Source organism: Papio anubis, chromosome 5, assembly GCF_008728515.1.
Source record: "Papio anubis isolate 15944 chromosome 5, Panubis1.0, whole genome shotgun sequence".
Taxonomy (NCBI): Eukaryota; Metazoa; Chordata; class Mammalia; order Primates; family Cercopithecidae; genus Papio; species Papio anubis.
The window spans coordinates 16,978,191-17,122,369 of NC_044980.1; the positions used below are offsets into that span (position 1 = coordinate 16,978,191).

At 36.6% G+C, this 144,179-nt stretch overlaps 2 long non-coding RNA genes across 10 annotated transcripts; one reads left to right on the forward strand and one right to left on the reverse strand.

The window, feature by feature from the left end:
* Positions 1–13,939: 13,939 nt before the first annotated feature.
* Positions 13,940–38,364, reverse strand: LOC103884978. 3 transcript variants are annotated; one of them, XR_004183667.1, is made up of 6 exons: positions 38,285–38,364; positions 36,557–36,638; positions 35,688–35,814; positions 28,913–28,973; positions 16,639–16,735; positions 13,940–14,025 (listed from the first exon to the last, which is right to left on the reverse strand). It is a non-coding gene; the product is annotated as an uncharacterized LOC103884978 (long non-coding RNA). The 3 variants fall into 3 exon arrangements; XR_004183668.1 differs by lacking the exons at positions 13,940–14,025; positions 16,639–16,735 and adding exons at positions 23,820–23,905; positions 25,398–25,573; XR_004183669.1 differs by lacking the exons at positions 13,940–14,025; positions 16,639–16,735 and adding an exon at positions 23,827–23,905.
* LOC116274875 lies at positions 36,609–107,274 on the forward strand. 7 transcript variants are annotated; one of them, XR_004183664.1, is made up of 10 exons: positions 36,609–39,161; positions 39,699–39,876; positions 68,491–68,681; positions 70,864–71,004; positions 71,132–71,303; positions 74,526–74,649; positions 81,425–81,719; positions 89,219–89,398; positions 94,124–94,224; positions 103,833–107,274. It is a non-coding gene; the product is annotated as an uncharacterized LOC116274875 (long non-coding RNA). The 7 variants fall into 7 exon arrangements; XR_004183660.1 differs by having other exon boundaries at positions 74,526–74,638; XR_004183666.1 differs by lacking the exon at positions 71,132–71,303 and having other exon boundaries at positions 74,526–74,638.
* The last annotated feature ends 36,905 nt before the right edge of the window (positions 107,275–144,179 follow it).

Consider the following 144,179-nt stretch of genomic DNA (forward strand, 5'->3'; position numbering starts at 1 on the left):
GCGGGAGAATCGCTTGAACCCAGGAGGTGGAGATTGCAGTGAGCCGAGACCGCGCCATTGCACTCCAGCCTGGGTGACAGTGAGGCTCCATCTCAAAATAAAATAAAATAAAATAAAAACAAAAACAAAGACCTCACACTTGTGCTAAGAAAAAATTGTAGCATGTTAAAGTGATATAATCCATTACAGATTTTAAATAATACTGACGAGGGGTTCTTTAATTGCCACATTCACATTTACTACCTCCAGTAATAGAGAAAAAGTGAAGACAGCTGCTGCTTCTTCATTAGTTATTTCTGGATCAACGTTTATCAGAGAAATAAATGAATTTTAAATGACTAACATGGTCTTTCTAGCTAAAAGTGAAAAAGGAGCAAACATTAGTTCTCTTCTGAATTTTCTACCATATTAGTAAATGAGAATGAGTGATGTATCTGTTCTGATTCTATTAATGTCAGCTAATTGTCACCACGTCACTAATTGCAGATGTGACTGGCATCTGGCTCTCCCCGGGACTACTCCAGTCATGGATGTAGTCCAAAGAAAACTTCCTGGCTAGAAATATCAGAATATTATTTTAACAAATAATTACTGAGAGTCTGCCATATGCCTGCCTCAAGTGCCAGGCATATAGCAGACTCTCAGTAATTATTTGTTAAAATGACACTTGAACATATCTTTAAAACTTGTCATATAGGAAAGCAATGGTCTATGGAGTATTAATTTATTTGCAAAGTTACAAGCTATGGAAGGAAAAAAAATGATACTTCGAGAGCATGTAGAATGTAAGGAGAAGAAGATTCTTGTACTTGAAGGAAGGGCACAGTGGAATAGAAGCCAGAGTGGCAGTTGAAGACATTTCTTGTTATGTTTTATAAATTAGCGTAATTCTGCAATTAGCAGTTGAGTGGGTGATCCTTCCTTTTTCTGTTAGTTTGATTGACAGGTTTGAGTTGAGCGTAGCTGAGTTAGCATTATTTCCAAATGTGTATTGAAAGAAAGTAAAACTTTTTTTCCCCCTTTCATTAGTGTCAGTAAAAACCTATTTTGAAAATCCCAAGAAACTGAACTACTTGAGCAAAATGAAGATTGGGGAAAGAGCCCTTTGACGAACTAATCAACACCTATTCTCTCTTCTTCCACATTGAAAATCAATGTTTTCATCAATTTATCATGTGCGCTGAAATGAGATATGAATAGAAAGTTCAGTCGCATTTTGTTTTCCATTGTTTTAATAGGACACTATTAAGTGAGTGCTTATGAAACATCTATTTATTTAAGCATTCACCTTGGACTTTTCTAGCATCTTTGATACAGCATTGTCAAGGCCTGACATTTGGTATACTTGATGGACATGCATTTCTGCAGTATACTTGCACTCATGAAAGAAAGCAAAGCATAAAGGTTTACAAAACCTATATCTGAAATAAGAGAACTTCAAAAGAAATGAATTATATTTTTATTTTCATCAAAATTACAAAAATTCACAGCTAGGTAAGTTCCATGCAAGGAGACATACCTGTGCCATGTAAAAGTCACTGCACAAATATACTTATGACACATGGAGATGGTGTATAGTAGTTACAAGTTCCGTGTTAGGCAAAGTGGCAGGTTGAAAAGAAGTGGACATTGACAGACGCCATCGAACCCAATGTTACGTGAAGAATCGTAGATGCCTTCCCTATCTCTTCTGCCATATTTGGACACAAAATAGATACTGCTCTAGGAAACATCTCTATAAATTTTTACAAATAGAGAATTGTAAAGGTGCTGACAATTATTTCATTATATTAGGAAGTAGTTTTCTGTTACCTCGTGGTATCTTTATGCTATTTTTAATAAAAATATTTTATATAGCCAAAGTGAATCATTAGAACCCATTATCATTATGTACAGTCTTTTAGTATTTAATAAATTCACATGCACACGTATGTTTATTGTGGCACTATTCACAATAGCAAAGTCTTGGAACCAACCCAAGTGCCCATCAATGATAGACTGGATAAAGAAAATGTGGCACATATACACCATGGAATACTGTGCAGCCACAAAAAAGGATGAGTTCATGTCCTTTGCAGGGACATGGATGAAGCTGGAAACCATCATTCTCAGTAAAGTAACACAAGAAGAGAAAAGCAACACCACATGTTCTCACTTATAAGTGGGAGTTGAACAATGAGAACACGTGACACAGGGAGGGGAACATCACACACTCGGGCCTGTTGGGGGGTGGGGGCTGGAGGAGGGGTAGCATTAGGAGAAATTCTTAATGTAAATAACAAGTTGACGGGTGTAGCAAACCAACATGGCACATGTATACCTATGTAACAAACCTGTACATTGTGCACATGTACCCCAGAACTTAAAGTAAAAAAAAAAAAAAAACTTTAGAAAGCTTAGAATTTGTAGTTAATTCTAACCAAATCATATACTAACTCCTAACATATAACATGTGGAATTTTCAAAATATTTACCTATTACTAATTAGCTAATAAACACAATGATGCCAGCAATTCAAATGAAAGGAGACTAATATCTCAATAACCAAAAATAAAGTGACTATGAAGTTCCAAAAAAAATTCTCACAAAGAAAGATATATGAAGACATAATTAACAGTTTCAAAAATTATAGGGCAAATTTGTTAGTATGGAAACTATTTAGCACTTATAGGTTTAATAGAATATAATTCTTCTAAATGTTAAATAATCAGGTGGTGAAAGAAATTAGAATAAGAAGTAATATACTACAGTAAGTTTAAAGAAATTTTAAATTGTAATTATCCATGTTTGAATAAAAGTATTCATATTTGTTACATTTTATAATAAATATCTTTTTAGGGCCTACAAATATGGAACTATTTCAGCATATTCTGGTGGGTTCACCTTCTCTCTGATCATCCACTGCTATCTACCTTTGGGTGACATCTCACAGTAGGTCACCGTTGCTGTCAGGACCTGCCAGGATGCTCCTGAGTCTAGGACAAGACCTCATGTCCTTATGCTCCGCAAAGGATAAGGTCTGAGGTTTAAATTGTGTGATGACTTCCTGGAGTCTTCACTGAGCCAAACTCACTCCCGCCCTTACTTAAAGGAAAGCCACTCCCCTTGTCCTCAGTAGGTCCCAGCTTGTGCTGTGTCCTCAGCTGTGCGGCAAATACCTTCCATCTTAGGCAGTCCTTCAGGAAGACAACTCAGGCTTCTACCTGATGTGCTCTCCAGAGGCCTCAGGCAGAAGCACGTGCAACAGACAATGGAGTCGTTCTGGTTTTTATTCTCGTCTTCTCTGGTGTTCGCTCCCATCAACATCCAAACCAACCAAATAGAATACAAGACATCACCCTGCCAGGACGTACTGCTGGCTCTTCCCGTCAGTTTCTCTGACTAGCCCAGTTAGGTCCAAATGGCAGCTTCAGGACAAACTAGATGGCTTGCTGTTCTAACCCTTCTGTTGCATGCATGTTAAGGTACAAAGATAAAACACACTTTGCTTTTTCTGCCACTCACCTTTTAAACCTGTCCCGTGGGATAGACAGTTCTTTCCTTGTCCCGGATGAACTCTCAGATTTATATCCGAGTTTTATTCAGCTACAGTTGGATAATAAAGAGCTTGAATAAAACTCCAGAGAACAGGCCGGGCGCGGTGGCTCGAGCCTGTAATCCCAGCACTTTGGGAGGCCGAGACGGGCGGATCACGAGGTCAGGAGATCGAGACTATCCTGGCTAACACAGTGAAACCCCGTCTCTATTAAAAAAAATACAAAAAAACTAGCCGGGCGAGGTGGCGGGTGCCTGTAGTCCCAGCTACTCGGGAGGCTGAGGCAGGAAAATGGCGTAAACCCGGGAAGCGGAGCTTGCAGTGAGCTGAGGTAGCGCCACTGCACTCCAGCCTGGGCGACAGAGCGAGACTCGGACTCAAAAAAAAAAAAAAAAACTCCAGAGAACAGTCTCACTTCTGCCATTAAAATGTCCAGACTAGAGTCATAATCACACTCAGACACTGAAAATTCATGCTCCTCTCTGCTGGGCTGTGGTGTGAAAGTGCAGCTCATTCCAGATTTATCTCTCTCTCTCTCTCTCTCTCTCCCCCCCTCTCTCCCCCCCCCTTCCTCCCTCTCCCTATCTCTGCTATTAAGCCAATAGCACCAGAGTCTCTTTAGATCTTCTCTCTTGCTTGTGTAAATCAGGCCTTAGTCAAGACTGACCTACTGTAAGTGGCAGAGCCTTACAGGTTGTAAAAATATAAAAACACTTCTTTAAGTTTGATAAGTAAGTGACCCTGAGTTACGCAGTCAAGTAGGCCCTCCTTCCCCTTCCCCTTCTCCTTCCTTCTTAATTCTCAGTTTTCCACGGTTCAGCAATGAAGAAGTAACTTCTAGCCCCTCAGGGTTCCAGGATCCTGTTCAGCCATTGGCAAGCTCTGTGCAGTAGCCAGGTGTCAAATATTTTGAGTCTCACCATGGAACCGATCCACACCCCTAAACCTACCAGGGACATGGGTTAAGCTCTTTGGTGGTACTCTGAAGCCCTTTCTGTCTGACTGCCCTCACCCTTCACCCTTCACAGGTAACTCTATCCAAATTGATGTCCCTAATCTCCACAGCAGCGGTGGGCTCCCAAGAGCTGGCAGAACTATGCTGGGCCCTACCCTGTTAAGTAACCCACAGATGACCCAGCAGCTCGCTTTTAAAAGTGAAGGATACTTTGCAACTGCTTTTTGTTCTAGGCTTTTGGTGTTCCGCGGAATCAGTAAAAGTTTACTTTTTAACCATCAGTCACATTCTGTTTGGTATGAGCACAAATCCACCAAGAAAATTATACCATGTCATTAATAACCTCTTTTTTTTGTTTGTTTGTTTGAGACGGAGTCTCGCTCTGTCGCCCAGGCTGGAGTGCTGTGGCGCCATCTCGGCTCACTGCAAGCTCCGCCTCCCGGGTTTACGCCATTCTCCTGCCTCAGCCTCCCGAGTAGCTGGGACTACAGGCGCCCGCCACAACACCTGGCTAGTTTTTTGTATTTTTTAGTAGAGACAGGGTTTCACCGTATTAGCCAGGATGGTCTCGATCTCCTGACCTCGTGATCCACCCGTCTAGGCCTCCCAAAGTGCTGGGATTACAGACTTGAGCCACCACGCCTGGCCTAACCTCGTTTTTGATTGAAAGCTAATATTCAGCTTTTACTCTACAGGACTACTACAAAGATATAAAAGGGGTTTCTGGAGGAGCAGAGAAATCATTATGTGACTAAGTTACAAATTGGCAACAATTTAGATGTTATTTTGGCATCCACGAGAATGTCTGTTTCCATACTAACTATATACATAAACATGTATATAAATATACAAATGTATTTATGCAGGTCTGTATGTGCATGCTTATGCAGAAAGAACACTTGGCAATCTACTTGGCACATTAAAATACACAGAGAATTTATGGTTTATATTATGAGGAACACAAACATTAAAAAGAATAATATGTGAGTGGTAGCAAGAAATAGAAAAATAATTTATTAGAAAATTATCTGAAGGTAAAAGGGGTAAAGATAATGCAAATTGTAGACTTCAGCTATTCAAATGTGAAAAATGTTTAAAAAAATTGTTCTATTTCATAGGCTGAATAGGCTGAAAATGACATTATTCTGAACCATCAATATTCTCCTGATTTAAAAATGTCTTCTCTCCGTCTTTTCTTTTTTCGTTTCTACTCCCATCACCATCTCACTGAAGTTGTACAACATCATGCAGTCATTTATATCCACCTATTTAAAATAAAAACCTGATCATACCAAGCCGAAGAAAAATGAGCCTTATTATGCTTTTGAGAGAGTGCCGAATGCCTGATCAGCATCAAAAGAGGAGCAGGGAAAGATTTATTTGTTACCTTAGTGCATTTTGAAATATTAGCAGGTCAAAGATTAAGACAGGGAGATAATTCAGGACAGAGAACCTAATAAGGTTGCTAATGCATCTCAAAGAGCACAAGAGGAGTATGATGTGTTTTGAAAATATTGATGAGGTTTTACTGTGAGTCCTTACATGTCTGTGGTACATCTTCATTCCTAATGACAGAGAAATCTTACATTGCTAATGCAGTGGATGCTGCATGCTTAATGTTCCACATATTCTCACTGTTCGGTAAAATGAAGAACTACCTTTCAATGTCACTAAATTACTCAGCTACACATTTTAGTTATTTTAGACATGGGTGCTTTTATGTCTCTCACATCAATGGTAACTTTGAACACCTTTTGAATATGAAACTCATAGATTAGGAATGAAAAAATGGTGGTAGGTTTATGCTCAAATATATTAGGGATATATTACAAGACAGGCATTACAAAAGGACCTGAGTTCTAGTTTTCCCCCACATTTGTGTATTTCAGTAATCCTAGAGTAGGAATGATGGAGGTGGAGACATAGTTGAAAAAGAGCTCGGGCTGGGTGTGGTGGCTCACGCCTGTAATCCCAACACTTTGGGAGGCCAAGGAGGGTGGATCACAAGGTCAGGAGTTCAAGACAAGGCCGGACCAAGGTGGTGAAATCCAGTCTTTACTAAAAATATAAAAATTAACCAGGTGTGGTGGCGGGTGCCTGTAATTTCAGGTACTCAGGAGACTGAGACAGGTGAATCATTGGAACCACGGAGGCGGAGATTGCAGTGAGCCAAGATCACACCACTGCACTCCAGCCTGGGCGACAGAGCAAGACTCCATCAAAAAAAAAAAAAAAAAAAAGCTCATTAACTTATTCTTATAAATGATTATTGCTGTTTAATTAGAAGATTCTAAGTGAACTTAGTTCATAATATTTTCCCCAAGCCAGAATAATGAATTATCTCAATTATGCACATGTTTTGCAGTTTATAATTTTAGCTGTTTGTATTTTAGAGCTCTGAAGAAATACTAATGAAAAATGAGAATTACCATTTCAAGAGATGGTAAGTCAAAACAGAAATCAAGTAAGCTTCTTGAGAATATTGTAAAAGTTTCTAAGGGAAATACCATGAAATTTAGGAACAAAAACATACTTAATCATGCATCTGCGACGGATTTCCTAATTTGGCCTCCCAAGTAGGAGGACACCTTGAGAGGCAAATAGCACTACAATTATATGGGAAAGAGATGGGAAGGTGCCAGCCAGGAGATTCCCTCATAGAGTATGAAGTAAAGGAATGAAGCAAGGTCTAGGGAAGTGTGCTTTTCTCTGTGTGTGATGGTTACAGCAATGATAGAGCATCTGTGGATGAAGTGTTTCCTGACCCTATTTTTTTTTTTTTTTTTTTTTTTGAGACGGAGTCTCGCGCTGTGTCACCCAGGCTGGAGTGCAGTGGCCCGATCTCGGCTCACTGCAAGCTCCGCCTCCCAGGTTCACGCCATTCTCCTGCCTCAGCCTCCGAGTAGCTGGGACTACAGGCGCCCGCCACCACGCCCGGCTAGTTTTTTGTATTTTTTTAGTAGAGACGGGGTTTCACCATGTTAGCCAGGATGGTCTCGATCTCCTGACCTCATGATCCACCCGCCTCGGCCTCCCAAAGTGCTGGGATTACAGGCTTGAGCCACCGCGCCCGGCCTCCTGACCCTATTTACTTCATGTGATTATTTGATTATTTCAGTAACCGCACACTCAGTCACCATTCATTTACATGCTCCTGGAAGAAACATCTCAGGAGCCAAACCAAATTACATTTTAAACATTTTATTTCTGCATTAAGGATTGGATTATAATATAACCTTTCTGGACTCTTTTCATTTTTATGACATTTATGGCTTTTGTAACATGCCCTTACACACATGCCATGTGGGTGGAGTGCGAGGAGAAGCAGAGAGCAGTCGAATTGCTCAGCATTCCTCTAAAAAGGACACCCTCAAAAGGGGTGAAGGACCAGGTCTTGAGTATGTTCATTGTAGACTCTTGTCAATCAAAGAGTTGGAGATTGCTGAGAGGCTTATTCTCAGAAACATGGGTCACCTCCAAATCCACATCTTCCGGTGATTCCAGACTACATCGCCCAATCTTGATGCACCTCCAGCTCAAAAGACTCATGGTTTCCTCAGTCCTGCTGTTTATTTCTCTCCCTTGTTACATGCTTTGTGTCTCTATTCTCTCATACTTCTTTTCTTCCTCAGCACTGATTTTTAATAGACTCTCTGTTTCTCCTTTCTAGGATGCATTTGAGTGGCCAAATTCGGGTATGAAACATATTTCTTCCATTGCTGACTTCTGTTTCCTCAAATCCTCCCTTCATGTTTACAATTTAGCTGAAATTTCCTGTCTACGTTCTCTTTTCTTACCTTTGAACACTTCTCCTCCACTGCTCCTCTCCCCAGTAGAATCCAACCTTTGAAATGCTGCCCTACAGTAATTGTTGAGCTAATTTTCTCTCAATTTTCTTATGGTTTACTAGAAAGCCTTTTTTGAGTGAGGACAAAATTCATAACATACCTTATGCTAAAAGACATTTGCATAATTTGGTATCCATCAATAATTCAAAGGTTGATATAAAGCTAAAGATAGACTTACCACATGACCTAACATTTGTGCTTCTAGATATTCATCCAACAGATTTGAAAAATTATGCTCACACAAAAGCCTGCATATGAATGTTCATAGCAGTTCTATTCATATTTACCAAAAGCTGTGAGGAATCAAGAAGTCCTTCAAAAGGCGAATGGAGACACAATTGTGCTACATCCATACCGTGGAATACTATTCAGCAATAGAAGTGCACTATCAAGCCGTGTAAAGATATGAATTAGCATTGCTAAGTGCAAGAAGTTAGTGTTAGAAAGCTACATACCATATAATTCCATTTATATTACATTCTGGAAAAGAAAAAATGACTGTGGAAGCCAAATCAGTGATAGGCAGAGTTTTGGGGAGGAAGACGGGTTCATTAGGTAAAGCACAGAGGATTTTTTTCAAGTCTATAAACCATTCTCTACAGGACTGTAGTGATGGATACATGACATTATTAACTTGTCAAATCCCATATAACTTTATAGTGCAAAGAATTTACTGTACTGTAGGCACATTAAAAAAAAAAATCAACCAGAAGGTCAGGAAATCCAGAATGGGATGCAGACTGTTACTAAAGAATCTGATCATATTATAAATGTATGAAACAACCTCACTGAAGAGGGTAGGGATAAAGAAATGATGATTTAATTCAGTCATTGGGTACAGTGTACATGGCTCAGGTGACAGGTGCACCAACATCTCAGAAATAACCACTCAGAAAAAACCACTAAAAATATCCATGTAACAAAAAACAATCTGTTCCCCCAAAACTATTGACATTTTAAAAAAATTACAGAAAAAAGCTATGTATCTAAAAAAAAACAACTTTGGAATGACTGTAAGACTAATGACAAACTACTAAGCTAGGTAATTATTGTACTCTAGTTGATAAAGTTATTTCTTACAGGTGTGACTTCACAATTATGAAAGCTCTGTACATGTCTACGAAGATTAAACAAATAAATGGAAGGTGGATGATGGGAGCTAGGTTTTTTACTGTTGAAATGGGGTTAACACATGTTAAATAAAACAGGCAGAAAGCCATTGTCCTGAGGCTGCCTCTGTACATTGAGTTCCAAATAACAAACCACAACCTAACTTAGGAGTATACATATTGTAACAGATACCCAGGTCTCAGCCAATCACAAGAAGTCAAGCTTCGGCCAATCACAGGCAGCCAACTGACCAGAGCACGTCCAAATAAGGCAACAGCAACCAATCAAGCTATCTCCGTGCTTTACTTCTGTGTTCAGCCTATAAACGCTCATTGCCAAAGCTGCAGAGCAGTGCGCTGAATTCTCTTCTGAAAACTCCCTGTTCCCCCAAGACTACTGAAATTAAAAAAGAAAAGAAAAAAATTATTATGTATTGGTATGTTTGGTTGTGTCCCCACCCAAAATCTAATCTTGAATTGTAGTCCCTATAATCCCAACGCGTCAAGGGAGGGACCAGGTGGAGGTAATTGGATCATGAGGGTGGTCTCCCTTAGGCTGTTCTTGTGATAGTAAGTGAGTCTCATGAGAACTGATGGTTTTATAAGCATCTGGCATTTCCTCTGCTTGCACTCACTCCGTCCTCCTGCCCTGTGGAGAAGTTGCCTGCTTCTCCTTTGCCTTCTGCCATGATTGTCAGTTTTCTGCAGCCTCCCCAGCCATGTGGAACTGTGAGTCAATTAAACCTCTTTCCTTTATAAATTACCCAGTCTCAGGTATTTCTTCATAGCAGTGTGAGAATGGCCTAATACATGTATTCTAAAAAAAATTAACTTTGAAGATGACTGTAAGACTAATGACAAATTAAACTATTAAACTGTATATAAGCATTGTACTCTAGGGCCCAATTCATGAATTATTCCTTGCTCAGATATACTCTTTTACATTTAATTTGTCTAAAGCTTTTATGTTAACACACCTAAGCAGATGCAGAAAGCTAGAATGAACCTCATTTTTCTGGATTAACTTGGAAACATCAGTATGAATTCATGTTTAGCTTAATGTAGAGAGTGATGGCTATGTGAAGAAATAATTCTAAACACTGTGTATGCAAAGGTTGGCAAACACATATCTATTTCCTAGCTCTGCTCACCTAGGAGACCTAAGAGCAGTGGCATCCCACTAGCAATGAGTACAGCCAGCACCCAGGTAGTAGTTTTTAATGCCACTCACCAGTAAAAGGAACCAGGGTTTCTCGCAAAAATAGCTAATATTAGGGCTGGTTCTGAAATACACGTGATGAGCCAGGAGCATCTTCTAATGTCAGAAACTATGGAAGTGCTTTAAAAGTTGACATGGTATGTCAAAGAGATGCACGAGACAACTGAAAAAGTTTCCCACTGCCAAAGTATATAATATTATGTTAAATAATGTATAATAGATTGCAACCCAAAGTGTAAATATGTGCCTGTAATCCCAGCTACTCGGGAAGCTGAGGCAGGAGAATTGCTTGAACCTTGGAGGTGGGGGCTGCAGTGAGCTGAGATGGAGCCGCTGCACTCCAGCCTGGGCGACAGCGTGAGACTCCGTCTCAAAACAAACAAACAACCAAAACTGTACATAAATATCCATCATTGTATGCTGACACAAATAAATAATTAAATAAGTAAAGAAACGTAGAATAGATAAATCTATTATACAGAGAATTCCAAACAATCTATGTACCTACTCCCTCCTCAAGGTAGTAGAGTGTAACTCTGTACTCCTTATGTGTCTGTGGGGCTACGTGTAGTGACCTGCTTCCGAAGAGTACAGAATGGGAATGGGGGAGTAACAAAGTAACTTTACAGTGGAGAAGTCTGTCAGTCTTGTCAGGTGATAAAGGTTTATGGCATCAGGGTTAAGTTGTTAGCATAAACTCTTGATGTGTTGTGTTGCGAATGGCACTTTCATAACCCTAGGTTAGCTATGAGAAAATCCGCATCCAAATTCAAATTGAGGGACATTGTACAAAACACCCAACTAGTAAACCTCAAAACTCAAGGTCATATAAAACAAGAAAAGTGTAAGAAACTGTCACAGCTAAGAGGAGCCATAGGTGACATGATGACTCAATGCAGTGTGGGATCCTGGAATAGAAAAGAGACATTAGAGAAAAATTAGAAAATCTGATAATGCATGTTCTTTAGTTAATAATTATATATATTACTATATAGAGAGTTACTCAGAAAGCAGGACTTGACTGGTTAACAACCCCAAACTAAGAAGTACCTTTGGTGAGACAAAAGCCTCTTGTAGGCAGGAAGATGCGTGGTGGAGTGGGGTGGTCTGGATACCTGGACTGGGAGAAGAAAGGATGGAGGAACTAAAGTAGAGTTCTATTAGGGAATGTAGACTTTGCTCCAGCTGGGTGTGTAAAATTTTGAGAATGAATCAGCTACAAGGATGCAAAGCCAGAGTGCAATGCAAAAGCTCTTCATTGATGAGTGACTAAGAGCCATACAGCTGTGTAGGATTCGTCAGAGTCTCGCTTTCTGTTACTTTGGAATCCTGGAAAAACTAGAATCTCTACAGCTCAAAGTTAGTCTGGAAAGTCTGGGCAATGGAAACATGCTTTACATTGAGTTCTGAAGGTTAGAACATGTATGGATTGTTGAAGTTAAGCTATGTGGGGTCCTTGTAAATGAGAATTAGGCACAGATAAACAGGTGGTAATCAACTGGCTTGTTTGGCTAAAACAGCAGACAAGTCTGGCTATGACACTAGGAGAAATCAATTCGATTTGAATGTTGGGGAAATCAATGGAGAGAAATTGTAAAATGGCCAGTGGTGTTTTTATATAAAGTTGATGAGTTTATATTCTATTATCAGAGAAATTATAAACGTGTTTTCCCTGGTGAATACACGTTTCACTCTTTTTGTATATTTTTCTGTTATGTAAGGTACTTTAATTTAATACAAAGAGATTGTGATATTTTGAAATATTTTACTTGGTTTTCATCACTGTTTCCTGACATATAGCTCCTAAAATCCTTGCCATCTTCAGTGGTATGTGTCTTTGATATGCTAATGAGGTGGCTTGTGGCTAGGATGGGGGCTAGTCACCCAAGACCAAGGCATGGTTAGAAGATTGGAACTTTCAACACCATCGCGCAACTTCCTTCGACCTTTAGGGAGGGGAGAGGGGCTGAAAGTTGAGTTGATCACCAATGGCCAATGATATAATCAGTTATGCCTGTGTAATGAAACCTCCATAAAAGCCCCATAGAGCAGGGTTTAGAGAGCTCTGGATTGCTGAACACGTGGAGCTTTCTAATGGAGGGTGTGTCCAGAGAGGGCACGGAAGCTCCAAGCTCCTTCTCGCATACCTTACCCTTTGCATTTCTTTCCTCTGGTTGTTCATCAATATCCTTTGTAATATTCTTTATTAATAAACCAGGAAAATGTAAGTAAGTGTTTCCGTGGATTCTGTGGGCCGTCTTGGCAAATTAATCAATTCAAGGAAAGGAGTTGTGGAAATCCTCAATTTATAGTCAGTCTTCAGGAGTTCCAGAGGCCCAAACTTGCCACTGGTGTCTCTAGTGTGGGCAGTTTTATGGGCCTGAGCCCTTAACTCGTGGGATCTGACACTATCTGCAGGTAGATAGTGTCGGAATTGGGTTGAATTAGGAGACACCCAGTTGGGGTCTGCTGAAAAACTGCTTGCTAGGGAGCTGATGTTACCAGCCCACAGTCACAGCTTGCTAGGGCAGGCAATTTTTGCTTCCCACCTCCACATTTTGGTGACCAGAGATGAAGCATTCTGTGTAAGACAGGAGGGTGAGAAAATCATTTTTTGTTTTTCCTATAACCTCACTCACCGTGGTCATTTCGTGGTTGATGTGGGCCAATTCAATTGTGTTAGTCTATTAGCAGGTCATAGACATAATGCCACATTCAGCCAAATGGTTATTCGTTGGCCAAGTAACCAATCAAATATGGTGAATGAATAACAGATACGATTTTGGGGAGATAATAAACATATCTCTTTGTGATCTCCAAATTTAAATTGTTAAAAATATCATACTTTAAAGGAAATTTGCATAATTTTGAATTAGTTAAGGACGTTTTCGTCATTTTGAATGGCAGGCTCATAAATGGTCCTCAGTGATCCTGCGTCTTGGTATTCACGCCTTTGCATAATTCTCTTCCCTTAAGTGTGTGTTGTACATAGCGACTGACTCATTAATGAATAGAATATGGCAAAACTGATGCAATGTCACTTTCACAATTGGGTTACAGAATACCGTGTCTGTCGTTTCTGTCTCTGTCTCTCACCTCTTGCTCTGGAGGAAGCTAACTGCTGTATTGTGAATCGTTTGCAGAGAGGCTTATGTGATATGGAGCTGATGTTACTGGGCCACAGCCAGCCAGGACTGGAGGCCTACTGAGAGCTACGTGGATGAGCTTGGAATTAGGCCTTCTCCCTGTTGTGTCTTGACGTGATTTCAGCCATCATTGACCCCTTGATGGCAGCCTCATGAGAGATGCTGAGCCAGAGGTCACAATGAAGCTATGCCAGGAAGTCTGACCTTCAGAAACTGTGAAATTAAAACCTTTGTGTTAAGGTGGTAAATGTTGGGGTAATTAGTAATCAGTGTTACATGACTAATCCAGTCATATACATTCTATATTACATTAAAATCAAGTCACCAGATGAGCTTTTGCCTTTAAATAAGGAGGATAACATTAACATTCTGGGAAAATATCTTTCAGCTCTTTGAATACGTGTTAACAGAGTTACCTCTGTATATAGGACAGCTTTGAAACTAGACAACAGGATTGCTATTTCTGGAGGGGCACTGTGGCTCACACCTGTAATCCCAGCACTTTGGGAGGCTGAGGCGGGTGGGTCACTTGAGGTCAGGAGTTCAAGACCAGCGTGGCCAATATGGTGAAACCCCATCTCTACTAAAAATACAAAAATTAGTCAGGTGTGTTGGTGCAATACAAAAATTAGTCAGGCATGATGGCGCAGTCTGCAATCACAGCTACTTGGGAGACTGAGACAGGAGCATTGCTTGAACCCAGGAGGCAGAGGTTGCAGTGAGCTGAGATTGCACCACTACACTTTACCTTGGGCGACACAGCGAGACTCTGTCTCAAAAAAAAAAAAAGAAGAAAAAAAAAAAAAGGAAAGAAAGAAAGAAACGATAGCTATTTCTTTTACCTTTTCAGAATAATCAGCAGCATGTACTGTATTTCAAAGACAATTCCTTAACAGTTCCTTAAACAAATATGCATGAGTCATTCTATTGTGTTTTCAATACATTCTCCCCCCAGTTAGTGTCGACTCATCAGTCATTAAGAGGAAAAGAAAAACCTTTGACTTTAGGCATGAAATAGAACGGAAAGGAATATTTGGTTTTGCTTTCTAACTCCTCCTAAATGTGTCTACATTTTAACTCTTCAAGGGAGATAGGCTTGTTTTACATGTTTTTGTTAATGAAATGGAAAGGAGGAAAGCGATGGTTCTAGATAAAAAAGTAAAAGACCTCTGTCAAGGCTCAGGATAGGGGAGGGAAATAAAAATCGAATGGAATCTAAGAAAGTTCATCCCACTTTAATTTCTCTGGTTATTCCTTCATATCATGTTCAAAACTGCCCCCTACACTTTTCTGTACAAATGGGGTCCATTTACTGGACAGATATTTTTCTTTTTTATTCTCTTTGCTAATGTTCCTTATATGCACAGGTCAAGCTTCACACCTTCTCACACTTAAACGTTGCTTCTTTTGGCATGTGTTCTGTTTGCCTGCCATATGTAACTATACTTGCAACATTTCCAGACCCAGTTTAAAGTTTGAAATATATTCTCCCCTGCACTTTGTATTTTTGCACCTTTGGAACTTGGCATAACTTTTCTCCATCGGAATCTGATTGATCTTCTTCTTCTTTTTTTCCTTAGTTAGTTAATTTCAAAGAAGCATTGCCTCTACTTTTATCATTTTTGGCCCAACTCTGAGTTCAGAGAACATAAAAATGTAGCAGTGTATCAGACAAATATCTTTGTAGTGCTGTGGGGGCAATCCTAATAGACAGGTGCTTATGTTCATAGGACAGCTGGATTAGATCACAAAGTATTCGTTTAAGCTTTTCAACTAACTTTGTGTATTGAACCTTCCTCTGCTAAGGAAGGAGGCTGTCTCAAGTGACCTTTTACTAATATAAAAATGAAGGTTTGTCAAATGTGAGATCCGATTTATATTGTAATTCACAGAAGTATTATACTTGGAGATATTGTCCCAAAACTAAAATCATGCTTCCTAATTTATCTGATGACTCTCTACGGACGCAGGAAACTATTCTATAATAATTTATTTTGCTCACCATGTCACAGATGGACAAGTGTTTATGCAATTATTCCAGATTGAATCTTCTTTCTCCTGCTGGACACCTCCATTTTCTAAGATCAAGGTCAAGTTTTACTCCCTTCACAAATCCCTCTCTGATCACACCCACATTGATCTTAAGGCATTAATTGTCTTCCTTACTTTAACTCTTAATTAGATATTCTTTTTTTTTTAATTTGAAATTCAGATAAATATCAGTTTTATTAAGTATACAAGCATTTTTCAAATGTTGTATGGGAAATATTCATGCTAAAAACAACCTGCTATTTATCTGATAATTCAAATTTAACTTGGATTTCCACATTTTTTAATTTCCTGTCTGCCAAACCTGTCTCTACTGACATTAAATAGTCTTCTTCATACTGACCATGTGCTAGACACTGTTCTCTATGAACATTTATTTATGAACAAAACAAGTTACATCTCTGTTCTTATGAAATCTCCATTTTAGTCTATGTTTAAGAGTGAGATTGGGGAAGGGACATGAGGACATACAGTACAAAGCAATCTCCAACACACCTACAGCTGAGGGTCCTGACTGTTAGAAGGAAAACTATCAAACAGGAAGGACACCTACACCAAAACCTAATAGATATTCTTAAATAGCTTGGAGTACTCTTCCTTCTCTCCATTGCCGGATAAACACATACTTGTTATTTAGGACTCATGGAGAACATCACCTTCCCCTTGCAGTCACTCCTGACAATTCTCACCCAGGAGAGCAGGTGTTTCCTCGACACTGTTCCCAGAGCATCACCTGTGTGTAAGAATACAGATGCATCCCTCTAGTTGATAATGTACCTCTCTCTACTTTCTCTCTCTCCCCATTGCAGAGTGAGCTCCTTTCCAGTAGGAGGTTCATCATGTTCCACTCTGTCTCACTGCCACCTATTCCTGTCTGGAAAATTAGGGAAACTCAACATATATTTGAGCTTTTAAAATTCGACATATATTTGAACTTAATAAATAAATGAACACAAAAGAATAAATAAATGAACATGTAAAGGAATAGATTATTGCAATTTGTGTGTATCAAATAATGACAGATGCATATAAATTAATTCATTATATGTATCAAGAAATCAGCTATGTGCATGAATTAATCCTTACATATATTAACTAGAAGCACCAAATCAATTACTAATACATATTCATTAATGGTTACATTCATATTTATTTCTTGCTGAATAAGTAGAAAAAATGAGTACGTAAGATACATGAACTCTCCTATTCAACTGAGGGAAGAGATTTTGTTTCATTCACATGTGACATTATTTATTTATTTATTTTTTGAGACGGAGTCTCACTCTGTCGCCCAGGCTGGAGTGCAGTGGCCGGATCTCAGCTCACTGCAAGCTCCGCCTCCCAGGTTTACGCCATTCTCCTGCCTCGGCCTCCCGAGTAGCTGGGACTACAGGCGCCCGCCACCTCGCCTGGCTAGTTTCTTTTGTATTTTTTTTAGTAGAGACGGGGTTTCCCCGTGTTAGCCAGGATGGTCTCGATCTCCTGATCTCGTGATCCGCCCGTCTCGGCCTCCCAAAGTGCTGGGATTACAGGCTTCAGCCACCGCGCCCGGCCCACATGTGACATATTTTAACAAAACGTTTTTATTAGAAATACAATTTACTCAACTTTAAGAAAGTTAGAATTTAGGGAAGAAAATAAGGAAGATGTCACTTGGAGGACAAGCACCAATAAACCCAGTGTTTTAACCATAGCACTTGATATGTTTTCTTTACATATTTTTCATGTAGATATTGTCATGTCTTTTACTTTTGCATACTATCATTAGAATGGTTGCATAATACTCTATGTAATAGAGGCTCATAGCTCAACTTATTGAAATTCACCTTATATTCATATAAGAACCCAAATGAATGAAACAAAATGAGGTTTACTTAGCTTGCTGTTGCAAAGGAGAGCACCCACTGTTGGAACTGTGGAGGTTCGAGTAGGAGGATTTGCGGGATGGCTTATGAGAGGATTTAGCCTCATGCAGGGTGATTCTAACAGGGCTTACAGAGGAGAGGGCCATTTCTGACTTGGATGCTGTCAGAAAGCAGGGGCAATTTAGAGACTGGTTATATTGGCAATTACTCTCTAGGAGGTGGGAGGATCAAAACAACACTGTGTTGTATCGGTAAATCATTGGAAGCCACTAGGGTTAGTACAAAGAGAGGGTTGTTTAGTTGTTTTGTGGTTGCAGAATGTCCTTGTTGCTATCTTGTTTCAGGCATGATGACAAACACATCATGCTTAGGTCATCATTGATATTTAGTGTATGTTTATTACAGCCTTCTCTTACTTCCCATTGCCAGGGCAAGTTTTCACTTTTTGAAACTACTTCTTATTGGATATTTAGTTTTCTTCATGTTTTCAATTTTATGATGTAATGCCTTACGTACCATTGTAAATATAGTTTCCTTCTAAAAAACAGAATCTCAGAGATGGCTATTAGTATCAGACATGTGGTCATTTTTCTTTGTTCTCTTTTACAACCATATTTTCCAGACAAATTGCTATATGTCACTGTTAACAGTCATATGTGATACTGTACCTCCATCATTACTGTGAATTGTACATTTTAAAAATGGATTATTTTAATAGGCAAAGATGGAATCTAATTTTTAACTTGAGTTTCCATAATTATTTGTGAGTTTGATTTCTTTTTTACCTCTGCGTTTGCTCTTTTTGGACTATCTCTTTATGTTGTTTGTTAATTGGGGCCTTGTGTTTCTTATTCATGTTAGCTCTTCCAGTAATTGAAAATACTTTTACAGTTTAGTCAAAAAATTTTTTTTGCATATTAAAATTTTATGTAGTTCTGTAGGTCCATTTTTTCCCTTTGTGGTTTCTACCATGCCCTTCTGATTTTCATACATCCTTCCAATGGCCCAAGCTTGATTTTACTATTCAGTTTAACTCTTTAATCCATCTGAAATTATTTGGGGGTGAGGTGAGAAATGCAACTTTAAAATATTACTTTGAAAGATATGATCATATTCAATTTCTCAATAATTGCCTTATTCATTTTCTTATACTGAGTAGCATCTTTGGACAGACGAATATATTTGTTGATGCTAAAAGCGAATATTGGCTATTTTTGAAAATGGTGTTTGACTAGACAAAATCTGAAGTAATTTCTCCAGGGCAAAAATGTCAACTATTGGCAGAAATCATAGCAGATATTGTGAATAAATGGATGGATAAATAAGAAAGAAATGATTATGAGCATGCAGGAAAATGTTATGGCAACATATTTGAGCTGCATGATTCTCTATAAATTAGTGGATTTAAAATTTCGAAAATTTTAAATTTGCTTTAAGCTGTTAAATTTGGGATGGTACTCAAGAATACTCATATATTAGTTTACTATTTTCCAAATAATTTTGGTTAAATGTTTATTTGAGAAACAAAGGCAACTTTCCGAAAGAAAATGTGTCAAAAATGTTTGAATCTGAATTTTTGTTGTATGTAATCTTGGTTTTAAGTCAGAGTCATAAAGTTCTATACACTGAGTATGATCTTATAATACCTATTGGAGGCTAGGTGTGGTGGCTCATGCCTCTAATCCCAGCATTTTGGGAGGCTGAGGTGGGAGGATTACCTAAGTCAGGAGTTCGAGACCAGCCTGGCCAACATGGTGAAACCCCCATCTGTACTAAAAATACAAAAAAATTAGCCAGGCATGGTGGCAGGTGCTTGTAATCCCGGCTACTGGGGAGGTTGAGGCAGGAGAATCGCTTGAACCTGGGAGGCAGAGGTTGCAGTGAGCTGAGATCATGCCACTGCACTCCAGCCTGGGCAACAGGAGTGAGACTCAGTCTCAAAAATCAATCAAACAAACAAACAAAAACACTCATAAAATAACTTAGAATATAATCCTTTTTCAGGTATTGTGTACTAACTTTTAGATCTGGTTGCAGTTTTGAGGCAAAAAGGAAATGTACTCAATAATAAAATATATATTTAAAACAGTTGATATTTGAGTTTAAATATTTTAATAATTAAGTATTGAGACTAGTAAATATTGAAGCCAAATGCCTTTAAGCATCTATACCAACACACGTGTCTATTTTATAAGTATCAATATGATTTCATACATTAAGCATATATGTATTCAAAAGCTACGATACTTTCAGAAATGTAAACAATTGCTTTTTGTGTGTGTGCTGAAGGCTTAACTCCACTAGGACTCTTGGTTCTGAAAACGACATGCTTTCCTCATTTATGACAATCTTACAGCATCAATTGTGTCCTGCAGCCATTGTGTTGCTCAGTGCTCTCCCTGTGATTAGCTTTCAGAGCACTTCATAAAACATTTTAATGCCACTATGTAGAAACAGATATACATTAATTCCATTTCCAAGGGCTTTTAAGAAATGCAGCTTTATTTTAGGTTGCAGCTTATTTTGAATTGTTACTTTTAGTAGAAGCTTAAAACATAGTTTTGTTTTTTAAATTAAAGATCAGGGTTTCAATGTTGCAATCCGGGAAAAAAAAATTGCAGTGTAACAGTGAAGCGTTTTCCTTTTTCTTTTTCTTTTTTCTTTCTTTTTTTTTTTTTTGGTCATGGGGAGTGGGGAAATGCAGTCAACACTCCCTTTGCCATATGCTTCAACTTTCATGTCTGTTTTGCCATCATCTATTCCATTAACATTATGATTAATTGAAAGCTCACTAGAATTTCAAATATCTTGAAAACTAGCCAATGCCGGCTTTTTGGAGGCTACATTGAAAATAAATAACAATAAAAACAGGGTGATTTAGGCTTTTGAAGTCTTTAAAGAAACCATCACTATGATGTTTACTACTGCTGCGGAAAAGAGAATAACACTCCACATTTCTGGCATTGTAAAAGATAACACCACAACTGAAAGAAAGCTTGAATTTCTGGGAGTAGCATTAGGATACAGGACTCCTGCTGAGCCCACCAGTTCCTCGCTCTACACAGCTGCTTTCTCAGCTGGGGTTTTGAAATAAGCGCTGTGAGAAAAGACAGAAATGACCATGATGCATCTTCCTCACTATGAGAAAAAAGGTAATGTTTAATTAACGCTTCAGGCTTCTGGTTTCCAACTTATTCCTGTGTTTGTTTGTATGTTTTGCTTGGGATTTTTGTTATGCTCTCGTTCCTTTTCATTTCATGGAATACAATGCCTAACTAAAAATGTCTTTGTGCTTGTACTTAGGTGAGAAGGATTCTGTACTTCTGGCTTCACTGAAATTAATAAGAGCAGTCTGCACATTTATACTCACAAGATATTAACATGGCTCATGCTCACTTAGGTCCGCTTGTGTGTAGCATAGTAAAAATGCTGCAAGTGAAAGAGCAGCATCTGACTTGTGAAAAATTCATGGATTTACTTTATCTATTGCCATCCTATAATATTGTACCATGATGTTAACAATGAGCTGTACTTTAAGGCTGGATTAAGTAGTAAGCAAAAAATTATTAAAGCAATAAACAATGCTTTAAATCGTCCAGCCATAAAGAATCATATCATCTCCATTTTGACTTGTTACAAATTGTACTTGGATTGCATAGATAAAAATTAATTAAAAACACATGAATAATTCTATTCTTCATAGCTTTATTTAGTTCTGCTTCTTAGACAAAAACCCAGTGGAGTTTTTCATAGCATCCTTTTCATCTCGTTGAGAATACAATTGACTCTTGAACAACAAATGGGTTAGGGGCTCTGACCTCTGTATAGTTGAGAGTCTGCATATAACTTTTTACTCGCCCAAAACTTAACTACTGATTGCTTACTGTTGAGTGGAAGCCCTACCGATAGCATAAACAGTCAACATATATATTATATGTGTTATGTATATTACATACCATACTCTTACAATAAAGCAAGCTAGAGAAAACAAAATGTTAAGAAAATCAGAAGGAAGAAATATATATTTTTTATTTATTAAGTGGAAGTGGATCATCATAAAGGTCTTCATCCTCGTTCCATCATAAAGGTCTTCATCCTCATTCTCTTCATGTTGAGTAGGCTGAGAAGGAGGAAGAAGAGGAGGGTCTGGTCTTACTGTCTCAAGGGTGCAGAGGTGGAAAAAAATCCATGTATAAGTGGACATTCACAGTTTGAATTTGTATTGTTTAAAGCCAGTGGTTATTTGTTTTACTAACCCAGAATCATCTGCATAAAAAGTGCTCCATAATGTGTGCATGTATAAGTGTAGACTTCAGTCTGACCTGGGTATTATGAATTACCTCTGTGATTTTTATTAATTTTCTGGTTGGAAAGTTGAATACTTTTGAACTTCAATAATGCTCTTGGGAGTAAAGTTCAGAGGTTGGAGGCTTATTGGAAACATGCCAATTTAGTTTTATTTTAATGGTTTGAACTAAAATATTGATTGACAACACTTTAGTAATCACTCAGTATAAAAACTGGTCAGCAATGAATTTTACAAACATTCATTGTGTGTCAGGCTTTGGACTTGGCAAGGAAGACGAATAATAAGTATGTGGCTCTCACTCTCAAGATCCTTATAGTTTCATTCTTTGGCTCAGTAAGCGGTTTTCTGAGGAAGGATCTGATGTTTAACTATATTGCTGTACAACCTATGTTGCAGTAGGGTTTTGCTGAATGTATTGAATTACACTTCCAAGTAAAATAATATTTGCCTAGTAGGCAATTGGTCTTAACTGGATTAAGTTTTGCCTACTCATGCTACAACTATTTATTGAAGAACTATTTTGTATCAAGCACTGTTGTAAACACTACAGATATAGTAGAAATCAAGACAGAGTCTCTACCCTTGTGGAGTTTACATCCTAGCAGGGACTGGGGAGGAGGAGGTAGCATGCACTTTCACACTTTTTTTTAGTAGGATAATGAGGCAGAGGTGCCCTAGAAATTGAAGCTTCTGACTTGATCCTAAGCAATTAATATGGCCTACCTGCTTTCTAAACTGTACAGCACTGACCCAAAGGAAAATAAAGATCTTCTACAATACTTGTAAGTACTTTCCTAACACTTGCAAGTGATTTTAAAGTCAGACAACAAAAAACTTAGAATATAACCCTTCCAATTTATGTGTTAAGAATAGTATACAAAAAATATTAACACTATTCATATAGGGTAGTGATTTTAAGTTTTGGTTCAGAAGTGGTTAAAATTTCTTAGCAAGAGTTTACCTGGAGCTTTCCCTTGACCTGACAATTGGCAAATCCCACAGGTTCTTTTGGTTTTTTTTAGATGGAGTCTAAAACCTGTCACCCAGGTTGGAATGCAGTGGCACCATCTTGGCTCACTGCAAGTTCTACCTCCTGAGTTCATGCCATTCTCCTGCCTTAGCCTCCTGAGTAGCTGGGACTACAGGCGCCCATCACCACTCCTGGCTCATTTTTTGTATATTCAGAAGAGACGGGATTTCACTGTATTAGCCAGGATGGTGTCAATCTCCTGACCTCGTGATCCACCTGCCTCAGCCTCCCAAAGTGCTGGGATTACAGACGTGAGCCACCGCATCCAGCCAACCCACAGGTTCTCAATGCCTGCTGAAATTGCTACACACTTTCTGTGGGTCTGCTTTGGTTACTAGTGACAATGTCCACCACAAAAAGAACTTGAAAAACATTTATATGTGGCTTTATATTACCTCTCTTTTTCATTTTGGATAATTCATATTTCCTGTTTTAAGATTGCAGTGGAATACATGTTTTCTATTTTCTTTATCTTTTTTTTTTGGTTTGTTTCTTTCTTGATTTGTTTCTATTTTTTTCTGTCTATTTTCACATAGGCATCTAATGTTTTTGGCTCACACTAAAGTATTTTAAATCCATTTCTCCATTATCATTTCTGCCATAACAGTTGGAAAAAACTTAAGTTCTTATGTCCCCAGCCTCTTTTGCAGTGAGAGCAGCCATATGCTTTAGTTCTGGAAACTAAGACACAGCCCGAACTTGCTAAGAGCTCTAGGAAGGATTTTGCTTTTCCTCATGTCAGGGCATGTTATAAGGTATTACCTGATATAATCCCTGGCATGGCTCCTCCTTCCTTCTTTCTTGAAGGCAAATTGGAATGCTGAAAGCTACTGCAGTCATCTTGCAACCAGGAAGCAAACATGAGAAATCCCAAGATAATTTCAGAAATTATCAGACCAGTGAACCAATGCTAGCTGCTTCCCTCAAGACGACTTGTTAAGCCAGAAAAAGTATCCAATATTTATTAAGCCACCCACTCTATATAGTGCTTCCTGTTATTTTCAGTTGGAAGCATTCCTAACGGATGATGCCACACACATAACATGCATAAACAATTGTTAGTAATTATTGAAAGTTGAGCATTAGGCTGTACATTAAAACACAACAATGAAGGCAAAATGCAATTCTCATCTTGAAGAAACTTATGGTGAACATTTTATAAGTTAAGCCAATAAGCATCAAAAGCCCTTCGGATATTAGTTGCAGGTCTGTAACTAATCTGGACTGCTATGTTTCTTACTGCTTCTTGGCGTTTGTTTTCTCATACATAAAACAAGGGATTGCATTATTTCCCGGGTCTATTGCAGATATACATTTCCAAGTTTGTTTGAATAAAATGTATTTTAAATCCATGGATTTGTAACACTTCCTGTCAAATGGTATTTTAACATTTGTATTCCATAGATACTTTGGATGCAAAAGAAGCCTTTGCGCATTTCCTGTTCATGCTTAGGATTCTGTGCATACTACATTGAAAAAGTTAGGCTATGGGTTTGAGCATTTTGATATGCCATCCTAAAATTTAATTTACTTAGCATTCCAGAAGTCGAATTTATTTATTTACCTATGGAACAGCATAAATAGAATACTGGGAAATATCTTTCAGGAAGAATTTTCCCCAAGAAAATCCTACACAACTTCAGTAATTTTCTTCCCTTTTATGAGCACAAAATTCAGACAAAAATCTTTCCATTAATACGGAGGTATGGCTGATGCACTAGGCTTTCCAGCTTTTTTGTGATATGACTGAACAAGTGTATGAAATTGCCAGAAAGTATTTTCATTGCTAGCAGGAAAGGTACGTTAAAATTGTGCTTAGGAGGCATAAAGGACAACAAAAAAAGTGTTGCTATACTGTTTAAAAGATTATGAACGAACGTGAATTAATGGAAGAATTGATCATAAACAGCATGAATTTCAGTCTACTATATGTTTCCATCTCATTTTGCAATAACAAGGGGTTATGTGCACTGACCAAATGTCAGTTGCTCCAACCAAGTCTTGATATTTTTTTTGTCATGATATGTTGATGCTTAATTCTAAATTGTAATTTGGTTGGTGTTGGAAACTGAGGTGTATAAAGAACCCATCACTGGAAATAGAAACAAGGTAAAATATAAAAGAAAGAATTGATAGCTAGCACAGGAATTTAACACAGAAAATGGAAAAAAGCAAAGAAGAAAGAATGGCGTGTGCGTGTGTGTGCGCGCGCGCATGTGTGCACGTGTGCATAGGCAGACATGTAGAGTAATTAGGCAGGGAGAGTAAAAGTGCTTCAGTGTAGAGGTCGTGTCCTTTTTATGAGATGAGGAAATTATTTCTGGACAATTACCATTACTTCTTGTTTTCCAGAGTAATATGCAGTCCACGGGCTGGAGAGCCAATCTGGTACTTAAAAAGCAGAGATTCTTGCTTTCTTTGAAGCAGCGTAGTATCTCAGGGTGGTGGTTGAGTACCACAGAAACAGACATGCATGTTCTCTACATGCTGGAAGCAGTCATCCTGTTGCTAAGGAAACAGCCTCACTCAGCAAGGGTCACCTTTGGAAACAACTGCAAGACTTCAAAGCAGATCAATAGAGAAACACCGAGACCTGAGCTTCCTAGCTAATGCTGTCTCTATTTTAAATATCCTTTTCAACAAATGTTTACTTATGTGATTTCTGTTTGGTGGGCAGTAGCAAGGCAAAATTGAATGTGTAATAAATCGAGCCCAGTATTTTTCAGGCTCTGGCTCTTGGAGATCTGTGGTTTTTGATAGATGCTTTGAGTGTGGGATTGTGCAGGAACAGCAGGATGGAGATGGACTGATACCAGGTTTAAAAAGAGATGCTGCATTTATGACTTCATTCGAGGGAAAGGTTCCACTCATTAAAAAATGTAAATTCTTTACTCATACAAGCATACTGCATTACTCATTTGTTCACATTAGTGAGATTTTTAATTTCTGAAAACATCTTGTCATATCTTAGGCTTATGCACTTTTGTGTGTCACTAGAGAAGATTTCATTCATGTATTCATTTGTTCATTCATTTCTCAAATATCTTTGATTTTCTACTGTTTCAGGTACTCTGGGGATAAGAAGTGAATAGAACATATTTAAGCTCTGGGGTACTCAATCTAAAGTAGAAAGCAGATATGGAAGAAAAAAAAAAAAAAAAAAAAGCCCAAAGAAACAGTGGAATCACCTGCAGGGGGAACACAAAGAGATGCTTATGATTTTTTCCTGGGGAGGTGAGGGAAAGCATTTGGGGAAAGAAAATGCCTGATCTTATCCTTGAAGGATGGATTAGAATTGAACAGGGAATCTAGTCCTAGAAGTCCCAAGACAGAGACAATGGCAAATACTAAGTGCAGAGAGGTGAGAAAGAGATTCCATTTGGCTCTATTGATGAAGTTTAGGATATATGATGAAATGTGTTTGGACAGGAGGCCAGAAAATGAAACTGGGTCTGGATCATAAAAGTTGTTTCTTAATATAAAAATAAGGATATCCTTTACTGTTAGTTTTTCAGATTTTTAAAATTTAATGTTATAATAAATAGAGCCTAGCTTGGTGTTATTCCTCCCTTACCCCTTTGACAATATAAAATTTGTTACATCTAAATGCTCTCAGATGCCTTCATGAACTGGAATTTCAGTGGCTATTTAACATCTAAATCAAGAATTGTAAAATTTAGTGATAAATTCTTGCTGTTAACAATCACAAACATATTTGATTTATTAAAAGATGAATAATTGATTTTTATAACTGGAGTTAGGACAATTTCTACTTTCAAGGTAACTAGTAAAATTAAGTTGTTGGTTTCAACCATTTCTTGAAATCATATACTTTTTTTGGTAGAAAATTTTAGTGACAAATGCAGATAGCTATTCTATCTCCTAAAGTGTTATGAGCCACACTGAAATGCATCTTGTTAACTCTTCCTTTATAAGGGACAAGGATGAACCTTGTGTACAAGAAAATGTGGCGGGTTCCGACGTTTGGGAGCTATAGCTTGTTGGCATCATCTAAGTTAGCCACCTGTTCTAGCCTGCATTTGCTGAATAAATTAGATGCTCTTGGGAGAGTGTATGCAGCTGACTGGGTTGCCTTGTTACCAAGGCAACCATTTTTCTTCTGCTCTATGACTCTGAAAGGTTTCATAACTCATTAGTGCTCCTGTGGGCATCAACATGACAAAATTCCTTTCATTTCTTTTTTAAGTTCCTGGTCAAGATGATGAGATTAGTGACAATTAATAAATACTCTCACCATTTTTTTTATTCATACAGGATATTTTCCAAATGGTTGAAAAACTTAGGTCCAAACCTTAAAGGCACAAGCGTAACAGTTAAATGGAGGAATATGCACAATAATGAATAAAAAATGAAAAATATTTTCAATCTCAGATATTTTCAAAGATTGAAAATCATTTCAAAGTGGAGTTTATCTAAGGCAAAATATGTAAAAACATAGATTCTCTAAGACAGTGGATGAAAACTTATTTTTATAATGATTCCAGCTGTTATCTCTATCAGGCCTTTTTTACTCTGATACAGCACAAGAAAGAGCTCAATTTAGCAAAGCTGTTATCAGATCCATAAAGTCATTAATTCAGGGGCTCAGTGATCATTTTCAGAATGCCACAGGGCCCAAGGAGTCGTGGAGGGATGGCCCACCCTACACTACGGGAGCACCATCAGAAATCCATGCAGGTTTTTAATCCCCAAGTGACATTTAGACCTCAGGATATTTGTTTTCTTTTATTTTGTGATCCATATTTGCTGTTTTTCCTCTCTTCCTTTATATGTTGTCCCTTTTGATTTCATATCTTCATGCATTAGAATAAATCAGTTAGCCTCCCACACAGGTAAATTTCTTAAATAGTCACCTTGTACTAGGAATTCGACATATTGTTTCACTTGCTTCATTTCTAACGTCAACTCGATGAGATGGATATCATTTATCTCATTTTACAAGTGAGGAGACTGAGGCCGAAGGTAGCAGAGTTGGTGTTCAGATTGAGTTGCAGCTCATTCCAAAGCCCTGTTTTCCCACTATGCAGTGGTGTCTCTAAAGTTCTATAATAATGATATATATCCTTTCTGAACATTGAAGTATTAGGGAGAAAAAAACCCAGATGATATTTTGAGACATTAAAATTAAGCCTCTAAGAGGGCTCTTGTTCTATTTATTTTTATTTACTTATTTTTCTGACAAGTACAATGCAACTCTAGGCTCTGCCAAATTCACTGTAGTGCTGAAGCTTTTGTACAGATTATGGGAATAGCTTTATCATACATGGCACTTTCTTTGACACTGGTTTTTATTATCCTTCTATAAGTACTAGAGAAACTGGTTGAAACTGAACCTTAAACTCCCATTTTGTACTGATCTTACTTGTTGTTTGCAGTTGAAGAATAACATCCTGCTGATATCCACTGCAGGACTGCTAGGACCTCTGTTAGAGATTAAGCTCATGTTTTGATTGCAGACAAACCTTAGTGCAATTAGATTTACCCTAGTTTCTTATTTTACAGTGATTCTGCATCCTGAGATTTCAAAGGTGGAACTGATATTTTCAAATACATAGTTCATTGATAGATACAGGAACATTTTAAGATATGATCACACCATGAATAGACAGTTTTTAAAAAGTACAATTAGCAGTGTCCAATAAAGCAGTGCAAATATTTTACATGGTGTGAATGCAGGGGGATTATGGTTTTTGTTAAGTACATTGTGATTGATCTCTGCTGTAAAGATTAACACTTCACTAGACATCATAAACATGCAGGAGGAGCACGAAGACGTTATTCTTCTAGAATACAGGGATTTGACAAAAGAAGAAAACACATACTTACATTGCTACAAGCATGATGAATTTGCTTTTTTTCTCTCCTATTTCCAGCATCAATGTAATGTCTGAAAGTTAGAAGAATATGGCAATTATTTGCAATCTGAAAAATAATGTTATGCAAAGGCATTCTATTTGCATTTTGAGAAACACCTTTATTTTCATTATTTGCTTCTGCCATTCTCTTCCACATTTACCTAGATTAGATTAAAATACTACTTTTGTGCTCCAAATAGTGTTCTGGTGCCCTTGTTTATTCAGTGTGCTTTCAGCAACCATTTAATGGTCTCCCTTGTTTGAGGTACTCTGCTAAGGGCTGGGCACCCAGAGATGAACATGCAGTTCCTCTGTACCATGAGCTCAGCTTCATTGGGGAGACATACAAGGCAGTCAGTGGTCTCCGTAGGTTAAGCACTGTCATGGAGTATAATGCACCTGTGGGTTGAAGGATCTATTAGAAAGTATTTTCAAATGAAGAGATTCTTCCAGCATCTACTTTCCCTCAATCTGAATCACCCTCAGTACTTTGTACTGCAGACCATTGTCCCTATTACTTGCCCCAAACATGCCCTGCCCTCAAAGAATGGCAATCCTCCCAGATGTCTGCTCATCTCTACTGAGTATTTCTGCAACACCTATGATTAAGTTGCATGATGACCATTAGAGGCCACAGCACCAATCAGGAGAGCAGCTTACAGGCATGAAGTCCACGGGCACTTCCCATCAACGTTGGAAAGCAACACATTCATGGGGTCAGGATTCATTCTGCTGTTGTTTTAAATCTAAATTTAAGTTCCTCTCTATTTTCACACAAAAGAAATCATATTAAATATATTGATCTCTAACTTGATTTGTTCTCAGATAATTTGAAGACCTTTTGGTGTACTCAAGTCACAAAGGATATTTGGTGGTGGACCTTGGACAATCCAAACCAAACCTCCAGGGAGAAGGCAACCAAGGCTGTTCTGGAGAGCCCAGAAGCAGCAAATCATTAAGTCATTTCCATGATGGACTCTACTCACACTACCTTTGCCTCTGATTGTCCCTGTTTACTTTATAAATTCCTAAGAGAGAGAATTTTTATCTAGGTTGGGCCACATGTCTCTGCAGTAGACTCAGTCAACCATGGCAGAAGAGACGGGTAGAAGTGACCACTGGAAGCTTCATTATGAGCTCTCCAGCCACCCCAGCTTGTGCTCTGCAATTACACTGGCTTTCCCCCATTTCCTTGAAAGAAGCCAGTTTCTAAATAAAAGCAACTTGCCAGCACTGACTGTCAATTTGTTGTCTCAAGTTTGAACTACTAGGCAAGGCCTCTTTTCTAAACTTTATTTCTTCTTACTTTATGTTATCAGGATCACTATTTTTTTGTGTATATACATATATACATACACACACACATTTTTTGTGTATATATATGTGTGTGTGTAAATATATACATACATATATACACAAAAAGTGATCCTGATAACAAAGTGTGTGTATATATAATATATACATAAATAATATATAATATATAAAAAATATATATATATATAAATAGAGACAGGATCTCACTCTCACTATATTGCCCAGCCTGGTTTTGAACTCATGAGCTCAAGCAATCCTTCCACCTATTTATATATTATATATAATATGTATACATCTATTAATATTAATATCTATAATATATATCTATTTTGTTATACATATAATATATAAATAGAGACAGGATCACACTCTCACTATGTTGCCCAGCCTGGTTTCGAACTCTTGAGCTCACGCAATCCTCCTGCCTTGGTCTCTCAAAGCACTGGGATTACAGGCATGGGCCACTGAGCACAGCCCCAGGGCCACCAGGACCACCATTAACTTCTATTTCTACCCTTTTTTTGTTTTCTTTATGAGTAATATTGTTTTGCCATAAACTTCCATATGGCTTCACTGATCTTGATTTTATTCAAAAATGATTCCTGTCCTCTACAGGATTACATGAGCTACGGCTTCCCATATAGTGACTCTCCTATTATGGTGTTGTCTTCTGTGTGAGGAACTCTCAGTTACTTTTCCATTGGCTCTGGAGTGGGTCTTTACTAAGCTGAATTTTGACGGTAGAGGCATGAACAAATGAATGGAGGCAAAAGGAAGGAAATACTTTTAGGAGACACAGGAGTGCAGTATATGTGTGGATGTAAGGATAGCTGAGTCTGGAAAGGTAAGAACAGGCCATGAAGAATTTGAAAGCAATGAGAACCCCATGAAGAATTTTAAACAGAGGAATGACATCATTAGATAAGCATATCAGGAGGGAGGTTAACTTGGTGTAAGGCTTGGTGGTCATTGAAGGGCTAGTGAAATAATCTCAAGAAATAAAATTAAGTTGAAACCAAGGTAGTGGCAGTAAAGGTGGAAAGTGGAGAACAAATATGTGAAATGTTTCGGAGGCAGAATTTATAGTACTGGTGCAGTAATGGGGGAGAGAGTTGAGGCAACTCTGAAGGCTTGGGGATGTTGATGCTGTGACTTTGGAATGGCTGAGTCAAGCAAATTAATTTAAGCCTTAATACTTACCATTTCTTTGTGTGTGTGGTAAAATCTCTCTTGGCAAGTTTTAAATTTACAATGCATTGCTATTCACTGTAGTCACCATGTTGTACAATAGATCTCCTGAAATACTCCTCTTATCCAACTGAAATTTTGTATCCTTTTCCCCAAATGTTCCTAATCTCCATCTTGCACCCCTAGTCCCTGGTAATCATCATTCTAATTTCTGCTTCTGTAAGTTTCATTTTTTAGATTCAACATATAAGTGAGATCTTGTAGTTTTTTTTTTTTTTTTTGTGCCTAGCTTAGTTTACTTAGCATAGTGTCCTCCAGGTTCATCCATGTTCCTGCAGAAAGCAGGTTCTCCTTTTTTAAGGCTGAATAATATTCCATTGTGTACGTACACTACATTTTCTTTAATCATTAATCCATTGATGGACACTTAGGTGGATTTCATATTGTGACTGTTGTGAATAATGCTGCAATGAGCATGACAGGGCAGATCTCTCTTCAAAAAACTGGTTTATTTTCTTTGAATATATACCCAGAAGTAGAATTGCTGGATCATGTGGTAATTTTATTTTTAATTTTTTGAGGAATTCCATGCTATTTAACACAATGGCTATACTAATTTACATTCCTACCAACAGTGTGCGTAAGTTCCCTTTCCTCCACATCCTTGGCAATGCTTGTTATCTCATCTTTTTCACAATAACTATTCTAATAGGTGTGGGGTGATGTCTCATTGTCGTTTTAATTGGCATGTATCTGATGATTAGAGAGACTGAACATTTTTCCATTTATCTATAGACCATTTGTATGTCTTCTTTTGAAAAATGTCTTCAGGTTCTTTGCCTGTTTTTAAATTGGGTTGTTTGTTTCATCGTTATTGAGTCATTTGAGTTTCTTATATATGTTGAATATTAACCCATTACCACAAGTGTGTTTTGCAAAATTTCCCTCCCATTTCATAGGTTGTCTCTTCACTCTGTTTCCTTTGCTGTGCAGTAGCCTTTTAGTTTATTGCAATCCTATTTTTCTGTTTTTACTTTCGTTGCCTGTGCTTTTGAAGTTCTGTGAAATTCTTAACCTCACAATCTGATTGCCGATTCCTAACTGATGGGGCACTCAGGATTTCTAACCTCTTCCTTGTTTCTGACCTCTGGTAAGCACTGATAAATTAATACAGTCGTTATGAAAACATCTGAAATTTCAGCCTGTTAATTTAAGAGTTAACAAAATAGGAATAGTTGTTTCATATTTTAGTGATAAAATGTTACATTTTTATTAAAATTTTAAAGAAAATATAGAAATATAAAATGAAGAAAATATAGAAATACATATTGGAAGATATAAAGTATCTCAAGATTATATGCCCTACCCAGTGATAATTATTGCTAACCTTTTATTATACATCTTTTGTTTTTCCTTTCCTTTTTTCCCCCCTGGGCTTTTTAAATTTTAAAACATAGTCTTGCTCTGTCACTCAGGCTGGAATGCAGTGGTGCAATCATAGCTCACTGCAGCCTTGATCTCCTGGGCTCAAGTGATCCTCCCTCCTCAGCCTCCCATGTAGATGGGACCACAGTTGCTCTCCACCATACCTGGCCAATTTTACAAATTTTTAGTAGAGACAAGGTCTGGATAGGTTGCCAAGCTGGTCTCAAACTCCTGGCCTCAAGCGATCCTCCTGGCTCCACCTCCCAAAGTGTTGGATTTCAGGCATGAGCCACCACACTCAGTCTATTATATATTCTTTAATATTTAAATTGATGCCCTCTGGAGATTTTTCTGTTTACTCTTCATACTATCTAGTAAAAGCATTTTCATTTGACCGTAAAAATATAATCTACATCTTTTAATGTACACAATAGGTTAAGATTTTCATCATGCTCTTTGATGGTCACCTGATTTTCTCTTGGCTCTTCCATAATTTATGTAACTAATCTTCTCCTTATGGTCATTGAGTTATTTCCAATTTTTAAAATTATATATAACATTAGGATGGGTACATTTCTACTTCTACAAATATCTTTGCACATTTGCTGATTATTTCCGTAGCATGCGTTCTCAGATGTGAACTTTCTGGTCAAAAATAGGAATGTTAACATTGTAATGTATGTTGCCACATTTCTGCCATTAGTTTACAAGATTATTACTTTCTTCCTGTACTGTTGCCAAAAATTCTTTTAAAGTGTCTGCAATCTGATAGGCAATCAGAGTCTTACTATTGCCTGGCTCTCCAGGTCCTTATGCATATCTTGGGATCTTGTGCTGCAGCTGCCATGAATAATGACTTCAGAAATCCATCATCTCTCTAAAGGGGATGTTCTTAGTATTGAAAAAATAATTTGGGTTTTACTGCTTAAATTAACTACTTAGTAGTCACTCTTTTTTTTTTGTTTGTTTGTTTTGGAGATGGAGTCTTGCTCTGTTGCCCAGACTGGAGTGCAGTGGCATGATCTTGGCTCACTGCAACCTCTGCCTCCTAGACTCAAGTGATAATCCTGCCTCAGCCTCCTGAGTAGCTGGGATTACAGGCGTGTGCCACCACGCTTGGCTCATTTTTGTATTTTTAGTAGAGATGGGATTTCACCATGTCGGTTAGTCTGTTCTCGAACTCCTGGCCTTGTGAACCGCCCACCTTGGCCTCCCAAAGTGCTAGGATTACTGGCGTGAGCCACCATGCTGAGCCAGTAATCACTCTTTTATCACTGCTAGATGAACCCTTTCTTTAAGTGATACCTCTACTACTAAAATGGTTAGCAAGAATCTCTTCAAGGATATGAAATTCCTGCAAGAACCAATTTCCTCTTCCACTCTTGCCTTAGAGAGATATGTTTTTAAAAGAAAACATCTAGTCCTCTTGTTTCAAATATATCAACAATATTTGTTTGTATTTGCTTTTTTTTTTTCAGTAGGCAAATTGTTCATGTTTGGCCAGAACTGAATGGATAATATGTTCTATAACTCGGACAACCAGGGCAGAAGACCCTCCCCAAGTGATGATGGTAATAGTGCAAACTGATTCAAAAGCAGACTTCTTGGACAAGGCATGTGACCAGATTCTGTGGCTTAACTTCTGAACTCCAAAGGTTTACTCATACTTGGGGCCTTTCTTCCTTTTTGAATCACACTGACCAGCATTTTGTTGAGAGAACACACACAATGTGGGTAATGTTTCTGTCCCGTCTTTAGTTTTTGATATAGAGACTACTTTGCTGTAAAACTGAACTGTGTAACATTGATTAAGATTACTCAGGGGAACACTATATCACAGCAAATGGTTGAGGCAATTCTAAGACTATTGTATTTCATGGTTCCTTCCTTCTCATTCCGCTGGGGCTGACACCTGGCCACCTCTAGTCCCACTTCTATATCAAAGGTTTAATCATGCAGATACTTTCCTGATCAATTTTTTTCCCACTTCTTCACCAGAATGTGAGTTATTTAAGGTCACAGAATCTTTGTAAATGATCTTAGTATTCCCCACACACCTATCCTGCCAAAGGATTTATTTAGGATTCAAGAGATACTGAATGAATTAACTTTTAACTATGAGTCATGCTTCTAAGGAGGAATGCAGACGTATCAAAGGTATAATAAATTCCTAAGCTTTTTCCCATTTTACTGCTACCAAGTTTATTCAGGCTACCTCTATTAGCTCACATCTCAAAGCTTTCCCAAGCAACATAGAAGAGATAAATGGCTAACCTTGGCAGTGATTACTCATGGTATTAATCTAGTTCACATCCGAGGAATTTAGTACTACTCAGAATGCATCTGGTGTCTAGTGATTCAAAGGTTGTCATTCTGCCTTTTATCTTGGGAGTGTTCTGGTTCTTTGCTCATGGTCTCACCGTGCCCTGATGCTGGTGGATTCCTTTGTTTAAAAGATTTGGTCTCTTCCATCTTTTGGAGGCAAATCTATAATGGCACTACGTGATGGAGTGCTCTTTGGAATATTGTCTAGGGATGTCATTAAAAGGCACTCTTTACATTACTTGGAAAGTAATGTACCCAGCACCTCCTTAAATCATCTGTGTTTATAATCATTTTCCAAAAAAGTGGGTTAAGATGAGCTCTATCCTTATGACTATGCTGTCACTTTTGAACCAGGATGAGAAATCCATTTGATGGGACTATTCATGTTGGGATCTAGGACTATGAGCAGACAAAAAAAAAAAAAAAAAATTTGAAGTTTGGGTTTATTTTTCTTTTTCTGCATCTGATGGTATAGCTTTCTGTGGAATACTTACATTTCTAACAATTTCCTTGTCCTGAGTCAAATAACAATTATGGACAGATCTATTCTTCATCTTGAACTTCTGGAATTCTTGGCAAAGAGAAAATGTAGCAATTTATGACATTTGATCTACAGGAAACCTATTATTTAGGAAAGATGAGAGAACAATAAATGGAGGAAAATATTTTTCTGGACCAAATGCAGTATTTTTGAATTTTTAATCTGGTCATGGGTCCAAGTCAGTTTCCCAAACCTTACTGCACATTAGAAATCCCTGGGGTGTTTTAATAACAGTATTAATAAATGATAAATAAAAGCAAAGGTCTTATCTCAAGTACTCTGATTCAAATTTGGGGTTTGTGTCTGGTTGTTTTGATTTTTAAAGCCCTTAAATAATTCTAATATGCAACCTGATTTGAAACCACTGGTCTATGTAGCAACATCCCATGATATTCTGATATTGCCTTTAATATTTTCTTAACAAATTTTCATAGTTTTCTTAGTTGCTCACAGTGTTTGCAATATTCTTCTGGCATCTCTCAAACATCTTTCATGTTAAAATAAGAAAAAATATGCTTTTCATAAAAAGAGCCTCCACTGTGGATATGTAATTTCTCTCACAATGTGTTTTTATGACGTGGAAGGAGTGTGGCTCACGTATGCAGGGATGGCAATGATTGCTTTGGCTTGGGCTTCTCTGGTTTTATCAGTACTTTGTATCGGGGTCCTTATGTATTTTCAAACTTATCGTCGATCTGCTAATAAATTCAAATTGTTTTGTACCAGAAAATCCTGAATGATTTGCTTTCAGTCGGTTAGAAACAACTATTATGCCTCACTGAGATGAGTTCTTCCTAACAGATGCTCTTCAAAGTAAATCACCTCTTGGGCAGCCCAGTCACTGTTTCCTTCTCTGTCACTGTTGGCACGCAGGTCTACAGGAAGGCCACATGACACTTCTACTCTGTAAAAATAAATGAGATAATAAGTGACAAGGTCTCCCGAAAACACCTTTTCAACTTTAGGGTCAATGAACTCTGATCTAAATAAACACTTTAACAGACCACCAAAAGTCAGAAACAACAGCTAGAAGAATAGTCCTAATGTCTTTGGTAATTTTATTTGTTGCAGTTAATTAGAGCCACATAAAATTGTTATGCAGGGACATGGACTCCTAGCATGTGCACATACATGCAGTATTTCATTAAAAATATACTACTGATGTCTAAGGCCCAGCACTGGCTGTCATAGGGACTATACACTTTCATCAGACATAATCTCTTAAGAAACTTACTATCTATCATCAGAGAGCTAAGGTAGGTACACAAAGATGTGAAATACAAGGTCACAGTGATAAGGGCTATGAGACTGGTACACACTAAATCTTAGTATTTAGACAGAGTCTTTTCCACCAGCATGAGATGAGGAGAAGACAGTTTTTCAATGAGATCCTGGGCAAAATCATGAAGGTGAGACAACTTTGAATGCTATATTTGAAGAAATTAGGGCAGCTCTTGATAATTCTCTGTCTCATTCTGGCTCCCAAATTACTAAACCAAATACATTTTTCTTCCTAAATCATGATTGAGTGTATTAATTTGTCGCCATTTCTTCTGCCTCCTGGTCTAAGCTATCACCATTTTTCCACTGAACAACTAAAAAAGCCCCTTGACTCTTCTCCAAGTATCCATTCTTGGACATTGCAATGACTGTAATCGATTAAAAATATATACATATACATATTTTAAATAATTGTAGGTTTACACACAGTTATAAGAAATACCATGAAGAGATCCTTTGTACTCTTAACCCAGCTTCCTTCAATAGTAATATCTTGCAAAACTATAGAACAATTTCAGTAGCAAGATATTGACATTGATACAATCCACCAATCCGGTTTAGATTTTTCCAGTTTGACTTCTGCTCCTGTGTGTGTGTGAACACCTGTTTGTGTGTGTATGTGTACATGTGTGTATTTATTTATATACAGTTTTGTCACATATGTAGGCTTCTATATCTACCACCACAGTCAAAATACAGACCAGCCCCATTACCGCAATGATCCCTCTTTTTGTCTTTTTATAATTACCCACCTCTTTCCCATTACCTGCTTCTCCCCATCCCTAAACCCCAGCAACCACTAATCTGTCTTACCTTTCTATAATTTTTTTCATTTCAAGAAAATTATATAAATGGAATTATTTTGGAATTGGCTTTTATCATTTAGCATAATTTCCTTGAGATTCAATCAAGTAGTTGTGTGTCTCAATAGCTCACATTTTTAAATTGCTGACTAATATCCCATCATATTCCATGATATGGATACATCAGTTTGTTTAACCAGTCACCCATCGAGGGCCACTTGGGTTGTTTTCAGTTTTGAGGTCTTAAGAATAAATTGGCTATAAATGTTTATGTACAGGTTTTTGTGTGACTAAACTTTCCTATCTCTGGGATTAAATGCTCAAAAGTGCATTGTTTAGTATAGCAATTGCACAAATCATCTCGTATCAATACAATCTGATTGGGTCACTCTCTTTTTTAAATCCTTTCAATGACTTCCCATGACTCTTAGCATCAAGCCAGCAGGCCTAGAAAGCCTTGAAATACCTGGGGTCTGCTCTTCTTATCCAATACCTCGCCCTTCCTCTTCCTCTGCTTCTCTTCTTCAGACACGTGGGCTTTCCTTCCATTTCTTAAATGTGCCGTGCTTTTATCCTACGATAGAGCTTTGGAACATACAGTTCACTCTTAGAATTTTTCACTTTTCCCTTCTCTATGCTGTTTAATTAAACTCTCTCTCTTCTTTCATATTTCAGCTCAAATCTCATCCTTGTGGGGGATATCTTCAATGCTACCAGATATCTCCCTCTATTACATGTCCTGATAACACTTTATTATTTCCTTCTGTAGCAAGAGTTTGTATGATGTACTTATTCTTGTGAATATTTGTTTCATGGCCATTTCTTTTTATTGGATCACTGCTCTGTGTATCTCACTGTTATTAGTGAAAACTCCTTGGTAGAACCTATGACTTGCTACTGACCAATAGAATATGACAAAGATGATGAGACGCCACTTCTGTGATTCCGTTCCTGCAATTCCATGATTGTGTTACATCATTCTCACTTAGCAACCGAGACAGGGGGAGAAAGGGAAAAAGAGGGAGAGACAGAGAGAGAGAGAGAGAGTGAGAGAGAGAGAGGATTTGTCTTTCTGGCTTTTATGAAGTAAGCAACCCTGTTGAGACAGTGCATCTGACAAGGTACTGCAGGTGGCTTCTAGAAGCTGTGAGCAGGTTCCAGCTGATGGCCCCCCCCAAAAAAAATGCTGGGGTCTTCAGTCATACATCCTTAAGGAAATGAATTCTGGCACAAACATGAGAGAGCTTTGAAGCAGATTCTAACCCAATTGAGTTTCCAGATGAAAATGGAGTCTAGACAAAACCTTTATCTCAGCCTTGTGAGATTCTGCACAGAGGACCCAGGTAAGCCGTGCCTAGACTCCTGATTTCTCCAAAATTGTGAGATAGAAGCTAACCCACTAGCTTCTGTTACAACACTGTAACCATGAGTTATGGTCAATGGCATGGGCACTGAAGTGTTACATATACTACCTTTGGGCTTTTCTCATAAAAACTTTCTGCAAGACCCTCCCCAACATTTTCCCCAGGTTATTAGCCTGATTTTGATCAGGGATTCAAGTACAGTAGACTGTAGGGACTCTGGGCTGTTAATCATTGCATGGGCAGTTGCCTACGGAATGTCTGAAATTATTTATTATAATGTATCACTATGAATTTGGTGATTTCTTATTAAATTAGCTGATATTATTTAGTTTAGCCAAAACCCTGTATTCTTGAAATATAGAAATAATATGTGACAGCAGGATCAGGGCTTAATACCTTAACAATGAAAGCTGGAAAAATATCAGAAGGTAGGATGACAAAACAACAGGATTATCTTTAAAAATCTCCCTAATGTCTAAAGGAATGAAACTTAGACTGTTCTTATTCTATTACTAGGTCACTTAGTAATAATTCATACAAAAATTGCTGGTTTTGACACCTTTGAAACATTTTTCCTTGGAAATAACTTCAGGTCATGAAGATAAATTTGCCTGACCTTCAGAGTGCCCTTCTTGGGAATGTTTCTCTTCTTTGCTGGTTCTACCCTATTTTTACAAATAATGGGAAGCATCAGGTAAGCTAGCCAATGGACCATTGCCTTTCACATTCACTCTCAAACCACTAAGCAGAACAAGTGGTTCCTTTTGTAGCCTCATCAGTGCTTTCTATAACATAAGCTCCCATCCTTATATATAGCAAAGACAGTCTCTTTGTTTCAGCTGTTTGCTTTCTAATTGCATTGACTTCTTCGGCCAATTTAGCAATCACTGCACTAACAGAATATTTCCATGCAACCCAAAACAATGTCATAAACTGCAAAAGACAAAGTAAAACTACAATGACAAAGGAATTGATGATTTTTTTTTAATTGTAGGAGATGTACTTTACATCAAATTAGTAGAACACTAATGTGATGGTTGGTCTGCAACTGATTAGACTTGCTATGAATTTTTTTACCCTGTCATCCAGTTCATAGTTCTTATGCTCTCTATCTCAAATTTAGTCATCTTAAAATACACTAAGCTTTCTTTTTTTTTTTTTTTGAGATGGAATCTCACTGTGTCGCCCAGGCTGGAGTGTAATGGCGTGATCTCGGCTCACTGCAACCTCTCACTCCCAGGTTAAAGCGATTCTCCTGCCTCAGCCTCCTGAGTAGCTGGGATTATAGGCGCGTGCCACCATGCCTGGCTAATTTTTGTATTTTTAGTAGAGACAGGGTTTCACCTTGTTGGTCAGGCTGGTCTTGAACTCCTGACCTTGTGATCCGCCTGCCTCAGCTTCCCAAAGTGCTGGGATTACAGGCATGAGCCACTGTGCCTGGCAAAATCCACTAAACTTTTGCATAATAAAGCTCATGGCACTGATGTCCATGGGGGTACATTTTTCCCTCACATCCACCATTATATCATCTCAAGGGATAACATTTCCTGCAAGCCAACTTTCTTGCAAGTCAATATGTATTGTTGACTTAATCTGAATTACTGCTTATATATTTTGATGGGCCAATTCTGTTTCCTTAATGGTAAAAAGTTTGTTGTTATACAGTTTGATGATTTAATACTCTATTGACATTAAGTAATTTTAATAATATGGAGATATCTTTCCAATGTTATAATGATGGATTATTCTTACAACAAAAATACATGGCTAATTTGTTTTTTTAAATAAAGACCAATAAAATAAAGTCTAAAATAAACAAGAAGTCTATTATGAAATGATGAAGAGATTTATTAGCTTTCATTATGGTCCCAAAATGTGGTCTAATTAACAGCACTAAACTGAGTCAATGCTAAAGTCATAGGGACTAAAATAGAATAAACAAACAAACAAACAAATAAATGATTATGCTGTTTCTTGGCATCAATTATGCCATATATATGTGTGTGTGTGTGTGTGTGTATATATATATATTTATACACACACACATATATATATTTCAAATCCATTTGGACTCTGTCCCCAAAATTATTTTATGTTGAATGAAATCTAAACTCATTCTTTAAAAATTAAGACATTTCCACTGACCCCACAGAAATACACACACACATACACAAACAGTGACTATTATGAACACCTCTGTGCACACAAACTAGAAAATGTAGAAGAAATGGATAAATTCCTGGACACACGCAACCTCTGAAGACTGAGCCAGGAAGAAATTGAATCCCTGAACTCAGCAATGAGTTCTCAAATTGAATGAGTAATAAAAAGCCCACCAACCAGAAAAATCCCAAGACCAGATGGACTTACAGCCAAATTCTACCAGAGGTATAAAGAAGAGCTGGTACCAATCCTGCTGAAACTCTTCCAAAAAAACTGAGGAAGAAGGACTTCTCATCGCCTCATTCTATGAGGCTAGCGTCATCCTGATAACAAAACCTGGCAGAGACACAACAAAAAAAGAAAACTTCAGGCCAATATATTTAATGAACATAGATAAAAATTCCTCAACAAAATGCAAGCAAACTGAATCCAGCAGCACATAAAAAAGCTAATCAACTACAATCAAGTAGGCTTTATCCCCAGAATATGAGGTTGGTTCAACATATGCAAATCAATAAATGGGATTCATTATATCAACAGAGCTAAGGACAAAAACTACAATTACTCAATAGATACAGAAAGGCTTTCAATAAAATTCAACATTCCTTCATGTTGGAAACCCTTCACAAACTATGCACTGAAAGAACATATTTCAAAATAATAAGAGTCATCTATGACAGACCCACAGCCAACATTATACTGAAAGGAGAAAAACTGGAAGCATTCCCCTTGAAAACTGGCACAAGACAAGGTTGCCCTCTCTCATCACTCCTATTCAACATGATATTGAAAATCTTAGCCAGAGAAATCAGGCAAGAGAAAGAAAGAATGGGCATCCAAATAAAAGAAGTCAGAGTATCCCTGTTTGCAGATAACATGATTCTATATCTAGAAAACTCCATAGTCTCTGCCCAAAAGCTCTTTGGGCTGATAAACAACTTCAGTAAATTTCAGAGTACAAAATCTACATAAAAAATCTGTAGCATTTCTATACCTCAACAACATCCAAATAGGCAAATCAGGAACACAATCTAATTCATAATTGCCACAAAAAGAATAAAATACCTAGGAATACACCTAACAAGAGAGGTTAAAGATCTCTACAACAAGAATTACAAAACACTGCTGAAAGAACTGAGATGACACAAACAAGTAGAAAAACATTCCATGCTCATGGATAGGAAGAATCAATACTGTTAAAATGGTCTTACTGCCCAAAGCAAATGACAGATTCAATGCTATTCCTATTAAACTACCAATGACATTGTATTAGTCTGTTCTCACACTACTAGGAAGAAATACCCAAGACTGGGTAATTTTTAAAGGAAAGAGATTTAATTGACTCATAGTTCTACATTGCTGGGGAGGCCCCACGAAACTTACGATCATGGTGGAAGTCAAAGGAGAAGCAGGCACGTTCTTCACAAGGTGGCAGAATGGAAAAATGCTGAGTGAAGGGGGATGAGCCCCTTATAAAGCCATCAGATCTCATGAGAACCTCATTCACTGGTCCCACCCTTGACACGTGGGGATTATGGGATTATGGGAATTACAATTTAAGATGAGATTTGGATGGGGAGACAAAGACTAACCATATTGAACGTTCTTCACAGAATTAGAAAAAAAAAATTTTAAAATTCATATGGAACCAAAAAAGAGCTGAATAGCCGAGGCAATTCTAAGCAAAAAGAAAAAAGCCAAAAGCATCATTTTATTCTACTTCCAATCCTACTATAGGGATACAGTAACCAAAACATCAAGGTATTGGTACAGAAATAGACACATAGACCGATGGAACAGAATACAGAACCAGAAATGAAGCCACACACTTACAACCATCTGAATTTGGACAAAGCTGACACAAACAAGCAATGAAAAAAGGACTCCTCATTCAATAAATGGTGCTGGGATAACTTGCTAGTCATATGCAGAAGACTGAAACTAGACCCCTACCTTACGCCACATACAAAAATCAACTTAAGATGGATTAAAGACTTAAATGTAAAACCTAAAACTATAAAAACTCTGGAAAATAACCAAGGAAATATCATTATGGACACAGGACTTGGCAAAGATTTCATGATGAAGACACCAAAAGCAAACAACAAAACCAAAAATTGAAAAATGGGATCTAATTAAAAGAAACAGATAATCAACAGAATAAGCAGACAAACTACAGAATGAGAGAAAATATGTGTAAGCTATGCATCTGACAATGGCCCAGTATCCAGAACCTATAAGAAACTGAAACAATTTTACAGACGAGAAAGAAATAATCCCATTAAAAAGTGGGCAAAAGGCTGGGCCAGGCTCGGTGGCTGAAGCCTGTAATCCCAGCACTTTGGGAGGCTGAGGCGGGAGGTTCACAAGGTCAGGAGTTTGAGACCAGCCTGGTCAATATGGTGAAACCCCATCTCTACTAAAGATACAAAAATTAGCCAGGCATGGTGGCAGGTGCCTGTAGTCCCAGCTATTCGGGAGGCTGAGGCGGGAGAATCGCTTGAACCCGGGAGGCGGAGGTTTCAGTGAGCCAAGATCATGCCATCGCACTCCAGCCTGGGAGACAGGCAAGATTCCATCTCAAAAAAAAAAAAAAAAAAGAAAAAAAAGAAAAAAAAAGAAGTGGGCAAAGGACACGAACAGACACTTCTCAAAAGAATACATTCATGCAGCCAACAAACATGAAAAAATGCTCAACATCATTGATCATTAGAGAAATGCAAATCAAAAGCACAATGAGATACCATCTCATACCAGTCAGAATGGCTATTACTAAAAAGTCAACAAATAACCCATGCTGGTGGGGCTGTGGAGAAAAGGGAATGCTTCTACACTGCTGGTGGTAATGTAAGTGTGTTCAGCTACTGTGGAAAGCAATGTGACAATTCCTCAAAGAACTTAAAACAGAATTACCATCAGACCCAGCAATCTCATTACTGGGTATATACTCACAGGAATAGAAACTGCTCTTCCATAAAGATACATGGATGCGTGTATTAATTGCAACACTATTTACAATAGCAAAAACATGGAATCAACCTAAATGCCCATCAGTGACAGACTGGATAAAGAAAATGTTACATACATCATGAAATACTATGCAACTGTAAAAAGGACGAGATCACGTCCTTTGCAGCAACATGGTTGGAGCCGGAGGCCATCATCCTAAGCAAGGTAACACAGAAAAATAAATACCACATGTTCGCATTTGTAAGTGGGAGCTAAACAGCAAGGACACATGGGTACTAGAAGGGGAACAGCAGACACTGGGGCCCACTTGAAGGTGGAGGGTGGGAGGAGGGAGAGGATCACAAAAAATACCTATCAGATAATGTGCTTATTACCCAGGTGATGAAATTATCTCACACCAAACCCCCATGACACCCAGCTTACCTATATAACAGCTTTGAACATGTGCCCCTGAAAATAAAATAAAAGTTAAAATAAAAGGACTAACCAAAAAAAAGTTTGCTGTTTTTTTTTCTTCAGTTTTACCTCTTAGCTTTTTTGTTTTTCAACTTTCCTAGTTTACTTCGTATTCTTTCTGATTTCTGCATTAAGAAGAGATTAGAGCAAGTGATTTCAATGTTCTTTTCATTCCGGGAATTAGGCAAAGGATCTCAGAATTATCTGCAAATAGAAAAAAGTTAGACAATGGTATATTTGACTTTCATTTAAAATCTGCAAACTGATAAAACAAAAAAAAGTCATATTTAAGAAAGAACTTAAAGTGTGAATTCTTCGTATTGCTAACTGTGATTTTTAAAAGCAGCATTCTTTTTATGAGATTCAGGCTTTCAATGAAAACAAAACTTCTTTCGCCATTTAAATTATCTAGAGTAGGATATTTAATTATTATTTTTCGATGCATAAGACCTTTGGAAAGGTAAACACGATTAACTCTAGCAAAGAACAGTGAGAAAAAGACAAATTTAATCTCTAAGTAATAGACTATTTATTATGCTTTCCAGAGAATTGTTCTGTACATTAATATAAAAAAGCATAATTTAATTTGCATGCCTTGCTGAATTTCCAAGGCACTGATGCTGGATCATCAAAGGAACAAGAATATATGTATGCAAAGAATTAATCTGAGGCTCAGCAGTTCTAATATATACACACTGAAATAAAAATTTTTTGCTACCAACGGAGGTTTTCAGATCTGAGAACCTACTTCCTTTGAAATATCATGAAAAATCCCATTTTTCATTAATTCCTTGCTTCATTCATTAAGCTAAGACGTATTATATACCTACCATTCACCTGACACTGGGCTAGGTACAGAGATGCATTAATAAGCAAAAAGGTAAGGTTTCAAGCAAATAGTGTGGCAGAAGAGTATTAAGTGTGTCATTTCATATTGATGAAAGTGCTCAGAAGGAAAGGCCCACGAGTCTGTGAGTTATAACAAAGGCATAGTTTAGGCTAGGGGGTTCCATGCAAGTATCTTGAGGAAGTGAAGCTTTAGGTTGGATCTGAAAGGCAAATTGAAATTAAGAGGGGAAATGAGGGGAGGAGCCAGTCAGAAGGAGCGCTCAGGCAAGGGCAGAGCACATGCAAGGCCCAGGGAGGAGAAAATATGTCACAAACAAGACACAAAGAAAGCAATTGTATGGTTGGAATGTCAAGACAAAATGGAGAGTCCGGTGGGTTGGAGGTGGAAATGTACTCAGGAACAGGACCAAGCATCACAAACCATTTCAATGACTTCTGCCAATTGAACCCATTTTTCTTATTGCAAGTTAGTATCAATATTGTATGTGAGTACAAATAATTAATATTGGATCAAAAGACAGCAAATATAATGGAAATTTGGAAAATAGGAACTTAAGTATAATGTGAAATATCACAGGAAGTAAATGGAATATATTTTACCAACTAAGTTTCCAACATAATATTCCATGATGATTTTTCATCTAATAAAAATTTTGGTGATTTGGAAGAGGAGATAGGATCTCTGTGTCAGAAATGCTTCTGGCTGTAAAAAACAGAACTCCTGATTAACAGTGCCTTAAACCATGTGGACATTTACTGTTTACCTAACAAGAAATGTAGAAATAATTTTTCGAAATAACCAAGGATAAAATCCTGTTACATTTCTTTCCTACCAGGCCTAATGTCTTGACTTCTCATGATTATCAGATGGTTGATATACCTCCAGAGAAAAAGAAAAATAAGGGCAAACCTATGTTCAAAGCAGAAAGAAAGGAGAAGAGGGAGTGCAAATTATGATTTTCTACCTATAATTTTAATCAGGAAAGCAAAATACTTTCCCAACAAATCAAAGGCAATCCTTCACTTATGTCTCAATGGCCGGAAAACAATAATATTTCCACTACTCCTACCTGGAAGGGAGCTGTGAACATGAGAATTTGGCATGTCTCAGACCTTCAGTAGAAAGCAGAAAAGCAGAGGCGGTACTGCCTGGTTATTCAATCCACAGTGCAAATGCCTGAAAAGACTGGGTTATGACAACACTTGCCCTGGAAACCAAGACAGGCAATGTTTATTTTGGACAAAATTATGCACCAGGCTTCTGTTTCTCCATTTGGAGTTTTGTGAATATTCTACAATAATTTCTTGGTTTTCTGTTTTGATTTTTATGATCGCAGAGAAAAACTTGATGTTGGATCATACAATCATGTTGGATCACATGGGTGACTGGACTAGAACCTACCCCTATATTTGCTTGATGTTTAGATCACATTGACATCAATAGTACATCTTTGATGGTGATCAGCTAATGAAAAGATAGTAGAACATGATAAAGAAAGTACACCATTTTTGCCAGGCATGGTGGCTCATGCCTGTAATCCCAGCACTTTGGGAGGCTGAGGCGGGCAGATCACGAGATCAGGAGTTTGAGACCAGCCTGACCAACGTGATGAAACCCTGTCTCTACTAAAAATACAAAAAAAATTAGCTAGGCATGGTGGCATATGCCTGTAATCCCAGCTACTCAGGAGGCTGAGGCAGGAGAATTGCTTGAACCTGGGAGGCAGAGGTTGCAGTGAACCGAATAGTGCCACTGCACTGCAGCCTGGGTGACAGAAGGAGACTCTGTCTCAAAAAAAAAAAAAAAAAAGAAAAAAAAAAAAAAAAAGGAAAAAGTACACCATTATTTCCCAGGAGTGAAGTCCAAATGATATCATGAAGCACTGTGCAAATAAAGGTTTCACGTGAGTTTGAGTAGAGAAAAGTGGTAAGTGAATTGAGTTACCAGATGGCACACAGTAGCACAAGCATGCTAAATGCTTTCAAAACCATGATGTGGCAGTCAGTATGATATTCAAGTTTCAAATAGATTAAGATTCAGCATGTCAAGATGATTCATCATATTAAATTAAAAACACTAATTTTAATTTTATTGGAGTAATAGTTTGGTTTATAATTTGCAAATTTGTTTCTTACAGCTAAGTCCTGTGAGCATAAGATGTTTATACCTATTTTTATATTTATAAGCATTGAAGAATATAGTGAAAGTAATACAAGTCAACACTGAGTATATGAGTTAGTATTTTTTTCTTAAAAAGATTCTGTTCAAATTTTAGCAACATTGTATTAGAAGGTCCTTCAAGTTAGTCATGGAAGACCCTAAAATTACCCTTGCCTGCCCCCATGTCAAGAGTAATTAAAAACGTCTATTTCTGCCTTACTCTGTCTTTTGCTAGTCCACATTTTAAAAAGCAATGAATATACTCTTCCTGTGTGTCATTTAGGCTTTGCCCAGGTATTTCATACTCCAACTCAAGAAACAGATCAAAAGACAGAAGTTTCTGAGTAGCGTCTGCTGGAGTCTTTTATTCAGTGTATACAATGAAGTGTTTACATTAGAGTTTTAAAGCTGGTAGTATTTATTAATAATTTGCTGAGGAAAAGTATTGGTGTTTATGCAGGAAGAGTTGTAAAGAAAACTTGATGAATCTCTAATAGAAATCTAATGGATTTGCTCAAACAGAACTTTGCTTTTTCCTCATAGTAGGCAATAACCCATTTTCATGGAACAGCACGGTCAAGAGAAGTTTTAGAGACCATAATGTTGTCTCCAGGAAACAGACTTCTAGAGGTTAAGTGCCCTGTGAAGGACATTTCATAAGCTTATAGAAATATACGGATTGAGACCTGGATATCCAGAAGATTATGGGTCTTTTTCCTAGTATCATATGCCTAAAAAAAGGAACTATCTATTTGGGGTGGAAGTGGGGAGTGAAAACATTTGTATTAAAAACTGGTTCACTGAGCAGTGGCCTATGCCTGTCTTGCACACGCTCTCATTGCCGTATTATTAAATAAGTCAACACCATACTCACAAATTGTGATAAAGGCTATCAATAGATCAATCTGAAGTGTGCATTTAGGAAAAGTGATCCTCCAGTAAGCGCCCATCCTTTGTTATAAAGAAAACAGTACTAACGATCATGACTGCTTAAAGCCTCTTACGAAAATCTCTAAAGTTGATTCCACAATAAAATATTTACCAGAAAATATTCAATTATTAAAAAGCAGTCAGTACACACAGGAGATTGGTCAATGTTTAGTCTTTAAACAAATGGATGAGGGCTTCAATTACAAATAATTATGTTAGATAAATTAATGAAGGCTCTGAGCAGTTTGAATGTTTCATATGGAATCATACCTCTGCACAAAGATAAAAAAATGGAGACATGATTAAAGAATCTCATTAAAGACTTTGGGGAAAACTTGATGCCTATTTTGAGCAAATCTTTCTTTAAAGCGATCTTTCTAGTTAGCTGGTATATCTTGACAGTCATTTGTGGTGGTTGCTTTTGTTTAAGTTGGGAGGCATATTTATGCTCAGCAATCACTACAACGTGCCAAATTTTGAAATATATTGGGCATGACTTAAATAAATACCACCCCCAAAATTTCCACAATTGTAAGTTAGAAGATTCAGCTCTAAAACTCCAGATTTGCTAAATGACTCCTTAACACTGAGTGCAGCAGCAGCTGAGCAGTGTTCCTCTCTCTGGTGCAATCTGTATGTGTACCTGGCGGCCATATTTTCTTTTATCAGATACTGTTGCTAGGGCAACCACCTCCTTTGTAAGGGCTCAGGGTAGCTGCTTCTTTTTGGAAGGGGCCTCTGGGCTGGTTGCCAGGTTTTCAATACTCAAATTCAGGATTCTACTGTAGCTTACTTAACCCTTTCACTGGCCTGAGAGTAAATGGAGTGCAAAAGCTTTTTTAATTGTATTTTTAAAATTTGTAGTTTAAGTTCCGGGATACATATGCAGAATGTGCAGGTTTGTTACATAAGTGTACATGTGCCATGGTGGTTTGCTGCACTTATCAACCCGTCATCTAGGTTTTAAGCCCTGGATGCATTAGGTATTTGTCCTAATGCTCTCATTCCCTTTGCTCCAGACCCCCTGACAGGCCCTGGTGTATGTTGTTCCCCTCCCTGTGTCCATATGTTCTCTGTTCAACTCCCACTTATGAGTGAGAACATTAAATGTTTGGTTTTCTGTTCCTGTGTTAGTTTTCTGAGAACGATGGCTTCCAGCTTCATCCATGTCCCCGCAAAGGACATGATCTCATTCTTCAAAACACTGCTCAAGGAAATAAGAGAGGACACAAACAAATGAAAAAACATTCCATGCTCATGGATAGGAAGAAGCAATATCATGAAAATAGCCACACTGCCCAAAGTAATTTATAGATTCAGTGCTATTCCCATCAAACTACATGGACTTTCCTCACAGAGTTAGAAAAAAACTACTTTAAATTTCACATGAAACCAAAAAAGAGTCTGTATAGCCAAGAGAATCCTAAGCAAAAAGAACAAAGCTGGAGGCATCGCACTACTTGACTTCAAAGTAGACTACAAGGCTACAGAAACCAAAAAAGCTTTTATCCCCAAAGGGAAGCAGAAGCTATCAGGTGACAAATCTAGAAATACTCTTTTACCAGGACACATACTGTGTTGAGAAGGAAAATAAAGGAGATTTTTGTTTTTAATAATTAGAAGAAAATCATTGTTGATGTTTTTCAGGACAATTCACAAGGGTTATGATTTAAGTCCAACTTTTACTTCTCTGATTCTAACTCCATAGAAGGCAAAAATCAGTTCACATTAATGAAAGGAGTTTTAGTATATCCTTACTCTTCCCTACTGAGACTCAAAATGTAGCATTATTACAGAAGAAAAAAGCTTCCTAATCCAGTCTTATTATAATCATTTCAGCAAACCATATTTCTTGAGTTCCTTCTAGCCTTACTTCCTTTATTGCTAGTCTCATTAGACTTCAAGATTGAGAAGGGGCCTCACAGGTGTGTCTACCTTCTGACTCTTTCCAACTCTATTTATGAAACTGTTCACTTTATCTTTGAACTCTAATGATTAGAAAATTTTTATATTTTGATGCAGTCTGAGTGAAACATCCATTTCTTTGTTCTACTTCTGTCCTTTGAAGTCATGTAGAAGATATCTCAACCTTGATCCATATTACAGCTCTTCAGTAAAATTAAAAACAGCCGTTATGTCTCCCAAGTATGGCGGCCATGGAGTTTTGACTTCAAAAGACCTACTGGGGGAGCGTACTTGATTGACAGCCTCCAATGGCTGCACCTTTGGATGCTTAGGGGAATGGAAGCCAGGCCATTCTTCCTTTGGGCTGCTTCCACCCCAGGACTGAACACAGCTGCAATACTAGAACAAAGCCATTCCTGTCCTATGGGAGATTCATCTAACAGCTAACTTTAGCTTGCCAACTTTCCATGGGTCTGGCCAAGACGTTTTTTTTTTAGAACCTTGCTATGATTTGAAGCTCTTCGTATACAATCCTTCAATTCTTCTTTCCACAGGTGTCAGAGCTGTGCCAGAGTATTAAGACTCTTCCTATCTATTACTCCTCTCTCCCCCTTTATCCTGGTATACATCACAGATATTTTTCTAATGAAACTCTTGTGCATCTAGTCCTATCTGGCTATCTGCTTCTTGGGGGACTCTCACAGACACACTAAGTGAGTTCTTTTTCAGGCTAATATGCTCAGATCATCAGTCCTAATATACATGTAGCGCTTTGCAGACCTTTGTCTCCAGATGCGTTCCAACCTCTCAATGTTCCTCTTCAGTGAGGCACCGTGTAGGAAAAACATTTCCCAGGACTGTTTGAACAACACAGAGCTGCACTCATTGTCAGTTCTTGTATTCTGACTACAATGTTTTCTTAATGCATTTTAGGATGACATTAACATTTTGGGCAGTTTTATCATTCTGTTGATTCATACTGAGCATGTAGGAAACCAAATGAAGAGGTTGGATTTAGTCAAATAAAATTCAGGAATACTTCAGCTGTCCTATTCAAGCGTTGTGGAATTTGAATCCACTAAGAGTTTTTCACATGCACAATTTGTAATAAAATTCCTCCTGTTCTGTCCTATTCAGGCAATTAACCTAGGCGCAGGTATTTACATCTGTTCTTAGTTTATTTTATTAGATGAATTCAGGAATTTCTACCACCCATTATATTAGCATTAGTATAAGCTATGCCTTGTACTTCCTACCACTTTGGAATTTCATAAGTATGACAGCAATATTTATATTACAACTGTTGACCAAAATGCATACCCACCACAAAAGAGAAGTCACAAGATATGTTAAATCAATCGTAACCTTTGGGAAGGGTCATTAATTCTACTACATATCTGCAAAATTGTATTGCCATTCATAGCATGTTTCTCCGTCTTTTCTATAAGAAATTTTCAAGTGTATTACACAAACATAAGTAGAATACACTTCAAAGCATTTTTAGTCTATAGATAAATTATAATAAAATACTGTATGACTTGCTTTTAACCTATGTGGGTACTCAATGTTTATTAATTTCTTCCCTCCTTATGGCATACATTCATATTTGAAGTTATTCTAAAAAGTAAAAGGGATGAGATAATTTCTGAATATGTCTATTATTAACGATGTTTACCTTGATACTATTATGCATGTAAATGGTTAATAATATTTCAACTCATTGTGTAAAAGCAATTTAGTTGTAAGATTTTTTTCTTAGTAAGACCCTTTTCAAAATGAGGTTCTTAGAAGGTAGTTTGTCAGAGAATCATGACCAACCCCTCGCTTCCCCATCCCCATAGAAAACAAAACCAAAAACCTCACTGAGAAATGAAAAAGAATTCTAAGTGTAAAGAAAATTTCAGTTAACATGATTAAAGCTCACTTAGGTAGAATTTCTAAAACCTTTTGGTGTCTTTCATCAATGTTAAAGGAATTTGGAGAGTTGTAATACAAGATTATTTAATACTTAGCAATATTGTGCTTCCCATGGATAGTCACACGGAATATTGACTTAGGCTTTCCTGTTCTCCCTTCTTTACTTTTCAATAACACAAATCATTTGTGCATATTGGTCAAATACAAGTTTCCAAGCAAAATATTTTAAAAGAGAATTAAATGAACAGAAATATGTTTATTCTAAAACTACCGGGAAAGAGTACATGTTTGGAAAAAAATGTAGTGGTTCCATTCTTTCAAGAGTTATATGTGTGTGTGTATATCTATATCTCTATGTATCTCTCTAGATGTATTAAAGTTGGTGCAAAAGTAACTGTGGCTTTTGCCATTACTTTTAAATGTTATTTGGAATTGTGAGTGACATGAAAGAATTTTTTGTGATAATGGAAATACCTATACCTTGTAGGATTGTAGTGGTGATTGCACCGATGTCTACATTTGTCAAAGTGCACACACACAGACACACACTTATCTATATATATGCAAAAAATTTGTATAAGGCAAAATTACAGTAATTTAAATGATATTTAAAATTTTACCAAATATTTAAAATATGTAAGATAAATTGTCAAAACGGGACCTACCATTACTGACAGTCTCTTTTTATAAAATTTATAATATAAACTCACGTCTGTAAAGATATCTACTGCTTGATTCTTTTAAGCATTTTAATCAAGCAGAGAATGAAGATGACACACATAGGTACAGACAATTTTAGAGATAGAAGGGATCATCGAGGGAACAGAATATTTATTTGAATTGTCCATTCAATTTAGGTATCCTCTATGAAATACCTTAAAAGATTGACTTTGGGGTGGAAGAAACTTTTTTTTTTTTTTTTTTAAAGATAGAGTTTTGCTCTTGTTGCCCAGGCTGGAGTGCAGAGGTGTGATGTGGCTCACTGCAACCTCTGCCTCCCGGGTTCAAGTGATTCTTCTGCCTCAGCCTCCCGAATAGCAGGGATTACAAGAGCCCGCCACCATGCCTGGCTCACTTTTGTATTTTCAGTAGAGACAGTGTTTTCCCAAGTTGACCAGGCTGGTCTTGAACTCCTGACCTCAAATGATCTGTCTGCCTTGGCCTCCCAAAGTGCTGGGATTACAGGTGTGAGCCACCGTGCCTGGCCAATAAACATTTTTTAAAAATTAAATTTATTGGGTTATTGTTTACAACCAATAAAATATCCCATTCTAAGAATATAGATTGGTGCATTTTGACAAGTGTAGACACCCCTGTAACCATGCCTATAATCAAGATATATATTTCCATCATCACAGAAAATTCCTTTGTGTCATCCACAGCTCCAGGTAACTGCTGATTACTTTCTGTCACAATATATTAGTTTCCCTTTTCTATGATTGTATATAAATGTAATCATAATGTAAATGCTCTTATATTCTGGCTTCTAATCAGCATGTTGTTGGGATTCATCCATGTTTTGTGTGAATGAGTATTCTGTTACTTTTTATTTTCTTTGACTTTTAAGTTTCAGCATACATGTGCAGGTTTGTTATGTAGGTAAACATGTGCCATGGTGGTTTGCTGCACAGATCAACCCATCACCTATGTATTAAGACCAGCATCTATTAGCTATTCTTCCTGATGCTCTCCCTCTTCCTACCCCTGAGAGGTCCCAGTGTGTGTTGTTGCCCACCATGTGCTCATGTGTTCTCATCGTTCAGCTCCCACTTATAAGTGAGAACATGCAGTGTTTGATTTTCTGTTCCTCTGTTAGTTTGTTGAGGGTAACGGTTTCAAGATCCATTCATGTTCCTGCAAAGAACATAATCTTGTTCCTTTTTATGATTGTATAGTATTCCATGGATGGCTTCCAGCTTCATCCATGTCCCCGCATTTTCTTTATCTACTCTATCACAGATGGGCATTTGGGTTGCAGAGATCTGTGGGAGAAGCATGGTTTTCTGGGCGGGGTGGCACAATCACTCAGGGATTCCTGTGGCTGGGGGTGGAGGTTCCTTCACCTCTGTGCCACTCCTGGGTGGGCAGTTGCACCAGCCTGCTTTTCTTTGTTCTCTGTGGATTGAGTTGTTTTCCTAATCAGTCTCAATGTTAGAACCTGGATATTTCAGTTGAAAATTTTGAATTCACTGCCATTTTCATTCCTCTCCGTGAAAGCCATGAACTGCAGTTGCTTCTAATTGGTGATGGTAAATTAGAATGGCAAGTTGGATAGAGCTAATACCCATTGGTATGCTGTCTTCAAGAGACCCATCTCATGTGTAAAGATGCACATAGGCTCTAACTGGCCATCTTGGCCTTTCCTATTCTGTTACTTTTTACTTCCTTTAAATGAATAGTATTTTTTTATTCATTTACATGTTGATAGTCATTTGGATTTTTCCAATTTTTGGCTAATATGAAAAAATCCATGTATAATTTTATGACATATGCTTTCATTTCTTTTAGTAAATATCAGTTAAAATGCTTCATCATATAACAAGTGTATGTTTATCTTTATAAAACTATGTCTAATTGTTTTCCAAAGGGGTCAGATTATTTTATATTTCTGCTAATAATATATGAGAGGGAGCTCATAAATTATTGAATTATTTTACATTTCCACTAATAATAATTCTGGAAGCTCTACATCCCCATTAGCACTTAGTATGGTCAGCCTTTTCCATTTACCTAGTCTGCTGGATGTGTAGTGGTGTTTCATTGAGGTTTTAATTTTCATTTTCCTGATCACTATTAAAATCAAGTGTATTTTTTATGTGCATATCGACTATTCTTGAATATATTCTTTTTTGAAGTATCTGTTCAAATTGTTTTTATATTTTTAGTAGGATTATTTGTCTTCTAGTTATATTCTGGGTTTTAAAAATATTCCAAATACAAGCTTTGACATGTGTATGAGTGTTTTTTTTCATTCTGTGGCTTGTCTCTTCTTATTCTCAAAGAGGTCTTTTGAATAACAGGTTTCAATTTTATGAAGTATAATTTGTCAATTGTTTTCTATGTATATGATAAATCTATCTGTGATAGGCATGTTTATGTTTTCCTTTTGAAACTACGCCTTTTTTTTTTTTTTTTTTTTTTTTTTGCACTGGTGATACAATCCTGAATAAAAGTGATGAAAGCAAGAACTTTGCTTTGCTTCCATTCTTAGATAAAAAGTTTTCAGTCTTTTATCATTAAACATTATGTTAGCTGTGGGATTTTTAGCAATACTTTTTATTAAGTTGAGAACATTTCCTTTAATCAGTATTTTAATATAATTTTTTAATCAAAAGAGACTTCAAATTTTTTGAAACGTTTGTTCTGTATCTACTGACATGATTATATAAAATTCCCACATTCTTATGTTAAAGGCATGAATTACCCATCAACTTTGCATTCCTGGGATAAACAAATTTCACTTTTTCAGGTTTCATTTTTTTTGATGTTGTTGAATGTGATTTCTAAGTCTTGTATTAAGAATATTGTTTCTCAATAATAATAAGAATATTATTAATTTTCTCATTAGTAATATTCTTCTTAATAGTGAGAATATTACTTCTTAATACCGTGTTTGTGGTAGTCAGAATATGGTTCCCCCAAATATGTCTACATCCTAATCCCCTTTATGTGTGACTTTGCTACATCACATGGAAAAAGGAACTTTGAAGATGTGTCTCAAGTTAAAAACCATGAGATGGGGAGATTATTCTGCATTATCAGAGTGAGGCCAATCTAATGACAAGAGTCTTTAAAAGCAGATAAGCTTTCCTGGTGGTGGTCAGGGAGATGTGTCAACACAAGCAAGGTCAGAGACACGTGGTGTTGCTGGCTTTAAAGATAGAGGAAAACAGCTGTAAACCAATACATGAGGGTGGCCTCTAGAGTCAGGAAAAGGCAAGGAAAGGGATACAGCCCTGCCAATCCTTGATTTTATTCCAGTGTGTCAGATTTCTGACCTACAGACCTATATGATAATAAATCTGTGTTCAGCTACTAAGTTTGTGGAAATTTGTTCCAGTAACATCATCAACAACAAACTAATACAATGTTCATGAAAGATATTTGTTGGTAGGTTTCTTGTAGTTTTCTTCTTATTTATTATCAAAGGTAATACTGGCCTTATAAAATGAGCTACAGACTGTTCTGTCCTGTTACATTTTATAAAAAGATTTCTGTTATTTTGCATTACTTCTTTCAGAAATATTCAATAGATTTCACCAATGAAGCTATCTTAACCTGTACCTTTCTTTGTGAGCAGATTCCAAATTAAAATTTGAATTATTTAATGGTTATAGAGCCTTTCATAGTTTCTAAATTCTCTTGTTGGTTTTTACATTTCATATATTTGTTTATTTTAGTTAAATCTTTGAGTTAATTAAATTCCCTTAGGATTTTTAATGTCTGTAGGATCTATAGTAATATTCTCTCATTGATTATTAAAACTGTTAATTTGCATCCTCTCATTTTTACTTTACCATTAATGCTAGAAGTTAATTAATTCATCTACATTTTCAAATTAGAAGCTTTTTGATTTTTTATTTATTTTCCTGTTTACCAGATTTTTATGTTACTGATTTCTGCTCAGATTTTTATTATATTCTTTCTTCTATATACTTTGGATTTAACTTGCTTGCTTGTTTCTTAAAATAAAACTTAGACCATTGATTTAGCCCTTTTATAATATAAGTATTTATAGCTATGTATTTTTCTTTACTCACTCTTTTATCTTCCCTTTCAAAATTCTGTTGATTTAATTTTATTTTCCTTCAGTTAAAATGATTTGGGTTTTCTTCTTTGACTCATGGAGTATTTAGAAGTGTGATGATTAGTTTCCAAATACTTGCCAGTTTTCCAGACATTGCTTTTTCCCTCATATTGTTGTGTTTTATTTCTAATTTAGTTTTATTATAGTCAAAGGACATACTCTGTAAAGTGTCGATACTTTAAAATTCATTGGGAATTATATTATGACCCAGAAAATGGTATAACTGTGACATTTTCATGTGCATTTGAACAGACTGTATTAGGCAGTAAAGGAATGTGGTATTTAAAAATATGAGTTACATCAAGTGTGTCAGCAGTGTTCAAATGTTCTGTATATTTACTGATTTTATATTTACTTGAAATTACTGGAAGAAGAATGTTGAAATCTCTAAATATAATTGGAAAATCTCTACTTTTCTTTGAAGTTTGTTTTGCTTCACACTTGTGCAGCTCTGTTATTAAATGCATACATACTTGGGATTATTACGTCTCTTTGATGAATTGAACTTTTTTTTGTATTGTGGCTGTCCCTTTTTTCTTTTGGAAGTATTTATTCTGATGAGGTTTACTTTCTCAAATATTATTATAGACATTTCAACTGTCTTATAATTGATGATTGTGTGATATAAGTTTTTCCATTCTTTGGCATTTAAACTCTTGGTCACTTTATAAATAAGTGGAAAGAGAAATTGATTAATGGGTACAAATAATAGATTTTCATAGAAGAAATAAGATATAGTGTTCGATAGAGGAGTAGGGAGACTATACGATAATCAATTGTATCTCAAAATAGCTAGAGGAGAATAATTAGAATGTTTCCAGCATAAAGAAAAGAAAATATTCAAAAGTGGTGAGTATCCCAATTACATTGATTTAATTTTTACAAATTATGTGAATGTATTAAATTGTCATGTGCATCCTGAAAATATGTACATTTATTATGTATCGATAAAAAAATTTAAAAGTGGTATACAGATAGCATGTATTTGCTTACAGACAATATATCGTTGGTAATTATTTATTTGGATCTTTTCTCTTTTCTTCTTTATTAGTCTAACTAGTGACCTATCTGTCTTATTAATCTTTTCAAAAAACCAATTCCTGAATTCTCTGATCTTTTGAATTTTTTGTGTCATGATTTCTCTCAGTTCAGCTCTGATTTTGATTATTTCTTGGCTTCTGCTAGCTTTGAGGTTGATTTGTTCTTGGTTCTCTAATTCAGTTGTAATGTTAGGTTGTTAATCTGAGATCGTTCTAACTTTTCAATGTGGGTATTTAGTGTTATGAATTTCTCTCTTAATACTGCCTTAGCTGTGTCCAGAGATTCTGGTTTGTTGTATCTTTGTTCTCATTAGTTTCAAAGAACTTCTTGATTTCTGCCTTAATTTCATTATTTACCCAAAAGTTATTCAGGAGAATGTTGTTTAATTTTCATGTATTTGAAATGTTTTGAACAATTTTCTTAGTTTTGACTTCTGTTTGTATTGCACTTTGGTCTGAAAGTGTGTTTGGTATGATTTCCATTCTTTTGCATTTGCTGAGGATTGTTTTATGTACTGTCACGTGATCAACTTTAGCGTATGTGCCATATGGCAATGAGAAGAATGTATATTCTGTTTTTGAATAGAGACTTCTGTAGACGTCTATTGGATCCATTTGGTGCAATGTTGAGTTCAGGTCCTGAATATCTTTGTTAATTTTCTGCCTCATTGGTCTGTCCAATACTGTAAGTGGAGTGTTGAAGTCTCCTACTATTACTGAGTGGGAGTCTATATCTCTTTGTGGGTCTCTAAGAACTTGGTTAAGAATCTAGGTGTTTCAGTGTTAGGTGCATATACATTTAGGATAGTTAGATCTTCTTGTTGAATTGAACCCTTTACCATTATTTAATGATCTTCTTTGTCTTTTTTGATCTTTGTTGATGTAAAGTCTGTTTCATCTAATAAGAGCGTTGCAACCCTGCTTTTTTTCTGCTTTTAATTTGCTTGGTAGATTTCCCCCCACCCTCTTATTTTGAGCCTATGTGTGTCATTTCATGTGAGATGAGTCTCTTGGAGACAGAATACCACTAGGCTCTAGTTTTTTATATACCTTGCCACTTTGTGTGTTTTAAGTGGGGGCAGTTAGCCTGTTTACATTCAAGGTTTTTATTGATGTATCTGGATTTGATACTATCATTGTGTTGTTAGCTGATTACTATGTTGACTTGTTTGTGTGGTTGCTTTATAGTGCCACTGGTCTGTGTGTTTAAATGTTTAAACACACAGCTGGTCGTGATCTTTTCTATATTTAGTGTTCCTTTAAAGATCTCTTGTCAAGCAGGTCTGGTAGTAATGAACTCCCTCAACGTTTGTGAATTAGTCTGTTCTCACATTGCTATGAAGAAATATCCAAGACTGGGTACATTGTAAAGGAAAGAGGTTTAATATACTGTTAGGTGAAAGGAAAGCAGAAGCAGGCACTTTCTTCCCAGGTTGGGAGGGTGAAGTGATTGCGAGCAGGGGAAATGCCAGACACTTATAAAACCATTAGATCTCATGATACTCACACATTATCATGAGAAGAGCATGGGGGAAATTGCTCCCATGGTCCAAGTACCTCTACCTGGTCCTGCCCTTGACATGGGTGGATTATGGGGATTACAATTCAAAGTGAGATTTGGGTGGGGACAGAGCCAAAGCATATCATTCCACTGGTGCTTCTTGCCAAATCTCATGTCCTCACATTTTAAAACACAATCATGCCCTTCCAATAGTCCCCCAGAGTCCTCACTTATTCCTACATTAACCCAAAAGTCCAAGTCCAAAGTCTCACTTGAGACAAGGCAAGTCTCTTCCTCCTATGAGCCTGTAAAATTAAAAGCAAGTTAGTTATTTCCTAGATACAATGAGGACACAGGCATTGGGTAAATATACCCATTTCAAATGAGAGTAACTGGCCAAAACAAATGGGCTACAGCCTCCATGCAAGTCTGAAATTCAATAGAGCATTTATTAAACCTTAAAGTCCCAAAATGGCCTGGAGAATGGTGGCCCTCGTCTCACAGCTCCACTAGGCAGTGCCCCAGGGGAGACTCTGTGTGGAGGCTGTAAACCAACATTTCCCTTCCTAACTGCCCTGACTTAGGTTCTCCATGAGGGCTCTGCCCCTGCAGCAAACTTCTCCCTGGACATCCAGACATTTCCATAAATCTTCTGAAATTTAGGCAGAGGTTCCAAAACCTCAGTTCTTGACTTTCATGTGCCCACAAGTTCAACACCACATGGAAGCTGCCAAAGCTTGGGCCTTGCACTCTCTGAAGCAGTGGCCCAAGCTATACTTTAGCCCCTTTTAGTCATGGCTGGAACTGAAGCATCTTTGACACAGGACACCATGTCTCACAGCTGCACAGACCAGGGGGGCCCTGGGCCCAGACCACAAAGCCATTTTTCCTTCTTAGATCTCTGGCCTGTGATGGGAGGGGCTGCCATGAAGGTCCCTGATATACCCCAGAGACATTTCCCACGTTGACTTGGTGATTAACATTCAGCTCCTCATTACTTATGCAAATTCTGCAGCCAGCTTAAATTTCTCCCCAGAAAATGGGTTTTTGTTCTCTACCGCATTGTCAATCTGCAAATTTTTCAAACTTTTATGCTCTGCTTTATTTTTAACACTTTACCACTTGGTAATTTCTTCTGCCAGATATCCTAAATCATCTCTCTGAAGTTCAAAGTTTCACAGATCTCTAGGCAGTGGAAAAATGCTGCCATTTTCTTTGCATAGCAAGAATCACCTTTACTCCTTTCCCAAGAAGTTCCTCATTTCCATCCGAGATCACCTTAGCCTAGACTTCATTATCCATATCACTATCAGCGTTTTGGTCAAAGCCATTCAACAAGTCTCTAGGACGTTCCAAACTTTCTCACATATTCCTGTCTTCTTTTGAGCCCTCCAAACTGTTTCAACCTCTGCCTGTTACCCAGTTCCAAAGTTGCTTCCACGTTTTCAGTTATCTTTATAGTAGCACCCAACTCCTGGTACCAATTTACTGTATTAGTGGATTCTCACACTGGTGGGAAGAAATACCTGAGACTGGGTATTTTATAAAAGAAAGAGATTTAATTGAATCACAGTTCTGCATGGCTGAGGAGGCCTCAGGAAACTTACAATCATGGCAGAAGGTGAAGGGGAAGCAGGCACCTTCTTCACAGGGTGGCAGGATGGAGTGAGTATAAGCAGAGGAAATGCCAGACACTTATCAAACCGTTAGATCTCGTGAGACTCACTCATTATCATGAAAGCAGCATAAGAGAAACTGCCCCCATGATCTAATTACCTCCACCTGGTCCTGCCCTTGACACATAGGGATTTTGGGGATTACAATTCAAGGTGAGATTTGGGTGGGTACATAGAGCCAAACCATATCAATTTGCTTATCTTAAAAGGATCTCATTTCTCCTTTGCTTAGAAAACTTAGTTTGGCTGGATATGAAATTTTTGGTTGAAAATCTTTTTTCTTTAAGAATGTTGAATATAGGCCCCCAATCTCTTCTCGTTTGTAGGGTTTTAGCTAAGAGATCCACTGTTAGTCTGATGATATTCTCTTTGTAGGTGACTCACCCTTTTTCTCTAGCTGCCTTTAACATTCTTTCTTTTATTTCAACCTTGGAAAATCTGATGATTACATGTCTTGGGGTTTATCTTCTTGTATAGAATCTTTCAAGAGTTCTCTGTATTTCCTGAATTTCACTGCTGGTCTCTGTAAAAAGGTTGAGGAAGTTTTCATGGATGAGATCCTGAAATATGTTTTTCAAGTTGTTTGCTTTCTCCTCCTCCCTTTTAGGGATGCCAATAATTCATAGATTTGATCTCTTGACATAATCCCATACTTCTTGGAGGTTTTGTTCATTCCTTTTTATTCTTTTGTCTTTATTTTTGCCTGACTGTCTTATTTCAGAGAATTAGTCTTTAAGTTCTGAGACTCTTTCCTCAGCTTGGGTTATTCTTCTGTTAATACTGGTAATTGCATTCTGAAATTCTTGTATTGTGTTATTCAGCTCTGTCAGACCCATTCAGTTTTCATGTGTATATACACACACACACACACACACTCAGTTTTCATATATCTATAAACATATAATATATATAAAATATATATATAGAGAATATATATATATAAATATAGAGAGAGAGACATAGATGGATACATATATTTCATACACACACACACACACACACACACAGGCTATTTTATCCTTCAGTTCCTGTATTGCTTTATTGTGATTCTTATTTTCCTTGGATTGGGTTTTACCGTCCTCCTGAATCTTGATGATTTTGTTCCTATCCATATTCTCAATTCTATTCCTATCATTATAGCCAGTACAATCTGGTTAAGAACTCTTGCTGGAAGACAGGTGCGGTCTTTTGGAGGACATACAACATTCTGGCCATTTGAGTTGCTGGAGTTCTTGCATTCGTTCTTACTCATCTCTGTTTGTAGGTATTCCTTTAACTGCAGTGTAGATTGAGTACGATCAATAGACTTCTTTTTTTTTTTTTTTTTTTTTTTGATATGTTCACTGGGCTGAGGCTTTATGCATGGTTTTTATTTGAAACTGACTTCTTCTCTCTGGTATCAGAGGTGAATGTATTAATAAAGCGTTTTGGTGTTGAAGGTTTAGGGTGTGATTCAGTAGGTGGTACTTAGGCTTATTGGTCAGTTGGGAAACTCTTGCTCAGTTGTGTAGCTCCCTTATCTTTCCTCACAGTGGCTGTTGTGTTCCCTTTCAATGCTCTGAAAGTGTGAATTCCTCTCCCACTAGAGTGCTGTCATAGACTGTGATTTGGCAATCCTGGGCTGTCCACTTCAGCCTCAGGCAATCTCAGGGTTTATATTCCTTCCCCAACTTGGAGGCAGCAGAGGAAGGGAACTTAGTAAGTGCTTGTGGCCAAGTGTATTTTGCTTGTTTCTTGGGGACTCTACCGCAGAGAGATGCAGATCAGCAATTGTTCAGTGCGATCAGCCCGGGATGGAAAGTCTGTGCTATGCGCCCAAGCCAGGGGTTCCCTATATGGTGACAAGCAGTGGGGTGTGTGTGGGACCCATCAAAAATGGAGTGACCTCCTTTCTTTGGACCTACTGAAGCTTGTTGGAGGTGTAGATAAAGCATTTAGGGTCTTTGCTCCTTCATTAGTCTGAGAGTAGTAAGGGCAGATCCACAGGATTGGCAGTAGCAGGGAGGCTTTCAGTTGCCTCAGGAGGCTCTGTCCAGGGAGTTGCTGAGTTGGTGCTGGCTTGATAGCTCTGGTGGGGGGCTGGCTGGAGGCCCAGGTCTGAAGGACCTGCCTGGTGAGAAGATAATGGACACCCACATAGCAATCTGGCCAGTTTTTTGTAGCGCTGCTGTGGTATGTTGGGGTCCCAGTCCAGTCACTAGTCACCTCAGGTTTTCCAGTACCTGGAGGTCAAATTTTGATTTGTTCTATTTTTATCCTCCGTTCCTCCTCATTATCGTCAGGTTTTCCTTTAAATGTTTCAGAGAGTTTATAAAAGCTCTTTCAAAGTTCTTGTCTACTAATTTCATCTTCCTTTCCATTTCTGAATCTGTTTCTATTTATTGATTTTTCTTATGTTTATGTGTCACATCTTTCTACTTCTTGTAATATATAGCACTTTTATGGGAAGCAGGGCATTACAGTAGTATGTTGTTGAATACTTGGATTTTGTATTTTTCTTTTAAAGAGTGTTGGATTTTGTTTTGGCAGACAATTAAGTTATTGTGGGTAAGCTTGATCCTTTTGTAACTTATGTATAAATTTTATTAGAGTGGACCTAAATTAGCCTTTACCCTTAAACAAGCTTTAATATAGGAGCTGGTATATGTCTATAATTATGCTCTACACAATGGTTAGGATGTTCAACAAAGTGTCTCTATTCTTCCTACTTGAAACTCAAACATGTCCCAGACCAATGTGAAATTATTGGAAATTATTCAGCTTTTTAATTCTTTGTCTCATAAAGTTTCACCCTATGCGTATGTATCATAGTATTCAGCAACATATTTAAGGGAATGCGTGTGTGTGTATTTTTGGAACTCCTTTTCTTAGTAGCATCCTTTTTCTGTGCTCTGTCTTGAAAACTCCAGGTATCTCAGCCTTTCTAAACTCCATCTGTCTTTTCAAACCACTGAGGTGATGGTGCTCTGCTTGGCTTTCTTCCCCCTACTCCATGGTCTAGAAAATGTACCGGGTAGAAGTCTAAAGTGACCAAGGTCTCATTTTTTCCTCTTCTCTCAGATATTACAGTATTCTACTGTCTAATGCCCAGTGTCTAAACTCAACTTTTAATTTTTTTTTTTCAGTTTTATAGCATTTTTTTAAGTGATGGGAGGGTAAGTTATTATTTCATGTCCAGGGACCAGCACCCGGTTTTAAAAAACAGATTGTTTCTAAGCTCTGTTTGAAGTTTTATGGTAAAAACTTATTTATGTTTTCTTGAAAAACTTAAATTATGTCATGTTCTGTTTTTATATATTAAGCTGGGATTTTGCTTCCTATAACTTTTTCACAGATTATAGTTATATCTTAAATCTGTAGGCTTCAGCTACATTGCATAGATCTGTTTCTTTCTTCTTTTTTTTTTTTTTTTCACATGACAGCTGTTTGAAATTTGAAGACAGAAAGTACTTTTTTTTTCCCCCTGAGAAATGGTTTTCTGAATCTTTCATAATCTTGGATGCTTTTTGGATATTGTCAGGTTCAAATTATTTTTTCTAAAATATATTTCCTATAAATAATAAAAACATTCCAGATGTGGTCTGATGAAATCATGCATATGGGATTGATCTTGTGTTATCAAATGATTAATAACTTTTATTTAAATATTGTTACTAGCACACTACCATAGAATCTATATGACGTCAACAAAATGCCAGTTTTAGCCTCTTTTTTATTACAAAATATAGGGTTATACAGTCACAGAATTCGAAGTAGAAAAAAACTATTGGGAACAGTTTACGCAACCATGCCATTCTACTGAGAAATCTTTTTTTTTTTTTTTTTGAGACGGAGTCTTACTCTGTCGCCCAGACTGGAGTGCGGTAGAACGATCTTGGCTCACTGCAACCTCCACCTCCCTGGTTCAAGCAGTTCCCCTGCCTCAGTCTCCCAAGTAGCTGGGATTACAGGCACATGCCACCACGCCCGGCTAATTTTTTTGTATTTTTAGTAGAGATGGGATTTCACCATGTTGGTCAGACTGGTCTCAAACTCCTGACCTGAGGCAATCCACCCGCCTTGGTCTCCCAAAGCGCTAGGATTACAGGCATGAACCACCACGCTCAGCCTCTACTGAGAAATCTTTATTGCCTCCCTGTCACTTTCAGCAGAGCCCAAAGTCTTAATGGTGCAAACACAGCCTTGTCTACTTTTCTTCATTCGTTATTCATCTTTGGCTCTATGATTTTTTGCTTCAGTAATCTTTTGTATTTCATAAATAGATTTCTTTCAGGGGTTTTTTTCCATGCTGTTTGCTTGCCTAGAATGTCCTTTCTAACATGATTTCTTACCTAAAATTACATATCCTTTAAGAATCTTTACAGATACTGATTCATCCAGGAAGACTTTCTTCTTTTTAAAGCACTAAGGATGAGCTGGCTGCTCCTTCTCTTGCACCCGTAATTTTTTGAATAACTCTATCATTGCATTTAGTACATTTTACCATAATATCCAATGTACTTGTCTATCTGGAATACTGAGGATCTTGACTAGTATTATTTATCATTGTATCACTAGTGTTTAGTAAAACATCTGGGACATAGCATAAGTGAAATAAATGGCTATTAAGAAGAAAATGAGTTTTACAAATTGGAAAGTTGAGTTCTGAGAAACCAACTTGTCTAAGGACACAGAGCTAAATCATCATAATCAAGTCATAGAACTGAAATTCTACATGTTTTTGAAATTGTAGTTTAATTTTCGAAATGTTAGTTTTTGCATCTTAAATAGAGAAAGCTCATGCCAGGCAACATAGTTTCCTAGAAAGTAGTGTTAGGCAAATGTTTATGTTTTAAGACTTTCTTGGGGAGTGTAGTCTTTGAGATGTGGGAGAGAGGGAAAAAGGAGTGAGGCAGGAAGTAAAGAAAATGAATATGAGGGGGTGTGTTACTGAGTTAGCCATCGCTTGACGTCAAGTATCATGACTGTTTAATTTGGTAGGACTATTGCTGGAGAGACTGCATGATCTACTGGTCTTATGACAGTCCTTCTAGAGAGAGGAAGGGAGATAATTTATGTGCCAGATTCGTCTCTTACTGGTCTGAGATTGGTTCCACAAAGATGGCCTCTCTAAGGTTATAGATTGAATAGCATGACTGTCAATTGGGTTCCAGGACATCTCTAAATGTCAGGGAGGACTTATTTCAATCTGCTTCAATTGTACCATGAAAAATATGTCACAACTTTCTTATATAGCTCTTACTTGTTTTATGAAATTTTTACATAATAGAATTGGCTCTTTGCTAACGTTGAGACTGCATTTTGACTGCTTTTCCTCTCAAGCATTCTGGGCACTAGAGTGGAGAAAAGGAAGTAAACAGAAAAATGGCAAGCATGATGTGTAATGAATTAAAGTTATTTCCCCTAAACTTTCCCCCTAATTTTCTAAATGATAGATACCAAATCCAAGAACCTTTTTCGGGAAATAGTGTTGTCCCTAGAGATCCCTAAGAGCTTTGGTAGTCATTTTAATTCATCATTTTTAGAAGTTCTAAACTTTTTATGTTTTTGAATTTGATAATTATCATTTACCAATTTCTCCTACCCTGAGAGATAGTATATAAAGCATGTTCTTTAGTAGACTATTGCAAGGACAGAAAACAATGGTCAGAAAGCAAAATAACACATAAAAACATGCTTAGTCAAGGCTTTTTGATTCCCTTATCAACTCTTCAGAGATAAGTATGGTTAAAAGTTTGGTACATATTCTTCCAATTTTTATGCAACTTATGTGCAAACTTACACCTAGAGAAACTTTTCTATATTCCCTGCTCTGTACCTAGTCTCTTAAGCTAGCTAGCTTTCTTTTCTCTTTCTTTTTTCCTTCCTTCCTCCCTTCCTTCCTTCCTTCCTTCCTTCCTTCCTTCCTTCCTTCCTTCCTCCCTTCCTTCCTCCCTCCCTCCCTCCTTTTCCTTTCCTTCTCTTCCTTTTTCTTTCTGTCTTTCCTTCTTTTCTTCTTGTAATTACACACATTACTGTGATGATTATTCTATCTGCATAACAACTTTGGGTAAATTCGTATGTAATCACTAAAAGTGGAATTGTTTGTTCAAAGGGAAGGCAGGATAGGTATTGCAAAATATATTGTACCATTGGACCCTCCTTAAATGGTTGAGAATGCCTGGTTTCTTCCTCATTTAAATGAGTATTAAGTATTTCAATCTTTGCTAATCTGATGCATAAAAAATCTCATTGTTCTGATTTGTATTTATTTGATTATTAAGATTCAAGATCTTATTATTTGTTTATTGGTCAATTCTGTGAATTGCTTTTTGAAGTCTTTTCATGTTTGTTTGTAAAGTTGGTAAACTAATTATTTTTATTCTTTTTTATTTACAAAGATAAGTCTGCTTATTTTAGTATTAATTTGCAGATAGTTTTGCTATTTTGCATAGTAACCTATTTCAAATGGATAGAAAACTTTTTTCCATTATTTTAAAATTTGCTTATAGTGTTTTATAATTTGGTTTGTGGGATTATTTGTTATGAAACATTTGAATGACTAAGTACTCAAATGTATTGATCTTTTCTCTTTATAGTTTCTGGGTTCATATTACTATTATAAAGATCTTTTTCATTTTAAAATTATGAAATATTCTTTTTGTTTTTACATTTTAATCTTCAAGTTGTCTTGATTTTACTTGTAAGCATAGCAAGAGGTTGTGTAATACCTAAAACGAAATAGTGACTCCAATTTCTGCACGCAAAACATATTAGGTAGTCTACCTTTTACTCATAGATTTAAAAGGTAATCTCTATTATATATTGGAGTTTCATGAATCTTTGGGATCTTATCTTGTCTGTTGATATATACTCTTATGTGCTATTATGATACAATTTTATTATGAATTCATAGTATATTCATACATTTGCTTAGTCATTTGTCTGTTTTAGGTACCGTGTGAAGGTCTGGGCATATAACAGGAAACAAGAAAGATAAGGCCCTTGCTTACATAGAAGTTGGTGAAGAATCTAGACCATAAAAAGCACACAGAGAAAATGTATCACAAATTGTGCTAAAGTTCTGTGAAAGGATTAAGATGGAGTGTCACAAGACTGAATTAGACAGAGAGCCCTTGAAAGAGGTCAGTTGATGAGCAGTCTTTATTTCTTATGCAAGTTGAATTCCCCTTTATCACATAACAGAACATATTTACAGGTTCCAGGGATGAGGCCATGGACCTTTCTGGAGGCTCATTATTCTGCCACCTGCAAGAGGAGAGAGAACTGTTGTGCTGTGTGTGAGAGGAAACCTGGGATGAGCTAAGGATGGAAGCTATGGTCTTTTTTATTATGGCAAAGAGTTTAGATTTAAGTGAAAAGCGGTCATGGGGGTTTTTTACAGGGCCATACCATGATTTGATGTAATTTTTCAAACATCTATTTTTAACAGAGTTTGTCAATACAATCATTTACTCTTAGATGTTAACCCTAGAACAGAAAAGATAAAAATTTTTCAAAAAGAGAAAACAGGAGGACTTTTGTTTGAACCATGCTGAATTTATTGAAATATTTTATCAAGTGGTATCTTTATAATATTTAGTCTTTTGACTGTACAGGATTTATACTTCCATTCATTTGTGTTTTTAAATGTATACTTTCAAAAAATACTCTTTATCTTGGAACTGTGTATTTCATGTGAGATTTAACCTTATATATTATGTAAAATTAAAAAATATTTTAATGTTATATCACTGATTATTTTTAGTTAAATTAAGTGCTATTGATTTTGTATATTTTTGAAAAATCTAGCAACCTAGTAAAATTCACTTATTCTAAAAATTTTCACTCAATACTTTTAGGCTTTCCAGTTAGATAATTTTCATATAATCTTAATTCTTTCATTTTATATTTACACATTTAACTTAAATTGCACTGATAAAGGCTTACAGTATAGAAGTGATAAGTGTAGGTATTGATTAGTAATGAATACTTACTTTATTAAGTGACTTACTTTAGCATGTATCATTTTTGTCCATTAGTGTGTAATGCAATGAATTATATCATGATATTACCTCAGTATTAAACTATTTTTTATTTCTGGAAACAATGAACACTGCTTTTCTCTTGGTACAATATTATTTACTTCTGCTGGACTTTATGAGCTAATATTTACATTTAAGATATCAATAAAGTATATACATAAGTGATGTTTATCTATTATAATTTTTATGCTATCTTTATTCATTGAATATTAATGATATAGCAGCTTTATGAATAATGTTTGAAGGATCTCATGTTTTTCTAGTGTCTGGAGCAAAATTAAAAACTTGACCCTTTGCTAAGATTTATGAATCTGGTGCCTTTGTTATGGGTCTATTCAGGGTTTCGAAATATTTTGTGAGGTTGGTCATTTATATTTTCCAATAAAATAATTGTATTGGCCAGGCACAGTGACTCATAGCCATAATCCCAGCACTGTGGAAGGCCAAGACAGAAGGATCACTTGAGGCCAGGAGCTCAAGACCAGCCTGGGCAACATAACAAGCCTCTACCTCTACAAGAATTAAAAAAAAAAATTAGCTAAGCATGGTGGCATGCAGTTATAGTCCCAGCTGTTTGGGAGGCTGAAACAGGAGGATTGCTTGAGCGCAAGAGTTTGAGGCTACAGAAAGCTGTGATAGAGACACTGACTTCGAGCCTGGGTAAAAGAGTGAGACCCTGTCTCTAAAATAATAGTAACTATTATTATTATATTTATAAGTTTATTGGTATAAAGTTATACTTTATTCCTGTATAACACTTTGACCTCTAAATTTTAGCCTTTAATCTGTGTCTCTATGGGTGATTTTTTAAAAATCTTGTTTCTTTATTCTTGGGAATATCTGTAAGAAGTTTTTATTTTAAAAGTATTTTGAAAAATGTAGCTTACTTTAATGAATTATGCTTATTTAAAGTATTAATTTCTATTTTCCTTTTATTGTTTCTGCCATCTAACTTTCTCTAAGAGAAGACTGACTACCAGTGCACGTGGATGGATAATTTCTTGATAAAATAGATGACTCACTGTGCTGAAGAACAAAGAAAAAAATGTCTGAGTTCATTATGCATTTCACTCCTTAGATAGAATATTTTAAAATTTTAGCACTTAGATTTCTAAATTCTTTTGATTCTTCTTTGATTCATTTATCATAGTATCTTGCTCTTGATTTATGGATGCCATATGTTCTAAATTTCCATGGAGAATGCTAACGTTATCTCTTTTTTATTGTATTAACTCTGTTTCATTAGAGAAATGATATTTACTGCCTTTGAGCTTCTTTTCAGAATACTGAGTATGTTCCTGTGTCACCTTATTTGCCAATAGTGCCAATTTTTAGAACGGAGGGTATAGATCCATCCTTTGCAACTGGGGAGGACCTCCTCAGTAAGGCACTGAGCCAGGACTCTATGCAGCCATGCAAACAGGTAAGTATGCTTACCTTCCTCTCCGGGTTACAAAGTCAATTTGCGTTGCTGCAGGCATATCTTTTCACCATGACAACACTTGGTGTTTTTTTTGTTTTGTTTTTGTTTATTGTATTTTCTTTACTAGGGAAACACTACACACACAATGAAAAGACATTCTTTTCCTGTCTGTAGTGGAATCGTCCAAGTTGTTTGGCTTGATTTCCAGTGTCGACTTTCTAAACCAACAAGATTTTAATCCTCTGATGGCAGAATGTTAGGAGTGTCTGTTTCTGGGCTGGATCTTAGTTGCCGAGGTGGTAAGTATGTGGGGAAAGAATTACTGTAGAAATTAAAGTTTCCAGGGATTTTATTGCTGTGCTGAGTCATTTATCCTTTTTGTGTGTTGGGGCTAAAAGTTATCTGGAGAACTATTTATCTTTTCTCTCTCTTCTAATGCCAGTAATCGAAGTCTTCTTTGCCAAAGTCCCAATTTTCTATTGATCAAGCTAAACTTCTGCATGATCAAGCTAAACTTCTGCAAGGTGTGAATGCTATAGTTAAATGCATTCTGTGTTTAGGAAAGGCACAGTTCTTAAAGTCACGCTGCTATCTCACACCGGGCTTCCATATCACTTCCTCTTTCAACCCTGAGTTGTGTGTTATTTTGTTGAAAAAATATTATTTCTAATGTTTCAAAAAGCTTTCCTTTGCTTGAGTTCAGTTATGAGTGATATGTACTTGTCATCATCAATAAATTTTTTAGCTGATGTGATGACTGAAGCCTGTAATCCCAGGACTTTGGGAGACTGAGGTGGGAGGATCACTTGAGCCCATGAGTTCGAGATCAGCCTGGGCAACACGGTGAGACCCGGTCTCTCCGAAAAAAAAAAAAGAGAATTTCTTCAATTTCTTGTCCATTGATAGTACACGTCTCTGGCATAATGCCTTTCTTTCTTTTCATTTTTCTTACGTGCATTTTTTGTTAGTAATGAAAATAATATTTGGGAAAGAAAAAAATGTATCCGGATCAAAAAATTGGAATTTGTAATTTGGTTCATTTAACAATTAATAGTTTTCCACACGTGTTTCTTCTTCCAATAATTTCTAGGGCATTCTAAACTTTCAAATGTGACCCATGCGCTTTGCCACTTTTAATGACAGCTGAGGAGTTACAGTAGAGTTTGTTCAGAATCTGTGGTTCCCCAGTGATGGAGAGCACTTTGTTGAGCATTTGATTGAAATGGGAAGGCTTAATGGCCTTGTTTGTCCTGAGGCTTTTTTTTCCAATCTCTGAAAATAAAATTATATACTAATATGTAAATGAATTCTGTATTTTTTGAAGTTACACAGCTCTTTACTGGAAAGGACCTCGAATACAATTTCTCTAAAAACTAATGTAGATCTCTTCTATTATTCCAAAAGGCAGCCTCATTTTTATAAAATCTGTCAGGCATGTTTGGTCTAACCCTCCATATCCAGGTAGGTAAGTTGTCATTTAACTACATTTTGCAGGTGTGGCAAGTGAGGCTCATAAAATTTAAGTAATTCTCAAGACACCTAGTAAGAAAACGCTAGAATCTAAACTGTCTATTTCTAGTTAAAGTTATGCCGCTATCTCCCACAGGGCTTCTGTATCACTTCCTCTTTCAACCCTGAGTTATGGATTATTTTGTCAAAAAAACTATTATTTCTAATGATTAGGAAAGTTTTCCTTCCCTTGGGTTCAATCATGAGTGATATCTATTTGTCATCATCAAGAAATGTTTCAGCCGAGCTGCTCCTACATCACATGTGCTCTCTAAATTTAATAATAAAAAATTAGTAAAAAAAATTTTATCAAGTATCTAATCTGTGCGATATACCACTATGGCCAGAAGGGATGTGTAAAAGTGAATATGGCATGATTCTGAAGAGTTAACAATGATCAGGTTGAAGAAAGAAGCAGGGAAGATCTAAAATCACGTCACTGTGCTCATTGACAGAGACAATAACCATTATAAACAAAAGGAAGAACAATAGAAAGATGCACAGTAAGCACAGGTTTTTATTGTCAGAATAGCATCTTTATGATGGATAGAACTGGAGTTGCTTCCGGCATGTTAACTTAAAAAAGTTACCTGGAGTATCCTGGAGAATTTGATGTCTCTAGAAGCTGTTGCCTGTCTTGTGTCATCATGGATGCTTCCTGGGCTCCCAGTGGCTCCTTGGCTCCAGTTATTGACCATGACATTTGGTGTCTGTCCTACTTGGCTTTGGATGTTCTTGACCCCTGGATGCCCCTGTTCACCCCTGTGACCTGGGCCTCTACCAGGATCTGAACCTGCTGATTCCTCGCTGCTTCCTTGCTGCTTTTCAGTACTGACTTCTGCAAATTCCTGGTTTAAATTCTGCTTAGCCCAGCAGTGAGTGCCAGTGGGGACATATGTAGGCAAAGCGAATGGAGGGTTACATAACTGCCCAAACAACTCTTGCCAAATTCAGTTCAGCCAGAAGTATTCATTTTGATGTGGGTTAGGTATGTAGAAAAGGAATCTTTTGATCAGACCTCTTAGTTTAGTAATTCTTGGTTTCAATATGCCATACAATAAAGGAGTCCTAGTTTTATTATTACACAATACACTGAGTAGAGACAATTAAAATATATTCTGTAACTAAGAGATCTGTTTTAGAAAAGATAACTAAAAATAGAAAATCCCAAATGCTATCATTCTGGATAGAGGGCAATCCACAATAGTGAGGTAGGTTTAAAAATATAAAATTATCCAATTTTATTTGGATAGTTCAGGACAATGGACACATTTAGTTTTACATTATTTGAGCCTCTGGTTTAGAAGGAGATCTCTTCCCTCTCTTTCTCTTTCTCCTCCTGCTCCACCACCCGCCTTCTCTCTTCTTTCCTTCCTTTCTCTTTATCTCTTTTTTCTTTCTCTCTTTCTATCTCTCTGTCTTTCAAGCTGAGTATATCCATTATATGTAAAGAGCAGTTAGAGGGACCTTGGTCTCCAAGATAAACTAATTGTAATAAATGTTTTCATAGAAGTGTCTCGTGCAAAACAAGTTTGCTGAAAATGGGAGAATTTTGTCTGCTTGTTTGTAAGAGGTGGTTCTTGAGCAATGTTATAGAGGAAAAGACCCTATCTCTCACGGAAGACTGTTATATTCTCAGTACCAACCTACAATCAGAAACAAAACATAAAGCGGTCAAGCTTTATGAATGTTCCAGTTGTTCTTTATGTTCACTTGTACTTTGCAATTTTTTCTGAATTTTAGGCAATTCTCCAGGTGTATAGAGGTTACGGTTTTAATTTGCATTTCTCTAGTCACTACTGACATTGAATACATCATTCACAATCTTGAACAACTTTCACATAATTTTCCTAGTTGCTGCCCGTATGTTTTCTCTGGTGAACGTTTATTCATTCTTTAACCCAAGTTTCATTTGCTATCTTCTTATTATTCAATTGTAAGAGTTCTTGATGTAATCTAGATACACATGCTTTATCAGATATGTGTTTTGTAAATATATTCCTTTGTTACAGAATGAAACCTGGTTCAAGTTGCCTGGCACAGGAAAGCCAAACATCCACACCAAGATTTTGCAGCTAGAGAAAAGAGGGCATTTATTCGCAGGGCACCAAGCAAGGAGAATTGGGTAATTCACACGTAAGACCTGATCACCCTCATGGCTTCCAAGCAAGAGTGTTTTAAAGTTAAGGGTAAATTTCAGGAAAGAAGAAGTTACAGGCAAAATTGTAAATACACACAGGAGTCTGTATATTGGTTTAACCTAAAAGGGAGGGATATCTTTTTGGTAGGGCTTATAGAACGTGGGCGAATTTAAAGATCCTCTGATTTGCAATTGGTTAAGGAAGAAAAGCTTTGTCTAAAATCTTGGGGTCAGCAGAAAGGAACGTTAAGGTCTGGCATGTGGGTGTGACTTTCTCCAGGCCCCTCTAAAAGATCTCCAAAAGAGATTTAGAACAAAGACTGTTGGTAAGAGTTCAGTCCTCAGTTCCCCTTTATCTGAGGTCTATGTGCTAGCAGATGGCATTTTCCATTTGGTGAGGGTCCAGTATTCTGAAAAAACAGCTCAAGGACATATGTTAAGATGTTATCTCTAGTTTTTATAGGGGGCCAGACATCCTGGGACTCTAACATTTTTGGCTATGGTTTTAAGCTGTTATTACCTTCTTGCTTATCAGATTGTTTATTTACTTCTTAGAGCTAGCTAGGTGCCTTGAATTTCCCTTGACGGAACTCAAGATTTTCTTTTTTCTCCACGATTTTTGGGGATGCTGGCAGGCCCCTAAGAGGAGTTTCAACTTTGTCTGCCTTTTAGTCTGTGGTCTGTCCTTTCATTTTCTTAGCAGTGCCTTTCAAAGAACCAAAGGTGTTTTGAGTGATTTCAATTTATATATATTTTTATAGTTGATGCTTTTCTTCTTCTAAGAAGTATTTGCCTAACCTAAAGTTACAGGATTCTCTCTTCGGTTCTTGTCTAGAAGTTTTAGAAGTTTTATAATTTCAGCCTTTAAAATTAGGCTTGTGAAATTTTTCTATCACTTTAGAAAATAATTTGGCAGTTTCTGATAAGTCAAGCATATCTTTAGCATGTGATCTGTCAATCTCACTTCTAGGAATTAACTAAAAGAAGTAAAAACATTTATCTGTATGAAGTCCTAGGCATACATTTTACAGTGGCTTTATTCATAATTGCCCCAAATTGTAAATAGCCCAAACATCCATTAACTAATGAATAGATAAACAAATTGTGGTATATTCGTATAGTATAATTAAAGTAAAAACTGATGCATGTAATAACATGGGGTCAGGTCAAAAGCATTATAAGGGAAAATGTCAAACACAGAAATTACATAGTACACTATTTCATTTATTGACATTTCAGAAAAATCACAGAGACAGACACTAGATGATCATTTATCAGGTGCTAAGGGTGAGGGAAGGGGATTGATTACAAAGTGGCTAAAATAAACTTTTTGGAGAAATGGAAATGATCTATATCTCAGTTGTGTTAGTGATTGATATGGTTTGGATCCATGTCCCTGCTCAAATCTCATGCTGAATTTTAGTCCTCAGTGTTGGAGGTGGGGCCTGGCGGGGGGTAATTGGATCATGGGAATAGTTTCTCATGAATGGTTTAGCACCATCCCCTAGGTGCTGTTCTCATGATAGTGAGCGAGTTCTCATAAAATCTGGTTGCTTAAAGGTCTGTGGCACCTCCCTCCTTGCTCTCTCTTCCTCTTGTTCTGGCCATGTAAGATGTAAGATGTACCTGCGCCCCTTTGCTTTCTACCATAATTGCAAGTTTCCTGAGGCTTCCTTAGAAGCCAAGCAGATCCTGGCACCATACTTCCTGTACAGTCTTCAAAATTGTGAGCCAATTAAACCTCTTTTCCTCATAAAGTACCCAGTCTCCGGTATTTCTTTATAGCAGTGTGAGAAAAGACTAATGCAGTGGTTATGTGACATTTTATGTTCTTCAAAACACATTGACCTGTATATCTAAAAATGGTGAACCTTGCTATATGTAAATTTTACCTGAAAAAAAATCTGAGTAAATAAAATTTCTTTCAAAGAGTTCAAGCTTTTACAAAAATATTTTCCAAGAAAAAATTTTGGAATCTGTTTGGAAATCTCTCACTCACATTTTTTTCTATGAATGAGCTAATATTTTCTAGGATGTGAGGTAGTCCAACAACAAATTCCCAGCTCTCATATAGGTGCCCATAGATATGGCATAAATTTTCTCCATTTTTATTATAAACAGCACCTATGTCAGTGTTTCCGGCTATAAAAATTAGACACATATTAGCTTTTTGCTCTTATCCTTAATAAGTTATCTGTTCAATTATTGCTGCCTTTACTGTCTTTGAATCAAATTTATCTTCTTTTCTCTCCTTTCCTCTCACTATGTTAGTCTAGGCTTTTGTGCAATTTGAATTGAATCTGTAAATTTGATCTTAAATTGCTTTTCCTACCCATTGGCTCTAATTCTTTCAGTTCATTTTGAATATGATGACCCAAAACGTCTCAATATGCAGGCTTCATCAAATTGCCTAACATGTCATGATTACGCCTTCCATTTGCCTTTAAATGCTTTGGATGATATGGCTTCAAAGAAAATGTTCTCTAAAGAATAGGTGCTAAAGCATTTTGTTTGGTTTAGCAATTATAATGTATACTGGGAAATAAAGTAAGAATTTATTTTTTCCAAAATTATCCTCCCAAATTAAAGATATGCTTGTGTCCTTACAAAGCCTTCCAAATTTGGGGGTACTTCATCTACTACTTTATTTTGGCTAATAATATATAATTGATGAAAGGCCTTTAGTCTTTAACGATGTCAATAAAAGCTAGTTTAGATGCTCATAGAGGTCTCTTGTTGTAGTAAAATACAGATGCTAAGAAATTTAATAGGGATTCAGTGAGGGATGTGGTCTCACTATTACTGCAAGATTGTACATTGTAAACAAGTCTTTACAAATGTTTAATTGATTTCATAAGCTGAATTAGCTAAGAATATATTTCACTATGGTTTAAGTTGGCCAACTTTCTCCTCCCTGCCTTTTGGATGTTCTCTGTCTCTCTCTATTTATCTATCTTAGAATCCAAATCAGTTGAGAATAACATTGATATATCTACTGCTTATCTGGATTATTTTGACTATCACTGAAAGTTTAATCAATCCACATACTCTATATTTATCTTCCTCAACTTCTAAAAGAAATCAACAACAGATTTTCTATAGAATTTGGTGATGATTGACAAAATTTTGGTGACTTAGTTCACAAAATGCCATAGGTTATAACAAAATGCCATAGGTTGAGCAGTTTATAAAGAGCAGAAATTAATTTCTCACAATTCTGGAGGCTGGAAGTCTGAGACCAGGATGCCTGCACAGGTGAGAGCCTTTTTGCAGGTGGCAGATAGTCAACTTCTCATATACTCGCATGGTGGAAAGAGAGAGAGCTCTCCAGATTCTCTTTTATAAGGGCACTAATCAAATTCATAGAGGCTGCACCCTCATGACCTAATTACATCCAAAGGCCTCATCTCCTAATAACATCACACAGGGGATTAGGATTTCAATGCATGAATTTTTAGGGGACACAAATATCCAGTTTATCACGGCTGGATTTATCGAGCTCATGATACCAAAAAGTTTTGGAAAATATCTATGCTTGTACCACCTTCTCCTCTCATTAGTCTATGGGAGTACCTTCATAGAAAAATTGAAGCTTTATAGAAAATTGAATTCTTAGAAAACCTTTAGGACTTTGAATTTTTTCAATCATATCCAAACATCTGTTAGAATTTGCCCTTTTCTTATAGCCATTTTTACAACATAATCAATAAAATATGTAATGTACACTGGATGGAGAAGTCAGTTGATATTTAGGAGTCTTTGTCTTTAGCCCTGGGTCTCTGGTCACTTTCCCCTGGGCTTTGATTAGTCACCCTTCAAATGGAGAAGGCAGGTGATACAGTTTGGCTGTGTCCCCACCCAAATCTCACCTTGAATTGTAATAATCCCCACGTGTAAAGGGTGGAGCCTGGTGTAGATCACTGAATCATGAGGGTGGTTTCCCCCATATTGTTCTCATGGTAGTGAATAAGTCTCATGAGATCTGTTGGTTTTATAAATGGGAGGTTCCCTGCACAAGCTCTCTTGCCTGCTGCCATGTAAGACATGACTTTGCTCCTCATTCATCTTCTGCCATGATTGTGAGGCCTCCCTAGCCATGTGGAACTGTGAGTCAATTAAATCTCTTTTCTTTATAAATTACCCAGTCTTGGGTGTGTCTTTATCGGCAGCGTGAGGACAGACTAATACAGTAGGACTGGAAGTTGTGCAGAATACTTTCAGGCTTTAACACTGATCATATGTTGTTCATAACCATGACAGATACTTACATAGATGTGATATACTCAATATACTCAATATTTGCTATACTCTCCTTTCTTTTAGTTGCAAAATTAATATTTTATTATATGCAGATGGCCTAAAAGATGGGGGCATATTGGATGTTTATTGTGGCTTAGAGTAGAAAAGACAATACCAAAAGTTTATTTTTTCCTCTCTGCTGTAGGAGGGCTTGTGAGGGGTTGAGCCCTATTCGCATTGTTAGCAAATGTTAATGCAAACAGAGGTGAGTCACCATATCAGTGACTCATAATAACTGTCATAATTGGGCTCATATTTATACATTTTTCTTTTTTTTTTTTTTTTGAGACGGAGTCTCGCGCTGTGTCACCCAGGCTGGAGTGCAGTGGCGCGATCTCGGCTCACTGCAAGCTCCGCCTCCCAGGTTCACGCCATTCTCCTGCCTCAGCCTCCGAGTAGCTGGGACTACAGGCGCCCGCCACCACGCCCGGCTAGTTTTTTGTATTTTTAGTAGAGACGGGGTTTCACCATGTTAGCCCGGATGGTCTCGATCTCCTGACCTCGTGATCCACCCGCCTCGGCCTCCCAAAGTGCTGGGATTACAGGCTTGAGCCACCGCGCCCGGCCTATACATTTTTCTTGTGAGGAGAAAAACAAGCAGAGATAGGAATAATTTTATGATTTTGTGATGATAAATACCTCAATAGGTAGTCATACAGTCAGGAGTAGATGCTACCAATTAACTTTGTGACCAGAAAAGATCCCCCTGTGGGCTTGGGGATCCTGTGTTTACACTAAAAGTCTCAGCGACCCAAGCCCACGGAGGATCTGAGTGGCAGAGTGTGTGGACAGATGGCCTATTTTCTGCTCTAGGTTTGTGGAAGTTATTACTTTTCCTTTCATGCTTAAATATCTTATTTCATTCCCTCTCATAACTAATATTCTCTATTTCGACTTAGATTTTCCCTCAGAAGCATGATGGTTTTACTGCTGCAGTGAAATTATTTAGGTCTGTAAGTCAAAACTTTTCAAACTATAGAAGGATGATCCAGTTATCTTTCTGAGCAGTAACCATAATTCTCAGACATAAAATCAATATATTCAAATGAAACTGATAAATATAAAACATAAGTGGACTGCAGAAAACCCAGAAAAACCAGACTACACCATTTTCAAATTCATCTAAGATTTACTGTGGAGCCTCCATGTATCAGGCATTTCCCTAGAATTTCAGAAAACCTAAACATAGTGACGACCTAGGAGAAACTTCTTCCCAGGTAAAGAATATTCCGAAGAGAGTATCTCAATTATTTACTGAGAAGTATAATTATTACAAGATTTTCTTCCCACCCAACATAGAGCTCATTTTGACATGCGGAAGGTTAGAAGATATCTTGTAGGGGAGGGACCTTTGTGACTTTATGTGCTTTCCCAACTTATCTGTAAAAATATCTCCTCCCGCATAACCTAACTTTTTAGCCTAACTGGGTAGCCAACTATCGTTTTATTAATTTTAGCAAAAATATCTATGGTTGTGTGTGTGCATGTGTGCATGCATGTGTGCTTGTGTGTTTGTGTTGCTCTGCTTAATAAATCGAGATGAAATTTGTGCTTCCTCTGGCATTAGTTGAGAAAGGGAATAAGTGAAAGAAGCTGAAGTTGTAAAGAGATAGAGGAGATAAGGCAGGGTTCTAGAAGTAAAAAACTCCCTGTAGTGTGAATGGGTTTAGACAAAGGGATATGAAATGCTCAATTTTATGTTTGAAGTTCTGTTAGGCTTCTGTGTAACACCGTACTGTTACTTTTTGAATCTGTAATAAAAGCCTATTATTTAAAACTGCTTGGTGAGAGTGGTGTTTGCCAGAAATCAAGATTAAAAGAGACTGTGTACGAGTTGGAGTCAACATAGGTTTGAAGGAAGTTACAGTTGCTAGAGGAAAGATAAAAGTGAGTTGGGAAAATCAGGAGAGGCAGGGAAGGCTCAGAGCTAGAAGTACAGGTACTTAGGAGAAATATGAGCCCTGATCAACTCCTGTAATTGAGCCTGAGTCGTTTTGCTTTCTTCTTCTTTCTTTTGTGGAAGTTATGACTTTCCCTTTCATGCTTAGAGGCCTTGGAGACATGGACATGGAAGTAACCACCTGGACTGAGATAGAGAAAAATTCTGAAAGTAATATTTATAAATTTAGAATTCCTCCGAAAATCTCTAAAGAAACATTATGATGTCATATCAGCAAGATGGCAGAGTAAAAGATCCCAGTCTTTGTCCCCTATAAGAAAGAATTAGACAGCTCCCCATGAATTAAAATAGCCCTGAGAGCACTCAGGAGCCAAATTAGGACACTGCGGCAACACAGTAAAATAATGGAGACTAGCTCCACAGAAAGGATAGGGAGTATAGTTTCATTCTGCCTGCATCATTCCATCCTCCATGCAACATGGCTTATGCCAAAAAGATTCTCCTTGGCCCAGAAGTTTTCCTCATGGAGAAAAAGTACAGCAAGTGACCTACCAGCTACCCTATCTTTTCAGGTCACTTCTCTAATGACCTGCTTCAGCTTCACTGCACCCAGATTGCTGGGAAGATCAGCATGCTCAGTATATCTGGGATGTCTGGAGACAGCTGGAACAAAGAAGAGCTGCAGGAGCTGTGAGTGTCAGTCACAACGTGGGTACCACTCGTCCTCAGTGGCCTGCTCTTCAAAGGACCCCAGCAGCCTTCACTGCCGAGGACCTCAGTAACCCTCATGGTCACTAGAGAATCCTCACTGCTTCCACCAATGAGAATCCTATCATGTCTGCTTCAAACACCAGAGCCACCACTATGGTAAGTACACCTGTGCCCTGGGCCCTGAAGTCATAATTATTCCATATGTGTCCATGCTCTGTACCTTGGTTTTGCAGCCACCCTGTGAGTGTCTATGCATCACAAACTGGCAAGACCACGGCCATGAGCATTCCTGTGTGCCAGATCTGGCACTAAAAAATATCCCCTTAACCATAACTCCCTCCAATGGGAGAAACAGCGAATAGGTGAACCCCAGCAGCCTTCTCCACTGAGAGCCTCAACAACGTTCACTGCTGTCACGGACATACACAGCCTTGGTTGCTGAGGAACTCAATGGTCTTCTGACCTCAGCTGATGGAGAGAAGTAGACTATATCACTGTGCCCAGAGCCAGAAGCACCTCACTCTATTCAGCTAACACACCCATACCCACTGTAGGTAAAGATCTTTCCTCACCAATACCAATCCATAAATCCTGAAAGAGGTAAATGCTCTCCTAAATGTGCAGATATCAATGCAAGGAAAACAAACAAACAAATCAGGGAAACTTGAAGCCACCGAAGGAAAACAACAATTTTCTGGTAGCTAACTGCAATTAAATGGATATATACAATTATGTAAGCAAAGGTTCAAAATAATCATTTTTAAAAAGCTCAGTGAGCTATAAAACAAAGACAGACAGGCAGACAGTCAACACAACCATATCAGGAAAGCAATGCATGAACAAACCTAAAAGTTCAACAGAGATAGAAATCATAAAAAAGAACCAAACAGAAATTCTACAGTTGAATAATTCAATGAATGAAGTTAAAAAATGAAACATAGAGGTCGAACATCAGACTCAATTAAGCAGAAGAATGAACCTACAAACTCAAAGATGGTTCATTGGAAATTATCCAGTGAGAGGAGGAAAAGTATAGAAACAAAAAGAGTGAAGACAGTGCTATGTGATAAAAAAATATATATATATAATTAATAGCCAAACTAGAGGACAAAGAGAATTTTGAAATTAGCAAGAGAATAGAAAAGACCTAGCAAAACCGTATTTTAAAAATTAAGGAGAGATTAAGTTTTCCTCATCCAAACAATCACTGAAGGAGATTTTTAGCACTATACCTGCCTTACCAAAAATACTTAAGGGGATTCTTCAAATTGAAACAAAAATACGCTGAACAGCATAGAAAAGAAAAGAATATTAAAGCATAAATTTCACTGATGAGGGTAAATATGCAGAAATATGTAGATTAATGTAACATTGTAATGGTAGTGTATAATTTAGTTTTAACTCTATTATAAAAGTTAAACGATAAAAATTTGTTTATAGATACACAATATAAAAAGAAACTGACTACAGGAACATAAAGTATGTGTATATGTGGGAGTAAAAGTGCAGTGTTTTACATAATTAAAACAGAGAATTACAGCCACTAACTATTTTATGCAAGCTTTGAGCTGATCACAGGAGAAACGTCTCTAATACACAAAGAAGAAAAAGGATGAAATCAAATTACTAAAAAAATTATCAAATAATAAAGAAATATGGAAACAGAGGAAAAGAATGAGAAAACAACCACAAAGTAGACAGAAAACAACAAAATGACAGTACTAAGTACTCACCTATTAATAATGACCATAAATGTAAATGTATTAATTTCATGAATCAAACAGAACAGCTTGGATGAATGAATTAAACAAAATACAATATCCAGTGATATGCCATTTACAAGAAACTCACTTTAGATTTAAAGACTTGAAGTGGCTGAAAGTAAGAGGATAAGAAAGCTATTTCACATAAATGGTAAACAAAAGAAACCAAAAGTGGCTACACTTACATCATAAACAATATATGTAAAGTACAAAATGATCTCTAAAGACTAATGTCATTATGAAATGATAAAAGGGTCAATTCAATAGGAAGATATAACAGTTAAATAAACACTCAACATCAGAGCACTTATATATAAAGCAAGTACTGCCAAATCTGAAGATAGAAATCGACAGCAAAAAAATAAAATCTCAATATCACACACAAAATATTGAATAGAACATCCAGACAGAAAATCAGTAAGGAAACAGCTGCCTTGAACAACAATATGCCAAATTGACCTAACAGACATGTACAGAACTTTCTACCCAACAGGAGATGGGCACTCATTCTTCTCAAATGCACATAGAGCGCTCTCTGGGATAGAGCGTAGGTTAGATCTTAAAACAAGCGTTAACAAATTTAAGAAGATCAAAATCATGCCAAGTATCTTTTCTGAACACAATGAAATGAAACTAGAAACCAAAAACAGCAAGAAAACAGAAAAATTTACAAATACTAGGAAACTAAACAACACACTATTGAATAGCCATTGGATCAAAGAGGAAATCAAAAGGGAATTTAAAAATATCTTGAGATAAACAAAAATAACACAACATACCAATAGCTATGGGATGCAACAAAAACAGTACTAACAGGAAAATTTATTGCAGCAAACTACTACATTAAAAAAGGAGAAATATCTCAGGTAAAATAATCTAACTTTATACTTCAAAGAATTTGAAAAAGAAGCAAAAACTAAGCCCAAAGTTAGGAGAAGGAAGAAAATAATAAAAATTAAAGCAGAAATAAATCAAGCAGAGAATGAGAAAACTACAGAAAAAAAATCAGCAAAATCTTTTTTAATTTAAATTTTCAATTTTTATATTTCGTAGGTACATTCTAGTTGTATATATTTGTGGGGTGTATGAGATGTTTTGATACAGACATCCAATGTGGAAGAATCACATCATGGAAGATGGGGTATCCATCCCCTCAAACATTTTTCCTTTGTATTACAAACAATCCAATTATATTCTTTTAGTTAATTTACAATGTACACTTTAATTATTATTGACCCTAGTCACCCTGTTGTGCTGTCAAAGACAAGGCCTCATTCATTTCTTCTAACATTTTTTTTGTACCCATTAATCATCCCCACCTCTTTGTCACCCTCAACCACTACCATTCCCAGCCTGTGGTAACCATCCTTGTACTCTATATCCGTGGGTTCAATATCCATGGGTTCACTTACTTGTGAGATCTCACACAAGTAAGTGAGATCATGCAATGTTTATCTTTCTGTGCCCAGCTTATTTCACTTAACATAATGACCTCCGGTTCCATCCATGTTGTTGCAAATGAGTGAATCTCATTCTTTTTTATGGTACTCCATTGTGTATATATATGACATTCTCTTTATCCATTCATCTGTTGATGAACACTTAGGTTGCATTCAAATCTTGGCTATTGTGAACGTAACTGCAACAAACATGGGGTGCAGCTATTTCTTTCATATATTTATTCCCTAGATTTTGGGTATATACCCAGTAGTGGGATCGATGGATCATATGGTAGTTCTATTTTTAGTTTTTTGAAGAATATGCAAGCTGTTCTCCACAGTGGTTGTAATAATTTACATTCCCACCAACAGTATATGAGGTTTCCCTTTTCTCCATATTCTTGCCATCATTTGTTATCGCCTGTCTTTTGGATATAAGCTCTTTTAATTGAGCGTGAGATAGTATCTTATTGAAGTTTTGATTTGCATTTCTCTAATGATTAATGATGTTAATCACCTTTATGTCTCTTTGCCATTTATATGTCTTCTTTTGAGAAATGTCTACTCAAATCTTGCCCATTTTTAAAACAGGTTATTAAATTTTTTTCTATAGAGTTGTTTGAGATTCTTATATATTCTGGTTATTAGAACATTGTCAAATGAGTAGTTTGCAAATATATATTCTCCCATTCTGTGGGTTGTCTCTTTACTTTGCTGTTTTTATTTTTTTTATTATTTTTTCTGTGCAGAATCCTTTTAACTTGGTGTGATACCATTTGTTTATTTTTGCTTTGGTTGCCTGTGCTTGTGGGGTATTGCTCAAGAAATTTTTGCCCACTCCAATGTTCTAGAGAGTGTCTCCAATGTTTTCTTGAGTAGTTTTATAGTTTGAGGTCTTAAAGTATTTAATAGATTTTGATTTAATTTTTGTGTGTAGTGAGATACAGGGGTCTAGTTTCATTCTTCTGCAAATGGATATTCAGTTTTCCCAGCACCATTTATGGAAGAGACTCTTTTCCCCAGTGTATATTCTTGGTAACTTGGTTGAAGATGAGTTCACTGTAGGTGTTTGGATTTGCTTTTGTGTTCCCTATCCTGTTCCATTGGTTCATGTGTCTGTGTTTATATGGTTACCATGCTGTTTTGGTTACTATAGCTCAGTAGTATGATTTGAAATCAGGTAATGGGATTGCTCTAGTTTTGTTCCTTTTGCTTAGGATAGCTTTGACTATTCTGGGTCTTTTGTGGTTCTATATAAAATTTAGGATTTTTTTTTTCTATTTCTGTGAAGAATGCCATTGGAATTTTGATAGAGATTGCACTGAACCCTTAGACAACATTGATTCTTCCAATCCATGAATATGAATATCTGCCCATTTTTTGGTATCTTCTTCAATTTCTTTCATCAGTGTTTTATAGTTTTTGTGATAGAGATCTTTTAATTTTTTAGCTAAGTCAGTTCCTAGGTATTGAATATTATTTGTGACTATTGTAAATGGGACTACATTTTAAATTTCTTTTTCAGTTTGGCCACTGTTGGTATATAGAAATGGTACTGATTTTATTATGTTGATTTGGTATCCTGCAACTTTACTTAATTTGTTTATTAGCTTTAATAATTTTTTGTATAGTCGTTAGGTTTTTCCAAATATGAGATCATATCATCTGCAAATGAGAAAAATTTGACTTTCTTTCCAATCTGAATGTGAGTTATATCTTTCTCTTGTTTGATTGCTCTAGTTAGGACTTCCAGTACTATGCTGAATAACAGTGGTGACAGTGGAAGACCTTGGCAAGTTTCAGATCTTAGAGGAAAGGCTTTCAGTTTTTCTCCATTTGGTATGATACTAGCTATGGGTCTGCCATATATGGCTTTTATTATGTTGAGTATGTTCTATATATACCCAGTTTTTTAGAGTTTTTATCATAAATGAATGTTAAATTTTAGCAAATACTTTTGCAGCTTCAATTAAAATAATCCTATGGTCTTTGATCCTCATTCTGTTGATTTGATGTATCACATTGATTGATTTGCATTTTTTGAACCATCCTTGTATTCCAAGAATAAATTCCACTTTGTCATGATGAATGATTTTTTTAATGTATTGTTTAATTCAGTTTGCTGATATTTTGTTGAGAATTTTTTAAGCAGTTTTTTTTTTGAAAAGAAAAAACAATGGAAAAACCTTTAGCTAGACCACCTAAAATAAGAGAGAATGGACTCAAATAATAGAATCAAAAATGAAAGAGGGAACATTACAATACATGCCTCATAATTAAAATGGGTCTTAAGGGACTACTATGAACAATTATATGCCAACAAACTGGATAACAAAGAAGTCATAGATAAACTCCTGGAAACACACAACCTGCCACAACTGAATCAACAGGAAGCAGCCCTAACAGACTGATAACAAATAAAGAGATTTAATCAGCAATTGGAAAATCCCCCAAAAAAGAAACACCTAGGACCGGATGACTTCACAGATTGATTCTACCAAATATTCAAAAAAGCATTCATATAAATCCTCTTTAAACTGCTCCATTAATTTAAAAAGGGAACACTTTAAAACTCATTCTATAAGGCCAATGTCATAATGTGTTAGGTTGGTGTAAAAGTAATTGTGGTTTTTGCCATTAATTTTAAACCATCCTAATACAAAAACCAGACAAAAACACTATAAGGAAAAAAAATCCTACAGGTCAACATGCATGATAAACATAGATGCAAATATTCTTAATAAAATACTAGCAAACTAAGTTCAATAGTACATTAAAATAATCTCACAGCATGGCCAAGCATAATTTATCCATGGGATGCAAGAATGATCAGCATATGCAAATCAATAGATGTGCTATTCTACATTAACAAAATGAAAAAAAAAATCATCTCAATAGATACAGAGAGGGCATTTGACAAAACTCAACATCTATTCATGATTAAAACTCTTAACAAAATAAGTATAGAAGAAACTTATCTCAACACAATAAAGGCCATATACTCTAAGCCCACAGTTAACATCATATTCAACAGTGAAAAGTTGAAAACTTTTCTCCTAAGATCAAGAGCAAGATAAGGAGGCCCACTCTAATCACTTTTATTCTATATATTTCTGGAAGTCCTAGCCAGAACAAGTAGAAAAGAAAAAAAAAAAAGTTATTCCAATAAAAAAGGAAGAAGTAAAATTATATCCATTTGCAGACAACATGACCACAGAAAACCCTGAAGAGTAGATTTCAATTGATCTTAAAAAATAATAATAAAAAAGGTATCTTTGTGAGGTAAAAAAGAAGAGAAAGCCCTACAACACAACCAAAAACCCTGTAATAATTAATAAACCAGTTTAATAAAGTTGCAGGATACAAAATGAACATATAAAAATTGTGTTTCTATACAAAAGTAATACACTATCCAAAAGGAAATTTAGAAAGCAATCTCGTAATAATCACAAAAAGGATAAAACACTTGGAAAGGAACTTAACTAAAGAGGTAAAAAGTTTGTATACTAAAAATTATGAATAATTGATAAAGGAAATTGAAGAAAATACTGAAAAATGGAAAAATTATTCCCAGTTCAGGGGTTGGAAGTCTTACTATTGTTAAAATGTTTATTCATACTACCCAAAGTGATGTATAAATTCAACACAATCCCTACCAAAATCCCTATTATATTTTTACAGAAAGACAAAACCAATGTCAACATTCATGTGGAACAACAAAGGACCCCAAATAGCCAAAACAATCTTGAGCAAGAACAAAGCAACTTCCTGATTTAAAAATGTATTACAAAGTTATAGTAATCAAAACAATATGGTACTGGCAGGAAAGAACAGATATATAGATCAATGAAACAGAACCTCGAGATAAAAGATAAATCTATCAATCTATGACTCTTTGATCTCAAGGGTGCCAAGAATGGCTACAGGTGCCTGCCATCATGCCAGGCTAATTTTTTGTATTTTTAGTAGAGATGGGGTTTCACTGTGTTAGCCGGGATGGTCTGATCTCGATCTCCTGACCTTGCGATCCGTCTGCCTTGGTATCCCAAAGTGCTGGGATTACAGGTGTGAGCCACCACGCCCTGCCCATACATTTTAAATACATACAATTTTTAATTGTAAATGACACCTCACCAAGTTGGGGGGCTGAGGGAGGGAAGAAACGTTATGACCAGAGTTTTTCTCATTTAAAAATTGCATTGTTAGAACAGTAGTGGAAGTTTATCTATCCAAAGAAAGAAACAGCATAAACTAAAAAAAAAAAAAATTAATAATAATAATAATAATAATGCTGCTGCTGCTACTGGGCTAGGCCCTCCTGAACTTCCAGCTGAAAACTTTTTTCCAGACTTTGAACTAGGGAAATTGTACAGCTCATTTTCTTTATTTCTTGTCTTTCAGGGATCACTGTCTTTCATTGTCTGATATTTATTGAAAACTTGTTTCTTTTCAGCTTTTTGTTGTTTCAGGTGTGTGTGTCAATCCAGTCACTGTTCCTTCAGCTGGGTTGGAAGTGGAAGTCTTCTTGAGAGTACTGTGATGTTCTGTCCCATATTTGCCTTTCGCTCTAAGCAGAGCCAGAGTCAAGACTTAGGTGCAAGCAGTGTATTTGGAAGATGATTCCAGGAAGCAGGTGAAAGAGAGACAGTTGAAGGAAATGCCAATAAAAATGTTTTGTCGAGTTATTCTTCTTACTGACTATTCAAAATTACCATGTCTCCAACAACTTTTTAACTTATTTATGACAATGTGAACTTTAAAAAAATAAAATTAGATGTCCTTGTGGGTATTACTGTGCACAAAAAATAGCTTAGAGCTGCTTTATTTTTTATATTAATATTCCATTTACTAAAATTTAAATGTAAAACTCTTAAACTCTGATTTATCATTTAGCTTTTAACTACATATCTGATTATTGCCTTGGTAAAGCTAATACATTTTAATGATTACATTAAAGACAGTTTTACAAAAGGATTCAAATACATAACATATTTTACTATTTTTAAAATCATAATTTTAATACATTTGATTCTTATTTTAATGGATATCATTTTCCTCACCCAAAATAAAGACAAAATTCCCACATTTAAAAATAGTTATTGGAAATATAGAAAATTAGACTTATGCCTTGGCTGACTCCAATTATTTTAAAGGTCTAATTGTTTTATAAGCCAAGTGGAATTTCATGTTAAAATTGTGAGTACAAAACAATTACTTATATAGACACATTAAGTTGAAATTATAAACTAATCTGCTACTGCAATGAGGAAAAGTGTCTTAAAAGCTACATAAACTAAAAACATAAAATATGAGAATTTTTCTTTAATACAGAATTATCACTATTCAAGATTTAATTACCTTTGCCATTAATACTTAATTTTAAAACTTTAAGAGTAAAACATGTTTAACCAGTAGTGAATCAGCAATACCATTTTAAGAGGATTTTAGAATCAGTTTTCAGGCTTAATTGTTTTTGGCTTAAATGCTCAGTTCACCTAGAAAATAGTCTGCAATAACACATATCAAGCTGTTTGACAGTAATTTCATCTGCAAAGGCAGTAGTATTGAGAGAGGAGAAATGAAAGGGGGATTTTTCACATTTACCCCATTTACTTGTAGGTTGTTTGATTTTTTAAAATAAACATGTTTTTATGTATGACAAGTAATTTCCTAAATTCCTCTTCACCATAGAAGACTTGGAATATGTACAATATGTTATCCCTTTAAAAAATGCTCAGTTGGCTTAGGTTGTGTGGCAACCAAATATTAGGACAAGATAGGAAATCTTGGAGTAGCAGATTTTATCCATGATTTTACCTGCCAGGTGAGCCAATTTTTAAAAATAGTTGGTCCATAAATGAGGAGCTCTCTTATCCCATCTCTCCCTTATTAAACGGAAACATTCCTAAACTTCTGATTTACTGGAATCCCCAAGTAGGTTTTTACAATTGCCACATGAGTTTTACATATTTTATTCCATTCGCTTATACTATTGTGACACTAATTCATCCTTTTAGAGATTACTTTTTGAGTGTTTACTATGTGGCCAGCATTGCTCTAGGAAGTTGAGAATATTGTTGAACAAGACAAAAATTCCTGCCTTGTAGAGCTTACACACTAACAAAAGGAAAGAAACACTGAATGGCAAGGATGCCAGGTAAATAAAAGGTTTAGTAGGTACACATAAGTAAATTATTTGATATGTTAGAAGGGGGTAAGTGTTAAAAAATAAAGAAAAATATTGAACAGAATATGGGATTGTGAGTGCTGTGGAGAAAGTGTTATTAGGATGCAAAAATTGTATAAGATGGTCAGGAAGGATCTCCTTAGAAGGTGTTATTTGAGAAAGAGATTGAAGTAATTAAAGAAGCTAGTCCAAGTGGTTATTAGGGGAAGAGTGGTCCAGGCAATGGGTACTGATAGAGCCAATGAGCTAGGGCTAAAGCATGCCTATTGCCTTTGATGAAAGCAATGATTGGTGTGGCCAGAAAGCTGTCAGCGGAAAGACGAATACAGAGGGCATTGTAGATGATTGTCAGGTCTATGATATTATGATTCAGGATATGAAGAACCATGGCTGGGTTGAGGAATGACACAATCTGGCTTAAGAATCCCTGTGGCTGCTGTATTGGGAATAGAATGTGGAATGGTTGGCAAGGAGAAATGAGAAAGATTTATTAGAAATCCATGGCAGTAATCCAAGAAAGAAAGAGTGGTTGCAAAGTCCAGGTTGAAAGCAGTAGATGTGGTGAGGATTATGGACATGTTTTTAAGATTAACCTACCAAATCTCCTGGCAGATTGAATGTGGGATGTGAGAGAAAGGAGAGTGTCAATATGGCACCAAGTGAATTATGAGAAAATGGAAAGATGGGATTGTTATCAGGTAGGATGGTGAATGAGCATCTAGAGTACAATCTAGTACTTGTTGAGAATGAGCTTCCTACAGGACATCCAAGGAATAATTCAAATCAATAGCTGTAGTGATGTTCAGAGCCCAATATGAAAACTTAGAATGTAGAAGAACAAAAATGATGGGAGGGATAGGGATCTTGGAGCAACTAACACAAAGAGAAATTGTGTCCGGTTATTGAGATGACTTTGGGTGACTCAATGTAGTTAACAGTGACGAGGCTAAGATAGGTAGAGATGAGGCAGGCTGGAATCTTGGAGCCCCTCTTGATCTGTGATGACAACAGTTGAAGGCTATACACTCAGTAAACTCTTCACCAGGTTTGGGGAGACCCAGTCTAACTTGAGTGTGAACTTTGTCTCTTGTGTGACCTGAACACTTCCACGGAAGGTGCAGCGATCCCACCTGTGACTCCTGTCGCTCCTGATGAGAGTGACCTGAGGCCTGGTGCAGTGGCAATTTGGTGCCTCTTCTTGACCCTAAATGATGGTCTCAGTACTGGGACTTTTACATTTAATTCACTTTCTTCAGTCCGTTTTCTATATCAGTGGTCTCCAAATTAGGGAGGGTAATGTCTAATTAATAAAATATATTAACTCTTCTATTTGTGTTAGTTTTATACAAAGCATTGTGTGGATTCAGGAAGTTCACAAAGATCACTCACATATTTTTTCCTCCTCTGATTTGCAACTACTTCTACCTTTTTTAGTTTACCATCTTACTATTTGTCAATCTTTTAGAGACAGAGTCTCATTCTGTCACCCAGGCTAGAATACAAATCAAAGCACACTTCATCCTCAAGCTCCTGGGCTTAAGCTGTTATCCTGCCTCATCCTGTCGAGTAGCTAGAACTACAAATGCACACCACCACATTTGGTTATTTTGTTGTTGTTGTTGTTAAGGGATGGGGTCTCGCTGTGTTGCCTAGGCTGGCTGGCCTTATAATTCTTGACCTCAAAGGATCTTCCCACTTTGTCCTCCCAAAGTGCTGGGATTACTGGCATGAGCCATTACACTCAGCTCCTATTTATCAATCTTTTGTCAGAATGGAGAAAGGAGCTCTTGAATAGCTTCCATACTAATTTTTTTTAAAGCTTCTAGTTTTAGTTTTGTGTTTTTTCCTCACTTCTATGAATTCCGACTGCCTCAGATTTTTTAGTCTTTTGGAACTTTGCAGCATAAATTAGGATGTTATAAAATGACTTTTCACACTTAGCTTTAGCTTAGCTTTAATTTCTTAAGTCATATATCCCTAGTCCTTGTACTTTTCAGCTTCCAACATTTTATTGCTGTGGTCTCCTCTCTATTTTTCTTTGTGGTTTAATGATACTCACATTACATTTTTACTGTTATTTATTGGGGTTTGGGGAGACAGCCAAAGTAGATGTGTATGTTAAATATGATAACTTTACCTGGAAGTATTTTATGTGTACTAAAGTTATTAATATTCATGGCATATAATGATATAACTTATACTTGAAAGCGCATATATTTTACTGATAGGTTGCACAAGACAAATTTTGGAGATCAATATTCACATTGGCCAGAATGTTCCTTCTAATTTAATAAATTATATTGATTGTAAATTGTGCCAGAGATTCTGCAGAGCTTGTAGATTTCCTATCAAACAAAACATGTTCGTGTGAAACATCAATTCCTCTATATTTGAGAGCAGACACAAATCTTTTTAAATAAAGAAGCTATTTAAATCTGGTGGGTGAGCATCAAGAACAGTGGGACATCTGTCCATTTAAATTATTGGAAAATTGAGTAATTCAAGACATCAAACACTCAGATGCTCTTATGCAGTAAAATATGTACAATCTAATGATGTGGCTTTAGTGATGAGAAAGGGTCAGGTGAAGTACTGATCCTGCATCGATTCCCAGTTGTAGAAATGTTGTAATACCCTAATTTCACAGATCTGCAATCTACCTTCAGCATAATAATGTCTATGACAATAGGGTGCCACTGGTACAGTGTCATAGAAACTGCTCACCTGGAAAGAATTCACGAAAACATTTAGGTCTGGGTATAGGAATCAGATCAATTTTTATTTTTGAGAGCTCTTTGGTAAAACTTAAATCTGATAGTTGAGACCACTATTTGCTTTAACTTTACATATGACTTTAAAGTGTGTGTGTGTGTGTGTGTTTTTTTACATACTATTGGATAACAGACTTTAGCTTTGATTATTGAGAAAGTTGGATTTTTTTTCTCCCTTTCAGGGATTAGAGGGTGTATATTATTTGGGGCTAAATTGTTACGCTATGACACAATGATTTTTTCTTTTTAAAATATTTGTTTAAATTTTGTAATAAAAAGAGAAATCAAATAAATCTTGATCTTGGTCATTTCCTGTGCCCCTTCATCCTGTGTTATATTAAGATGTAATGATATCTGAAGCATCCTCTTTCTGAAACCACCATTCATTATGTAATTACAGGTCTGCAAAGTACCAGCCTTAAGCCAGCATAAGGTATAAAATGAATGAGCCAAGACTCCGCCTGTGACATGTTACTGTACACCTCAAGAAGAACCCTGGCAGTATGTTAAAAAGTAAAATATTTTAATGCAATTTAGTTTAGACTGTGTTTCTTTCATTCTGCCTTCCTTTCTATCACATGTCCCTTCACGTAGGGTGGATCAGGTCCATTTGGGATTCAGGTAAGGGGAGGTAGAGACAGTGATACCATTGGTTTGTGTTCAGGGGGATATGACTGGGTGTGTCACAGTCATGTTCATGTATAGTTCAGTTGTCATCTATTTCAGCATTTCCTTTAGCACACAGCACTGGATATATATGAGTTGTAAAGAAACACATTTTGAAATGTACAGAAGCAGAAGCACGTCATTGGAAAATGTGTCTCATCATTGGATGTGTAAAACTGAAGTGCAAGATTTAGCTCTCACTGAGCTTGTTGAAACAGAGAACCTTTCCTTTAAAACCGGACTAAACAAAGCAGTAAATAAAATTATAAGCACACCACATTTTACTTTGTATGGAAATCATGTAAAACACATTTTATTGGAGTTCTCAGGGTTTTAGGATGCAAATGTGTGGCAGCTCTACAAATAGCAAGACCGTCTATGTGTGCAGTCATAAGCTTTATGTATCTCAACATATCAGATCCTAGTGGATCTGATGCAGTTTAGTCTGCTGAATTCTAATGGTTCAATATGAAACTGCAGGAAAAAATTGCCCCCAGCATAGCAAAATGGCCCACCGGTCTTACATATTTCATCATTAAGTCAATATATGCTGTCTACGAATGACTTTATTACACAAATATGTAGCTCAACCTCAAATAGTGACAATTTCATCTGACCGCACTGTTAAAAAATAATTTTCAAAAGAAATTTCAAATCGTGACTTCATGCAGATGGAAAAATGAATCCGTGTTAAGGATTTTATTTAACTCATTAATTAGGAAACTGGGAAGATGTTTAAGTAGCTGAAAGGGAAATCCAGAAAACATATTTAAAGATCAGGAATATGGAAATGAATGTGCAAATGGAAATAAAACTCTCCAGTCACAATGGGGGAGAGATGCTTTCTGTGTCTACAGACAAGAATTTGATTATTGCTATCAATTATTTATAGCCTACAGAGCTATAAAATATCAGAATCAGAATACGGTAACTCAGAAGGTGTGCTCTAGACAGGGGTGGACAAACCTTTTCTGTAAAGAGCTACGTAGTAAATATTTTAGACCTTGTGGGCCATATTGTCTTTGCCGTAACTACTCAACTCAACTACTGTGGAGCTGAAGCAACCATAAATAATATGGAAATACATTGTTGCGACTATGTTCAAATACCATTTTATTTACAAAAACAGATGATGGACCAGATGTGGCCAAAGGCTGTGGTTTGCCAACTTCTGCTCTAGACAATGTGCGGTGGTTCATTGATGCATGTCTTTCCTCTTATACTCTAAGTTCTAGGCTGAAGAATTCCTAATCATTGCTCAGATGTTCAAAGCTAGACTGCAACTTTGGGAGAGCACTAGTTCAGTTGTGATTCACACTTACTCTGAAATCTATTTTTTTTGAATTTGTGCATAAAGAAAAGGAATAAATTAGGATTCCTGCCTGAACATTTCAAATCTCAGGGGGACCATGGACTTGATGTTTTTCCTTTGGTCTTGCATTGCTCATCAAAATTCAATTATGTCTCAGGATTTTTCTCCCATAATTAATATACATACATACATACATACATATATATATATATGTATATATTCTCAGAGGCAAAAAAAGTTTTGAGTGCTGACCTTGTCTGGTTTCATTCATTTCTTCTTCTAGGTTTTGGTGTAGTAAAAAATTATGTGAGGGTTGTTACTTTTAGGAAGATTTTTAAAAAGAAAATTAACCATTATATTTTAGTGTCTTTGTCTGGAGGGTTTGTCTGAATTTTTCAGTTAGCGTTATTGAACAGAAGTCTCATTCTGTTGATTCTTTAAATACTTTAAATGTCCACTTAGTGTCACATAAAATAATAAAATGATCTTCACTGAATATTTTTCTGACTTTATATAGTCTCATTAACAATACTAAGACATATTATTTTGCTCATTCTTTTCTATTCTGAACCACTTCTTTTGGCTCTAGAAAACCTGGAATTAATATGCTTTGATAAAATAATTAAAGATGATACTACACTATTTGGAATATCTTAACACTGATTTCATAAATGATGAAGTGTGTTTAGATATTTAAAATACATTTTTATTCATTAATGTTGAGTAACTTTTAAAAAATGAATCTACTATATAAGAAATTTTATACATGTGTCTGACTACAGATGTAATCCTTTAGGGATAAGAATAGTGTTCTGTATCCCAAATTATAATTTTTTACTTCTACCAAACCACTCAAAGTAAGAAAAAAGGCAAAATTATGAGACCACATGTATGAGAGCGGTAAGGAAATCTATTTTAAATAAGCAAAAATTATAAATTACAAATAAATTTAAACATTTAAATATTTTAAATTAAAAGCATAGTCTCTATGACAAAATGTATGTTACACAAAATACAAAGATGAAACACAAACTAGGAGATGACATTGATAATTTATAGATACAAATTGTTAATTGATATATACCCAGAATCTAGAATGAATGGCAATTTAGAAAATATAGCCAATGCAATAGAAAAATTGGCAATAATATGAATTCCTCAATGCTGAAATTCTCATGGCTAATAATCCTGAATGGCCAATAAACTGATGATGAAGTTCCCAACCTTCTTATATGCTATCAAGGGAATTAAAACCAAAAAATTAAAATAAAAAATGAGAAATAACTTTGTACTCTTAAAAATGGTAAATATCACAAAACCCTTCTGTTTGTTAATTGTCCAGTCATATGGTACCACCTAAACCTATGTAGTGCAGAAATGCCTGGAAGGGAGAGAGACCAATGCATTTGTTGAATGGCACAAATGCTCTCAACACCATACATAACCAATTGGTAATGTCTGTTAAAGTCGAAGCTGTGCGTAAGTGATGACTTGGCATTTCAACTTCTAGGAATCAGTTGAAGATACTTTTGCACATGCACAAAAGGAGGCACAGAAAGAAAAGCTTTATTTTTTGTTTTATTTTTTATTATTTCAGTAGTTTTGGGTATCAGATGATGGTTGGTTACACGCATAAGTTCTTTAGTGGCGATTTCTGAGATGGTGATGCAACCATCACCCAGCCAGTGTGCACTGTACCCCTTGTGGAGTCTTTTATCCATCCTCTCTGTCCCACCTTTACCCTAGTATCCCCGGAGTCCATTATCTCATTCTTATGCATTTGTGTCCTCATAGCTTAGCTCCCACTTATAAGTGAGAACATACCATGTTTGCTTTTCCATTCCTGAGTGGCTTCATTTAGAGTAATGGTCTCCAACCCCATCCAGGTTGGTGTGAATGTAATTATTTTGTTCCTTTTTGTGGCTGAGTAGTATTCCGTTTTTTATATATATATATATATATGAATGTATAATAGGGATATATATGAATATATAATAGGGATATATATGAATATATAATGGGAATATATATACCATTTCTGTGATATAGATATACAGATATATAATATATATTCTGTGATATATATGATATACAGATATATATATATTTTTTATATATATATATATATATCTCTCTCTCTCTCTCTCTCTCTCTCACAGTTTCTTTATCCACTCATTAATTGATGGGCATTTAGGCTGGTTCCATATTTTTGCAATTGCAAATTGTGCTGCTATAAACATGCCTGTGCAAGTGTCTTTTTCATGTAATGACTTCTTTTCCTCTGGGTAGATACCCAGGAGTGGGATTGCTGGATCAAGTGGTAGTTCTTTTTTTTACTTCTTTAAGGAGCCTTCATACTGTTTTCCATAGTGGTTGTACTAGTTTACATTCCCACCAGCAGTGTAAAAGTGTTCCATTTTCACCACATTCACACCAACATCTGTTATTTTTTGATTTTTAATTATTACTATTCTTGTAGGAGTAAGGTGGTATCACATTGTGGTTTTGATTTCTCTGATCACTAGTGATGTTGAGCATTTTTTCATGATTTTTGGCCATTTGTATATATTCTTTTGAGAATTGTCTATTTATGTTCTTAACCCACCTTTTGATGGGATTGTTTGTTTTTTTCTTGTTGATTTGTTAGAGTTCCTTGTAGATTCTGGATATTAGTCCTTTGTTAGATGCATAGATTGTGAAGATTTTCTCCCACTCTGTGGGTTGTCTGTTTACTCTGCTGATTATTTCTTTTGCTGTGCAGATGTTTTTTAGTTTAATTAATTCCTGTCTATTTGTCTTTATTTTTCTTGCATTTGCTTTTGATTTCTTGGTCATGAACTCTGCCTAAGCCAATGTCTAGAAGAGTTTTTCTGATGTTATCTTCCAGAATTTTTACGGTTTAATGTCTTAGATTTAATTCTTTGATCTGTCTTAAGTTGATTTTGTATAGGGTGAAAGATGAGGATCCAGTTGCATTCTCCTATATGTGGCTTGCCAATTATCCCAGCATCGTTTGTTGAATAAGGTATCCTTTTCTCACTTTATGTTTTTGTTTGCTTTGTTGAAGATCAGTTGGCTGTAAGTATGTGGCTTTATTTCTGGGTTCTCTCCCCTTTCCCCTTGGGATGGGGCTTCCTGAGAGCTGACTGCAGTGATTTTTATTGCTTTTCTGGGTCTAGCCACCCAGCAGGGCTACCAGGTTCTGGGTTGGTGCTGGGAATTGTCTGTAAATAGTCCTGTGATGCGATTCATCTTCAGATCTCCCAGCCATGGATAACAGCGCCTGCTCTGTTGGAGGTGGCAGGGGAGTGAGGTAGACTCTGTGAAAGTCCCTGGTTGTAGTTTTTTTTTTGGTGCACAGGTTTTATTGAATGCTGGTTATGCTAGCAGTGACGTTGTCACGTGGACAGACTCAGGCCCTCTGGTTAGCCAGAATGTTGCAGGTGGTGGAATTAGCTGTTGTTTTCTCCTTCTATGGAGCAGGATTGTTCTGTTGTAACTTGGCCTACAGCCAGGTGGCACTTTCAAGAGATCACCAGCTGTGGTAACAGAAGAGGGATATAAGCTTGCCCTAAGTTGGCCAGGTATTCACATTTCTCGGGCAATGGGTGGGGCCATAGAGCTCCAAGGAATTTATGTCTTTTGTCTTTGGCTACAGTGCAGGTAGCGAAAGACCAGCAGGTGGAGACAGGATTAGGCGTGTCTGAGCTATGGCTCTGTTTGGGTGGGGCTTGCTGTGGTCACTGTTGGGGGTAGAGGGTGGTTCTCAGGACAATGGAGTTATATTCCAAAGGGGATTATGGCTGTCTCTGTTGTCTCATACAGGTTGCCAGGGAAGCCAGAAGTGATAAGCTTCACCCAGCTCCTATGCAGCCAGCAGAGGCAGTCTCACTCCCGCTCTGCCCCACCAACAGCGCTGAGTTTATATCCAGGCAGCTGGTCTGTAGTACTGAGATCTTTTCCTGGGCTACAGGCCTCCCTGCTGAGAAAGCAAGCAGGGTTTTCAGGCCTTGTCCCTCTCTACCTACCTACCTATAGCATCAGCTGTGGCTTCTGTGCTTGTATCCACACTTCCTGTTCACCCCCTAGATTCTACTCAGGCAAAATTATGCTCAGTCAGAATTATTACAACATTCAACTAGAAGCTTCTTTCACCCTGTAGCCCCTCTCCAATTCTGTGGGCTGCCTTCACCAAGGACCCCTGTGAGATAAAGTCAGGGATGGCTTCCCTGGGTTTGAGCTGGAGACAAGGAATGCCTACAGGGCTCTCTATCCCTTCCTCCCTCCCTCCCTCCCTCCCTCCCTCCCTCCCTCCCTTCCTTCCTTCCTTCCTTCCTTCCTTCCTTCCTTCCTTCCTTCCTTCCTTCCTTCCTTCCTTCCTTCCTCTTTCTTTCTTTCTTTCTTTCTTTCTTTCTTTCTTTCTTTCTTTCTTTCTTTCTTTCTTTCTTTCCTTTCTTTCTTTTCTTTCTCTCTCTGTCTTTCTCTTTCTTTCTTTCTTTCTTTCTTTCTTTCTTTCTTTCTTTCTTTCTTTCTTTCTTTCTTTCTCTCTCTCCTCTCTCTCTCTCTCTCTCTCTCTTTCTTCTTTCTTTCTTTCTTTCTTTCTTTCTTTCTTTTCTTTCTTCCTCCTCCTTCCTTTTCTTTCCTCTTTCTCTTTCTTCTTTTTTGACAGATCTTGCTCTGTCACTGAGACCTCGGGTCACAGTGGCAGTCAGCTCACTGCAACCTCTGCCTCCCAGGTTCAAGTGATTCTTGTGCCTCAGCCTCCTGAGTAGTTGAGATTATAGGCACCCACCACCACGTCTGGCTAACTTTGTACTTTTAGTAGATACTGGGTTTCACCATGTTGGCTAGGCTGGTTTCAAACTCCTGACCTCAGGTGATCCACCCACCTCAGCCTCCCAAAATGCTGGGATTACAGGTGTGAGCCACTGTGCCTGGGTCCCACTATTTCTTCTACTTTTATATTTCTCTTAGCTCCCTAAATCCATTTCAACTCTAGGTAAGGTTAAATCTTTCACCCATGATCTGTCAGAATACTCAGTGGGGATGTATGTTCAGAGGCAGACTTTTGCTCCTCTCGCACTTTGGGAACTCACAGTTTTTTGGCTCTTCATGGAGTTTGCAGCAGCACAGCCCTTCTTTCAAAGCCTCTGAATTCTTTCAGTTTCCCTGGTATGTTCCTGAAGTGGTTCTTTGATATGGTTTGGCTGTGTCCCCAACCAAATCTCATCTTGAATTTCCATGTGTTGTGGGAGGGACCCAATGGGAAGTAATTGAATCATGGGGGCAGGTCTTTCTCATGCTGTTCTCGTGATAGTGAATAAGTCTCATGAGATCCGATGGTTTTAAAAAGAGGTGTTCCCCTGCACAATTTCTCTTATTTTTTGTCTGTCACCATCCACATAAGATGTGACTTGCTCCTCATTGCCTTCTGCTATGATTGTGAGGCCTCCCCAGCCATGTGAAACTGTAAGTCCAATTAAACTTCTTTCTTTTGTAAATTGCTCAGTCTTGGGTATGTCTTTATCAGCACCATGAAAACAAATTAATACAATAAATTGGAACAAGTAGAGTGTGGTGCTGCTGAAAAGATACCTGAAAATGTGGAAGTGACTTTGGAACTGGGTAACAGGCAGAGGTTGAAACAGTTTGGAGGGCTCAGAAGAAAACAGGAAAATGTGGGAAAGTTTGGAACATCTTAGAGATTTGTTGAATTGCTTTGAGCAAAATGCTGATAATGATATGAACAATGAAATCCAGGAAGAGGTTGTCTCTGATGGAGTTGAGGAACTTGTGGGGAACTGGAGCAAAAGTGACTCTTTTTATGTTTTAGCAAATAGACTGGTGGCATTTTGCTCCTGCCCTAGAGATTTGTGGAACTTTGAACTTGAGAGAGATGATTTAGGGTACCTTGCAGAAGAAATTTCTAAGTAGCAAAGCATTCAAGGGGTGACTTGGGTGCTGTTAAAGGTATTCAGTTTTATAAGGGAAGCAGAGCATAAAAGTTCAAAAAACTTGCAGCCTGACAATGTGATAGAAAAGAAAATCCCATTTTCTGAGGAGAAATTCAAGCCAGCTGCAGAAACTTGCATAAGTAACGAAGAGCCAAATGTTAACCCCCAAGACAGTGAGGAAAATGTCTCCAGGGCATGTCAGAGGTCTTCATGGCAGCCCCTCCCATGAGAAGCCTGGAGGCCTAGAAGGAAAAAATGGTTTTGTGGGCCAGGCCCAGGGTCCTCATGCTGTGTGCAGTCTAGGGACTTGGTGCCCTGCATCCCAGTCACTCCAGCTGTGCCTAAAAGGGGCCAAGGTACAGCTTGGACTGTGGCTTCAGAAGGTGCAAGCCTCAAGCCCTGGCAGCTTCCACATGGTGTTGAGCATGTGAGTGCACAGAAGTCAATAATTGAGGTTTGGGAGCCTAGATTTTGGAAGATGTATGGAAATGTCTGGATGCCCAGGCAGAAGTTTGCTGTAGGGGCAGGGTCCTCATGGAGAACCTCTCCTAGGGCAGTGCAGAAGGGAAATGTGAGGTGGGAACCCCCACACATAGTCCCTACTGGGGCACTGTCTAGTGGAGCTGTGAGGAAGAGGACCACCATCCTCCAGACCCCAGAATGGTAGATCCACTGACAGCTTGCATCATGTGCCTGGAAAAGCAAAAGACACTCAATGCCAGCCTGTGAAGACAGCCAGGAGGGAGTCTTTACCCTGCAAAGCCACAGAGGTGGAGCCTCCCAAGACCATGGGAATCTACTTGTTGCATCAGCACGACCCGAATGTGAGACATGGAGTCAAAGGAGATCATTTTGGAGCTTTAAGATTTGACTGTCCCACTGGATTTCGGACATGCACTGGGCCTGTAGCCCCTTTGTTTTGGTCAAATTTTCCCATTTGGAATGACTGTATTAACTCAATGCCTATACCCTCATTGCATCTAGGAAGTAACTAAGTTGCTTTAGATTTTAAAGGCTCATAGGCAGAAGTGTTTTGCCTTATCTCGGTTGAGACTTTGAGCCATGGACTCTTGAGTTAATGCTGAAATTAGTTAAGACTTTGGGGGACTGTTAGGAAAGCATGATTGCTTTTGAAAGGTGATGACATGAGGTTTGGGAGGGGCCAGGGGTGGCATGATGTGGTTTGGCTGTGTCCCCACTCAAATATCATCTTGAATTCTCACGTGTTGTGGGAGGGACTTGGTGGAAGGTAATTGAATCATGGGGTCAAGTGTTTCCTGTGCTGTTCTTGTGATAGTGAATAAGTCTTATGAGATCTGATAGTTTTAAAAAGAAGGGTTCCCCTGCACAAGCTCTCTCATTTTTTTGTCTACTGCCATCCATGTTAAGATGTGACTTGCTCCTCCTGGCTTTCTGCTATGATTATGAGGCCTCCCCTGACACGTGGAACTTAAATCCAATTAAACCTCTTTCTTTTATAAATTGATCAGTCTTGGGTACATCTTTATTAGCACCATGAAAACAAACTAATACATTCTTGGAGCAAAAGTTCAACATGTGAGTCTCCACACACTGTTCTGTCAAAGTGGAAGCTGCACGTTAGTCCTGTCTCCTATCCATTTTCTTCTCTCAAGAAAAGTGTTTTAGTAGCATTGCTTGCAGTAGAGAAACATGTCTATCAAAGGCAGGAGAGATAAAGTTGTTTTGGTGTATCATAAAATGGAATATTTTTTAGCCATTATGATGCATAATCTAGCAATCGATATATCAATTTATATAATTCTTCAGAATATATAACAAATGAAAAACAAACTAGTTGCACAATGTTATATAAAATGATCTCTTTTAAAAAACCTTGTAAAATACCAAAACAGGAATATGCAATATTTAAAAATATCTATATATTATAGATTTATATGTATATTATATTTATAGTTAACACCATGCAAGCATTGACAGCAAGTGTATATGGTATCTTTAGGAAGATGCATTATCTCTGTGGAGAAAGGAGGGTTTGCGTTTGATATGGTCGTGGACTACAAGGAAGGCATTCCTTATGTTACATTTTCTCCAAAGTGATTTAAAAGAGATAAGGCAAAATATGCAATATGGATAGTTTGTATGTGGGCATTTGGTATGAGACTCTGTTAACTTTCTGTTTATCATTTTTTCCTAAGAAAAAAAATAGAATAAGAGACAAGTCATGTATTGGATGAAGAGGGTGGAAAGAGTGGTCCGGCCGAGACTGAAGTGTCCTGCCACGCATGAAGCTTTGTAAATTATCCTACGTATTTGAAACCTGACTTCCACACCTAGCCATATTTCACAAAGATATCAAAGTTTTAAATTACAATTGACTAAAATTGATGCTCAGGAAGATGACATATGTTCCTATTTCTTCCAGTTTCTTCAGTCACTCTAGATTGGATTTGACTTGATTTGAGCATGTGCTTGGACCCCCAATGATCTCTCTTCTTCTGAACTCTTGTGATAGTTTCTAGATGAGGCAACTGTTGTGACAAAAATTCCACTACCTTATGCAATCGCTTTGAACAGTTTTGTGAGTATTATCTGTGCCTGCCCTGTGGATGCAAGCTCCTGAAGCTGTAAATATGCTCTAATCTACTTATATAAATGCTTACCACAGTGCTAAATTGATGAACAAATCCTCTTAATATGTCTTATGGCATTCAGAGGTTTTATGTTATCATCATGCTCATTGGTAGAAAATAGCTTGTGTGTGTATGTGTCTGTATGGATGTGTGCATGTGTGTGCAAACACTTGAAGTAGATCAGGATAGAAATACTTAAAAGGCCATTTGCTCTTTTAAGTTAGAGAATGACAGAAGTACCTAGCAAATGATTATATGTGTGTGCCTTGTGGACATATCTGTTATAACACAATATGTGTGTTTCTGAAAAAAACAAAAACAAAAACAAACCCTTATATTCTGCAGAATCATTGGATCACAATTAAAGAGGATAAGAGGATTATGCTGAACATAGGGTCATAGGTGGGCCACTAAAATCATGCAGCTTTGTAACTAATCTACTAACACAAATACTCCTAATAAAAATACTAGCAAAGCTAATAATATATTAACTTTCTAATGAATATGTAAATACTTCAATACATTTTGAACTTTACCTTAAACAAAAGAAACAAAGTCAGTATAGCAGTAGCTTGATAGAAAGATAGAGATTACTGAGTTGTGGAGAAAAAGGGAAAATGGGCAGAGATCAAGGAAATTCATGCCACAACCTTTCCAAGACAGAGACCATGGCTCGGTTGAGTTCAAGTAAAAGACATGGGGTGAGTGGGAGTCACAGAGCGAACGAGATTTTTTCCATGGGTGCGTCCAACAGCGGGTGACTGCTTTGAGTTTGGTTGCTATTTCACAGGGGCACAACGTATGGTTAACTTGCTTTATTAATTTTATGTCTTTTGTTATCAAAGTACTTTAAGACCTTCTTATTATGATTTTCTCTTCTTTCTTAATGATGGATGCTATTACAGTTTTTTTCCGCGATATCTGAGCTTTAAGGAATTTAGCTTTTATATAACGCATAGTGACTCAGCATATGTACTTCTGTGTGGCTACCATAAGGTAATGCATTGTCATCTTTGTCTTGATAAAATTAACGTAATAAGAATTTTACATATCATTATGTATTTATATTTTTGTGAATAAGTATGGATTTTGTAAATAATATCTATTTTAGATAGTAAAACTAGGTGAGTGCTATGCTAATATTTATATAACAAATTTGGAAGACAACAGGATTGTAAAGTGGCTTTGATAAGTAAACATTAAATTTATTTTCTATTTGATATAAAATTGTGTTTCTAATTACTTTCTTAGGAAAGAGGTTATTATTCATTAAGAATCATCAAATGCATTTTATCCAAAACTCTTAGACTGACAGGATAATGGATTTCTGCTAATATGGTGATTGATGGTTGATGCTAAGCTTGAATATTTTTCCCCAAAGTTATACTATAGAAACTCATCTTTGGATAATAATCAGCCATAGCTATAAAAGATTTTCACTGAATAATTTGTGTTGCTCCACATTGCACCCTAAGGCATTGAACTGATTACAGAAAGGTAAATTACCTTTATGCCATTTTCTTCCTATGTGGGTGGCAAGTACAAACATTGAATTCTATCTTGAATTAGATAATTCTTTCTTAGTCTAACACTGTATAAAGACTTCTTTTTCAATATTCTTTACTAAAAGTGTTCCTTAAAATTATAACCAGATGTCTAAAAATAAAAATGAATACATTCAGGCAGAAACTGCTACTCAGCTATCTTTATCTCCTATAACTCATTTTTAAATAAAAAGATTTTAATAATCTGTGATCACATAACCATTTAACAAAATTAGCATGTATTTTGGCCTCAGATTTTCTGATTTTCTATTTTCTCTGAATAAGTGTTATGAATCATGTTACTCTAAAGTGTGCTAATTAAGAAGAATCTAATTTTTCTGACCTAGTTATGAAACACTTCAGACTTTAGAATTTTAAGATCAGTACCATATTTTTCAACTTGACTATGAAAAAGCCTCAAATCTCCTTTGAAATGATTGAGTATTGAAGTAATAGGAAGTGTAGATTATGATAATGTCTAAAATAAAAGTGAGGCAATAATTTTAATTAAGGAAAACTACAGTCAAAACATATGTATGTTCTGCGATCCTTTTCTTTTTCAAAATGTTGGTATATAATGCCTTTAAAATATATTCTAAAGCATTAAAATAAATTAGAAAACTTAAAATCAGTTTTCTTTATTTTGTAGTTAGTTGGATTTATCAAAATATCACTCTTTTCAGTGATCATGGTAAGTTGCATTTTCAGAAAATACTTTTGACTGTGATTTATATTCAAAAGATTATTGTCACTCCTTTCACTTGCTGTAATGGCTAAAAAGAAATAGGCTGTAAAGATCAAGTGTTGGTGAAAATGTGGAACAATTGGGAATCCCATACATTAAGGCTGGACGTGTAGAATGGTACCACCAGATGGAAGAGTTGAGAAGTGTTTTAATAAATTTATTCCTACGCCTACCTTATGACACAGCAATTTTACTCCTAGTTTCTTACCCAAGAAAAATTAAAACTTTGGATACAAAAAGGCGTGTACAAAAATCTTCATACCATCTTTATTTTATAATAACATAAACTGAATACAACCCAACAAGATATCCTTAGTTGAATGGGTTAATGAATTATGCAATATGCATACTCAGTAATGAAAGGGTACAAACTGTTGATATACACAACAGTCAACAGTGGTTATGAATGCTGAAACATTACCTGAAGTTAAAAAAAAATGCACGTTTATGAATTTGTAGCACAGATAAATGAAATGATGAGGACAGAAACCAGATCCATCCTTTTTTGGAGGAATTAGGTAATACACTGGAGGGGAGCATGAAGAAACTTTAGAGAGTAATGAAATTGTTTTTATCTTAAAGTGGTATACATATGTATGAACACAATTATCAAAATTCAACAAACTGTGTACTTAAAATTAGTACATATTATTGTATATAAATTGAGTGTAATAAAAATAGTAGTAAAACAGTAAAAGCATAAAAAAATGCCCATTATTTGAAGGACTGGCTAATATTACATTTAAAAGAACTGCTAGGCCGGATGCAGTGGCTCATGCCTGTAGTCCCAGCAATTTGGAAGGCTGAGGCGGGCAGATCACCTGAGGTCAGGAGTTTGAGAACAGCCTGGCCAATATGGTGAAACTCCATCTCTACTAAAAATACAAAAAAATTAGCCTTGCATGGTGGCCAGCACCTGTATCCCAGCTACTCGGGAGGCTGAGGCAGGAGAACCACTTGAACCTGGGGGGTGGAGGTTGCAGTCAGCTGAGATTGTGCCACTGCACTCCAGCCTGGATGACAAGAATAGACTCCAGCTCAAAAAGGAAAACAAGAAGAAGAAGGAGAAGGAGAAGGAGAAGGAGGAGAAGAAGAAGAACTGCTAGTGTTATACAGAAAGATCCATTTTGCATCAAAAGCATGATTATAGTGACAATACAATTGAGTATCTAGGGCACTTTTGAGAGTGAAAGGGAAACTATTAATACGATACATTTGGTCAAAAGGACTAAATCAGTGCTTTTCTAGAATAATCAAAGAGTTTTGTTACCCCAGTGTTGACTGTTTCCCCAAAATGTTGGTGTTAACTCCAGAACAACTGCTTGTAGAGGTATATTCACTGTGTATATATATACATATATGTGTGTGTGTGTGTGCTCACTCGTTTCCTTCAGGCCTTCTTCAGTCATTTGCTCACTGAATCAAGTTAGTAAAGCTGCTGATGATTTGTATCTGTGTGAAGTTCAAGGGCAGCTGACAATTTCCAGGAGCTATCTGCTACCATGCAGGCGGGTAAATCCTCAGGATCCACAACTGATAATGAGTTGCGAATCAGACGTGCTGGGTGATGTCTGCAAACCCTGTGGTTCTGTTACTGAAATAACGGAACCAGTTTTACTCTGTGTCTCATCCACACCTTTGTATTTGATCTTGCAGACTTGTTAGATCGCTTGTTCACACCCAAGACTTTCCCAGAAGACATACAAAATTACCTTACAAGTGGAAGTTGTTGCCTATACAATGGGATTTGTCTCTCAAAGACTAGTACATGTTACTGTTTCTCCCATAGTCAGACTAACGTAGACTTATTTACAGGGAAGAGTGGGTATACTAAGAATTACAAGCAAATTTGAAGTAGGAAAGGCATTCTGGAGAAGGCAATATTTCAACTGAGATTTTAAGCATAGTAGGCATTATATAGGCAAAGAAAAATAGAAACAAGGTCCAGGCAAATAAAACAGCATGAAATGTGCTGAAGTTTCAAACAGTATGAAAAATTCAATAATGTACAAGAAGATGGGTATTGCTACAGAGAGCAGCATGTGAGGGGAGAGGAAGTGGGGAAAGTAATGAGAAAGAAGTTTCCTATACTCAATTTTCTCTCTTGTATTGTGGGTATGCTATAGGGCCCCTAGTCTAAAGTACATAATTAAATATATAGACAAAGAAAACACGGCAAGCATCGAGTTTCTCATTATTCTTAAAGAAAATTCCAAGCATAGCATGTTTCTTATTTAGCACAATGTTATTGTAATTTGTGCAAACAGTATACATCTTTAAATGTTTTCGCATTGTTAATGAATTCAAACATATACCATAGAAAGTAAGATGAGCTTGTGTTTCAATATATTTGAGTAGTATTTATTAACACTCATGTATCGGTTAGCTTTTGCTGGGTAACAAACCATTGTAAAACACGGTGGCTTGAAACAGCAATCATTTATTATTGCTCATAAGTCTGTAGTTGGCCGAGTCCATTCAAGCATCTGTAGTCCACTGTGGGTGGATAGATGTTGCTGCAAATCCCATCTATGTTCTGCATGCTTGAGATCAATTGGCTGTCAGTTGGTCCAGAATGGTTTGTTTTCTCCCCATAGTCTCTCACCACTTAGCAAGCTGGCCTGAGTCCTTATAAAGAAGGAAAATATGATGGGCCTTGAAAATTGAAAGCAGATGAGAATGGAGACTAGCATTCCAAGACTCAGCAATACTCAGAACAAAGGTCAGACTATGCATGGAAAGTTAGAAGATATAATAAAGAAAAGAGCTCAACTGAAGCAAAGGGATATGTATTAGTCATCTACTGCCAAAATAATGCCACATAGGATACTGCCAAAACCTCAGTGGCTTATGAGCACAAGTATTTATTGACTGTGGTTTGACTGATGGGGGCTTGGCTTGACTGCATGATTCTGATCCAAACAATTATCATCTGCAATTGGCTCTAGGCTGTGGATTTTAGATGAGCTCCATATTTATTCATTCTGGGACTCAGGTTAAAGGAGCATCCAGTACCAGGGTGAGCTCTTCTCATGGTGGAACACTATAGTTTAAAATTCAAGCCAAACCACATATCACACTCAGAGTTTCTGCTTGTATCACATCTCCTAATTTTCAACTGGCCAAGTTAATCACAAGGCCACACTCACTATCAACAGAGCAGGGACATACACTCCACCTACCCTGAGAAAGTGGCTATTTAATAAACAATAATCAAAGAAACCAAAGGGTATATTTGGTGAGATAAAGGAGAAATGAGGACATAAGATAGAAATCAAATAGCCATATGATTTAAGTTGAATAATTAGGTTAAAATCCTACGAGGGGAAGCACCTGGAATTTTCCAAGATGGCCACACCAATATCCCCTATTCCTCATGCTCCTGTGGAGGTATAATGTGACATTGATACTCTTCCATTAAGAGCTAACGTCTGTATCTGCTCTCGATTGTGGATCCATCGAGACTGGTTTACCAAAAGTGTACAATGAAAGTGACACTATGTTATTTTCAAGCATGGGTTATCAAAGGTCACGTGGCTTCCCCCTGCTTCCCTGGAACAGTCACACTGGAGCCCTTAGCAGCCGTGAAGCCATCTGACTGTACCAAGCCTATGAAGCCGGGAAGAAGCGCAAATCTGCACAGGTAGAAGGACCACATGGAGAAGCTCTGATACAGCATGAAGGGAGAGGAATGCCTCACTCGCCCCCAGCTGTTTCAGTTCCACTATTCCAACTGCAGCCTCCCTCTGACTGCAACCTCATGGAAGGTTGCATGCCGGGACTACCCAGGAAGCGCCTTCTAGATTCCTGACCCTCAGAAACTGTGCGAAATAATGAGGATTGTTTGAAGTCACTTGGTTTTGAGATGATTTGCTATGACACAATATATAACTAGAAATATATCTATAGCAGGGCATAAATATTAGGGAGATAAATTTGACCTGTTTAACAAGAAAGAAAGAGCAACAAAGTTTTGCTGGGCAAAGAATAGCAGGATACAGGCAGTATTTCAGAGCGCTCAGGCAAAGGACAGCATGAGATCACCTGAGGACAAGGGTACCTGGCAGCAGGGAAATGATCTCAGAGTGTTACTGACAGCAAATGCACATGCTTTGGCAATTCATATTTTAGAAAAGTTAAATGTGTCAGTTTTGGGGAACTTATGTATATTTTATAGATCTTGACCTCTTTTTTTTTTTTGAGACAGAGTCTTGCTGTGTCCCCCAGACTGGAGTGCAGTGGCGTGATCTCAGCTCACTGCAACCTCTGCCTCCCGGGTTCAAGTGATTCTTCTGCCTCATCCTCCTGAGTAGCTGGGACTACAGGCACATCCCACCATGTCTGGCTAATGTTTGTATTTTCTTTCTTTTTTTTTTTTTGAGATGGAGTCTCGCTCTGTCGCCAGGCTGGAGTGCAGTGGCAAGATCTCGGCTCACTGCAAGCTCCGCCTCCCTGATCCACGCCATTCTTCTGACTCAGCCTCCCAAGTAGCTGGGACTACAGGTACCTGCCACCACGCCCAGCTAATTTTTTGTATTTTTAGCAGAGACTGGGTTTCACCATGTTAGCCACGATGGTCTCGATCTCCTGACCTCGTGATCCACCCGCCTTGGCCTCCCAAAGTGCTGGGATTACAGGCGTGAGCCACCGGGCCCGGCCAATGTTTGTATCTTTAGTAGAGACGGAGTTTCACCATGTTGGTCAGGCTGGTCTCGAACTCCTGACCTCATGATCCACCCACCTCAGCCTCCCAAAGTGCTGGGATTACAGGTGTGAGCTACCACAACCAGCCAGATCTTGACCTCTTAAGTGAATACACTATTGAGTCATTTTATGAAAAATATGTTTATCTCCTAGTAAATCTGTTTGTTAAATGTGGGTTTTTATTAATTGGTTCAATGGCCTTACTTATTAGTCACTTTTTATTCATTTTTTAAAAAGTCTCCATTTAAAACTGCTATTGTGTGGAAACCAAGAGATTTTATTTGCATCCCATTATAAACAATAAGCTAACATTGGGCTTTTTCCTAAAAATGATTTAAAACCACAAGATTTAGTATACATTTCAGCAATTAGTACATTTCATGACATAGTACCCTTAAGTCCAACATCATTAGCTCATCTGTTCTGCAATGTAGGGAAACTTTGAGTCATATTTATATTGTTGCTGATGCTTCATAGCCATCTCAGACTGTGAAGCATGTGATTTGTGACATGTGTAGCCTGTGTGTCAGTTGTTTTCTCTGCCATTGAAGATCATCTCCTTCTATCACATTAGAAAAGCAGGAGGGGTTGTCTCATAGCTACCCTTGTCATGTCCGGTATACAACTGCTCCCAAACATGATGTGACCTTTCGCTCTGTGCCTGCTTCACCGTGAACCCTCAACTCACTTCATTGATGTCCACCAAGTGGAACTGCTTGACCCTTCAGTTCATGCCATTTCCTGCATTCAAGGCCAGCTGACAGGTATATGTGGGGTGGGCCATTCATCCCTTTGTTGCTTGGTGCTTTCATTTTCTACAATTCTATGGCTGAAAGTTCTAGAAAGTATGCATCAGATATTACTTAATGGGACTTAAGGGAAATTTTAAACTACAATGGAAAAATTTTGAAATACACACCAAATATTTGATTCCTAGTGCTCAAAATGCACTCTAGAACGTAAACATTTTTATGTTTGAGTGTTCTGGAATGCCCACCCTGGTCCTGTCACTGTGCCTCCTTTAGAGAGATACATAATTTTCTTATCTCCATCATTAAAGTTTTACTCTTCTTTTGTGAAATTCCCCTCACTACCCGTAGATCCAGCCCAGGATCCACCCCCTTACTTCACACTTACATTTTTCAAGGTCAAGAGTAGTTTCTTTTCCTAAGGGTAATGAAGGGGGCAACAGCAGGATGGTCTGTGGTGGTATTCAGCATGCCAAGTACTGCAAGTGGCTCAGGGGGTGAACACCCCAAGTATTATCCTCTTCCCCATTTATTCACCCATGTACATTGCAGGCTATATACTCTTCAGATTATTACTCTTCACATAATCTCCTCCTCCTCCTTCATCACCATCTTTTAAGGTCAAATGTTGGTTATCAGAGATTGTGTAATCTAGCTCCGCATTGCAAAAGAGAAACATTCCTAACCGCTTTTAAGCTGGAGATACTACTTCACATTATTGAAAGTGATGACCTAAATTAATCAAGTGAACTAACATGTAAATGTTAGCCATGTTGGTTGCCAGCCATATTAGTTCACTTAGTTCAGTTTTTTCCTGCATTCCTCTGTTATTTTGTCCCATCAGATCAGTTTAGAAATGGAAACAGATCTGCTGATGAGCCACTCACCCTTTAATATGGCCACTCTTTGTAGCTGCAGAGAGGATATAGAGAGATCTAGAAATTTGTTCAATTAAATATCAAGCCAGGCATGGTTGCTCATACCTGTAATTTCAGCACTTTGGGAAGCAGAGGCAGGAGGATTGTTTGAGGCTGGGAATTCAAGGTGGCAGTGTGCTATGATCATGCCATTGCACTCCAGCCTGGGTGACACAGTGAGACCCCATCTTTAAAAAAAATAAATAAAATTGAAGATACCTAACCCTTTCTTGTGTGGGAAAGAGAGGAAGTATTGTTTTATTTTCCATGAAATAGAACTTCTACAATAATTTGTTTTGTTTACTGCATATTTTATCCTATTTTATTATTTATTCATGAGTTTAGAATGTATTAAATGCCTGAGGGATTGCCACGTGAAGGTTTGGGATGAGGACATGCAGACAGAAACATAGCTGTTGCAGAGACAGAAATGACTTTAGAATGTTTGAGGCAGGAAAAGGCCAGTGTGGCTGGAGCATAGAATTTCTCCTTATCTTCCAAATAACTTTACTTTAGAAAGTAGAGAATGGAGGGGCTGAGCAGGTCTCGTATTGAAAATTTTGTATTCTTATCTGGAAAAAGAATCAAGTTTAGAAGGATGTTTTAGATCTTTCTCTCTTGACCACCCACTATGTCTAAGAGCCATCTTCTATAAGGAAAGACAGGAGAAAGAAGAGAATGATGGTGGTGGAGAGCGACGTGGACATTCTGCACCTCTTCAGAAAGAAGGAATAAAAGATTTTGAACCGTTTCACGTGGAGAATTTGACCTGCCTTTCTGACGTGTTACTGTGGTTGAGTTTCTGCGGTGCTAATGTTGAAACCTGTTGTTTGCTAACATACTGTTTTTTTCTTTCTGGGACTGCAAGCCTGTAACATATTTAATGGTTCAGGTAGAACAGCGGGATAAGTTTACTAGTAAAAGATTTTGGATATTCCCAGCACTTTTGGAGGCCGAGACGGGCGGATCACGAGGTCAGGAGATCGAGACCATCCTGGCTAACACGGTGAAACCCCGTCTCTACTAAAAAATACAAAAAAACTAGCCAGGCGTGGTGGCGGGAGCCTGTAGTCCCAGCCACTCGGGAGGGTGAGGCAGGAGAATGGCGTGAACCCGGGAGGCGGAGCTTGCAGTGAGCTGAGATCTGGCCACTGCACTCTAGCCTGGGCGACAGAGCGAGACTCCGTCTCAAAAAAAAAAAAAAAAAAAAAAAAAAAGATTTTGGATAGAGAAGTAAGAGAGAGAGAGACTGGCATGATTTTAGTGTCAGCAGGCAAACAGTCCTGTTGGAGGGCATGCTGCCTCCTGCCAATCACGAAGATTCTCCCAGTTGTCAATCACTGGGATACCAAAGTTTTGGTCCTGCCAAAACTTGGGAAACTTGCCAAGGAGAATGCTGCGCGCTCTGTGCTGGAGAATTTGTTTTTTTCTTTAGCAGCATAAAGCTCCACAAAAATATTGTTGAAGTAATTAAAATATAACAATATGCTTGCTTAAAGCCTTTAAACCAAACAAGGCATTTTATCCTGCTCTTCTGATGATCAAACAAATTCTTTCTAGTATGGTAATTGGTTTTCATGTACTTCTTTTACGTAAGAATAGCTATACAGGTGCAGAAGAGTCTGAGTTAAGGTGATCTTTTCCGTTTTCAGGGATGCTGGAGAGGATGATTAAAATAATTTCATTAAAATACTGAAAATAATTGCTAGGTTTTAATTTAGGTCATTGCTTTCAATGACGTTAAGTCATTACTTTCTCTCACACACATACGTGAGTTTTGTTCACTGGAAACTTTTTGCTATATTTTATACCATTCTTAAATATGAGATATTTCAACTCTAAAATGTATTCAACTTTAAGATATTCAAATTTAAGTTTTAATTCAACTGTATATTATTTAGTTACAAGATAAAATTAGAAGGTCTTTCTTTCTTTGCTGATTAACATGGTGTAGTTGCTTTCTCAGTTCACACATAGACTTTTGGGCAATAATCGGTGGAATGATCAAATATGAAGAACTGTTTGCAATGGCAAAATTTTGAGTGATTGTTCTGTTTAAAGAGAGAATTTAGATGTTAACTTGAGGGGCTAAAAAAAAAAAAACCACAAAAAACCTAGTAACATTACCAAGAAGGAGGATACTGTTAAAGGTAAAGTAGAATGAGATGCCCACTCACTTGTGGATAGGTTGTACACTTTGTTCAGAGCATGAAATACGGGACAAATGACTTCCCACTGAGTGGAGAGAAAGATTATACCCTCTTTCTCCCTTTTTCACTGAGCCATTAATTACAGAGTCAAGTGTGACTCTTGTTCTTTACCTTTATATTAACTTCAAATTATAATTAATATTAACTTCAAAGTATAACCTTAAAAGTGAAAGTCAACCCACTACAGCCCTGGATTCTGGCAGCCCCAGAACTGTTACTGCTTTATCCACAGCAGTGTCAATACTGGCTTCCTATTTCCATCTGTACATACAAGATTTTTAAGATGTATTACATCTATAATTAGTGTACTTTTAGCCATTATTTTACATATAGAGAAAGAGGATGATGTAAAAATCATTAAAAAGCTGTAAGTCTAGTATTTGGAAAAGTAACAACCAATATAAAAAACATAGATAGTGTTGCACACCTATAACATACACATATTTTCTTGAAATGTCAAGTTGTTTATTTTTGCATAATTTAAACAAAACTGTCCAAATCTATCTTTTATTAAATTCAGTTTTATCCTTTTTTTATGGGTAAGTTTGGTCATTTCATTTCTGTCCGTGAACATTACCTAAAAAATAAAAATGGTTTTGGTCGTTGGTGTAGAGAAATTGAGTCCTTGCTAATAGCAATTGTATCTCCTTACTCAATATCCTCCTTCACCCCACCCTCGAGAACATAGTACAATAATAGGCCATCAGTCAGTTCTCAATAAATATTTTGTATTAGTGTGAAATCTGAAAAATAAAAGCAATCTGTCTGTCTATCTATCTGTCTATCTATCTATCTATCTATCTATCTATCTATCTATCTATACATCCATCTATCTATCTCATCTATCTGCCTATATAGCCAATATATTAAATAATCTACTGTCTATTTTTATTTCTCTGTCTTCATTTTAATTTTACCTAATACCCTATTTTTTACATTTTAATTAATTGTTAAATTGAAGTTTTTAGTTAGAAAACATATAGTGGTGTTTTAATAAAGTGTTACTCCCCTACTTAAAAAAAAATAAACTGAAAGTATTTGATTAATTCTTTGTTGAAGATGAAAACCAAAAAGGTCTTAATAAGATTTTATTTAGAACCTTGTTTCTAATTAGAATTTCATTTTTTTGTTGTTTTTGTAAAACTTGGGAATTATTTTTATTATCTTTTTGAAAAATTTACACATATAATTTATTAAAAGTAATCATTCTGTTTAAGGCATTAACATCTTTTTGTGTGTGTTTTTTTTATTTTTATTTCAGTAGGTTTTGGGGGAACAGGTGGTGTTTGGTTACATAAAAAAGTTATTTAGTGGTGATTTCTGAGATTTTGGTGCACCATCACCTGAGCAGTGTACACTGTACCCAGTGTGTAGTCTTTTGTCTCTCTCCCCACTCCAACTCTTTCTCCTGAGTCCCCAAATTCCATTGTATCATTTTTATGCTTTTGCATCCTCATAGCTTAGCTCCCACTTATGAGTGAGAACATACAAAGTTTGATTTTCCATTCCTGAGTTACTTCACTTAAAATAATGGTCTCCAATTCCATCCAGGTTGCTGTGAATGTCATGATTTCATTCCTTTTCATGGCTGGGTAGTATTCCATGGTGTGTGTATATATATATATACACACACCATATTTTCTTTATCCACTCATTGGTTGATAGGCATTTGGGCTGGGCTGGTTTCATATTTTTGCATTTGCGAATTGTGCTGCTATAAACAAGTGTGTGCAAGTATCTTTTTCATATAATGACTTGGTTCCTCTGGGTAGATCCCCTGTAGTGGGATTGCTGGATTACATGGTAGATCTACTTTTAATCCTTTAAGGAATCTCCACACTGTTTTCCATAGTAGTTGTATTAGTTTACATTCCCACCAACAGTGTAAAAGTGTTCCCTTTTCATCACATCGATGTCAACACCTATTATTTTTTGAGTTTTTGATTATGGCAATTCTTGTAGGAGTGACGTGGTATCACATAGGAGTGAGGTGGTATCACACTGTGGCTTTGATTTGCATTTCCCTGATCATTAGTGATACTGAGCATTTTTTTTCATGTTTTGTTGGCCATTTGTGTATATTCTTTTGAGAATTGTCTATTCATGTCCTTTGCCCACTTTTTGATAGATTTTTTTTCTTGCTGATTTGAGTTCCTTGTAAATTCTGGATATTACTCCTTTGTTGAATACATAGATTGCAAAGATTTTCCTCCACTTCATGGGTTGTCTGTTTACTCTGTTGATTATTTCTTTTGCTGTGCAGAAGCTTTTTAGTTTAATGAAGTCCTATCTGTTTATTTGGTTTTGCATTTGTTTTTAGATTCTTGGTCTTAAAATCGTTGTCTAAGCTAATGTTTAGAAGGGTTTTTCCAATGTCATCTTCTACAATTTTTATGGTTTCAAGTCTTATATTTAAGTCTTTGATCTGTCATGAATTGATTTTTCTAGAAGGTGAAAGATAAGGATCCAGTTTCGTTCTTCTGTATATGGCTCACCAATTATCCCAGCACCATTTGTGGAATAGGGTGTCCTTTCCCCACTTTATGTTTTGTTTGCTTTGTTGAAGATCAGTTGACTAAAAGTATTTGGGTTTATTTCTGGATTCTCTATTCTGTTTCACTGGTCCATGTGCATATTTTTAAACCAGTACCACGCTGTTTGGGTGACTATGGCCTTATTGTATACTTTAAATTTGGGTAATGTAATGCCTCCAGATTCGTTCTTTTTGCTTAGTCTTGCTTTGGCTCTGCAGGCTCTTTTTTGGTTCCATATGAATTTCAGGATTGTTGTTTTCTAGTTCTGTGAAGAATGGCGGTGATATTTTGATGGGAATTGCATTGCATTTGTAGATTTCTTTTGGCGGTGTGGTCATTTTCACAATATTGGTTCTACCCATGAGTGAGCATGAGATGAGTTTCCATTTGTTTGTGTCATCTGTGATTTCTTTCAGCAGTGTTTTTTAGTTTTCTTTGTAGCGATCTTTCACCTCCTTGATTAAGTATATTCCTAAGTATTTTATTTTTAAATTTTAGCTGTTGTTAAAGGGGTTGAGTTGTTGATTTGATTCTCAGCTTGGTCACTGTTGGCATACAGCAGAGCTACTAATTTGTGTACACAAATATTTTATCCTGAGACTTTTCTGGATTCATTTACCAGTTCTAGGAGCTTTTTAGATGAGTCTTTAGGGTTTTCTAGTTATACGATAGTGTCATCAGCGAACAGTGACAATTTGACTTCCTCATTACCAATTTGGATGCCCTTTCCTTCTTTCTCTTGTCTGAGTGCTCTGACCAGGACTTCCAGTACTATGTTGAACAGAAGTGATGAGAAGGGCGTCATTCTTTTGTTCCAGTTTCCAAGAGGAATGTTTTCAACTTTCCCCCATTCAGTATAATGTTGGCTTTGGATTTGTCATAGATGGCTTTTATTTCCCTAAGTTATGTCCTTTCTATGCTGATTTTTCTGAGAGTTCAATCAAAAGGGAATACTGGATTTTGACAAATGCTTTTTCTGTGTGTACTGACATGATCGTAGGATTTTTGTTTTTAATTCTGTTTATATGGTATATCACATTTATTGACTTGCAGATGTTAAACCATCCCTGCATCCCTGGGTGAAACCCACTTGATCATGGTGGATCCTCTTTTTGATACACTGTCAGCCTCGGTTCACTAGTATTTTGTTGAGGATTTTTGCATCTATGTTCATCAGGGATATTGATCTGTAGTTTATTTATTTATTTATTTTTGTTATGTCCTGTTCTGGTTTTGGTATGAGAGTGATACTGGCTTCATGGAATGATTTCAAGTGGATTCCCTCTTTCTCTATCTTTTGAAAGAGTGTTGATAAGATTGGTACCAATTCTTCTTTGAATATCTGAGAGAATTCAGCTGTGAATCCATCTGGTTCTGGACTTTTTTTTTTTTGTTGGCAATTTTCTTTACTACCATTTCAATCTCACTGATTGTTATTGGTCTGCTCAGAGTTTATATTTCTTCCTGGTTTGATCTAGTAAAGTTGTATCTTTCTAGGAATTTATTCATCTCCTCTAGGTCTTCTAGTTTATGTCCATAATGATATTCATAGTAGCTTTGAATGATCTTTTGTATTTCTGTGGTATTATTTGTAATATCTCCATTTTGTTTCTAATTGACCTTATTTGGATCTTCTCTCTTCATTTTATGGTTGATCTTGCTAATGGTCTATCAATTTTATCTTTTTAAAAAAACTGGCTTTTTGTTTCATTCCTCTTTTTTATGTTGGCTTCAATTTCACATAGTTTTGGCCTGATCTTGGATATTTCTTTTTTTTCTGCTGGGTTTGGGTTTGTTTTTTTCTTGTTTCTCTAGTTCACCGAGGTGTGAGCTTAGATTTGTGCTTTTCAGACTTTTTGATGTAGGCATTTAACTCTATCAACTTTCCTCTTAGCATGACCTTTGCTGTATCCCAGAGGTTTTGATAGGTTGTGTCACTATTATCATTCACTTCAAGGAATTTTTAAATTTCCATTGTGAACCCAGAAAATTTGAGACAGGTCTCAGTTAATTTAGTTTATTTTGCCAAGGTTGAGGACATTCCCATGACACAGCCTCAGAAGGTCCTGACAACATGTGTCCAAGGTAGTCAGGGTACAGCTTGGTTTTATACATTTAAGGAGACATGAAACATCAATCAATATATGAAAGAAGTAAATCTGCTTTGTTTGGAAAGGCAGGACAACTTGAAGCAAAGACAGGAAGACTCTAAGCAGGGAGGGTGCTTCCATGTCACAGATAGGTGATATACAAAAGGTTACATTCATTTGAGTGTCTGATTAGCCTTTCCAAAGGAGGCAAATCAGATATGCATCTATCTCAGTGAGCAGACGTGTGACTTTGAATAGAATGGGAGGCAGGTTTATCCTCAGCAATTTCTAGCTTGAGCTTTTCTTAGTGATTTTCAGGCCAAAGATATTTTCCTTTCACACCATTTTGATTTTATTGTTGAGGCAACAATCATTCAGGAGCAGCTTGTTTTATTTCCATGTATTTGCATGGTTTTGAGGGTTCCTTTTGGAGTTGTTTTCCAATTTTATTCCATTGTGGTCTGAGAGAGTACTTGATGTAATTTCAGTTTTCTTAAATGTGTTGAGACATGTTTTGTGGCCTATCATGTGGTCTATCTTGGAGAACGCTCTATGTGTTGTTGAAAAGCCTGTATATTCTGCATAGAATGTTGGGTAGAATGTTCTGTAAATATCTGTTAATCCATTTGTTCTAGGGTATAGTTTAAGTCCATTGTTTCTTTGTTGACTTTCTTTCTTGATGACTTGCCTAGTGCTATCAGTGGAGTATTATTATTTTTTTAAAGTCTGTTACTAGTATTGTGTTGCTGTCTATCTCATTTCATGGGTCTAGTATCCATTCTGCCATTCTGTATCTTTTTTTTTTTTTTAAGACAGAGTCTTGCTCTGTCACCCAGGCTGGAGTGCAGTGGTGCAGTCTTGGCTGACTGCTACTTCCGCCTCCCGGGTTCAAGCAATTCTCCTGCCTCAGCCTCCTGAGTAGCTGGGGTTACAGGCATGCGCCACCATACCCAGCTAATTTTTGTATTTTTAGTACAGGTGCGTGCCACTGCATCTGGTTAATTTTTGTATTTTTAGTAGAGACAGGGTTTCACCATGTTGGCCAGGCTGGTCTCAAACTCCTAACCTCAGGTGATCCATCTGCCTAGACCTCTCAAAGTGCTGGGATTACAGGCATGAGCCACCACACCTGACCCATTCTGTATCTTTTAGGTGGAGCATTTAGGCCATATACATTCAATATTAGTGTTGAGATGTGAGGTACTATTATATTCACCATGCTATTTGTTGCTTGAATAACTTGTGTGGTTTTTCCCAGCCTCCAGAGCTGTGAAAGATAAATTATGCATTTTTTTAATGGTCCAAATAGATTAAGACACGTTCCTGAGAGCATTACTCTTAATATGTGTAAGGTGGAGTAGTTAGGAATGAACTGTTTGTTTAAACAGGTGATTTGCTTGATACAGTCCTAATACAATGAATGCCACATGTAATTGGAAGTCCAATAAATTACTTTGAAATAATTTCACCTGCTACAGAGAATACTCCTTCCCTTTACTATATCAAGTTTTTTGAGGTTAAGAGTAGGCAAATATCAGCTGTTTGGAACTAAGTCCAGCATAACACTTGTTGGGAGATAATTCTGCATGGGTTTCTCACAATTCTGCACATCTTGTGAGCAGAGACACCGGCAATCTTTGTTTTGGGCTATTTTTTTTTTCAAGGATGTTTCAACAACATTGGAAGGTAGAGGTAATATCTCCTCCGAAGCTTGGGGGTCACTTGGCTGGGATGCAAACCCAGTACATGCACAGCATCCTCTTGGGTGCCTCTCTGTCACCCCTATGGGACTTAGAGAGCAAGAGGAACCAACACAACCATGAGACTCATGCTTCCTGTTGTGCTATGAGTAATAAAGGCCTTTGTTTCTATTTCAGGAGTCTTGTGTCTTTGTTCAGCCTCCATGAAACTGTGGCACACAAACTTGTTACATTGCACATGGGGTGAAATCTCAGGTCCTTCAAAATTCTTAACAAACTTTTGATGGGTTAAACAGAACCAGGTAAGTTGACATTTTGCCAAGGAAAGAGGAAGTTTAAGGGGCCTCTGACAAAGTTGCCTTAATCCTCTTCTTAGTAATTAAATACTCTATTTACAAGTTTTTGTTTGTTTGTTTGTTTCTTGTTTATAAAATGGCCAAGAAAATTTGTTCTAAAGGAGCGCCAGGCAAATAAGAAAAAAGAGTGTTTGGATAAGGTATAGAAGGCTTTGCTAAGGTGGAGTCAACTCCTAAATGTGCAACTCCAGCCATCAGATAGAATGGCAAATATATGTGATTCCTAATAGAAAGATACATAGGCTTTTGCTCAGTAAATAGCTCATTCATAATTTATTCTCCACAGTCCTCTTTTTAAATGGAGATGCAAATATAAGTTATATCAATAATTTATTTTTACATAGCAACCAACAGTGAATTCGATACAGTTTTCTATAAAATAAAGAAGCGATTTTTTTGATTCTTTTTATTTGTTTCTTCTTTCAAATTTGACTTAATTATCCCTTAGTAATTCCTCTTTACTGAGTTTTATTCCACCCTTTATTGATCCGCATGGTAGCAAAAAGTTAAGAGTTTTAAAGACAACTTGTCAGTTTGATATATCAGATAAAGCAGCTAGTTAAGCTATACTTCTTACTTTTCCTCATGTGACTAAAAAGTCACAGTCACTCTCTTTTTTACATATCACAGAAAGTCTCCAAATAACTGGAATCCATCAGGTGAATTAATATGCCTAAAGGCAATCTGTGTTATAGCTAGTGGGTTAGATAGGTGTCTAAAGTTTAGAAACTTATGTATCTAACAATTTGAAAATTCAAAAATACTTAGTAAAATACATCAATACATCAACAGACTCAAGCTCCACTGTAAACAGGTCACACTAGGCTGATGCTTCTGCCTCCCTCTTTTAAGGACTTTTGTGATAACACTGGACCAACTCAGATAATTCAGGATGACCGCCCTGTTTCAAGATCCTTAAGCTAATCACATTTGTAAAGTCTCTTTTCCCATGTAAGGCATTATCATATTCACAGATTTCTGGACTTAGGGCAGACTCTTTGTTGGGTCATTATTCAGCCTGCTGCAGACCTGTAGGAAGTGGGACACCTATCACTTAGAACGAAGACATTTGCAGTACTGGAATCTAACCTCACTTTGACTTCCCAAGAATTTAATTAATCTCTCTACCGTACACAAATACCTTGGTGAAAGCAATTGAGAGAGATAAAAAAGATGTTCTTCTATTTGTGATTGGATGAGCTATAAAACAAGGACAGCATGTGTACAATCCATAAACTAAAGTCATTCAGCAATTAGATCAAAGAGGAATTTGAAGCCAGTAATGACATGAGAAGGTGAGTCAACTCCTTGTTATAATGAGGAGAGTGTCCGAGGATTTTCAGAAATCATGAAACTTTTTGGACTGTCCACAGATCATGGAATGAAATGGGTAAGAGCCAAAGTACCCTTCTTATGATGGGTCATATTAGTTGCTACTCAGGCTATACTAGTATATGCTGTGTAGAGACTCTTCGATACCATGAGAAGACTTAGAATGAAATCTGGACTCTTAATTTCTGACTCTGGAAGTATAAAACATTAATTCCTCAAGGTATTTTTTTCTCATCTGCAAAATTGGAACTATAAAGCCTATCTTATGTGATATTATTACAAATAAACGCCTAGCATAGTGCCTTCAAGGGTAGACTGTGAGCTGTTTCCTTTTTATTTTATCCTATGAATGGACTTTGTCATCATCTCCTCGAGGCATTAGAAAATGTAAAAGTGGAAACTGGTACTTTTAAACTTACATAGAACTCGAAGGGATTGTGTATTATCTATAAATGTTAAAATGAAGACTCTAGTTACTAGATAATGTTCATTTTTTGACATATCCATAATGTCCTCATACTCATTTTTTATGTGTGTATATAATAGTGGAAGCTGTGTTTGTAAAAACAATTTTAATGCCATTTTCCTTATTACAAAAGTAATAATTAGAGTAGAAAATTTTGGATTTACAGATAAGCAATATCAAGAAAAGAAAAATCAACCGAGGTCTCACTGCTCTAGTCATTAATATTTTGGTTTATTTTATCAAACCTAATCTCTTAGTCTCTATGTCCATATTTTATATATCTATATACACACACACACCATATATGTATCTACATATTGACTTGTATGTTGCCAAGAGCTTTACAGATAATATAGGCTAGGGACTAGGTTTATTGATAAATAATTTTCATCAGTTTGTTTAAAAAGAATTCTCTCATTAGTGTTATATACTAAGACGAACAAAAGGTGGACCAGGTTTGGCAATATAATACGGGAATATGCCTTGGGTCATCCATACCAAGGTATTTATTTGGCTTCTGATAAATTGCTGGGTTTCCTTATTTTATGCTATTGCTTTTCTTTAAACAACTATTTTATGCAACCAATAAAAATTCCACCTTGCTTATAAACTCTACCTGAGGATATCTTTATAAATTGGATGATTTTGCCTTGTTTGGGTTGGTGAGAGGGTCTGCATAGACTTTGAAGCATTTACACTATTTATATTACAGCGGTACTATGCTGAGGAGAGTGTATATTACAGAAGTTTCTAAATATTTACCTAAAGGTGGTTTTCATGCTCAATTCTTTTGATCTTATGACTAACTTCCTTCTTCTGAGACCTTGACTTTGAGGAATATTTACCAATTTTCTTCAATTACGTGATGACTCATAAGCTACATCAAACCTTAAAAAGAATTTCCTTGCATTGTTTCATAATCTACTGCTTTCAAATTGTGGAAGCAGAGGTGGCTGTTTGTACTCACTTGCTACAAGAGATTTTCTTTAATTTTAAAGGGAATGAAACTGTAGCTACTTTGAAATTTTTAATACTTGTGTTGTTACGGCTGAAAGTGTTTGCTCTCATCAAAGTCCACCAACTTTTCATCTCTCTTATCTCCTTTTTACTACTAATCTGATTACTCCAAGCAATGTTTACAATAGATTAGGAATATTTTGCGCTAAAATAGAAGACCTAGTTGAAATGTATTTTATAAAATGTATCAAAGTTCTAAAAGCAGAGGCCATTATATTCGTTGGGGAATTGGAAATTCCTTCAGTGGTCAGATGCGTACTGTTCGGGAAGGATTTTTAAAATCTCTAATCAATAAAATCATCCCTAAGGGGTTCTTTGAAAGAACAATTTAGAATTATCTACAAAACCTCTCAATGATCAGTGTTAATGTTTGTCACCCACTGAAAAGTAATAAGCATTATTTGCACGCTATACATATGTTATCTCTAGCTCTCAGACCCGAAAATCAGATTTTACTGATGCCCTATCTGACATTAAGATGTCATTATGAAATCATTGAAGGACCCAATTAATTTTAAATGAAAATTTTTTTAGCTGGTTCTAAGTTTCTGCTGGTGAGATTTGTACCTTTCCTCTCAGTACTCACCAATTTCATTTTCATGTATAAAGATGTAGGTAAAAATATTTTATGTAGCTTTATCCCTTGGGTCTGTTATTACAATGTTTGATATTTATTATTTATTTAGTTTATTATGTTTTTTTTATTAATGTACTTGCATATTGGCTCCAGGAGTATAATGACATGAAGAGACAAAATAAGCTAATAATTCTGAGAGCTGTCTTATTTCAGGGTTACCTAATTAAAACTAGTTTTAAAGACAGAAAACAAAATTAATGTTTATAACAGGATGTAATACATGTAATCTTGGAAGGATGCTCAAGATTCCCTGGGAACTGAGGAGGAGCATTCAACTCAGATAGGGAAGAATTCCAGGAAGTAACACTTGAGCCTTTGATTAACACTGCTAGAACTAAATATGCACACTGGAAAAAAATACAAATAATACAGAAGGGTATAAAGCCAACAATGAAAAGACTATATATAATGTGGTACCCTAGATTAGATCTTGAAGCAGAAAGAGGATATTAGTGAAAAAACAGATGTAAACTGTATAAAGTTTGGAGTTTGGTTAATAGTAATCTACCCATGTTGTTTTTTTAATAGTTTTGTGAAATCTATTGTGGAAATGTAAGATATTAACAATGGGAGAAAATAGATGAGGGAGTATTTACAAATCCTCTGTACTGTCTTTGTAAATTTTCTATAAATTTAAAATTATTCCAATATAAAAAGCTTATTTAAAATAAGCAAATAATAATCTTTTCTTCCACTGACATATTGTAATAACACACTGTTCCATCTTCACCCCCAGCAATATAGGGTTCACTTTCAGATCAACATATATGAACCTACTTTATTTTAAAAATGCCTGTAAGATGTACCATGAAGCTAATTTACATATTTTAAAGTCATTTAGTTATCTCCATTTTTATGTCTTAGAAAATAATGTTGCAAAAAGCATCTTTGCAAATATATTCTAGTTTAAAATTGCCAAAAAATAAAAATATTAACATTTTAACATAAATGTTTAAAATTGCCAGCAAAGAAAGAGGAAAAAATGTTTTTCAAATGGTTGTTGGAGTTTATAAACCTACCAATATTACATGAGAATGCCTTTTTTCTCATGTTCTTATTAAAATGGATATTATCATTTAAAAAATTGCATTCTATTAGAAAGCAGGTGGTATTTCAATTGAGTTGTGATGGATGAATGAATACTAGCTAGGCAAATGGGAATTTGCAGAATAATGGGTAAGATGAAATCATGAGCAAATGTATGGCGGCACAGAGGAAGTGCTGTTCTCAAAATATGATATTTTTAAGAAAAGCTGGAATTTATCATGGCATTGAGGATCAGCATTATAGAGTTGGCTGCTACCATCATGAAAGTTTGCATCCCTCCTAAAGGGATAAACCTTGAAAAGTTAGAACCGATCACAGTTTTTATAAAGGGAAGACCATATTCAGATTTTCACTTTAGAAACATCTCAATGAATGCATTGTAGGAGGCTGGCTTAAATGAAGCTAAATCTGGAAACAGGATAATCAGTTAAGAGGCTTTTGATATGATACGATAAACATCGGTACTGAGGCAAAGGAAGCACTTCGAGAGAGGCATTGGAGACAGACGCTTCAGGACTTAGCGACTGATGAGACCTGAAGGGTAAAACAAGTGGAGTAGACAGGTTAAATCTCAGTTCCATTTTTAGTGTCAATGGCAAAATTAGAGCTCATAGGGAAAGGAGTAGATTTGGGAAAGAGATGATTAATTTTTTCTTAGATATGTTTCATGAGAGCTGCCTGAGAGACTCAAAACTGAAAAGTACAATGGACCAAGAGGCAGATTTCAAGCCTAGTTCTGGCTCAGAGATACCGATTTGAGAGTTATTACTGTACCAGTGGAAGAGGAGACTGTGTCATTACTGACATTGGGGTGGATAAATCTTTGTTGTGGGGCTTCTGCTGTGCACTGTGAGATGGTTAGCAGCACCCCTGGTTTCTGCCCACTTAGAAGTCAGTAGTTCTTTCCAAGTTGTGATAACAAAAAATGCCTTTAGATATTGCCAAGTGTCTCCTCAGGGTAAAGTTTCCCTGGTTGATAACCATTGAACTATGTGACGTGAGAAGGGGAAAAAGCTGGTTATGGATCCCTGGGGAACTCTGGCATTGAAATGTGTCAGTAATGGTGCATGGGAGAAATGCCAGGTAGCTAGAAGTAAAACAAATAAGAAAAAGTAAGTGGTACCATCAAGGACAGGGCATGAGATGAGACAAGAAGAATCAAATAGACATTGATGTCAAATACTGATAAGTCAGCTGAAGACTAAATTTGTTAACTCTAGGTGGCAATTTCAAGGTCACTGGTGACATTAACAAGAGTAGTTTTTCGGATGTCAGCTTCAGGTGCCACTTGGAACTGGTTGTTCTCCAAATTCAATAAACTCTTAGTTTTTGAGTAATGGCTGTCTCACTGCTTTCTTGGGGGTTTTAATGACAGTTTTATTAACTCTTCTGATCCTCACTCAGTCTAGGTATTTGCCTTAGAGAAACACTAAAATCTCTACAGGAGTTTCTCACTCCTGGTTATTTTTGGACTTAAACTTTTAATAAGCAAATGCCTTTCTTATTTTAATGTGATGACTCTTTCAGTTTTTACTCTATTATTGTAGTCCCCTCATCCTAAAATACCCAGTGGTGTGTCCCGATGTTAACTGGAGTGGCAGACATTATCTTTGCCAGAATCTTCTCTTCTCTCTTACTCTTGAACCAAATTTAGATGACTAAAATCTCTTCACTTTCAGGGTGAGTTCGTTTCAGTGGAGTGCTGGAGCTGGTTTGAGGGCTGATTGTAAAATCTGCAGTAACTTTGGAGCCAACTGTTAAACAGCATCATTCTAAAAAATTAAGTTATACAATCTGACAATTCATTTTAAAACAACCGTGGTAAATACTCGGCGCTCATCACTTTTAAATGATTTTACTATTGTCTAAGTGATTAAGGTTATATCTACTATATCTTAATGGTAAAAGTGTCATAGGATGTGGTACTTCTGTGCATCTCTTCTCACATTTGCGTTCAATGATGTCAGATTGGTAGCTTGAAATCAGCCATGGTGGAAGTTTATACGTTGCAGATATTGTCAGAGCCTCATATATTTTTTAACTGTATAGACTGTATAAGGTAATGGATAAACTATAATAATACTGATTAAACTTGAAAGTATCTTGCATCTATAGCTGTTACATTGTGAATAGCACACACGGTGAAAATATTCTGGTACCTAAATACTAGTATCCAATCGGCAAATCAATCATTCCGGTCCTTGATGAATGAGTGAAGTTTCAACACGTATCTGTATCGGTTCAATGTCATCTTACTCATTAATAAGTTAACATTCATATTAACCAACATTCAGTTGGAATTATGCTCATTTATTAATTGCAACACTAGGTTGACTATATAAGAATTTGGCAAAAAATAAGACCATTTTGTGTGAATAAATTCACCATAAGAAATTTACAATAAAGAGTAATGTATATCTTATTTGCAAATTATATGCCGCATATCCTTTATATCAGTTAAATTTATAATGGACTTAGGTTTGTATATCTATATCTATACATATATTGTTCATATACACCAATTTTTTCCCAGAAAGTCAGCTATTAAACATTTGCTAGCATTTCTTTCTTACAAGACTTTCCATATTAATTTCCAGGGGCTGACTTTTAAGGTCAATAGATACCAAAATCTGAGGTAAATACACTTTAGACCTTATCAGAAAGTGTTACTATGCACTGGTATCTCTAAAATTGGTCTCTTCTCTGTTCTCGCTACTGTCCTTGTCCCACATTTTATTTTAGCATATATTTACAAAATTACTCTATATTCGCCTTCCTGTATCTACTTATCGTACAATATTTACCTTGCAATTATTTCGCCAATGTTTATCGTGTAAAATTCACATTGTTCTCTGGATTTATCGTTCCTAATCCTTTTCTGTGACACTATTGCATGTGGTATGAATTTAACTGTACATACTGAAGTTCTACATATTTTGGTCCCATTATTGAATTTTTTTCATATATACTTCTGTTTTTTATCTCTCTATTGAATCTAGTCTCTCTAGTCTCTGGATGGGACTCTTGATTGAAAGAAGGTTTTCTGTTCCTAGGCATTGTCTACGCTATAATCATTTCTAGGCATTTATCTCAAGTGCAGTAGAAGAGAAAGTGATAGGCCCATTCAATGTTTCCATGGGTTAGCTTCCCCAAGTTTTGAACACAATGGAAACAAAATAACCTGGAAACTTGAGAGCATCTAGGGTGACCTTTTTCCCTATTTCTGCATCTATGTTCAATTTCTCTTTTTCTATTTTCTTGATCAAGTCATACTGTTAGGTAAACTATCCCTTACCAATATTCAGCCCTCACTCCCTGCTCCAGGTGGCAGAACGTTGTTAGACTGTAGTAAAATGGTGGTCTTTCCTTTAAAAGCACTTATTATCTATAAGAGGTTACATTGTGTCCTCTTCCCCCATGCGGAAGTCATCTGTTGAAGTTCTAATCCCTACGACCTCAGAGTGTGACCTTATGCGAAAATGGGGTCATTTCAGATTTAATTAGTTAAGATGAGGTCATACTACAGTAGGGTGGACCCATGAACCAAAATGGCCAGTGTCCTTATAAAAAGTGGAAATTTGGACATACACTCTCTCTCTCTCTCTCTCTCTCTCTCTCTCTCTCTCTCTGCCATGTGGACATGAAAGCAGAGGTGAGATTGACGAGTTTACAAGCCGAAGAATGCCAAAGATTTCCAGAAAACCACAAGAAGCTAGGATAGAGGCACGGAACAGATTTTTCCTCATAGCCAACAAAAGGAAGCAACTGTGTTGATACTTTGATCTCAGAATCTTTGCCTCCAGAACATTGAGGTGATTAATTTCTTTGTTTAAGCCACGAAATTTGTGGTACTTTGTTATGGCAGCCAGCCAACTAGTGTGTCATCTAATTATAATACTATCACTGTGACTTAATTAATATCTTCTATCACACATATAGTAAAAGTGTTTTGAGAGCAGGGACTGTGTCTATTTTGTTCATAATTATATTCTTTGTGCCTACCATAGTGCATGACATATACTAGGCTTTCAATCAAACACTGTTAATTGAATGAAAATCCTCTTCCTCAACAGAATTTACTCTTATGATGGTTGGGAGAATTTTAGTTGTAAACTTTCTATCAGATTTTCTGGTTGCAGATTCAAGGGGATGGAGAATTTCTTCTGTAAATTTGTCTTTGAGATGGAAAAAGGAAGGAAACCTCTTAGTTGGGTGGGATGCATGTGTCTGGTGATAAGCGTTCTTTATTTTCACATAGGCTAAATTTGCTCACTCTTGGCCATAGCAACAGAATGCGTGCAAAAGTCGAGAGAGTAGTGTGTGGAATGTGAGGACAGCGCCATATGGGGAATTGTGTGGTACGTGGTTGATATGATGTATTTTAATGTTTAATTTAAGAAGGTCTGATTTTGACAGTAAGAATTGGGGACTAAAAATAGAACCAAATGATAAATATGGAATAGAACTGTGTGATACTAAAAAAGACAAAAACAAAAACAAAAACCCTTGTGACGTAATAGTCCATTATGTTCTATCTTTATATATAATGCTTTCATGCAAAACAATACCATTTCATCGCTCTCATTTACCTAATTTGCATTATAAATGCATATTGTAATTTTACATGTGAATGTGAGAAATCTGTACCGTTTTTCTCTATTTCAGGCTGTTTATCTTGGGTAATTGTTTTATTGCTGGGTCCATTTTAAAGATACTCTTTGTTAGCTATTTTTAACCTCATATAAATAGGATATTTAAATCCTAACAACAGAGTTTTGGCCACGGGTTGATTTATATATATTATAGCATATGGATTAGCATAAGGAGTGAGACCAAAAAAATCAGAGTTCATTCCAGAGGAGCATATGTCATTTCAATGTTTGGTGTCACGTACTTTAGCTAGATAAAATAAAATTGATTCCAAAATATATTTTCTAAATACATACATGTTAGTTTATTTTTAAATAGACTTTATGGTTGTAGTTAACATATATATTCTTCCTATTGCTGTGCTAATTAAATACAATTCTTTCCCCATCACCCTAGCATATCTATATAATTATTATGTAATTTGATAAAAATATATTTAAGCAATATCTATAATAACATATTTTAGTCTTTTATTACTATAAGCCTTTGAATGTGGAGCCAAGCAAATAAATTCAATTTTATACATTTAGAAAAAGAGTAAGAAAGTATTTTCTAGTAGTACATATACATGAACATACACACACACACACACACACTCTCTCTCCAACCGTCATGAAATCACTGAATCAAAACACAATGCTTTGGAGGCTAAATTTGCTAAGTTTAATCTAACTAAAATGTTTGAGCTTTTAAAACAATCCTTTAAGGATTTTAGTTTATGAAAGTTAAGATAATTTCTAATTCTTCAAGAATAATTTAAAACAAATTTAAACATTCAAAGGTTTTCTTCAACTTCATAAAACTTTGCATAATAATATATGTGACTTTGCATAATAATAATTAAGGACTAAAAGTAGGTGCAGAAGGGAGAAAATAGAAAGACAAATTGTCCATATTCAAATATAAAATGGTCCAGAATTTTCAGAAATGAAGAATGACATGAAACACACACATACATATGAAACCATGAAGTTTAATTTTTCTATTTCTAAGTGATAGATTAAATGTTTAGTAAGAGATGTTTCAAAATGGAAAATCTTTTATAAGTGAAACACTCACACTCTTAAATATTACTAGGTTTTCTCTCCTCTTATATTATTATTAGACCCAGTATAACAAAATAAATTTTCTTCTGAAATGTTATCCTGAAATTTTGAAAGGACAGAGACTAGAAAGATGTGTATTTATTTGGGGAATCATTTGACAAATGTAAGCATAGCAAATAAAATGAAATATCTCCCCCATGGTAACGAAGGTTCATTGTATCATCCTAGAGCTAGAGAATAATAGTACCAAAATTACAAGAATTATTGGCATTAGTGAGCAAAAGAAAGACAACATGTAAACAAAATGAAATCAAGTTATTCTATGAATTGTCTTCCCGTTAACCTTTAAGCTGGGAACTCAGAACTAGCCACAGGTTTTTTGAAAAAGCCTGAATAAGCTAAATAAAATTAAATATTTCTGTAGTTTTTATGTCGAATCTGTCAATCATATGATGTCATTTAGAAGATGTCATAATAATCACTGTGGCAAGTTATAACAAAGTAATGGCTTTTAAAGGACGACAAAGTACAATGCACAGTAAAATCCTTTAGATAAATAGTAGCTACTTGAGATTAGTATAAAATAAATGATTAAAGCAATGTTATTTTGCTTTTATTGGCAGTGAAACAACAACAAAAAATCATATACTTTCCATGGGGAGCACATGACACACAGAGGAATGCACCCTGGCTGTGAGGCTTCCTGTTTCAATGCCAGCATGGGGTTGGAGTTGCAGCCCAGATCCTGCTTTACTTGAGCTCTCTGCTTGAAAAGATCTGGATACTTATAATGGTTGGCTCAGGGTCTGAGCTGGAAGTGAGCTGCTATCTCTGACTCACCCACGTCATACTGGAATCATAAGACTGGTTCATGCACAAACTTAGTTTTTACTTTCCCTACATTCACTCCTATCTTGTGATGTGAGATTCCAGAAGTAGGATTTTCACCTCGGACCTTGTTTAGAATTGTTTCTTTCTGTAGAAACCAGGAAAGATCACAACAGTTGCAGAGTTACTACATCGAGAGGCTTCTACTCCCCAAGGGATGCATAGGAGGAACTGGATAAATCTAAGAACTGCACAAAATTAACTCACAAAGAAGAATTAAAAACAGAAGACGTTTACCTATGTAACAAACCTTCACATCCTACACATGTATCCCAGAACTTAAAATAAAATAAAATAAAATTTTTAAAAAGAATATATAAATAGCAGGTAAGAAAATCTAAAACTAAGAGATATTCTTAAACCTAACAATGAAAAAATTCACATCCAAGTTGAAATAGAGTTGGTGGGACCCTTTTGGAAGCAGATTTCAAAATAAATATAACAAAAATTCTTAAAAGAATAAGTAAATAATACTCATGAAAAAAGAATACAATTATGCAACAAAGTAAAAGTAAAAAAAAAAATTCTTTACTTTCTATAAGGGATTATAGATAGATATGAGAAATTGTTCCAGAATAGAGCCAGATACAAAAATAGAAGTCACAGGACCTAGAGAACAGAATGAGAAGCTCTAACAGAAGACCAAAAGAAGGTGCAGAAGAGAGAGAAAATAGAAAGACACACTGTCCATATTCAAATATAAAATGGTCCAGAATTTTCAGAAATGAAGAATTACATGAAACACACACACACATACACACACACCATCAAACAACAGAAAAGTCCCTTTCATTTCATACATACATGAAACGCTTAAAAAGGAAGAAGTAAACATCATCAAAGAAAAGCATAGGACTAGAGATGAAATAGAGATTTAAAATGCCATGATAGAATTTCCAATGAATTTGATGATCTATGTCAAATTGATTTTTAAGAGAAATATAAAAATCAACAAAATTGACATAAGATGAAACAAACATCACTAATAGATGAATAACATGAACCAAATTTAACAGGTATACACAAAGTGACCTATTTTAGATGTCACTTCAATTGTGGAAACGGGGAGTTGCTACATGTATATTTTTTAGGAGATAATGTTTTTCTGGGTTTTAAGCTAATACTTCTTAATATTGTTCCTATTGCAACAATTTCAAACAATGAAAGAATCAGAACCCTTGTGTTTTTCCGTTTTTGCAGCCTAGACCAAAGACGTTTACATCCTGGAAGAGAACTTGCTGGCTTTTCAGCTCAGCAAGTACGGGCCAAACTAATATAACAACAAGGTAAAATGTTTTCATTGGCACCTATCTCCTGTTATGATGCTTACACTAAGGTTATCTATCTTTCAAGCTGATGGCTGGTTGGTAACTGTTGTAGCACTCTACCTCTAGGCATCTATCCTGCTCGTTACTGAGCCTTCTACATTCTTTTCTATCTTACCTCATTGTTGATTAAAATCAATCGCGACTCTCTAAATGGCTTCATATTCAATAATAGTAATAAGTTCTTAGCACACCATAGACATTTCAAATATTAAAAGAGCAGAAAATGGTTGATGTTTCAGAAAATGTTTTCAGAAAATGGTTGAGTTTTTCATAGAACTTTAATTTTGTATTCAGTTTATAATGCTTCTTTAATTTTTCTTATAAATCAACAAGATCATTAACAGTTCAAGAGAAAGCCAGGCAAAGCTATGAATAGAGTTCACAAAGAAATACAAGCAACCAAAACGTACATTAAAATAAAATAAATCTCAAGAACAACTTTAAACAACATAAATTAAACAATATTGAGGTAAGCTTTTTCATCTAGATGGTCTAAAGTAATGCATTAAAATTGGCATATTCTGTTTATAAACTTATTGAAAAATTTTTAGCAAAATTAAAATACCTTTGATCAGGCAGCTCTAATTCCAGAAATTTAAACAATGAAATTACTCAAACACTTACCTCATGTTTAGTGCAGCTTTTTAATAACTTGGAAGTGATTTTAATCTTGCTAAAGGGATTCTAATTAGATATATTATGGTCAATTTAAACAATGAAATAATACCCCGGCCATTAAGAAGAATGCATCACTGTATTTGAAAGTGATATGGGACAGGGGAGTTTGGGAGGGATAAACGTGTTATTTCTCATTTCATCAAATGAGAATTTTTACAACGTAATTAATATTTGAAATTTAAAAAGCCAATTAAATATTAAAATGATCTATTGATATTACCTCAACATTATAATTCTGATATAAATATTATTGGAGTGTGGTGGGATGGAAAGAATACATACACATTTGATTTGGTTTGCTAATTTCCATTTAGAAGTTTGAATCTGTATTCACAAGTCAGGCTGTCCCTTGGAGTTCCTTGTGTACTCTTGCTGGGAGCTGGTAATGCATTTGTAAGATGGAGCACTACAAAAGCACCATTTTTCTCTTCTGCCTACTGAAGAATATTTTTTTTTCCCCTCAGTTAAGGAAAATGGTAGAAAACAGTTTTGGAGAGACTTTGTGGGATTTTTCTTTTTAGATATAAGCCTGGTAGATCACAGATAAGAAAGAAGATAGTGAGACCACTACAATCTTCTATGTGACTTAACATTAAGTCCCTCCTCCTGGTATAAATGTGAGGGCCTCCCAAAGCACTCAGTTTGTCTAAGTGCTTCTTGGTTATTGGGAAGAAGGGATCAATGGTCTTTAAACATCTGTCTCCAAGATTCAGAATTCAAACATTTTTGGAATAAATTTGGGTGGGTGAAACCAAGATACAGAGGTAGGGAAATGATTGGAGAAACTGAAGTAAAATTATCATGATGTTAGGGATGAGGCATCCAGGGGGTTGGTTTCAGCTGGGAAATTGAGAGAAGAAAGGAAGAATGTTTTCCATCACGTCCTGTTGGAAATGGTTTGGACCTAGGAGAACTCGTTTATCTGAGAATTAAAACATTAAGGTTGTCACAGCTGTGATCATACTTGGGGACAAGTCAAATTGACCGGATGCCCTTTTGTGAGCAGATTTAACCTAAAGAAATTCTTTGGTATCTGGGCCTTGTCTCAGTGACAGACCAACTCTTATTCTGGAGGGATCCCAGAAATTGTCCCCAATTTTCACAGCTTTAACCACCATATAGGTGGGGTAATGGAAAGCACTTACTCTCTAGAACCTGGCTAGATTGCACACTCTATTTTTTTTGTTGTTGAGATGGAGTCTCGCTCTGTCGCCCAAGCTGGAGTGCAATGGCGTGATCTCAGCTCACTGCAAGCGCCACCTCCCGGGTTCAACAGATTCTCCTGCCTCTGCCTCCTGATTACAGGCACCCGCCACCATGCCCAGCTAATTTTTGTATTTTTAGTAGAGATGGAGTTTCACCATGTTGGTCAGGCTGGTCTTGAACTCCTGAACTCATGATTTGCCTACCTCAGCCTCCCAAAGTGTTGGGATTACAGGCATCAGCCACCGCACCTGGCCTTTTGCACTCTTTTCACTGAGAAACTGGTCAGCCCATCCTGGCCACTTGAAGGGCTCATACTGAAAGACAAGATGCCACCTGTTACACGTGTTAGTTACTGAAACAGGAACTTTTCTTGAGTTACAACATTTATCACAGACACTGTTGGTCAGTGATAACAAAGACATGAGATTTTTGATATATCAGCAGTAAGTTGTTAATATAAAAGAGTAGAAAAATACGCTAAAACTATGAAGTGTAGGGGTGAAACCACCATATCATTAGATAAGCATTAGAATAAGTGTAACAAGATTTTATCATTTGAAGTTATTTAACTTTGCAAAAGTATAAATAAAACATAAATCTTTCTAATAATGAATGAACACTTGGAAATTTTAAAATCCCCCAACTAGAATTTGGTTTGCAATAAGTTAGCTTTCATTTATATCCTTCAAATATTCATCCCTCAATTTTATGCTGGCAATTTGTCAATGGTCCAAAACTTAGTGATTTCCTGTAATAGTTCCTCAGGTTTTTGTTTTTTTCTTTGAAGAGAAGGTAAACAGAATTCTTTTATTTAAAAAATTTTCCTCATAAATACCAAACAGGAAATACTATTAACAATCCCATTTTTTTCTGCACAATCATTTGACCTCAAAATGACATTTTTATTCTTTCAATAAAAAATATTGGGCAAAATGGATTTTAAAGATAATAAATACTAATAGTGGCAAATATTTTAATAGCAGTTTAGCAAGTAAATGCATATATCTATTTAGTACAGTTGGTGTCCATTTGTAATTGGTTCCAAGACCCAGGTGGGATGCTCAAGTCTGTGAAATGAAATGGCATAGTTTTCTCATCGAACTTTTAAATAATTTCTATGTTACTTACAATACTTAGTACAACATAAATGCTATGTAAATCGTTGTTATACTATAGTTTATTGTTTCAGTGTTATTTTATTATTATTGCATTGTTACGTGTTTTTTTGTTTTTGTTTTTTTAAAATATTTAGATCCTTGGTTGGTTGGAATCAGTTGCGCAGGAACCTGTGGATATTGTGGGTGGGCTGTGTTTTTCTAATTCCTAGCGTTCATTTTCTTGGTAGAAAGAATACTTGCCCACTCTGTTCTGTGTTCTTTTTGAGTGCTTTGCTCATATGTTTCTCGGGTGAGGGATTGATCTAGAGAATCTAATTTTCCATTACACTAAGGGCTGGATATGGTTGGAGGAACATGAGAAAACATAGAAGGGAAACTGAAGGTAAATAGTGAAATGACAGATGAGATTTATAAAGGAGAAGGGAAGTGCTAACATTCAGAAAGCAAATACTAGTGTTTCATTAGTTTGAAAGCATTGGCGTTTATAAAATCTTTGACCAAATTAGTTTACATAGAAAATAACCTCCTTTTTTTTTTTTTTTTTGAGACGGAGTCTAGCTCTGTCGCCCAGGCTGGAGTTCAGTGGCCCGATCTCCGCTCGCTGCAAGCTCCGCCTCCCGGGTTCACGCCATTCTCCTGGCTCAGCCTCCCGAGTAGCTGGGACTACAGGCGCCCGCCACCTCGCCCGGCTAGTTTTTTTTGTATTTTTAGTAGAGACGGGGTTTCACCGAGTTAGCCAGGATGGTCTCGATCTCCTAACCTCGTGATCCATCCGCCTCGGCCTCCCAAAGTGCTGGGATTACAGGCCTGAGTCACTGCCCCCGGCGGAAAATAACCTCTTTGACACCGGTTTTGTCAGACATGTCACTATGTAAAGCAATATTCCTGATTAACAACCTTTCAATCAATTCATCCAGTTTGAATTTTAGTTGGTCAAGAATCATTTCATTGTTTGCTCCTTTTTATAACGAAAGTTCTCTTTCCAAATAACTTGAAATTGACTCACAATGATGAGTTTTGATAATTATTGCTAGTTTTGTTCCTTTTTAGATATTTGGATTTTACAGAAATCAAAACTTTCACACTAATGGTAAATTTTTGGTGCTTTAGTTATTTTTTTGACTAGTGTTTGGAAAAATAAGCTGTTTCTATGAAATAGCTAATTCTATGAAAGCATTAACGTATTTTTATTTTCACTGAAATGAAGTAAAAAATTTAAGAAAATTTTAACACTATTTTATATATAACAAATTAATATTAATAGGAAATATGCTACTAATTTAAATTTATCTCCCCTTGGTCAACGGGATCTTTCAGAACATGTCTCCCCTAGAGCTTACAAATATGTGTGTTTCTGATGGTGCATGTAGTAAAAGTCCATTTTATCTGATATTTACATATGGAACATTTCAGATTTGTTGTCTCTCAATTCCAGTTTCAATCCCAGACACAGATAGCTTGAATGCTTGAGATGAAAACACACGCATTACGTTGGAGACACACATAGCTTGAGATGAAAACACATGCACTACGTTGGAGACACACACACACACAAACACATATGCGCACACACAAGTTGGATAGCCTTTATTTGACCTTCTCAGCAGAGGTGGAGTATTTCTCAACCCTGTACTGTGATATTTTCCTATGAAAACTTCTTTCCACGCCATGTGCCATCAGGTCTGTTACACATTTTCTAGTTTCCTTCTTTTAAACAGAGCAAAGAATGTAAGTCTAAGACTCATGTTTACATTTCTAAATCTACTTGCCAATCAGTCAAGCAATTCCTAAGCACCAGTTACTAGTGAAGCTGCTGGGTGGGCCTGCCACACAACCACAGCCAAACGACAGTGAGCCCAAGTGGAGTTAGACAGTTTCGCTTGCATCACTTCCTCTTGTCCTGCCAGTCCCAAAGAAGGTGATGTGGAGCAGGCCCAGGTGAATGCTGCTCACACAGTGGGACGTGGTTATGCCTGAAGAATGCTGAGCTTAGGAAGCTCTCCAACCTTATGAGGGAACCACAAGCACATTTGCCTTTCTTTCTCTCTGGAGAGAGACATTATCTTTATAATTCTAATCAGACACAAATTTTCAGGTCAGAAAACAAATTTGCCTTTGGACAGAGATGTTACTTTTACCACCCTGGAACACGTCAGGAGATGGGAGGAGGACTCCACTTTTAGAAATTTGGAATCTAAGCAAATCTGCTTCCTGTCCAGAAACGTCTTTGCAAACACCTTGGACAAGTTTCCTTGAACAAGTTGCCAGTGCCTTTTGCTCAGATGTGCAGAAATGGCAGCTCCATGAATCATCTCCCAGCACTATCTTTTTCTCACCTTTGGTTCCTTTGCCGAAACTTGACTCCTGTTTTGCATTTTGCATTTTTTCTTTCTCTTTATGTATTACAAAAACAAAATTTTATTATTTTCCTAATTATCCTTCAAGACAGCAATTCCCCATGTGCTTTACTAGATATAAACAAGTGCATATGCTTGTCTTTGAGGTAATGGAAATTTGCAATTGAAGAGGAATTAATTTTTTTTAAATTTCCTGATACAGACACTTAACTCTGATTACTTTTTCAGATTGAATCAGTGTCAGTGGGACATTTGACCTTACAAATCGCTTTCTATTACAGAAAGAGATAAATTTGGATGTATGATCACTGCTTTGGGAAATGCTAATATGATGTAAATTCATATTAGCAAGAGACACAGGTATCAATGTACCCCTGATAGAGGAATAAGGGGAAAAATACATTGTTCATTTCAAATTCACAAATACTAAATTTCAAAAGTGTAATCTATTAAAGATATGATTACTAGGTATAGGGTCATATTTTCCTACCTCTGTAGCACCTGAAATCCATCTCAGATTAAATCAGGCTATCCTCGATTTTTGCTTTTTTTGATTAATTATTTTTTCTTATTACCGGAAGTCTTGAGAGGAAGTGGTGGCCAAGCTCCATGTCTTGCAGCCAAGCAACACTGTGGGATGGAAGGTGGAATGTCATGTGTCTGGTTTACTCACATATCAGTTGGCAGAATTAACGGAAGTGCTATTGATTGGCAAGCACCAGAAACATCAGGCAGAAAAACTGCTCACACTGATGCTTTAGCCTTGGAGATTCCTGAGAATTTTCACAAATGCTTAACCTCATTTGCTGAGAGAGGCCAATGTGGAAACTTAAAATTAATTAATTCATTAATTAGTTAATGTAGAGGAACACAAAGTCAAGAATGTGTTCCTTGCTTATCTTTGTTTTAAATTTGGCTGGGCAGTTGAGCAAATGGTCTTAATTCTTCTAAATATTGGAAACCTGTTGTCTGGGCACAAAGCTAGATTTCTGGCTTCATTGAGGAATAAATATATTTGTTGTTCCACTCAACAAGCAGAGATCAATACATTATTCTAGGTCTATCAATCGGGAGGAGGGGCCATACATGATAACTTACCTAGTGCTTTCTGTCTAGCAGCAATGGAGTTGGGATGTACATCTGCCAAAGGACTATTTTAGTGGGACTTTGGGACTGTTGGATAATAAACTGGTCAATGCGATGAAGACCCCAGTCCCTCTGAACTCTTGGAGCTTATGAAAGTCTAGATATCAAGCCAGAGAAATTGTGAAGATTATTCTTCCTAAGCAACAATCTCCAAAAAGATCAAGATGTATGATCATATCTATTGATTTTGGGGAAGCTACTATTTTCTATAATCCCTCAACTGGGGGTTTTATGCTCACCCTTTTCAACGTTCACTGGTAGTGAGATTGAATGAGTCATCAATGAGAAGAGTGGTTTGAAAATGTGTAATGTAGTATATAAAGATTATGTAGAATTAAGAAGGCAGCATAATCCTTAATAAGGTCTAGATATTCAACTTATAGTTGAAGCTCTAATTAGTACTTCCACCTTTTGAAATATACAATTACATTGTTGTGCATACCTAAAAGAATGCACAGTTAGATGTTACAAAAAATACTACGGTTCCCAAAATGTAAAGTCATAAACCTATGTTTATAAAAACAATTGCATTATGTACCTGGGATATAATATTTATCTCAATCATTCAGCTTACAATACTATGAGAGTGTTGATGTGAAGATTTCACCTTGGTTAACTGAAGGAAATAATATTTTGTTTAAGATCATCAACATGTGGTCAACTTGAAATAAGAGCTTCTCAGTGTTATGAAAATTGTGACCTTGTAATGGGTAACACAGTCAGACTAAAATAAGCCTTATTAAAGCAGATTTCTCTAAGGGTACTTCTGCTTCATTTTGCCAATTCTGGACTCTGCAATCTTAATTTCAATGGTTAGGGAAGATCTACTCCCTCTAACGCAATACATGCAAATCGTAAGTTAGAATTGCTTGCATATAATGTAATAGAGAAGTTGCATTCAGCTTACTCAATTAGCAGAAATGTATATGCAACAGGTATGATACACACTAACAGACTGGAGTGCAAATAGGAACATATCTCTCATTTCAAAATTAAAACTGGTAGGGACCCCATTTTTCAAAATAGGAGAAAGTCCAGCATCTTTCTAAAGAAATCCCTCACTGACTGTAAGATACCTTAGAGACTTACTCAATACCAACTACCCATTCCAGAGTCCCAATTTTATTTAAAGACAAACTGTAGAATTCACTCAGTGCACAAGTGAAATCAGGTTTTTGCCTGTATTTGTTCTTGTTGCTGTCATAACATGTCTCTGTTGCAAGCTGCTTCATGAAATCCCGTGTGTGGCTAACACACACAGGTTGGCACAGTCTCTGCCTGAAACGTGGAGAGGCTCCTACTTGGATTTCTCAGGTCAGGCTCCTTGGTTAATGCTTACGTGTTCAGACATTTCCCCCAAAGCATGGTTTCTAATCCAGGATGGCTGGTCCAGCCTGGGCTTCCAGCCACAGCTGGTCATTTTCCCAGAACCAGCTCTGGTGTGCTGCTTGAGTCACCAGCTCTGACCTTCCCTCCCTTTTGTTAAAGTTCCCTTTAGGGGGCCTTGACGTCCTTTTCTGCTACTGTGGTTGGGGAAACCTCAGTCTCACAGAGGATGTTCTCCTTTTCTTTTTGACTATTTGCTGTTAAATCCTGGTCTTTGTTCAGGAACAAAAACAAAAACCTCAGCTCTTTACAAAAACTGAGTTTTCCATTTATAAGTCTAATTTTGAAAGCATAGATGACACATAATTACTCTTGAATCTTTTATCCACTGGATTCCATGGAGAAGATTTTGGGAGACTGGTGGGTTAGAGAGGTACAAGATTATGAGGCAATTTCCCAGCCAGTAAGAAAAGCCACAATCACTCTAATCATTAGTTATATAATTACCTCCAAGAGTAGCAAAGAAAAGATTCTGCTTTCAAATGACAGAAGCCCTGAAAATCTCATCTAAGGAACTGGAAATAACTTGTCTGTATTTTTTTCCTCTGTGCTCTAAATTCATTTTTAGTAACAGTGGAAGCAATTTGAAATGAAATACAACACTTAAAGCAAATGAAACGGAAATGAATGCCAGCAGTAAATGGCAAGAAGAAATCCAGTTCAGTGTGTTCCTCAGAAATCCTGTCTCTTGGGACTAAATACTGCACATTTAACTCTTATCCTTGTTTTTCAAGTTTTACCATCTCGAAGCTATCCATTTTATATTAAATTAGTTCTGTTATATTATGTCAATTTGTATTCTTAGGAGCACAAGTTTGGCCTCAAATAGACCTGAGCTCAGATCCAGTTCTTTAATTTATCTGTGCTGTTTTCTTTCTCCTTAGCTTTAAAGTGGAAAAAAATGCTACTTACATTTCGTTTATGAAGGTTAAAGATAAAGTGTCTGATATGGGACCTATCATATGTGGTAGGCACTTAATACATTGTAGCAATTATGATTATTATATCTGATACTAGTATTATTGTAATGATTTGTTTTCATCTTTGAGGTATCAACTGTTTCTATTACATTTGTGGTTAATACTCCTAAACAGAGTTTTTAAGTTCAAGTGTCCAAAGTTGTTAGAAACAAAGATTTTTGACAATAACAAAATCATATCACATGACCTCATGATTTAACCACCTCCCAAAGTTATCACCTCCTAATATCATCACCTTGGGGGTGAGGTTTCAACATACGAATTTTAGAGGAACATATACATTCAGACCATAGTAATAATGAAGCTAAAGAGTTTATTCATAGATAAATGTTAAGAAGTAGATACTGTTTGTTAGGAAAAGTGTCCACAATCAGGGAGAAGTTAGATGTCTGGTGTCATCTTCGATTTTTGTGTTTCTTCCTGAACCCTGTTGCCTGGCTTCCTACATTTCTTGTTGTCTTTTTCTTGTAGCTAAACTTAAGCATTTTTTCCTTGAGTACCATTCTACAATCAATTGTGCTTTTATCCAATGGACTTTCATTGAATGTCCCCTATTGGAAATTTTAACAATAATTTAACAACCATTTATCTGATACTTCATGTATAACCAATATTATTCAACATCCTAGGAACACATACATAAATAAAACTTGATCTCTGCTCTCAAAAAAGTGGATCTATTTGGAAAAATATCAAGGAAGTAAACAACCGCAGCATTATCACATGATTTGGTAATAACATAATTTCTTAGGGTGTCTGTGGTTGGGAGGAAACACCAGGAACTTTCTTGGAGGAAGTTGAAGTTTTTGTGCAGTCTTTATGAGTGAAAAGTTTATAAGAGGGACAAGTATAGAACTAGAGTTTCTGGAATAGGGAACATCATAAAAAAAGTACACATGCAGAATATCACCATGTAATATGTGGAAAACTGAAATTGGCTTGTAAATATAGGGTTGGGGGTAGTAAGTGATAAAGCCGTAGAGATGCACAGATGCCCGATGTGGGAGGGCCCTGTGTAGAAGGCTAAAGTACATGCATTTCATCTCAAAGATAATGAGAAGCTCCTGCAAGGGCGGTTTAA